At 43.3% G+C, this 144,179-nt stretch overlaps 1 protein-coding gene and 1 pseudogene across 4 annotated transcripts; both read left to right on the top strand.

The window, feature by feature from the left end:
• The first annotated feature begins 47,749 nt into the window (after positions 1-47,749).
• LOC110304145 (ATP synthase F(0) complex subunit g, mitochondrial pseudogene) lies at positions 47,750-48,060 on the top strand (annotated as a pseudogene).
• A 36,309-nt stretch (positions 48,061-84,369) lies between these two features.
• Clint1 (clathrin interactor 1) lies at positions 84,370-142,854 on the top strand. Of its 4 annotated transcripts, none has more exons than XM_085830093.1 (12): positions 84,370-84,604; positions 116,123-116,227; positions 116,756-116,852; positions 118,875-118,983; positions 119,830-119,994; positions 123,462-123,633; positions 126,997-127,243; positions 128,187-128,256; positions 135,413-135,487; positions 138,368-138,654; positions 140,032-140,236; positions 141,172-142,854. In XM_085830093.1, the coding sequence occupies exons 1-12, from the start codon at positions 84,564-84,566 to the stop codon at positions 141,516-141,518; spliced, it is 1,920 nt and encodes a 639-aa protein (XP_085686219.1). In that variant the 5' UTR covers positions 84,370-84,563; the 3' UTR covers positions 141,519-142,854. The 4 variants fall into 4 exon arrangements, with proteins under 4 accessions (XP_085686219.1, XP_085686220.1, XP_021032194.1 ...); XM_085830094.1 differs by having other exon boundaries at positions 84,371-84,604; positions 140,086-140,236; XM_021176535.3 differs by having other exon boundaries at positions 84,371-84,604; positions 123,462-123,639.
• The last annotated feature ends 1,325 nt before the right edge of the window (positions 142,855-144,179 follow it).

The following is a 144,179-nucleotide window of genomic DNA, read 5'->3' as shown; positions in this document are numbered from 1 at the left end:
CTCTTCAGCTTAAATTGTCTCTTTACAGGGTCATTAGTTAAGATGTTTTATTATTTATAGGTGTGGCTGTGTTACCTGCATTTATGTCTGTGCACCTCATGCATGTCTCATGCCCACAGAAATCAGAAGAGGGTATGGAGCCCTTGGGAAGGAGAGTTACAGAAAGTCATCAGCTGTCATGTGGGTGCTGGGAATTGAACCCAAGTCCTTTGGAAGATCAGCAAGTGCTCTTAACTGCTGAGCCATCCCCACTGGGCTCCTCTTGGATTACTTTAATTATTGTTATTGTTTTATATTGCTCCTTTCTCTTGAGATAAGAGTTTACAAGGTTGCCCAGGCAGACCTCCGACTCCAAATCCAAATAATTCCCTTACTCCAACTTTCCCAGTAGCTGGGGCTATATTCCTATTCCTTAAAGAAGACTCTAGGAATTTTTGTTGTTGTTGTTGTTGTAGAAAATGAATACTTACTTTGTAAGCGGGTGGCTTTATCTGACATTCACCCTAGGATTCAAGAATTGAAAGTTTGTTTTGGGTTGGATAAACATGAAGTATCCACTAGATATTGATAATCACTTTTCTTTTGGTAACTTTTCATTTTGGTTATTCTTAAACATAGGAATGTTGAAAGAATTTAAACAATGAGCATCCCACTAGGCTGCCACAGAAATCTTGCAGCAGTTAAACCTTCAGTGGCAATTGCTTCCTCCCTCACCCCATGCACACATGCAAGACACATACTTTTTCTCTGAGCCATATTTTAAGCCTCATTCTCCCTTTAGCAGAACTGGGAAAAGGCGTTCTCCTGAATGGTTCGCCAGTATCGGGGATGGAGATTACATCCCCATATCAGTGAGCACTACCAAGCAACTGCTGATGAGTTCCACCAGAATTTACTGAGGACTTGTTCTCGATCAGTGAGGGAAAGAGACGAGTTTAGCAAACCTGCTTCCTGCCTTCATGGGTGGAGTCTGGCATTTCAAAACGGTCCCTTGGACTCCTCAGTAATTTTGAATGTGCTGAGGGTCAGAAATAGTACCACAGTATATATGTTTCACAGTTAGTTTTGATTTGCTACCTATGAAATAGTCATAGCTAACCTGATTGTCACCGCAATTGCTTTTACAGATACAAGGAACAGTATCCCAGTGTGATGAGCCAAAGAGAGAAAAAGTGCATTGGCTCGATCCAGGCACGACCAGGAAGTGCAGCTTAATAATGGCTCCAGAGACGCTGTTGATTTCATTCTCAGGCAGCCTGTCTCTCCATGTGACCAAAGAGACAGAGACCTTGTAACTCTAGATGCCAGGAACAGAAAGAGGCTTACCCTCCCATCATTCCCAGGCTGGGTCCCGGCCTCTCTCTGAACACTGGTCAAGCTGAGTTCTATGGCTGCTTGAAGTGTTGGGGGAAGGACAGTTGCTTCCAGCTGCTCTAAAGAATGATTCTTCTACTCCTATAAGAAAGGTTTAGTGGTCAAAATCCACCTGATCACTTCAAGGCAGTATCTGAAATTCTGACCCCTCCTCAAGTCCTAGAAATCTGAGGAGCAGCAGATTTATGGATGCAAGGCCAGGCATGCTCCCAGCCAAAGCAGAAGGAAGCACTTGGTCTGTATGTGTTAACAAGCCAATTCCACTAGAGGTCAGAGCAGTGCACAAAGCAGGAACTCAGGGAAAGACAAGAGGCTACAGGTACCATATACAAACCCCAGGCTGCTGAGCAAGCCACACCTCTCAAAGAACAGACTCTCTTAGCTAGGAAGAGATCTCATCTGATTCCAATCAGACTTCACCATCTCTCTGTTCACACGCAGGCACTACATTGTCTATAGAGGAGTTCATTGTCTATAGCAGTAGTTCTCACAAGGCTCACATATCAGATATCTTGCATGTCAGACATTTACATAACGATTTATAATAGTAGTAAAACTATAGTTATAAGCAGCAACAAAATAACATTATGGTCCGGGGTCATACAACATGAGGAACTGTATTCCTCCTGTAATTGACTTACATATAAATTACTCAGTAAAGGGGTCACAGAATTAGGAAGGCTGGGAACCACTGCTCTACAGGATTAAAACCAGCAAAAGCCAGCAGCAACCTGAAATCCTCACACAGTGAGGAGTCAGAGTGGAAACTCATGAATTAACAGACTTACAAGCCATAACCGGTCACAGTGTGGCAACCTCCCTTGGCTTCTGACTCAAGCACATAGTATAAAAGAAATGAAACAATTTCAGAAGTAGGAGATGTTAAAGATTTTTAAACTTCCTCTTTCAGAATGATATCATTGCTAACTTTGCTTATATGAGGTCATTTTGCTTTATAGGCACAAACTGTAGTAGGAATACAATTTTTAAAGGAAATGTAAAAGATAAGTTTAAAATCCCCACATTTGGGCCTGGAGAGATGGCTTAGCAGTAAGAGCACTGACTGCTCTTCCAGAAATCCTGAGTTCAATTCCCAGCAACCACACGGTGGCTGTCTGATGCCCTCATCTGGTGTGTCTGAAGAGACTGACAGTGTATTCATATGCATTAATTAAATAAATAAATAAATCTAAAGAAACTATTGTTGAGACTAAACCAGGAGGAATGCAGCCTGTATTTTCACTTGCAATGGCAGTCCCTCCTTTTTGCTCTAACCTGATGGGGGATTATAGTTAAAGAATCCCTACCCCTTTGTTCATGTCCCCCAGTGTGATAGGATCAAGGCCAACCTAGACTACATGTGTTTTACCTGTTCAGTGTTCACAAACCCCAAAAGACCACCAAGGAGCCAATCCCCGAGGCCATCACACTAAGGTCTCTACTTGCAAGCTTGAGCCCAGGCCACACTGCCATCTCTGACACAGTAGGATGAGAGGGTGAAGCCCAGAGCCCAGTTTCAAGCAAGCATTTATAGCAAACAAGCAAGGGGGACTTCTAGCCTGGCACACATCTGATTGGGAGGGGGGCTATAGTGAAATTTTGTTGCCCTTTAAAATAATTGGCTGGTGCTGGGAATCAAACCATAAACTTAACTTCCTCTTTCCTCCTGATTGGTGGTTGTTAGGAAGTGAAGTGCCGGGGGCAAGCTTGTAACTTGGATGCACACGTTTGTTGGGAAGTAACCTGGAAACTGGTGCTAGAGAGTTCAACCTTAAGTCAGGTTCTCTAAGATGGAGTCTGAACCCAAGATCTGGTCTCTCACATGAGACCTGCCTCAAAAAAAAAAAAATGATAAAGTAAAAATAAAAGCTTAGAGAGGCCAAGCCACACCTACTACTGTTATATGTGAAATATGGAGATCTCACTCTCCGGGGAACCCACGGAGATGATGCCTGATTTTGAACTGGGGAAGAGTCTTAACCTGGACAGCTGCCAGCATAGGCTGAGTAGGAGATGTGCTGCTGTGCACAAGTGGTACCCAGGGCCAGGGCTCCACGCAGCCAACAGCAAAGGGATTCAAACTCTTACTCTGCTCTCCCCAACCATCTCAGTGAAAAAGCATGCTTTGCATCTTCACAGCCTTCCAAAGCAGCACTTTCAAAAGCAGGGACAAAGATTCTTTTAACCAATCTCAACCCAGGCTCTCCAGACATTTTTTTTTTCCAAAGGCCTGACTTTTATAATCTCATGATTACAAACATATTGCTCAGCTTTTGCAAGAACCATGCTAGGTTGTTTTAACTAGAGGCCTCCACCTCAGTATCTGATCACCCTTGGTATCCAATCAGGTTCCTCACTCTCTACCATGCCCCAAGTGATGCTGATTATCACGGCAGGCCTTCAGCAACATCGCTAGCTCAGGTTAGCCTGAGCCTCTCTCACCTTGACATTTTCTCTTACTTAGTGGTCTCCATCCATAGACCCTACCTCACACAGCTATCTGATATGAATTCCAACTTGTCTATTCTATTTAAAATTGGGCCCAGTTCTAAACTGGGGCCTCTTTTCACCTATTACCACACTCCTGAGTCAAATCTGTTTCCACTCCTTTGCTCTCTGTCTCTGCTTGTTTGCTTGCTTGCTTGCTTGCTTGCTTTTGTATTGCTTTTTCTGACTTATTTTTTACAATAACCAGAGAACTTGATTAAAAGGCTGCCAGAGATCTGGGGGTACAGCTCAGTGGTACAGCATTTGCCTGGCATGAGGCAGATGTTGGGTTCAATCCCCAGTACTGTCTTTTTAAAGTAAAGAAAAAAAGCAAAATGCATCTAGGAGCCACCTGGAAGGCAAGAGGACAGGGTAACTGGTTCCATCTCCTAGGAGCCATTCAGCCCTCTCCACACTGCAGATGGCACGTAGTCTGTTTTCCCCGGGGCACTTCCCCTTCCCTGCCTGTCTGCCCCTTGTTTTATTAAAAGGGAGAGGTGGTTCTGTAAAATAAGACAAAATTACTCAAAACATTTCCCCCTCCTGACCTACTCTTCCCTTGTTCTCTCTTCTTCACCCACCCTTCCCTGTGCAGCACTAATTGAGAAGAATTAGAAAGTGTGATCCTGTTGGAGTGGGTGTGGCCAAGCTAGAGGAAGTGTGTTACTGAGGGTGAGCTTTGAGATTTCAAAAGCCCAAGCCAGGCCCAGTGTCTCTCTTCTACCGCCTGCAGATCAGAATGTAGAACTCTCAGCTACTTCTCCAGCTCATGTCTACCTGTGTGCTGCCAGGCCCCTCACCATGATGATAATGAACTAGATCTCCAACATTATAAGCAAACCTCAAGTAAATGCTTTACTCTGTAAGAGTTGCCATAGTCATGGTGTGACCATAATACATGTGACCAAGACACACGCCTTCCTTGTATTTTTGGCCAACATTACAAAAGTCTGAATATATATCAGAAAGAAAATAATTCCATGGGTAATCTTAAAACCATGTTTGTTGTTGAGAAAAGAGTTATAAATATGGGGGGAAATGGCATGAGGTATTCATGTGTGATTATAGTTCTTTGCATATGAATAAGAAGAAAAAGAAATAAATGCACATGTGTTATAGAATAGAGATTCTATCCACTAATAGACACTTAAGCCTGATTTAATAAGAGTCAGTATGCCTGATACCCAAACACTGCTTTCCAGTCTCTACTTAACAACAATCAAGACTCTTTGGAAAGAAGAGGCTGACTCGAAAACTAAGCTCAACATAGAACATACTTATCAGTAGAAAGTAGGGAAGGGCTCAAAGGATATTGAGGATTTAACACCAAGCAGACATACTAACAAATGACTTAAGTTAAGCATTATTCTGTGTGAGAGATACTAGAAACATCCCTTGAAAATCAGGCACAGGGTAAGACTCCCCCAATGCTGTTCCTGTGCATATTGTGATGGTCAACACCGATACAACTCCTGAAAAGAAACTGAAGCTGCAAAACTGGAAAAGAAAACAATGTCTCTAGTGAGCTGTATAATTAACACTAATTTGAAAGATTACTTGAAAAGAATGTCTACACAAAATTGGGCTGGAGAGATGGCTCCGCAGTTAAAAAGACATGTGGCTCTTGCAGAAGACCCAAGTTCAGTTCCCCACACATATATCAGATAGTTCACAGCCTCTCATAACTACTGCTACAGAAGGGATTGAAAGACCGCAGTGGGGAGACGCCCACTCAAGCCCCAAGATGGCTCGCACACTCAAGGAATCATGAGAGTGTATTGATGCAAACACACGAGGCAGTTTAATAACGGAGCTCCGGGCAGACACGTATCTCACACAGGAGACAGAGGTGTCAACCATGAGGCTCAGAAACTAGGGGTTTATATACAAAAAAGTTGGGGGCAGGAGAAGAATTGGCACAGTTACACACAATTGGACAGTTTAAACATCAGCAAATTGCCTCTCCTATCTTCCTGGCTAGCCAGTTCCTGGAATGACTTAACAGCAACAGCCTTTGTTCTTTGCCCTTGGCCCAAAAGGCCCTCCTAACTAGCAAGCTGCATGAGTCATGGACCTTGAATTTAATTTTCTTTCAGGATCTGATGCCTCTAGCCTCTACCGCCACCTACACATACATATATACATGCATACATACATATACACAAGTTAAATAATAAAAAATCCTTTTTGAAGAGTGCACACTAAACCTGTAAAAGACCAAAGTTTGGTTCCTAGCTTCCTTCCTGGGCATCTCACAACTGCCTGAGACCTCCAGCTCCAGGAGGTCTGAAGCCTTTAGACTCCAGAAACATCTGTGCACATGTACACATACACAGGAACAAATATATATATTATTTAAAAGTTATAATTAAAGCTCATTTAAAAAAATAACAAGATCCTGACTCTTGGCACCTTTGCATTAAGAATGACAGTTTTAACACATTTAAGTCATAGAAATGACAAAGGTGGCATCTTGCATCAGTGGAAAAAATTATCGCTTCAATACCTGGAACACTAAAGCCAAAGAGCTTGGTGGTTAAGAGCCCTGGCTGTTCTTCCAGAGAACCCAGGTTCAATTCCCAGCACCCGCATGGCAGCTCACAACTGTTGCTAACTCCAGTACCATAGGGTCTGATACTATCATTTGGCTTCCATGGAAACCAGGAGTGCACATGGTGTACAGACATACATGCAGGCCAGACAACCATAGACATAAAATGAAATTAAATTCTAGAAATAAAAATAAACAAGTGGAGCAATAAGCAGATGTACTTGCAGCAAAAGAAGAATTGGTTTTCTTCCTGACATCATCTCCCAAACCCAACTCCAGATGCATTAAGGACATAAATGTCAAAACAAAACTCTTGTTTTGAAAGTAGCTTTTTTTAACCTTATAGTAGCAGATGATCCATTTTAAAAGACATAAAAAGCATTAACTGTAAAACACGGATTTATCCAGTTGGCTATTTAAAAATTAAGAAAGTATTCATCAAAAGAGAACTGAAAAGGAAAAGACATGACAGATTGTGAGCAAATGTTTTCCATGCATGTGACCGTCCAAGAAGTCCCACATGACACTTACAGACATAGGAGCAAGTCAGCAGAGGGGCTAAACACTTGTAATTTTTTAATTTAGTATTATTATTGAAGTGAGTAAGTGTGTGTATTATTATTAAAGTGAGTACATGTGTGTGCCTATGTGCATGCTCGCACACTCATGTGCCACAGCACACATGTTGAGGCAAGAGGACAATTTTATGGAGTTATTCTCTCTTTCCCCTTAAGTAGGTTCTAGAGTGAAAGTTTCTGGTTGTGTCATATAATGCAGACTCATGTGGTGTCTTGTTGAAGTGGGAGGATATGAGATGTTTAGAGAGAGTATAAATAGGACTCAATGGACAGTGATGGGGCACTTGCATAGCTAGCCTTGCAACATTTAGTTGGTCTCAAATCTTTGCTGATCTTTACTTCATTGAGAGAGGCATGGCAGAGAACTTCTCCTGCCATCCCAGCTGGTTCTGGTCACTCCCACTGACTCGTGCCAATTCAGTGGAGACCTGGCTGTTTCTGCTGGATCATGCCACCACTGTTGATTCATGTTTGATATTCTGACACTTCTGAACTGGACTGTTGTTATCCTGACAAATGGAATCGCCCCAAAGAACTACTTCTAAATAGGTCCACATCTCCTTGACCTATTTGTCATCTTTCTCTCCTATCTTTGGATGGTGGGCTAAATGGAGATATGGAAGCATTTGAAAACCCTTATTTAAAGTAGGTTTTTAAAAAATGAGCCTATACAGGGTTCTAGGCATGGAATGTGGACCTCTCACTTGTGAGATCAGCACTTTACCCACTGACTGCCTCACAGACTGGCTCCATACTTTCTCAAATGGCCAGATGATGAGGAGTTCAATCTGTGAGGACAGATGACCTTCAACACTCAGTCATTTCACAAAGGTACATACGAAATGCAGGATGACTCAACCATGTTCCACAAACTTGCTTACAAACACAGAACAACCATTAATTTTGGCTGGAAAAAAATGCTTGCTAAAGTCTGATTCAGTTCATCATCATAGAGCAAAATAAAACTTAGTGGCACAAAGCAGTGCACCTGTATCAGTCCGTAGGTCAATCTCAGTCTGGGCCACCTAGGAGTCTCTGCAAATGGGGCATCCAGGCTAACTGTACTCTCCCTCCCTGGGGCTTGTTAGTAAAGTTGGTCTAGAGCAGCTGTTCTCAACCTTGAGTGACCCTTTCAGATATTTACATTATGATTTATAACAGTAGCAATATTACTGTTATGAAGTAGCAGTGAAAATGACTTTATGGTTGGGGGTCACCACAGCATGAACTGTATTAAAGGGTCAAGACACTAGGAAGGTTGAGAACCACTAGTCTAGGACCTCATCCAGGCATGCTCAGCCTGGCTTCTCAAAGCTCCTCAGATCTAGCCGAGCACTCTAAACCTTTGCATAGAGTGACAAAGGGGGTAGTGGCAACAGGAAAGGGACAGCTGGCAGGCAGGCCTGCTCAAGGCTCTGCTCTCCTTATTTCTTTCAGCAAAGTAAGTTGCATGACCAAGTGTGAACTCAGGGGTGCAGAACTGACTCTATTTTTTTTCCTTTGAGGAATACTTTTAGATAGAGTCCTGTGTAGCCCAGGCTACACAATTCACTATGTCGCATCCTGGTTCTCTTGCCTCTGCCTTCTCAGTGTTGGTATTACAGACATACACCACAAAGTCTAGCTAGATTGCATTTCTTCTTTTTTGAAGATGTGTGTATCTATGGTGTGTCCATTCCTGTGAGTCTGTGTCTGTATGCCTGTATGGGATATGTGTTCCAGTGTGCAAGTGATCAGAGAGGCCAGAAAGGGGGCATTAGATGCCTTGTAACTAGAGTTGCAAGCATTTGTGAGCCACACAGCATGGATACTGGGAGCCAAACTCCAGTTCACTGATGAAGCCGTAAGTCCTTTTACCTCTGAACCATCTTTCCAGCCCCAGACTCCATTTATTAAGGGGAAATGAAACAAATTCAAGTGGTGAAGGGGAATCTAATACAGAATGTGACAGATCTCTAATTTTACAGTCTACCTAATGACAAACATTTAAACACTAGTGCAAATTCATAAGCAACGTAGTAGCTCAATGTCTGTAAACACCTAACTTAAAACCACTAACCTATCCTAAGAGCCTCTGCATGTTGACTCCTAAAGGAAAGCATTCATGCCAGAAATAACTGTAAAAGCAGCCCACAACTGTATTTTGCATACAGATCTCTGCTCCAAATGAGTCATCTGAGACATTTCTATACAAATTCTATTTATTTATAATGGTGATACCCAATAAAATAAACCAGCATTCCTCCATGGTCCCCAAGAGATTTTTCAGAATTAGGGTAGGGATGGGGAGAAATTTTCAATTTTAAAACCTTTGCTTTAAATATATCATACAATTTTATAGTTAGAAGATAGATAACACACACACACCAACCCTTCAGTAATGCAAATTACAAGAGGCTACACATTTACGCAATGAGATCTTGTCTAGTATGGTGATGAACACCTGCAGTCCTGGTATTTGGGAGGTAGAGGCATGGGCTGGTGTGGCCCAGGAAAGTTCAAGGTCATCCAGTGTTACATGAAGACTAGTCTGCCCACAAGGAACCCTGTTGCTAAATTAATTAAAATAAAATGGAAGCAAGCTTTGTGAAAACTGAGAGATACCAGCCAGATGGCACAGGATTCTAATTTCCAAATATTACTTCAGTAGAAGCTATTTCTCTCCAAACAGACCCTGTGCATCCTGGGGCAGCCACAGCACAATTCCCACTGCCCCAGCCGTGGCTGGCTAGTCCTTGGCACCCTGACAAGTATTTTGCATTCAAAATGTCAAGCACTCACAACTTCTATCCACAGATGCAGTTCAGGGAGCCTTTCCCTCATGCCCGGATGCCCAGGCCTTGCATCTGTGCCCTTCCACTGGCATTCTGACAGCTGCGGGAAAGGGACGCAGGTTCCCAGCTTGGCCACTTATGTCAATGTCCCAGTTCACTCCAGGGAGCTTGCCTTTCCCTGGCTTTATTTCAGCCTGCCCATAATTAAATAAATAGATGGTTGTATGTTTCTACTCCTTTAACATCTTTAAAACACTGTCCCTTCCTTACTCCTTCAATTTTCTTGAATAAGAGAAGCATGTCAGAAAGGATCACTAGTCTCCCTTTGCAAAAAGAAATAACCCAATGAGCTCAGAAAGACCTTGAAACTGAGTGTGAAGAGAAAAGGCTGGTGTGACTGAGCCCATAGAGTGCTTGCCTATTTTACACCAGGCCCTAAGTCCAATGGCAGTGCTACAGAAAACCAGATGTGGTGGTGAGCACCTGCAATCCCAGCAACCCCAGGAAGTTAGCAGGAAGATCATCCTGGGCTACATAGTGAAACTGAGGCCAGCCTGGGCTACATGAGCCCCTATCCTAATTAAATCAATCAGTCAATAAATGAATAAATATATGAGTGAATGAATGAATGAATGAATGTATTTAAGGTTCTGAGGCCTGGCGAGCTGGCTAAGAGTACTTTTTGGTCTTGCAGAGAACCAGAATTTTAGTTCACAGAACCTATGTCAGGCAGCTCACACCATTTGATACCCTTTTTTTTTTTTTGCCTCCATGAACTCACATGCATAGAAACACACCCATTCACATAATTGAAGATAAAATAAATTGTAAAATGAAAAGGTTCTAGAGTTCACCTCTTGCCCGTAACCAACTATGGATGGGAAATGTTGACAAATATTTTTTATAGCCTACCTTCATAAGAGTTCAACCTCCCATTTAGCCCACAACCCATCAGAGGTAGTGGAAAAGAAAGGTTATTAGGATATAGGCAAGCAGACCCATTTAGGAATAGTTTTGGGCGGCAATTCCAATCTTCGTTGCCTTCAGTCTAGTCCACTAGCCAACCGTAAATGTGAATCAGCAGCTATAGACCAGTCCATTTGGTGAACACCACACACAAATCAGCAAGGGCAGTTCAATCCAGAAGAAACTGTGAGGCTCATCAACTGGCCCAAGTCAGTGGAAGCTGCAGGAACCTCACAAGATGTTCTTTGTCAAGTTTTCCTCTATGAAGTCACCACAATAGAAGTTTAGCAATACATTGTAAGGTGAACCAATACATGTGTGTCATCAGCAAAGAATAGCGAGGCAGAGCAAAGCAAACAAATGCTCAAGATCCTACTGTCTGTGGAGTCATATGTATACTCTTTCTAATCATCACGTGTCCTTTCACGTGTCTGCTATAGCAAACCATCCTTTGACCTGTGCCTGCTTCAGCAAAACATTCTTTCACCTGTGTGCCCCAGCAAAACATCATTTGGCATAAATGGCTTTCTAAAGATACCAGAAGTTTCCGCTTCAGGGAAAACTACATTAAATGTCTTTCTCACTCAGTTATCCTGCTTATAAAACAGGAAACTTTACTCTCATAAGAACTCTGTTCTTATGTTTAGAAATGGTTCTTTGGGGCAATTCCAATCTTTGTTGTTCTCAGTCCAGTCCACTAGCAAACACTAAATATGAATCAGCAGCCGCAGACCAGTCCACCCGGCAGACACCAGACACGAACCAGCAGCCACAGTCCAGTCTACTCGTAAGAACTCTGCTCTTGTTTGGAAGAACAAAGTACATTAATCTGTGCAAAATGTCTGGGAAGTGAGGATAGCACAGAAAGTCATCAATACTGTTTTATAGCAGTAAATCACCTGGTGCTTTTGTTCTCACATAACTGCTGCATAGCAAATTGAAGCCAGGGACTCATTCCAGGACACAAAGCCATGCTCACCACAGAGAGGGTTTGTCTGCTCTCCTAAGAGAAAATAAGCTATCTCAAGAGTTGTAGTCCAGAGTTCACCCATTAGACTCATCTTACAAGAAATTCTTGTCTTACGGCTTTCTAAAACTTCACAAAAGAACTTCCAGGCCCTGAGCACTTGTAGTTACCTTCCCTAAACTGTGTTTGTCTTCTAGATACTCTTAGCCTTTACTCTAATCCAAGTAAATTGTATTAAGTGTTAAACTGAGCTCATGTACTAGGCTCCAACAAAGCTTTAAAAAAAAAACCAAACTGGAATGATTCTAGCTCACACCTATAACCCCAACCCTTGAGAGACTATGACAGGAGAATTGCTGTAAGTATGAGGCCAGCTTGGACTACACAGTGAGTTCCTGACCAACCTGGGCTAGAGTGAGACACTGATTTATAAGGAAAAAGCTTGCTGTGTAGGCGTGACAACCTGTGTTCAATCCTTGCATTGCCCCCAGTAGTGATGATGATGATGATGATAACAATAAAATACATAAAATTAATCAAACTATTTATACTGAGTCTTCATGTTCCACATCACCCAGCCAAAGCTAAGCTTCTTCTCTAAGAGATCAGCAAAACTTCCTAAATGGACCAGTTTCAACTAGTATCATAATGAAGTGCCTAATTTTTAATACTCCCACCATAGGGTCACCTGATATGAACCAATCAGGCTGTTTTCTATGTTCTGACACCATGTGAGCACTTTGAAATGTCCAATCCATCTTTTGGTTATTTCTGATTCCTTTATTCATGTTCGGGCTATAACACCAGTCTCTTCTGCTTGACCCTTTAAAACCCTTATTCTTGGCCAGCAAGATGCTCAGAAGGTACAAGTGCCTGATGACCTGAGTTCAGTCTCCAGATCAAAAGTGTAAGGAGAGAACCAATTGCACAGAGCTGGCTATCCTCCGACTTCCACAAGGATGCTGTGGCGCACAGATGTCTGCACTCAAACATATCGCACACATGTCACAATAAATTAAATAATTTTTCAAAAACTAATATAATCAATTAAGAGTTTTAAAAGACAAAGACATTTTGTACTCTGCCCCTCAGTTCTCTGATAGCCAGCTCTGCGGATAATCATAGTTGGGTCTTACTGCCCCAGGTTTCAAATCATTCTCTCGCCAATTATTCATCAAATTTTTCTCAACTTTTATCAACTTTTAAGAATTCAAGTTATATTTTTTTTCTTTCTGTGGGTCAATACCTCAATGGCATATTAGCATCTTGGGGGAAGGTTATAAGATTACTATGGGAGAAAACACAGTCTCAAAGGCACAGTGAGCCTCATCAGGCTGCTGACCATTGAATTCAGGTGGAATTGATTGGCCCTCCAGAAAGAGAACACAAAAATAAAAGCATGCATGGTGAAAATAAATAAACTCCAAATACAACATTGACTACACGGAGCAGGGGGATTTAAATGAAAATAGGGGGCTGGCAAAGTTCTCAACCAATAAAGGTCCTTGGCACAAATCTGGGACTAGTACCTACAACCTGAGTTCAATCCCCAGGACCTACACTGTGAAATGACTCAAGCCCACACACAGGTTATCTTCTGCCTCTAGACATGCACCATGGCATATGTGCATACCTACAAGATAGACAAACAAATGAAATTTTAAAAATTTGTCGCTAAAAAGGGGCAGTCATGATTTCAAACATACACACACACACACACACACACACACACACACACACACACACAGAGTCAACCATTCAACCATGGCTGTGAAAGACAAAAGATATGAAGAGCAAATCTGCCCAGAAATCCTTCACTGTGTGGCATATAACCAATGTGTGCAACAAGCCTCCCACTACCGTTAAATTAAACACAAACTGCTTTTGTTTCTGATTAATACATGCCAGAGCCGAAGGTGACTGTGGCCGTCTTTTTTTGTTTTTTTTTTTTTTTGTTTTTTTTAATAATGTCTTTCAGATGCTACTGAAACATTACCACCAGAATGAAAGATGATTGACAGTTTCCAATCGCTGCCTATAAAATATAGGCCACACTCTATGAAAGGAATATGTAGCAGTCATTTGAATGCCAGCCGCCCTCACAAGGTTCCATTACCATAAACAGCCAATGAATCCATAATGAGGAGCCAGCTAGGCCAATCGTTTCCAGAATGTTCCGTTGCACTACCTTCACTTCTCACATAAAAGCATGCTCTGATATTTTTTAACATGGCCTGAGAAACCCTTGACTTTGCTCACATCAAATTGTCTCCAATCCTAGACTGAGTACTATAAAACTTTGGAGCCTAGGAATTAGGAAAGTTGCCCATTCCCATTTTCTGGAACCTACCTCTTGGAACATACGTGTGCACTCTGAGAAACTAAAACCACACAGAGAAAATATGTGGAAGAAAGAGTTGAGAGCAGGCCATCCCTTCTAAGTTCCCTATCAACAGCTACTACAAATTGCCTGCCATGCTAAATGACCCCCTCAACTTAGCTCCCCAATTAAATCCCACCAGCACAGGAAGCAAAATTGCCGAGTTAACCCAAAGAACTGGTATTTTGATCAGTAAAACTGGCAAATGATTTAATTGGCAAGAAACAATCAAAACATACTATCTTAAGATAAAGAATTTGTCCTCTGATGACTACCAACCTGCACTGGCAATATAGACACCCATCCAAGGAACCTTTCTAAGAACTTAAAGTGCCATACAAAATAATCTTGTATCTTGAATTTCCTCTCCTTCTACTGTGACATTTGTTCTTCTTAAAGTCTCACCTATTTTTTTTCACACTGACTTTTGTATCTGTTTCCAATAACACATAATTTCTGAGCTCTGCTAAACTATGAGCCTTACCTTAAGTGTGGTGAAAGAATCTGCCATGTCACATCAGAATAGAAAAGCACTAGTTTACTAGTTGATTTCAGTGCAAGAGAGCAGCAGGGACAGGCATGGCAGAATAGCCCATCTGGAGATGCTGAAGCATCTGACTTTATACGGCATCTGCCCTATTTCTGGTCCTTACCATACAAAGGACTGAATCATGTCAGTTTGATTGGCTGGTACTTGATTCTGGACAGGAACTGTGTTTTATGACAGCAACTCTAAGGTCTGGTTTATTTTGATTGGTTGTTTCATGTGGTAAGATGGCAAACAATCCGTAAATCATTTAATTCTCGTCCAGCGTGAAAAATAGTTGAACGGATTCTGAAAGAGCAACAGTCTGAGCTGTCTGCCACTAAGATGGCAGTCCTCAGTTCTGGCTTCCACAGCCACTTGTTAAACTATTATAGCATCCCTATGAGCCAGGTCCTGGTTGGTTCTGACCTCCATATCAGAAAACTGGGGCTAAGGTCAACAGCTTAGTCTACTATCCTAGAGTTGACAGGCAGCAGAGATGAAAACACAGGACAACCCAATCCAATATCATGTTCACTTTCTTTATCATTCCTCTCTAAACTATCCTTGACCTTACAGAGAAATGCTCTCATCACCTCTATTTAGAGAAAAGCAGCCTGTGGTTTACAGACCTTGGCCAAAACTTATACAATTAACTAAGGAACCAGCTAGAAGGAAAACCTTCTAACATATTCCTTTTGAATTTTCCGAGTACACGTGTGTTGTGTGTGTGTGTGTGTGCTGGTGCGTGCACACGCACATAGCCATGAGAAGATGATGTCAGGTACTTCGTTCTATCATTCTCCCCTTTATTCCCTTGAGATAGGGTCTTTCACTGGATGGGGAGCTAGGCTAGTGGCCAACACACACCAGCAATCATCCTATCTCCGCCACTGACAAGCTACTGGCATGGACTTCACCACTCCTGGCTTTTTACATGAGGATTTCAATTCAGAACTTTGCACTTGAACCAGAAGTAAGCTTACCTTCTTGGTCATCTCCCCAGCTCCAACACTTCAATTCAACAGAGCCCTGCACAGCACCACCACACTTAGAGGGTGTACAGATGGCAGCAGGGCTTAGTCTAGTCACATCACTTGAACTAACAAAGAATGACAGACTCTTCAGTGCCTCTTGGAGATGATCAGGATTCAGAAATACTGATGAGATTGCTTCGCACACAGCTGACCCACTTTCAGGGACTCAGAACAAACGCCTCATAATTACAAGTTCAAAGAAGAAGAAACAAACAAAACAAAAACAAACAAAAAAAAAACAAGCAAGCAAACTCACAGTCCTACAAAAGCATTTCCTCTTCCTATACTGAAACCAATTAAGAAAAATAAAAATCTCATTTGCACTCTCCTCGGTTTTAAAGTGTGAACATCTCCTTTGCCGAGGAAATATGTGTTTGCATCCATGAAACATGTCCTACACTCACTGAGAAAATAAAAGCAAGCCAACTTTATCTTGAACCATTTCGTTTCTTCCTCCTTGTGGGTTTGGTTTAAGCAGCAAAGGGTATTTTACATACACAGCATGAATATTTATTGAGTGTGCCATGTAGCAAGATAACCTACTCATCTATTTGTACTTTTCTAGGAAGGAATGAGCAGTATTTATTTCCTCCCAGCAAGTCTTTGTGTCAAAGCCATAAAGCAAAACTTCCAGAGAGGGGAGAGGAGGACCCTTGCTTATTTACACACATCCCCACATTCCTGAATGAATTGCCCTAGAGGCCAGACCTGGACGGAAGATAGGCTCCATCTAGATAAAACCATAAATGCTCAGCTAACTGTCCAGAGGACATCTGTGCAGAATATTCTAGAGGCAATACTTGCAACTAGCTAGACCGTTGCCGAATGAAGAGGACTTCCCTCTTGGTACTTTGGTCTTTGAAGGTCACTGGAAGCAAGCAGATGGTTGGAAGACTGGGAGAGACTAACACAGGTTCCAGGGCTGAAGACTGGATCCTTCCAGAGACTTCTCAAACATCCCACACGTGGACCCGGGTACCAGGGTCATCTTGCTATGAACATCAAGAATCAGTGCTGTATTCCTGACTATATAGGATGTAGGATTTCAAAAGGGGCAAATGGCTGGCATTATTGATGTTACCAGCCTTGCTAACTGAGAGCCCAAGGTGCATCCAATATTTTTGAATAATGTAAAACATGTACCTTTTATGAAAAGCTTTCTACTACTACACAGAAAAAAAAACCCACAGTTTAACCTAAGCTCTCATTTCTTCATTATCAACCTTTTCTCCACCACAAAAGAGAGACTTTCCCTCTCTCTAAGGGTTTAATAACTGTGTCTGTAAAATAAACTAAAAGTAGACAGAAGAAAACTAGGAGAAGAAAATGTATTGAAATATGTTATGAATGTCACATGAAAGAAAAATTATTTGGTGTGTGTGTGTGTGTGTGTGAGAGAGAGAGAGAGAGAGAGAGAGAGAGAGAGAGAGAGAGAGAGAGAGGGAGAGAGAGATCTGGAACCTTACATGCTCTATTCATCGGGTACAGGGAAAGGGAAATACAAGCAGTTAGGGATATATTATGGTTTACATTTTGAATGTTCCCCAATAGTCTGTATGCTAAAGGTTTGGTTGCTGTTCTATAGTACTATTGGGAGAGGGTAGAACCATTCAAAAAATATAGTCTCTGTCTTTCTCTGTCTCTATCTATGTGTGTGTCTGTCTGCCTCTGTCTGTCTGTCTGTCTGTCTGTATGTATGTATGTATGTATGTATGTATATGTCTGTCTCTGTCTGTTTTGCTCTCTCTCTCTCTCTCTCTCTCTCTCTCTCTCTCTCTCTCTCTCTCTCTCTCTCTGTGTATCTATTTCTGTCTGTCTCGCTGTCTCTGTACCTCTCTGTGTCTGTTTCTGTCTGTCTTTCTGTCTCTGACTCTGTCTGTCTCTGTCTCTGTCTCTCTATCTCTCTCTTTCCTTCACCCTCTTTGCTTCCTGGCCAAAGCAAGATGAGTAGATTTATGCTGAGTCACCACTTGCCCTTCACCATGAGGCCCTGCCTAGCACAGGCACTTAGGCAACAAGAACAAACAGCCACAGCCTGAAATGAAGGAGTCAAAGGAAACCTCTCTCTCCTTTTAAAGGCTCTGAATTACTTTGGCGCAGCAAAAGAAACATGTAAGGAAAGTAAGAGATTTGAGGAGACAGTGAGTGGACTCTCAGGAGGACAGGGGACCCCGCCTGTGACAGTCAGCCTGGGGATGGTGCTCTCCAGTCTTCCCTACTGGACACGAGTCCAGGGAGGAGATTTGTGACTGTTGGGTCTTTTTAAGAAGATTGTCTTTAGGCAGACACAGGAAATCAGAACAAGTCTCCCCTACTTTTGCTGTCCACTAGGTCCCCGAGTCTCAAGTCCAGCATGGCATAGTTCAGGTGCCATCTCTGAGTCCCTCCCCCTTTCTACTCTTCCAGTGGGTGCTATTTTCCCCACCACATGCACTATACTTCTGCATCTCCAGTCTCTTCCATCCCTTGCCTGTTTGACTCTACCTCCTCTTTCACCATCTTTATTTCCATTACACAGCACTTTTCTTCCCTCTGGTCTAGGTTTATAGGCTGCCTGCTAACTTCTGAACACTAGTTGGCAGGCTAAGACCCAAGGATCTAACACTGCCCACCCCCTGTATCTATACATAAAGCTTCACTGGAAGACACCATCACCTTCTGCCCATGTATTATTGTCTGTGGCTGGCTGTTTTGTTTCTGTGTTCACTGTGCATGTTAGTGTATGATGAGCATATATGGGCACATGTGCCATGGTGCATGTGTGTTGGTTCTCTCCTGTCACTCTGTGTGTGGATTCTAGGGATCCAACTCAGATTCCCAGGCTTGTACAGAAAATGTCTTTACCTGCTGAAGTCATCTCACCAGCCCCTGTGGCTACTTTGGAGCTAAAATGGCACACTGAGGTCTTACCAACAGAGACAATCGAACTCCAAAATGTTTACTGTCTTAGAAAAAAAACTCTTTATTCCTTAGTCTGGCAAAAACAAAACAAAAATCACACACATTGCACTATGTATTATTAACCTACAATTTATCTTAATAGAGATTAGTGCCATGTGTCACAAGAACACCAGAGACTTCTTTAAATCCCATATCCATGGTTGATAGGCCACATCTCCGCTGATACTTCATACTGTAAGTCACAGCTGTTCAAGGTATATATGAGAATGCTAAGAATTTTTAATACTATGACACTTTACTTCACTGTCAGTCATAACTTTATCAGGTAAAAGTCAGTTCTGGGTAATTCTCCCTTGCTAGCTAGCAAGCTTTCTCAGCAACATAGAATCCCATACTTATTGACTGTATTATAGACATTTATACAACCCTGGTAGAAGTTGGAGAAGGGAGGATCCGGGGAAAGTTACCATAAGGCCTGTTCTAGATAAGCCAGAGTTCAGAGACAGCCAGTAAGGATCGATGACAGTATATCTAACAGTAGAACATCTACTGACATCAAAGACTGACCTCGCCATTTATGAGCCATCATCTCCTTGCCTCCATCCAACAAACAAAAGTAGACCTGCTAAAATCTCCATTCAGAGGAGTTTACTGTGCTGAGAAGAGCCTTATGACACCATTCCTCTTTAATCCTGTAAGGAGGAACAATCACATCTTGGGTTTATCTAACCACACAAATTTTTATCTGGTTCAAAACCAGGGTTCAAGTCTCAACTTTAGTTTAGATTTTGATCAAATTTTGTGCAAAACTTCCAGGATGGTGATAACATCACCAGAGGTATTCAAAACATGTTTGCAAGGTTGCCAACATCTTGCACACAAAAATACAAGGTTTCTAAAGATTCTGCCCTGGCCTTAGTCTCTCCATGGGCACAATTCAGTTACAGGTTAGCCTTGAGACTTATGAGGCAGTATAAATTCTACATGATTTTCCTCTTAGAAAAGAATACTGGAGCTCTGGGCTGTCACATTAAAAAAAATCCAACTTATCCTGAGGCCAATATGCTCAAGAAGCAACGAGGAGAGTACATATAGTTAGGAAGAGACATCTAAGGTCAGTTGACCTGGCCCACAATGTTGAGGGTTCCTAGGATAGGTATAGGTCTCAGATAATTCCATCCTGACTGTTTGGCCTCCAAACTGTCAACCATTACCAACAAGAGCAAACATGGGGTCACCAAGATGACTCGGGAGATAAAGGTGCTTGCTGACAAGCCTGATACCCTGAATTTGAACCCTGGGACACACATGGAGTAAGAAGAAAATTGATTCCTACAAGTTGACCTCTGACCTTCACATGTGGGCCATAGCACACACGTATGAGCACACATATACACACACACACACACACACACACAGACACACACACACACACTCATTTTTGAGGTAGTTTGCCCACCCCACCACCATTGTAATTGAACCGCAATGTGAAGCAAGGTCTCAGATAAACTATAGAGTCCTAACTCAGAGAAGAGTCAGGCTGAGTGCAGAAGACAAAACTTGAATAGATATCACTGCAGAACTGTATTCCTCCACGTCCATCAATTGCCCAGCCAACAATATGCCTCTTGTGTATGCTGAGAGCTCAGAAGCAAAGACAGAAATCACCTCTGCCTTGACAGAGCTTGCAGGCTATTGTGGGTTAGAGAGATAGACAACGAACAATTTATGGCTATTACAAAGAGGGGAAGACCAAGCGTCTTTGAGCCCTTGTCAGATCAGCCACAAATCTTTTTTCTGGAAATTTCTTAAAGATACATTCCACTTAATTATGGAGCATCACTTGGCTACTGGCGATGTTCCAGATACACAGAGCCAAAGAAAAGATATCAACTTACAATTTCAGCAGATGCAGGCCGGCTAGGTTACACCAGTCTGCGGTGGCTGCTTTCAACCTGGGGCAATCTATTGTCCTTTCTCTGGATCAATCGCACACAGACAAAACACTAATTGTATGCTTTACCCTGCACCCACTTTGAAATTATTTACAATGACGAAAGTGTAAGACCATCTTATCTCAGAAACACTTCCGTGTGGCACGGCCTTAGCCTCCTTGCAGAGAGAAATTACTCGCCAGATCCATATTACATGCATAAAGCTTTCTCATCAAGCTGCCGATAATGAAGTTTGCTAACCACTCTAGTGAGTAAAGTAGAATTATGAAAACTGATTCAGTCTAATTATCAAAGGGCCAGGGTTTTTCCGCTCTTCCCCAAATGTAGCCAATGAAGCAGCTTGCGAACTCGTTGTCCAGAATTTAAATTACCTATTGTCAAGGCTCACTGACCGATCCGGGAAGGAACAAAAGTGCTTAAATTCTCCGGGCTGTTTGATTACAGGTACCTGTGTGCCGTTTGCTCGGTCATGTACAACTGTGCAATTAAAACAAATGGTGGGGTAGAAAAGGCTGACTGAGGTAAATTTGGCCTGTGGGCAGAGTGCCAGTCTGTTAGAAAGAATTACCTAGTATGGTAGGACACAAATGAACAAAAAAAAGACATAACCCCACCACCATCACCACCACTGCCACCATGTGAGGGTCTCTTCAAGTTTATGCTCTGTTAAAGGAGAGAGGTGGGAAGTGACCGTGATATAGAAGCCTGACAGGGGGACACTCAGAGTGAGGTGTCAAGGAAAATCAATCCAAGGATGTCATCTCTAAGCTGAGGTTGAGTAGAAAGTCAGGAAACAAAGGTGAAAGACAAGGAGAAATGAAACAGGCTTCAGAAGGAGACCAGTCTGCTCTAAGAGGCTATCGCGTCTCTGAAAGTTAGAGGGAGTGAAAACTTTCAGTTGGCTTGAAGATTAAGAGCTAGAATGATGAGAGGTAAGGCTAGACAGAAAGAGGAAATGTCAGCCAGGTCCTGGGGGGGGGGGCTTGTCTGCTGTTTCAAAGACAGTTTTTTTCCCTTATATTTCATTTCTAACACAAAGCAGACATGTTCAATGTGCTTCACAGGAGGGAAGGAGGGATGGAGAGATGGGGTGGGGGGCACTCGATGAATAGGAATGACTCTTACTATGTATAGTGACATTTGTGCCTGTAATTTCAACACTCAGGAAATGGAACCAGTAAGATTGAAGTTCAAGGCTAACCCAGAATTCACAGAAATTAGAAGCTGGGGATGGAAAGATAGCTCAGTAGTTAAAAGAGTGTTTGCTGTTCTCACACAAGACTCAGGCTCAATTTCCAATGCAGAATGGTTTACAACTCTCTCTAACCCCAGGTTCAGGGAACTGGTAAATATGTGGTACACATAGATACATTCAGGAAAAATACTTAGTCCCATGAAATAAAAATTATTCTTTAAATTATTAGAATGCAAGCTGGGCAGTGGTGGTGAACGCCTTTAATCCCAGCACTTGGGAAGCAGAGGCAGGTCAATTTCTGAGTTCAAGGCCAGCCTGGTCTACAGAGTGAGTTCCAGGACATCCAAGACTATATATATATATATATATAGAGAGAGAGAGAGAGAGAGCTTTTTAAGTTACACAAATCCATATGAGATCAGTTAAGCAAGCAGATGTCTACTTGGGTTTTTGGTTGGATTGTTTTGCTTAAGTGTTTATATCCTGATTTGTCTACATCGCAACTTAAAATTCAAACATAATTCTCTCCATTTCAGCCACACATATTACAAACCTAGATACAACACTCATATCCACGTGGTGCCGAAACACTGTTGGCTCATAGAGAGATCCAAACAGATTGAGCAAGAATTACACATACCCAACAGTCATATGTGAATGAATTTTCTCCTCTGCAGTTCCTTCAGTAAACTCTAGACATCTTAGCCTTCTGCGGTTTGAAGCTGTACGAAGAGGCACTGCTACTAAAAAACAAAACAAAAAAAAAAAAAAAACAAAAACAAAAACAAAAAAACATTTCCCTAATTGGTTCTTGATTTGATCAATAAAGAAGGCTGAAGTTAATTGCTGGGCAAAGGGTAAAGATGGGACCTCTGGATCCCAGAAGGAAAACGGAATAAAAGGAAGAGAAAGAAGCAGTCATGTAAGGCCTCCTGGCAGCTAGGGTCAGTCTTCAGCCTCTGCCAAGGACAGGGGCCCAAGGAGGTTGACTGGAACTAGCTGATAGCTGATAAGATTAGGGCAGGAGATTTTGTGCCCAGCAATTGTGCTGGTAGGCAAATTCTAAAATAATAAGGCTGAGCATGTGCTTTTTATCCATGGATTCAAAGGTCTCCTGTGAGCTGGCTGGTAACGCAGCTCCTGAGCAAAGGCAGTAGGCTGGCATATTGGTGAAGCTAGCCAGGAGGAACAAAAGAGAAGCCAAAGGGAACTGGTGAAGTCTAGACAGCAGCTTCCAGTTTTCCTGGGTTGGGGATTGGTTACGATCAAGTTGGAATAAAGGGAACCAAGAGAGATCAGAGCATGGGCCAAGCTCCCAGGAAAGGCAGAAGTATGGTTTTAAATTTTACAGGAAGCTTCCCCTTGCTCTCACAAAATATTCAATCATAGCACTTTGTGAAGAGCAGAGATTTATTTTGCTCATGGTTTCAGAGGTGTCAGTCAAGGGCTACTCATCCCTGTGGTGAGGCCAAACCTCATACTGGGGGGGTTGGGGAGTTATAGGAAGAACCTTGTTTAACTCATGACAGCTAGGCCGGAAACAAAGAGGGGAGGAGGTAAACTCTCAGTGTCTCCTTTAAAGAAATACCCCCAAAGACTTGCTGGTCCATCTTTTCAGTAGACACTACCTTCCAAGAGTATTTAGTCCTTTTGAGGTCATTTAAGATCCAAAACCTAAGCCAGGCATGGTGACACATGCCTTTAATCCTAGCACTCAAGAAGCAGAGGCAAGGGGATCCCTGTGAGTATATCACATGCATATGTATATCAGCCTAGAATACATACTTATTTTGAGGACAGCCAGAGTTTCATAATAGATCCTGTCTTAAAGGAAAAGAAAGGAAAGGAAAGGAAAGGGAAGGGAAGGGAAGGGAAGGGAAGGGAAGGGAAGGGAAGGGAAGGGAAGGGAAGGGAAGGGAAGGGAAGGGAAGGGAAGGGAAGGGAAGGGAAGGGAAGGGAAGGGAAAGAAAAAATAAAAAAGAAAAAAGAAAAAAGAAGAAAAAAGAAAAAGAGCCAAAACCTAATGGCCTCAGAGTGAATGGGTCAGCACTTACCCCAAAGCAACAACTAGGTACCAATTACAGCTAATCTCTGCTATGGACTTATTGTTGGTACTCATCTGTAGCTAGAAGAATCCAATTGTGTGAAGAGTTAGAGATCCCAAATGACATACCTTGTTTCAACAGACACTTGTACCTTCTGAATGCCTAACTAATTACATCATCCAAACCTCTAGCCTAGTTCTCAGCATCAGCTATGGAGCACTAGAGAAAAGTTGAATCACTCTGCTGACTACTGCCTTAGCTCACAGGAGCCTCATAACGATGTAACAAGAAAGGCTCAACTCTCTATTACAAACTACTTTACATGCATCCCACTAAAGGATGCAGCAGAACCTGAAGCCTTGATATTTCCTATTCAAAACTCACAACATGTCAATCACATCACCTGCTCCATAGCCTTCAGGAAAAGCACTAGCCAGTGTGTATCTTCAATAGTGTGCCATTCTGAACAAACCCCCCTCCTTTCAGGAGCCATTTAGCTTGTGCTTTGGGGAGTTCAGCTTTCTCCCCCTACCTCCTAAGTAGAAAATGCTGACTAAAACACACTTTCATGTCAACTACAGCTAAACCCTGCCAGAGGCTTACTAACTCAAATATCTCATCTGCAGTATGATGTCCAAGTCTTTTTTCTTAGACATGATTAGTGCAAACCCAAGCCTTGATTCCAGAATATGGAACTGAATTCTCAGTCCTTCTATTATGCCACAGTGCCTTTAGGGCCACAGTTTACAATCCAAGCATCTTCCCTGCCACAGTAAATGATAGTAAGTGGGGTACAATATTGACTTTGTTGTATAAACAAAGCAGAAGGAGCAGAGATGGCTCATGAACAAAGAGGTTTCAGACAAGGAGCAAGAGGGGTTTTCGATAAACAAAGCACTCTTACATTTTGCTTTCAAAGAATTTCTTCATAGCCGCAAAGGCTCTGAACCAAATTTGTGTTGGAAAGCATAAAAATGAATCAACAAAGCCAGCCTTGGTTCTGTATGCTTGTAATCTCAGCACTCAAGAGACCAAGGCAGGAGGATCATGGGATTCAGGGCAGCCTAGGCTATAAAAGCAATATCCAGGCTTGTCTGGACTACACAGTAAGTCCCTGTCTGAAAACCAGGCAAAAAATGCAACAGTATTTCTTCCATGTTTTCTATGCCTTGGTTCATCAGAGCTTGATAACAAATTCCTCCCAATTCAAAGTGAATCCTGGTCCTGTAAAACAGGCATGGAAAGGTGGGCCCAGGTTATGTCTTCACAACATTTTAAAGTCCTTTAAACTGCTACACCATGAGACACGTCAGAAAACTAAGAGATTCCTGAAAGGCTTTCTCACTGGCAGTCACAACTTTTTGAGTGAGTCTGAAGTAAAATTCCTGACTCATGATCTCCAGGCAGAGAGGTTAATTCAAGAGTGGTCCTCTGCAAAGTCTGGGAGGGTTACAGCATGCAAGGAAGAAGAAAGCTTATTCAGGTCTGGGGACAATAGGAATTTCAAGCAGTTGCTGGCTCAGTTTGTAAAGCACTTGTCAGTCAAGGATGAGGGCCTGAGTTTGATCCCCTACACATAAACAAAGAGCCCTACTTAGCAGAGCGTGTACAATCCAGCAATGGGAAGTCAGAGATAATCCAGCAATGAATGGGTAGTCAGAGACAGGAGTGCCCCTGGAGTGTGCTTGTCAACCAATCTAGCCAAATCAGCACAATCTGGGTTCAGTGAGAGACGCTGTCTCAATAGTAGTAGCAGCAGCAGCAGCAGCAGCAGTGGTAGTAGTAGCAGCAGTAGTCATAGTAAATAGTAATCATAATCATAATCTAGAGAGCAATTGAAGAAGACATTGAATATTAGCCTCTGGCCTCCATATGCACGACACATGTGCTTGCATAACATACATAAATACACACAAAAAGAAACAAAATTCAAGATGGGTTAAGGGGTTTTCATTTCTTTTATTTTCCATTCTTGTTCCCTTATCCAATCAAACCACCTGTAAAAGATTCCTGAGTATATACAGACAAGCAAACAGGTGTGAAGGAAGTCTAAATTCTTAATTGTAAATTTTGTGGGGGAAAATTAATATTTATTTATTTATTTATTTATTTATTAAATTTCATGTGTTTGAGTGTTTTGGTTACATGTTTGCCTATGCATCACACATACATGGCCTGAGGAAGCCAGAAGAGGGCATCTGGTACTCAGGATTTGGTGTTACAGTTACTAGCTACCATGTGGGTGCTGAGATTCAAGCTCCAATCCTCTGGAAGAGTAGCCAATGGTCTCAACCACTGAGCCATCTCTTTAGTCACATCCCCTTCCCAAAATCCTTAATGTAAATTTAAGCATAAAAGCATACTAATGCCACAAACTTTCTACTGAACAGCCATGAAAGATATTGACTGGGTTAAGTTATCATGACTGAGACATGTGTGATTTTCATAACGATAGAGATCATGCAGTTTTGGGAAAATAGGTTGCCACCCCATAACTCAGAACAACAGAGGAAAGAGATGCATGAGATGGATACACAGAAAATTACCCTATAGGTAACATATGTATTTCAAGGAAGTGGGTGCCTGAGTGTGGGAAGAACCATGGTCCATTTCGACAGCTCTGTGGTAAAGCTAAGAGAGAGACTGGCAATGTGGCTTTTAGAGCTACTGCTTTGACTGGTAGACGTTAAAGAGTTGAAGAGTTTAATCTCCCTCCCTCCCACAGGTCTCCTTGAGAACTTATTTCTGTCCTTTTGTTGGTTACAACCTCTGAAAATCTACCAGCCAAGTGGTCCCAGCAGATGTGTGACATAGATGTCTCTTCGTTCAAGTCTCTTCATTGAGTTCGGCTAGGATGAAATCGCTAAGTGAGTTTGTTCTGTGGTCTAATGGGAAAATTTAAAACCTGGCTATCCCAGATGGAAACTGCTACCAACTCCAAGACAAAAGGCTGCCCAGGCACCTACATAAACAATGGTGGCTGTATCTTCATCCAGTTTAAAACACACAAAGTTAAGAGTGTCTTCATTCAGCAGGGAGAGAAGCTTGTGAGCAGAGATGCGAGCCCTTACCCAAAATGAATGAGCAAGAAGAGAGCTTTATCTGGATATGAACCTAACCCCTAATCTGACTCCTTACTTCAATCCTCCTTACTATTCTCTGTGGTCTCTCTGAAGCCTGGACCTTGCTGAAATGGGAGAAGTGGGTATCTCTGAATGTGAAGGTGACAACTGACCTTTGTCTCAGGTATGCATAACTGGATGGAGTTAGCATGTGAGACACTCATGGCCACACACATGTTACTGAGGTGACAGTTTGGTTTGGGCTTTTAATCTCTGAATCTCGAAGAGCAAAATTCACAGAGACAAATATGATGCATTTTTAAAGGATTGGAGGTTATTGTTTTATATTTTTTTCATGCCTTTTGCATGTATAGGTGCTTTGTCTGTACATAGCTTTGTGGATCTGGTGCTGCCAGAAACCAGGAGAGGGACTGAGATCCCCTGGAACTGGAATTAAGACGGTTGTGAGCGGCCATGTGGGTGCTGGGAATTGAACCCAGGTCTTTCACAAGAGCAGCAAGGTCTTTTGACTGCTTACATGTCTCTCTAGGCCCTGAAAAAGAGCTTTTATTGTAGAGATTTAACAAAGGTTTTGAGGGTGACAGAAACCAAGCAAAGCTCCAGAGGGAACCAAGGAAGGATGGTGAGAAAAGTAAATCCCCTGTGGTACATGGGGGAGGGTATGGGGAGGGGAGTATGAGGGAGGGGGGCGACACAAATGGGTTGTACTGGGCTTCTTCGTGTAAGGATTTTTATAGGACTTACAGTAGAGAATGAATAGAGACTAGGGTGATTTCTACTGAGACTGGTTAATTCTCTGAGCACCTTGAATATTGAGAGGATGGAGAGCCAACAAGCTCAAGACCTGTGCCCCAACCCCCACCAGGGACAGGCTCATGTGCTGCACACATGCTGCTCCTGTCATTGGGAGAATGGCCATGCCTTGATGTCCTCACTCCCTCTCTGACTCGTTTTGAGAGCTAGTGACTTTGATTGTGTTCTGGTCATTAGACATGGCCAGCCCCATCACTCACTAACCTTGAAGTACTGCTAGCCATAGATTTTGCCAGGGTCTCTTAGTCCTTAGCTAAACCACGTCCTCTCTGTTCTCATGTCAGCATAACCAGCTTGCGAATTTACTTCAACAGCGAACTGACTCTTACCATAGTTGCCAAGATTGTAGCTGCAGTCTTACTTTCCTTCCATGCTGTCACTGACCTCACCCTTTAGCCCTCACATCTGGTCTCACAGTAACATTTCTTCAGAGCCCACAGCCAACGCTCCTTGCTCTGCTCAATGCCATCAGGCAGTAACCTACTTTCAAGTTCTTTCTATGTTTAGAAATTGTCATAATCAAATTCCAGATGGGTGGTAGAAGGGAACACAGTTGGTCAAGTGCTTGTCGTGAGTTTGGTCCCCGAGACCCCACATTTCTATTGTGTTGTTGTTGTTGTTGTTGTCGTTGTCATTGCTTAAAGCCAGATGTAATAGTCTCTGTTTTATCCTCTGTGTGTGTGTGTGTGTGTGTGTGTGTGTGTGTGTGTTTGTGTGTGTGTGTGTGCTCACGCACTTGCAGGTTTTTGTAATGGGATGTGCACAAGCCACGATACATGTGGAAGCCAGAGAACAACCTCACTCCTGGGTCCTTGCCTTCCAAGGAATGAAGGGTCTCTTTTTTGTTTGCAGTGGCTTAGACCAGGCTAGATGAGCAACAAGCATTCAGGAATTCTTCTGTTTCTATCCCTAGGAATATCAGGATTACAGACATACATGTACCACCACACCCAGCTTTGTGTAGGACTTAAACTCAGGTCCTCAAGCTCGCTGGGCAATTGTTCCCCTCCCTGTGCCACCTTCCATGCCTAATTAGAGATGGCTTCACAGTTAAGGATGCATGCTGCTTATGCAGAGGACCGGAGTTTGATTCCCAGCACCCATAGCACATACCAAGGGAATTTGCCACTCTCTTCCGGCCTCTGCAGGCACTGCATTCATATGTACAAACCCACTCAGACAGTAGTTTCTTTAAAGTGTGCTGCTATGCTATGGTCTTACACATTTTGTCTATTTGGAGTTACTTGCATTATTATAGGTAGTGCTAGTGAACACACCCAAGCAAATGTATTTTCCCTAGAACTTTATAGCCTTTCACAAAAACAAGTAATTTTCCATGTGGGCTAGAGGCATGTACACACCACCACCACTTCCTGCTCTGTTACCTCAGGTCTACTTCCTCCTCTGCTCTGATTACTGAACAAGATAGTACACAAGAAGTGCCTGACACATAAACAACTCCCAACTTATAGCAGTTAATATTCTGTCCCCTAGTTGAGGTCTTAGACACCATAACACCTAACTGAAGGCATCTCTGGCAACCGAAACCTGCAATATACATCAACAGCCAAAGGCAAAACAAGAGCATCTAATTTGCCTTAGCACGCCTTCTCACACCGTTTCAGCCATGCAAGAGGTGCTCAGTCGAGGAGGCTCCATTGGGTGGTGGAGACTTTGCCTACCTAACAGGCATGATAGCCTGAGTTCTATCAACAGCACTTTACAAACTGGGTTCTCGGCACACACCTGTAAGCCCAGCACTCAGGAAGTAGAAGCAGAAGAATCAGAAGGCCATCTTGAGCTACAAGATGAGTTTGAGGCCAGTCTATGGAACATGAAACCTTTCCTTGTAAAAATTAGCTTAAAAAAAATAGCTGAATACATGAGAAAGTGCATGTATCGTAAGAACACGGTCTCCTGACTTTAATTCATCCAGGCACAAAACCAACCTCAACTACCCTTATAAACATGGCCCATTCTGTTCTTTTGGAAGTGGCTGAGTACACCTCTCTTTTGTTTTGTTAATTGGCTGATCCACCTCAATTAAGAGAAAGCTTCCTCAACACTTGGTTCAATCAATGGCTGGCAGCATTTGCCAGACAAAAGCACTCTCTGTATTCTGCTAAGACTGCCATAGTCTCCAGTGTGGAAGGATGACAGAGCAAACAGGTCATTATTCCCCTGCTCAGATGAGGAAACTGACGTTCAGGAAGAATTAACTTATCCAAATTCTCTAGAGGAGCTTGCAGGGGACAAACAACCTCCACAGCTTCCTTGGCTCTAAGACTTGGTCAGCAATCTCTCTTCCTGTGACCCTCAAGGTACCAACAGGTTTTGTTGCTATGGTTACCGTTGGCATCCATAGCATCCGTAGGTGACTGTTTTCACTCCCCTCCCAGATCCCCTGCTGGCCCTGCTGAACTGAACCTTGGAATTCTGACAGCAGAGGGGGCTGCTGAGCCAAACCCAAACTCTCCCAGCATGCCTGGCTCCTTTCCATCCTGAGTTCTGAGAAGTTCCTCAGGTCTCTGAGGCCAAGCAGAACAAAAAACCACTGGAGATCTGTAACATGAAATATAATCCCAGACCAGCATGTGCTGTGGCCTTTTGCCAGTAACAACTTGTCTCCCCAGGAAAGTCCCTGCCAGGAAATGTTTTTTAAAATATATATATATATCTAGCAGGGGTTCTCAAACCTGGCTGTACACCAGAAACCACTGGGCTGTTTGGTTTTGTTCATTTGTCTGACTTTCTTTTTTTGTTTGTTTGTTTTGTTTCTTTCTTTCTTTCTTTTTTTTTTTTTTTTTTTTTTTTTGAGTCAGGGTCTCATTCATACAACCCAGGCTGGCCTCGAACTTATGTAACCAATTGGTGACTTTTAAACTCTTGATCACCTTGCCTATACCCAGCCACTAAACCCAGATTGTGTGTGTTTTAATTATTGATTTATTTATCTACTTATTTATTCATCCACATACTAGATTAGTGTTCTATACTACCGGGCTGTCTATTAAAAATTTATAGTCCAGAGCCTAGAGAGATAGCTCAGCGAAGCAGTTATGGGTCGTTGCTCCTCTTGCAGAGAATACAAGCTAGGGTTCCAGCACCTATGGGGTAGCTGGAACCTACCATATATATAACTCTGGTTCTAGGGGACCCAACAACCTCTTTCTGGCCTCCTAGAGCAATGTACACACATGATATACATATGCATAAAACAACTACATCTTTTAAAAAAGGGAATATCTATTTCAAAAGATATTTTTAAGAACACAATGTCCAGGGCCATGGGTGGTAATACAGGCCTTTGATCCTAAGCACTTTAATCCTAAACAGAACTGTGAGGTCAAACCAGCCTGGTCCATGTACTGAGTTCCAGACCAACCAAGAACTACTTAATGAGTCCTTGTCTCAAAGCTAAGTAAATAGATATAAATGAATAAATAGCACAAGGTATCACCCAGACCTGTGAAACCAGCAAATCCAAAATGTAGAACCTGGAAGTCTGTAAAAATAATCATACTGTATGATTCTTGTGGTTCCTAAAACAGGCATGTTTATAAACCAACAAGCTAGATAAACTGGGAGGTCCTAAGGTTGGTTGTTCATGTTGTTGTCTTGGTGCTGTTTGGGTTTTTGGTGGTAGTGGTGGTGGTGGTGGTGGTGGTTTTGGGCTTTTTGTAATGTTTTTGCTGGTTCCCCCCAACACACACTTTAAGATGTGACAGCCAAAATTCATAGACCCCTTTCTCCATTCCTGTAGAATGCTACTATATTCTACTGCCTATATAACTATCTTAAGAAGTATTTGAAAATGTGTAGTGCAAAAATCAACATGAGTTACAAATATAAATCTGTGTTTCCTAGTACCTTCTCCCAAAAAGCTAAAAAGCAGGCAAATTTCATTTTAGTAACATTTTAATTTACCTGAAACATTTCAACTGCTAAACAACATCACAAAATTATTATATTCTTCTCTTATATGTTCTTCTTATATAGATCTTCAATCTGGTGTGTCTGCTGTGTGCACAGAACCCCTGAATGCAGACCAGCCCTGTTTTGAATACTTAGCAGCCATGGCAGACACTGGCTAACACATTAGTCAGCTCCTGTAAGTAAGAAATGGTCAATACCCAGTGCCCGTGATAAGACGAAAATTAGAGTGGGTCTATGTGTCACACAGCCGTCATCCTGTGTGGATAGTAAGCTACCCCACTTCTACTTTTCTAACAATCAGGCAAAGAGATAAAGTTCAAAGGTGTCTCATCCTGGGACCTATTCATGTGGAGAAGATGGAAAATCCACCCTAGTAGGCAGGGGTTAAGACCACACAACGGCGTAAGAAAATCCTTAGATGAAAAGGCTTAGGACTCCTGAAGTAGCTCAGTGGATAAAGGTACCTACTCCTGCCAAGCTAGACAATGTGAATTCCATCCCTAGGACCCACACGATAGGAGAAGAGAACTGACTTCTGAACGTTGTATACACACACACACACACACACACACACACAGTACAGGCTGTATTCATAATACAAAATACATCTTCCTCAATGGAGATCAAAATACTGAGTCAGTGTGGTTGAACCTCTACCAACAAGACAGAGCCAGCTGATGATGCACAAGGAAAGAGGAATATGTTGACCATTAAAATACTGTCATCAGGCAACGCTAGATCATCTTTATAGAGCATGATTTTATAAAGCACGTTATTTTTCCCCTCCCATTTGCTCCTCATAACAGTCCTGTGAGGCACGCAAATGGGATGCCAGTCTTAGACTAAGGAACCAAGGCTCAGGCATCTCTATGTTTGCCTAAGCCTCACAGACAGTTAATGAGTGGTTTCTCCCGGAGAAGCGCTCTGGTCCATATGATAATTCGTTTCAACCTTGGCCTCATTATCCACAAGCTCTTGCCAGCTACTCACCTGATGCCGAGATAAATATTGTTAATTCACCTTTCAAAGGCCTTTTGTCTTCTAATAGATTAAGTTCCAGTTAGCCTTCTCTGCACCCCCCTCTACTGCGCCTGCTTTCTCTCATCATGTAACACCCTCGAAGGTGTAAATGCCTTTGCCTCCGGCAAGGACGCCTTTTCTCCAGCTCCCCACATGGAGCAAGCTCGCCACAGTTTTGAATTGGGAACCATGCTTTTCTGCTGTCTGCGCGGGGATAATTTGCAAAGTCACTCAGAGAGTCCTGGGAGGGTTTTTGAGCAGGAAAGGGATGAGAGGGTGCATGGGGCGGGTGAAGCAGAAAGAATCTAAAGTTAAAAAGAAGGGCTGGGGAGAGGGCGCAGTGGATTAGAGGCGCTTGCTGTGCAAGTTTGGTCTCCAGAGTTTAATCCCCAAAATCCTCCTAAAGGTTGAAGGAGAGAACTGACTTCCTCACAGTCTTCCTTTGACTGCCACAAGTGCACCCTCCTCACCACACACACACACACGCGCGCGCGCGCGCGCAACGATAAAAAAAAAGTTGTAAAAATTAAGGTTAAAAACAATAAACAACACAGCAATGGCCAGCACGGTATCTGCTCTTCTTGTAGCTCAGCGCACACTGATTGTAGCCATGACTTCGCTTTCAAATCACCACCCCTTTATTTCTGCGTAGCATCTATCACTCGGGTGTCTTTATTTACCTGTCCCCACCCTGAATATCAGCTCTATAAATGCACAAACCCTGTCTGTCTCATTTACTTTTCTGCCCACAGCCATTAAGCCCTCCCCTGGGCAGCCTCCCTTCTCCCCCCCCCCCGCCCCCTCCCCGCCTCCTTGCACTAAACACTCATAAATATCAGTTTCATGAATGAGTGTTTTATTCTGTATTGGGGACTAAGCCAAGTCCTTAACAAAGCTTAGGGTTGTGTTGTCGAATCCAACCCCTAGATTGAGTTTTACACTGTGCATTTTATCCGTTCCCACAGTCCTGTGTGAGGTACTGAATTAAAAACCTTATCAACAAAAGGCTAAAATGTCAGATTCTAAAGAAATCCTGGACAAGTCTAACTCAGTACCTGTGGCTCCGCCCAGCACTTCTCAGCCCCGCCCCCTACTCTAAACCTCTGGAGCCCAGGGGCTGGGCTTCGCTTCCCTTCCCCCAGCTTCTGATCCCCGTATAACCTCAGTCATTTTGGCTACAGGTTCTCTTGGTTCCTGGATGGCTTGCTCTTGGCCTTTTTGCCCTCTCTCGTCTTTCCTTCCTCTTGCTCTCCCTCTCATGGCCTGGTCCATTCTGCTAGCCGTGTTCAGTTTAGACTCTTCCAGACGCCTCTGGCTGTTCTTTCCCTCATCTCTACAATAAAACCCCTCTCCTCAGCTATTCCTAGGAGCAGTCATGGCCTCATTTTCATCCTGTGAGGTCACTAGTAATTCCATTAGCCTGAAATTCAAAACCCTTTTCTCAGAGAAACCCTCTTTCATTCGTTCAAAGTCCAGGTCAATATTGGAGACCGTTTATCATTATCTTCGAAAGAAAGAAAAGAAAAATGCAGACAGGACTTGTGCTCATTGCTCTAACCAACCCCCTGATGTAAGTGAAGAGTTTATTATGGCTCACAGTTCCAGGGGATATAGTCCATCATGGCTAGGAGTGGGGCCGGTGCTGGGAGGGGGCATAAGGAGGTGACTGGTCATATAGCATCTACTCTCAGAAAGCATAGAGTGGTTAAGTGCTACTGTTGATCCCATTTTCTCCTTATTCAGTCCAGAACTTCAGCCTATGGAATAGCGCCACCCACAGTGGAGGTGTCTCTTCCTATGTCAATTAACCCAATGTAGGTAATTCCTCAAAAGCATGCCCAAAGATTACCCATATCTAGATGATCCTTCACAAGTGTGCCTTGAGGCTTGCTCCTAAGTGAGTGTAGATGCTGTAAATTTATCATCAGTATTAACTATCACAGCCTTCATTTCGTTTTTCAATAAAAGCTTGTTGAGCACCAATTATGCGTCAGGTTGATGGCAGAGTGTACACATGGTCGGGCAGAACCTCAGAAGGAGTTCAATATACTAGGGCTGTTTTTCTCATCAATTCTTTTCAGCCTCCTCTATTGGCTTGCCACCATTTTCCTTCACTCCCCCAAATGGAAGTGTTCTTCAGGTCCAGATGTAGTATCTCTGTTGATTTCCACCTGGAAGGCTTCATATGCCTTCTTACACATGAGACATGTCTCACAAAAGGAAGTCTTATAAACCCACGTGGCTGATGCTGACCTTTTCCCAACCTGTATCTCTTTCCACCAGAGCACGCTATCTCAAGTCAGCATGAGGATGCTTGCCAGTTAAATCAAGTGTCTGGTCATGGCAATAGGGTTTCCTTTGTGTCAGGAAAGGAAAACTTAATTTACTGAGCAGTGCCATTAATTTTTTTAAGTGGCAGGGAGCTGGGGAAACAGCTCAGTGAGTTAGGCACTTGACATACAAGCATGAGGACCCAGGTTCAAATCCCCAAAAGTCACACAAATCAGAGCATGGCTACATAGATAATCTCAGTGCTCTTACAGCAATACAGGTGTTGGAGAGAGCAAGAAGGGATCATCAGGAATTCAAGAGCCACTAGCCCACTAGAAGTAACTGCAAATAACTAAGTGACCCTATCTAGGTAGAAAATGGAGACTGATAACCTGAAAGTATGACAGGTTTATGTAAAACATCTCTGCTACCCCCAGGTGCCTGTCAATTCTTAAATACTATCTACCAACCAGAGACAGTAACATCTCCATTGTTGTGTGTGTGTGTCTGTGTGTATCTGTGTGTCTATGTCTGTATGTGTGTGTGTGTCTGTGTGTGCTATGAAAAACTATGACTTAATTTAGAACAAAACCAATTCTGTCTGGATGGAGCTAAGGAGCTGCTGCTTTGATGCTGTGTTGCTGAAGTTGGAGGTGGTCTGAGGTGATTGGCTGCCGAGGGATACCAGAATGTATCCCTTGTCAGCATGATACATTTATACAGAAATAAGTGTGCACTATTCTATTGTATAAAGATCAAATCAAAATGAAGTGAACTTCCAGTAGAAAGATGTGAGTGTTCACCAGGAGTAGGGGTGTATGACTGCACTCCTAGCACTTAGAAGGCTGAGTCAGGAGGATTGCTAGAAGTTCAAGGCCAATCTCGTCTACATAGTTAAGATCCCGTCTCAAAACAAAAGTTCTCTCTCAGATTCCTCAATGGGATCAGCATAAGCCCTTGGAAGATCCAGAATTCTTTATAGGAATTGACATGTTAGTGTTGCACTGTATATAGAATTGGATGCATAACATTGCTTTAAAAAGAAAACTAACAAACAAACAAGCAAACAAAAACAGAACCAAGGTTGGGAATGTGGCTCAGAGTAAAGCACTTGCCAGGCAGGCACAAGGTCCTGGGTCCAATCCCTAGAACTACCAAAAAAGGGGGGGGGGGTATTTTTTTAAAAGACAATTTAAGGGGATTCACATTGCCTTTATCCAATATTTATTATAAAGCTATTATCAACAAGAGATTACTATGGGTGAAGGCCGCCATTATCAATAAAGGAACAAAGTAGGAGGTGCCAGAGCCAAATTCACATACACACTCAGTCTCTTAAAATGAAGCTTCTGAGGCAGATGGGGGGAGGATTATCTTTCCCACAAATGGTAGAGAAAAAACTTCATCCTAGGTTTATACCATATTTAAAACAAAAACAAAAGAACAAAAACTCGATGGTCATGGTGGCGCACACCTTTAATCCAGGCACCTGGGAGGCAGAGGCAGGCAGATTTCTGAGTTTGAGGCCAACCTGGTCTACAAAGTGAATTCCAGGACAGCCAGGGCTATACAGAGAATCCTTGTCTCAAAAAACAAAACAAGCTGGGCGTGGTGGCGCACGCCTTTGATCCCAGCACTCGGGAAGCAGAGGCAGGTGGATTTCTGAGTTCGAGGCCAGCCTGGTCTACAAAGTGAGTTCCAGGACGGCCAGGGCTATACAGAGAAACCCTGTCTCGAAAAACCAAAAACCAAAACAAAACAGAACAAAAACTCAAAATTAAACCCAGTGAGGTAGAACTGTGATCCCAGCACTGGAGACAAGGAGCCCTGTCTGTAAATAAATAAATAAATAAATAAATAAATAAATAAATAAATAAGCAAACAAATAAATAAACAGAGAAATAGGAAACTTATTCTCTATAAGAAAACTAGCCAAGCAGTGGTGGCACATGCCTTTAATCCCAGCACACAGGAAGCAGAAACAAGTGGATCTCTGTGACTTCGAGCCCAGCCTGGTCTACAGAGCTAGTTCCAGGACAGTCCTGACTCCCCAGAGAAACACTGTCTCAAATAAAAGAAAAAAGAAATAAAACTAAACCTAATTTTAAAATATGCCAAATGGGCATGGAAAGCTGGCTCAGTCAGTAACATGAGGACCCATCCCAGCATCCATGAAATAGATAAGGCATAATAATACAGGCTGATCCTAGTGCTGGGGAGGCAAAGATGGGGGGACACCTGAAGTTATTGCCAGCTCCGAGCTTAGCGGGAAGCCTTATCTCAAATAGATAGGGAGATAGATAGATAGATAGATAGATAGATAGATAGATAGATAGATACATACATACATACATACATACATACATACATACATACACATAGATATAGATACATAGATACATAGATTAAATGGTTAAATAAAAAGTCACAATTGTACTCACACACACTCATATACCACACACAAAATATAATAGTTTTTAAAAATGAAGACATTTCATTTTTAAAAAGATGACAGCAAATAAGCACACAAAAATGTTCTTCAGAGTCACAAGACAAGAGTACTCAGACCATTCTGACCAGGCCCTCAGAACAGCCAGGGTGGCAATGCCAAGTGCCAGTGAGCATGTTTAGCGCCTGAAACACGCGTATCACGTCTGAGGACATGCAAATGGTAATGGCTGGCAAACTTTGTAAAAAGTCAAAGACACATCTGTCATACAATTTAGCCATCCCTCTCTTAATACCCCAACGGTGAAAGCTTACATTCACACAAACACTTGTATACAGTGTTTACAGTCACTCTCCTTGGTCTCTCTCAGCACTGGAAATATTCCCATTTGCCATCAACAGGTAGACAAACTGGAAACCCATCTAATGGACAACCACTCAGTAATGAGAAGAAACCACTGCCCGTGAATACTACACGAATGAGTCTGGAAATAACTACAATGAGGAAAAGAAGCCACCTGGGGCTGCGTGGTTCTGTTTATATGAAACCTTCTATTCTCTTTGACTTTACAAGTTCATCTCCTGGGTAACATCTAGGTAAACATTAACAAGCGTTTTCACATGGCTACAGCTTTCCCTTTAACTTGGTTTATAATGTTTGTGTGATTTTAATTGCTTTTTATGATATCATCCCGTTTTGTAATAAAAAAATTAATGTATATTATTACAATGTAAGGCCTTAGAGGTAATGTCAATCTATGAACATAAGGGTTCCTTATATGTGCCTTATGCCTGCAATCACAGCACTCAGGAGGCAGGAGGAAGAAAAGAAAAGAAAAGAAAAGAAAAGAAAAGAAAAGAAAAGAAAAGAAAAGAAAAGAAAAGAAAAGAAGCCGGGCGTGGTGGCGCACGCCTTTAATCCCAGCACTCGGGAGGCAGAGGCAGGCGGATTTCCGAGTTCGAGGCCAGCCTGGTCTACAAAGTGAGTTCCAGGACAGCCAGGGCTACACAGAGAAACCCTGTCTCGAAAAACCAAAAAAAAAAAAAAAAAAGAAAAGAAAAAGAAAAGAAAAGAAAAGAAAAGAAAAGAAAAGAAAAGAGGAAAGGAAAGGAAAGGAAAGAGGAAAGGAAAGGAAAGGAAAGGAAAGGAAAGGAAAGGAAAGGAAAGGAAAGGAAAGGAAAGGAAAGGAAAGGAAAGGAAAGGAAAGGAAAGGAAAGGAAAGGAAAGGAAAGGAAAGATGTGGAAGGAAGGATGAGGAAGGAAGGAAGGAAGGAAGGAAGGAAGGAAGGAAGGAAGGAAGGAAGGAAGGAAGGAAGGAAGGAAGGAAGGACAGAAGAACCGGAGATTCAAGTCATCCTTGACTGTATAATGAGTTGGAAGCCAGCCTGGGGAATATGTGACACCTTGTCTCAAAAATACTTCTTTAAAAGGCAAATATAAAAGGAGGGCACCATTGAGTAAGCAATAGGAACAACAATAATCCATAAAGCACACCCAAACAAAACAATGAATGCAAGAAACTGTCTAGGGGAAAGTAACATAGGAAATTTAAAAAAAAAAAAGTTTGCAGAGGCTATGGAGGGTAAAGGTCAGCACATGTAGCAGGCCCAGCACCAGCACACAGACGTTCATACTGAAGAAAACATATTGAAATAGGGGCTGGAAACATGGCTCAGCAGTTAAGATCACTGACTGTTCTTCTAGAGGTCCTGAGTTCAATTCCCAGCAACCACATAGTGGCTCACAACCATCTGTAATAGGACCCGATGCACACTCTTCTGGTATGTGTCTGAAGACAGCTACAGTGTACTCATAGAAATAAAAATAAATAATATTTTGTAAAAAGATTTCCTATAAAAATAAAATAAGTAAAAAAATTTAAAATTAAAAAATTGAGATAGGATCAGTCTATGTATCCCAGGCTAGCCTGGGATTCAGGCTACTCATGCATCAACCTCCACAGTGCTAAGACTTGGAGCACTCATCAACACACTAGGCCCTGACATGTCATCTTTAAGGTGTTTGTCTTGCTATTGGATCCTAGGCCAGAGGCCTGACTCTGTGGGTTCAACAGTAGATCAGGCTCGGTTAGTCACCACCACTCAGCTGACCAAATAATAACCCGCCCCAGTGAAGCAAGCAAAGATTGTGTTCAGGGCAGTCATACTTGGGAGGAACAGAGAGTTCCTTGCTGCAGTCTTCTGCGAGCTGATAAGAAGTCAGGCTTCTGAACAGAGGAGCAGCTTCTGTACAGAGGTCAGGTAAGCACACACAGACAAGCAGTCTTTCAAACTGTGGGCTGGTTCATCCTTATCTCAGCATGCGGCTACTGCCTGGGGACAGTTTCCTCCCCGTCACAAGATGTGTACTGATGAGACCTGTTTTTCCTGGAATCCAAGAGAACTACAGGGAAGAATGACTCAGAGAAGGGACAAGTCAGACCAGCAAGACCAGCAAGAAGTCAGACCGGCAAGATGGAGTCAGTTAGGCCTTCAGATTAAGGTCATTTATTCTTCAGATTAAGGTCATTTAAGACTGGCAACTTCTAGGTACCATTCAGGTAATCTGGAAGAAGGCTTAAACACTAAAGGTTGGTAATTTACTGAGTCAGCCTTCGGGTGGACTTGCGGGGAGAGGCATTGCCACTTTTACATCAAACACACCCTAGTGAAGTGTCAAGAAGGATTCTAACCCAAAGTTCAAGTCAGCCAAGAACACAGATGCAAAATAAAGACAGAACAGCCTAGATTTTAGTTACCCATTAGACACCTACGGGACCAAATAAAGAGTCAGCACTTTTTAGCAAAAGCAGCCTAAATCCCTGTTTCAGTCCAATTAAACTGTTTGCAGAGTGGAGTGTAATAGATTGCTGGGAATATTCCCTTTGTTATTATTATTTGTTTGTTTCTGGTTTTCTAAGACAGGGCTTCTCTGGGTAGCCCTGGCTGTCCTGGACCATGCTCTGTAGCTCAGGCTGGCTTTGAACTCAGAGATGGACCTGCCTCTGTCTCCTACGTGCTAGGATTAAAGGTGGGCATCACCACTGGCCCCACTGCAAGCTTCCTTCTTGAACTTTCCCCTAAGCATACTCCACTTCTCTCAACAGACAGAAAACAAATATGGAAGGACTGTGGATGGAAAGGGTCATCACACCACCACGCTGCTTTGAACAGCCAATTATTAATCTTCACCAGCACTCACCGGCCACAACCAGCTCAAACTCTATCCTTCCTTCCAACTCCCTATCTGATTACAAAGCCTTTCAGCCTCCCACTCTGCCCATGGTCACTTGGTTCTGTTTGTTCCTGGACAGCCCCTGGGTATTTGTCACCTGTTATCAGCAAGCATCTCTTTATGGAGGTACAATGTGCTTCTGACAATCACAGGACGGAGGTTTTTTTCCTTATTACTGTGCCAGCCCCTGTCTACCATAGCCACTGCCCAGAAATATCTGCTAACCAACTGATAAGATGAGGACCTCGTGTTAAGTTCTGGGCCTGACTTTTTGTGGAGATCTTGGAGGAGCACAGAGTGTCTCCGATGCCTAGCTGGCTTGGTCCTTCATCATTTGTGGAAGGACAGTGCTTGCATAGACATCATCCTGAGTTGCCTTGCCTGGTTTTGGTTTGTGACTAAGTCTCACTTTATCTTCTTATACTTTAAGTAGTTCTACTTCCTCTTGTGCCCAAGGCCAATAATGCTCATTGGTAAGTACCATGAGGACTGACTGAGGGATGTACTTGAATTGGAAAGTCCACGAGGACTTGAATAGACAAGAGAGGGGCAAAATCACAAGCATGAAGTGGTTAATAATACGAGAGATCACTGGTGCATGCAAATTTTTATCTAGAAGAACCATTAAGAAACATGGTGTTGGAGGGGGGGGGATTTTGCACACACTCATCCCAGTAGACTGCCTGAGTCTGTAGAGTCCATCCAGCTGAATTTATACTTATAAAAATTGTTTGCTGTTTCCTTAGTTAAATTCTATTTTAACTAGACTTCCTCTATTTGTATTTGCTAAATTGGCAACCTTACCCCTAAGGGACATGTGACAATATCTGGGCAGATATTTCACTATTGAAAATACTAACTGGTATCTAGTAAATAAAGTCCAGGGACACACAGGGCAGAGTCAGCCCACAGTAATCTGGCCCCAAATATTAATAATGCCACCATCAAGGAAGCCTGATTTAAGTGAGAGGTTAGTACTGATGTATCTAACCCCAGCATTCAGGAAAGTAGGGCAGGGAGAGGGGCAAGGACATAGTTCAGTGCTAAGGTACTTGTTTTACATGTGTAAGGTTCTGGGTTCTAACCTCAGCAGTGCAAACACACAATACCCCAATTAGATCATAAAAGAAACTCATTATATTGAAGGTGGGTGTGATAACACATGCCTGTACTCTCAACACTTGTGTGGCTGGAGAGAAGAGCCTGGAGTCTGAAACATTAAAATGAACATCCAAAGAAGATGTTCACAGAGTGAAGGAAGCCTTCCCCACCCTGGGGATCGCAGGAGAAACAAAGCATGCTCCAGACCACTATGCTGGAAGACCGGAAGCCCTTCCAAACCTGGACTTCCTCCCATGAAGAAAGCATTGCTGGAGAAAAGCATAGAAATGCCGTGTAATAGGTCTGCACCTCACCCTGCTGTGGCTTGTTCTCTCCACTCACAAGCCCACTTCTGTTCTGGGCAGTGGTTTCCCTTCCTTAATAAACTATATTTCTGTCTCTAACCATGTGTCCTCGGCCCAATCATTCTGGTGCCCTGGACCACAAGAGCCCGGAATAAGATGGCCTCTAAACTTGGATCCGCAGCCCTGCGCCAAGCGTGTTTCTTCTTTTATCTCTGTCGATGCTGGCCAAAAGCCTGGGTGAGCTTGCTTGCCCTCGAGCTCGGTGTTTTGAGACTCCTTCTCTGAAGGCCCCTGCTCCATCTACCATGCAGTTTTATACAGCCCTCCCTCCAACACTGAACACGCCAGCTGTCTGGGACCCTAACTCAAAAAGGTATGACTTTCTCTGCTGCCCTCTCTCTCCTTCCTCTCAGCAGCTGCTTGACATTTACCCTTGACTACTCAGCCACTTTTCTCCGGATCTCTAACTGTCCTCTAACTCCCTTCTGAGTCTGTTTTTAAATCTTTGTATGAGTGAGACTGAGAACTTGAAAGGAACCCAAATTCCCCTCACATTTGGGAGGTAGAGGAAGGAAGATCAGCAACTGTGGGTCATCCTTGACTACAGAGCAAGCTGAGGCCAGCCTGTGCTACATTAGATCTCATCTCGCTTCAATAAATAAATAAGTAAATAAATAAATAAATAAATAAAAGGAGAGGGGGAAGGGTAAAAGCTGAAGTTGGGGAGAAAGAACAGCAGTGAGGGAGCAGAAAGGTTTGAAGAGAGCCTGGGCTGCATAGCAAGACACTGTCTCCTAGAAAGACAATGTCACTCACTACAAAGTATCCAGTATCCAGTTAGGCGTGTAATGTAGCAATAGGACACTTGTCCCAACCCCTACTGACAAAAATGCAGTGTCATTAAAATGCCACAGTAGGATAGCATCCCCTTAAACACCTATAGGTCTCTTAACCACTCCACTCCCATCTCCTTTGAAAAGGTGTTTGTGAAGTTTACTGTGAATCTCTAAGCTACTAAAAACTAGAGCTTTTCGGGGGAGGGAGAATTTGGGGGAGGGCATTCTTTTGTACTTGTTATTTGTTTTTGCAGTGTGGGGGTGGAACATAGGGGCGGGGTGGGGGAGCTTGCCCATGCAGCACTAAACTGTCCCATTGCCCTCTTTAAGGAAATGGGTATTTTTTGCGTGGGGAAACACCCCTGCCTCCTTCATAGGGAGGGCTATGACAAAATCCTCACTGCATTTGGTAGAGGAAACTCAAATATTACTGGATATTCCAGGCTCTCACTGAGCCCTACAAGGAATGAAAACAACTGCTAAACGAAACCAGTGCACTTCCAGCAAAGCCACCTTCCCCTTTCCAACTCTCTGAAGAGGTCCATTGCAAAGGGTGTGTTTCTGCATGTGTGTGTGTGTGTGTGTGTGTGTGTGTGTGTGTGTGTGTGTGTGTGTGTGTGTGAAGAGGTCCATTGCAAAGGGTGTGTTTCTGCATGTGTGTGTGTGTGTGTGTGTGTGTCTGTGACTGTGTGTCTGTGTCTGTGTCTGTGTGTGTTTTCCAGAGAAGATCAAAAGTTTTCACAGCTGATTAGCATCCAGAAAGCAACAGCCTGCTTTAACCTTGAGATGCAAATAGTCAAAGATTGTCAAGGGATCTAAAGGGCTGGCAGATTTGATGGAAGATCAAATTTCCAACATTTCTAGGGCAATTAGTTTCACATGCAAAGTCACCAGAATGGGCTGCCTACTCTCCACCTGCTGTAAAGCCCTGATAAGACTGGGGAGGTTTACAGACTTTGGACTAATTGGCCTGCACCCACCCAGACGAGTTCATTATCCTTATCACTAGTTCTTAGAACAGAGAACGTGAACGGGGATTATTTTTTTGCTCTACCTCTAAAGGACCCTCCTCTTAAATATTTCTCTGCTTCAGATCACTATACTTAGACTCCAGGTACCAAGGGTAGGTATTGTGCTGCTAACTATTCACAGGACTGGAAAGAAAAGGTCTACAATGAAGTCAAGTCTTTTTGCAGGCTTCTCTTAACAGTCTACCTGAAACGGGAATCTTAGCCTCAAAAAGGCTTAATGGCTCAGCACTATTATTTGACCGTTACAGAAACCAGGGAGGAAGTGGCTGTCAGTTCCAGCCCAGGACTTTGGAGCATGAACTAAATGGATTTTGAAAGCTCTGATTGCTAAGCTTCTTTCCCCATGCCTATACTGACTTCTCCCGATGTGCAATGCTGACTTCTCCCGATGTGCAATGCTATCTGTGATGGACAAGTTCTAGCCACGTGGCCAAGGGCATGGGGTGACTCAAAAGTAGTTCATTGTCAGGATAAATTTTTCTACTCAGCTATCTGGTTCTATGTGCCACTGCCTTGGCTCTCTAAAGGACCGCCCATCAGCAGCCTCTGGGGCCCTTGGATGACTAGAGGTCTTCTGTAGGAAGGTTCTGCATGCCTGACAGGTATACAATCACCCTGGATGCTACTCTCAGGGGCATTTCCACTCTCTTACACTGATGAGACTATACCATATTAGAGATGGCAGCCTGCTCTCTCAGATTAGCCAGAGGACACTTGTGAAGACCTCGCCTAAGGGAATATGGCCAATAGGCGATGCTGGTGGCTAGTGGGATCACAGCCCAACAGCACAGATTGCTACTGGCACCTCTACCGTTTTGGGGTTCTTCTCATGTTTCGTGAAGAAAATGGTGTCTCGGGAGATGGAGACTAGAGAGGTGGACAATGAAATTCACAACTAAAAGAGCCATCTGGCTAAAAGCCTGCAAACTCTTCCCTACCTGGGCTACATGCTTGGGACAAAAGAAAAAAAAAAAAAAAAAAGCTTGTAATGTCAAATGTGGCACGGAGAGCAGATTCTATGTAAATGACCTATGGGAAGGGTCATGAGTGCCCCTGGGCCAGTGATTTGGGGCCTGTTAGCTCACTACAATTCTCAGGAATGCTTTCGTCTTCTTAATACACCATCTCTGTGTCTGTTTCTAGCTTGGTATCCCAGGGTGTCTACCTGGGATTCTTTTTCGAGACACAGAAAAGTCTGGGTGTCCTCCAAACTCCCAGCTCTGTACTCAGTAACAACAGGACAGATCAGGTTCTGTATGGGGTGCATGGTGCCCGATAAGCTTCCTGGAGTGCAACATTCAGGTGTGGCCATTAAGAACAAGGCTCTTATCTCTGTCACTGTGCTAACTTGGTGACCTTCTAGAAAATTATTTTTTGACTGTAGTTTCCTCGTGAATCTGTGTGAGATAATATGTTTTGAGCTGAAGTAGGCAATAAATGAACCACTAATGTGTGGTGAGCCCAAGTCAGTGCAAGCTTGGGGAGAGCCGGTAGCAGTGTGAGCCAGACTTATCCTTTGCTTCCACTCCACGACATTCACAAACATGAGCAGCAGAACAACAAAGCCCTGTGATGTCTCGCTCTCTTGCTGGCCCTTTTTTCTATTTCTAAAACCATAATCTTGGCCTACTGCCTCCTGTCCCACTTTCATTTTTGATTGTTATTAAATTTCTTATTTTGGGCATATGGATGTTTTTGTCTGTGCACCATCAGTGTGCCATGCCACAGAGGCCGCAAGAGGGTGGGTAAATCCTCTTGAATTGGAGTTACAATAGGCAGCTGCCTTGTGGGTGCTGGGAACTGAACCTGAGTCCTCTTCTGCAAGAACAGCTGGTGCTTTAAAATGCTGGGCCACCTCTCTGGTCCTATTTCTTAATTTTTGCTCTTGGACAGTTTGGTACATATAATGAATTTCATTCATTGCCACCCCATTATCCTTTCCTATGTCCCCCTCCTTCTCCTGCTAAAATCCTCCCTCCCAAATCTCCTTCTTACATTCATGCTTTTTCTTTCGGGTTGAGCTAAGATGCTCACATGAACACAGCGGAGGTTATTCACTAGGCCAACGGTAACTTACACGAGTGGCTTCAGCCTGAATAAGGGACAGCCCTTTCCCGGCCACCGCGAACTCTCAGTGTCCCACAGGGAAGGCTGGTTTCTTATGCGCCCTTTTCCTTTTAGAGATGAAGTGTTGATAGGCCCAATCTTGAGCAAGCTTGTGCAGTTAACCACAGCTATGGTGAATTAATAGAGCAATGGCCAATGTCCTGTCCAGATGGCTTTTTGCTACACACCCCTCTGTTCTCCGGCTCTTTTCCGTTTTTTCCATTCCTTCTCGACTTTACTTTGCTCTCTGAGCTTTTTAATTTTTTTTAAACAAACAAAAAAGGTTGTTTTGTTTTGTTTTTTAAAATCGGGATCTTGTATAATTTCTGCTGGCTTGACCTTGCTTTGTAGTCAAGCATGACCTTAAACTTCTAATACTCCTGATACATCTACCTCCCAAATGCTGGGAGCACAGGCGTGTGCCAACACAGCCAACTTTCTTCCTGTTTCTTTATCAGAAAGCCACCCCACCCTCGCCGACCTTTAGCTCTCCCGCCTGTTCTGTTAGCATCCCACCTCCCACTGCAAAGGGAACCCTCACTGGTTTTGGTTACTCTGCTCTCTTCTCAATGACAGCATCCATGGTGGACCAGCCCTGGGCACTGCGGATCACAGGAGGATAGTATCCAAGGCCCTCGCTGCCCTGCTCTGCTGCAGAGCCTTTCTTTTGTCCTCATCAGTCCAAACCCTCCAGTTTAGGCAACACTGTCCCTCCACAGGCTGTTTGAAAGGTGGCCATTTATGACAAGGCAGAAAAGAAAATCCCCATCCCGTCCTTTTCTAGGAACTTGAGTAAAGCTGCCAGTGAGCAAAACACATCAGCACACTAAAGTAGGGAGAGCTGCCGGGCGGTGGTGGTGCATGCCTTTAATCCCAGCACTTGAGAGGCATAGACAGGCGGATTTCTGAGTTTGAGGCCAGCCTGGTCTACAAAGTGAGTTTCAGGACAGCCAGGGCTATACAGAGAAACCCTGTCTCAAAAACAAAACAAAACAAAAAAAAGGTAGGGAGAGCTCAGGGCCTTCCACTGGGAAACTGTTTCTTCTGAGACAGGGTCCTATATGTCCCTAAACTACGTATACCAGGCTAGCCCCAAACTCACAGAGAACCTGCCAGTGACTGGACTTTCCTTCTCTTGCCTTTACATCCCAACCGCTGAGATTATAAAGTTCTGGGGATGGGACCCAAGGCCTCACTCATACCAGGCAAGCACTGTTCTTGAGCGACACCTGGGATAGAAACATTTTGATGGGACCATAGGGAGGACACATGTCACTACATGAAAAGCCAGCACCTCTGAGAGCCGTAGGTCCCTGGGGACAACTGAGGGCTCAACATCTAGGAACCGAGAAGGTAAACCAGCCAGGGGTATGGGTCAGACACAGATCGGTCAGCTTCTCCCACCTGTCACCACACAGCCTGGGACCTGCCTCCCTGAAGCAGCCATGGCAGCTGTTCGCCTGGATATGCATATTCATGACCTGCTCTGCTGCTGCTGACAGAGGTGTGAAAATTTTAAATCAGCGTTTCCTGTACCTGTCATGAGCTGGAAAACTTTGGCAATCAAATTGTAGGTGGCAGTATGTCTGAGGTGAGAACACTCACGTTCTTCAACTTAAAGCAGAAACTTTTCCTTCTGCAGGGACTGCCAAGTAACCGAAATCAGTGACAAAGGGATGAGGCATGCGGAGTTTTTATTCTCCCCTGAGGTGCGTCACTTTCAGTGGGAGAAGAACCCACAGGCAACAAGTGAGCAATAATAAATGCACGCAAAAACACCACAAGCACATTCAGCTGGTGGTTCAGGGAGATACCTTCCTCCTTGGCCATGGCCAAGTTCATTCGCAACTTCATGGAGAAGACCCTGATGCTGATGACCACTGCCGTGACTTACCCGAAGCCTGGATTGGCCACATTTTGGCTATGCCAAGGTTGAGCTAGTTCTCCCCAAGCCCTGCTGAAATCCCTATAGCTATTCAGAGCATGAAAAAAAAAAATCAAAGTGCTAAAACTGGTAGCTTCAAACACCTTTCGGTTAAGGAAGCTGTGCTGGACAGTTTGGTAGCCACTGAGGTGTGGATGTGGTTTTATATCTGAGAGATCATAGACAAACACGGCATTGTTGGCTATGAGGTTTGAAGACCAATCTTTAATTTCCGATTTGAGTTTTTATTTGAATGTTCTTGGACCATGTATAATGAGACTGCTGTCTGAATAAAGCACTAGCTGTCGGGGGGCGGGGGGGGGGGGGACACCACAGGATTCTACAGTCGTGACTCTGTTACCTAAAACACTGGAAGTATCTAAATGTAATTTTCCACGTGGGTAGTAGCTGGGGTGGGTGTGTTGCACACATACATGCACACTTGGGTGCATGGGAAGGCCAGAGGACAACTTCTGTCATCTTTTCTCTTTTGAGATGAGTCTCTCAGGGGCCTTGGAGATAGCTCAGTGGTTGAAGGAACTACCGCGCAAGCCAGACAACCAGTGGAGGTCGGTCCCTGGAGCACTCACAAGCAACTGAATGAGGTAACACGCATCTATAATCTCAGCTCTCCTCTAGTAAGATAGGAGATGAGACAGGAAAAGCATCTGGAAACGCATAGGCTCCTGGACCAGCAGCAGAAACAAGAGAATCTACCGCTTAGGTAAAAGACAAGATTCCCAGTAAATAAGGGGTTGGCGAGGTGGCTCAGAGGTCCACAGTACTGACTGCTCTTGCATATGACCAGAGCTCAGTTGCCAGCACCCACATAGGAAGAGATGACTCACAATCCTCTGGAACTCAAGTTCTCGGAGACTCCATTACCCACTTCTGGCTTCAGAAGCACAAATCCACACTGACAAAATATAGATGATTAGAAGTAAACATAAAATCTTAAAGTACTTTCTTTAAAGCAAGAGTGTCTCTCGTTGGTCTAAGGATTTATCTAGTTGGCTAAATTTCTGACCAGCAAGCCCCAGGGTTACACCTGCCTCAGTCTCCCCAAATACCACCAGAGTGACTTATTTACCAACACATCAGCTTTTTTTTTTTCTTTCTTTTTTGACATGAACTCGGGAGCTAGAAGGATCCGAAGATCCTTCTGTTTGAGAGATAAACACCATGCTGACTGAGCCATTTCACCACCTCCTTAGGTGTGTAATTTGTATTGGTATCCATAGACACCATGCATTACCAATGCTTCCATGGAGGAGGAAGAGGATAAAAAGGAAGAAGATGATGAGGAAGAGGAATAAAAGGAAGAGAGTAAGTCAGGAAAATATTTTTGGATAACCCTTGCAGAAAAATCTCAGTGGCTTTAGAGAAAAAAAAACAAAAGGCCTTTCCTTTATTGCTGGTCAAATCCACTGTGGGTATTGCTTCTCAGGTGCCAGGATCCATCCTGTGCAGCCTCTGTGTGGAACCCATCATGGGACAGGAAGGATTTGCACAGAGGGCTCTGCTGCACCTAGCCAGAGGGGATTCTTTCACTTCTGCTTACATTGCTACGTCGGAGTGAACTGGTCTTTGGCACAAATTCAATGGTCTGGGTCTGGAAAACTACAGTCCAGCTCACGAGCATGCCCACAGGGGAGGGGAAATGGATTCGTGAGCACCTGGTCTCTACTACAGCAAGCACCATTAACGCTGGCGTCTAGTCAGCTCCACATTTGGTTTTGCCCTTCATTGGCACAACGTGTAATGCAGACATGGCTGGGTTGAGCAAGATTGATTGATAGCCACAGGAGGCAGAGCAATCATCTTTCCCTAGATTGGTCCATTTCTGGCAGGTCGGCTGTCATCTCCCATTTCCTGATCATGGCAAACATCGCTAATTAATCATGACATTCCTTCCCTGTAACTCCAGTCACAACCAGGCAGTCTTCATCAGAAAAGAACTGCAAACACTCAGGGCCAGTGGATTGTTAGAGTTGGCACACAAAACAACACTTATCTGCATCCCAGAAGCCTGTCCACCCCACACATTTTATATGCAGGAAAGCTGAAACCCAGAGAAAGAATAATTTTGTCCACCCATGGACCCTTCCACTGACACAGGCACATTGTGTTCTTACTATAACTACTCTGGTAGGCTCAGACAATGAGAGTTACCTACAACAAAAATCCAGGCCTGCCTTCAAAACCTCATGGAGGAATAGAAGGTGAACAGAATAAACCAGTGATTACTACTCAGTGGAACCATTGTCTAGCAAAGACGGGTTGTTAAGAAGAACGTGACTGTGCAGAAGAAAAAGTAATTAAGTCATAGATAGGTGCTTCCCACCTGCAATCCTGACACTTGAGAGCTGGAGGCAGGAGGATCATGAATGAGTTCAAGGTCAGTCTTAGCTACGTGGCAAGTCAAGGCCAGCCAAGGCTACATAAGACCCTGCCAAAGAAGAGAAAAGAGGGACTGGGAGATGACTCCGTGGTTAAAAGCACTTGTTACTCTTGGCAGAGGTTCTGGGTCTGGTTCCAGTGACCCACATGGTGGCTCACAACCATCTGTAACACCAATTCCAGGGGATCTGATGCTCTCTTCTGACCTCCGTGGGCACCAGGCAGGCACATAAAGCACACAGGAAAAAGAAATCATTTTGTTTTTTTGTTGTTGTTGTTTGTTTTGTTTTTCGAGACAGGGTTTCTCTGTATAGTCCTGGCTGTCCTGGAACTCACTTTGTAGACCAGGCTGGCCTCGAACTCAGAAATCCAATCCGCCTGCCTCTGCCTCCGAGTGCTGGGATTAAAGGCGTGCGCTACCACACCCGGCAGAAAAAGAAATCATGCACACAAAATAAAACAAGTAAACCTAATCCTTTTCATTAAAAGGGAGGGGGAGAGAAGGAAATGAATAAGGAGCAAAGGGAAAAGAGAGAAGGAAAGAGGAGTAAAGGGATTTATTCTGCCAGTTGCTACTGCACAGGCTTTTGCAATAGGTAAGAGAGATTGGGCACAGTTCCAAACACAATAGGGAAGACTGGAGGTTTAGAGCAGAGAGACAGGGTGCAGGTCCCAGGAGATGACTAAGCATTCAGAAGACCTTCTAGCTGAGCTCACTTACCTGGATTCTTGCTAAAAGCAGAAGAGGGTGACCTCCAAGTTGGGAATTCTTTCTAACCTCACTTAACCATATTCTTATTAAATTTGGGAGGGGCCGATCTAACCAGAACACAGGCTGAAGGTCCAGGCCTAGGGCACTTAGAAGCATTTGATCAGAGTAAGGTCAAGAAGTTTTTGTCAATAGTGACCGCAAATCTAGCCTGTGAGGGTTAAAAAAGAGATGAAAGCCATTTATACCAAGACTTAAAAATATGAATATTCTTAAGACAGGATCATATTTATGTAAAACAAAAGTTGAGAATTAAGATGACATGTAACGGCAAGGTATGGATGTATTAACTAGCTATTGCTGTGTAACAGGCTGCACTAAGTCTTTATGACTTAAAGTCATAAAAGCAGTAGCTGGGGAGATGAAAAGTGTTTGCTGTCTGAGCTGAGGACCTGAGTGTGGGTCCTTAACGCCCATGTAAAAAGCCGTGTGTGGCAGCACACATCTATAATCTGTAAAGTGATTAGAGGCAGAGGATCTGTGGAGCTCACTGGCTGGCTAGTGTATCTGAATTGGTGTGCTGAGAGTTTAATGAAGGACCCTGTCTCAAAAAACAAGCTTGAAGAGCCTCAAAAGAGGCTCAGCCAATAAAAGGGCCTGCTGGAAAACCTGATGACTTGAGCTTGATTCTCAGGACATTCACAGCAGAAGGAAAGGACAACTCCCAAAAGTTATCCTCCAATCTCCACACATTCACCATGGCCTGCATGTATGAATGCATATGCACACACTCACACACACACAAAACTAAAAAGGAAAAAAAAGGTCAAGAGCGGGCTGGTGAGATGGCTCAGTGGGTAAGAGCACCCGCCTGTTCTTCCGAAGGTCCAGAGTTCAAATCCCAGCAACCACATGGTGGCTCACAACCATCCGTAATGAGATCTGACTCCCTCTTCTGGAGTGTCTGAAGACAGCTACTACAGTGTACTTACATATAATAAATAAATCTTTAAAAAAAAAAGGTCAAGAGCAATTGAGGAAGGCACCCTCAAATCCACACACCTGGGCACACTCATGAATACATATACATACACATAGGCACATACATACACACATACACATACATATACTAGGCACACACTGTCTTAACAGCATTATGTTTGCTCATGAGTCTAGGATCAAATGAACTGTTCTGATCTGGGCTAAGCTCATCTAAGCACTGACAGTCAGCAGACGTTACACAGATAGCTCTCTCTCTTGCAGGTCTGGGCATTAGCTAGACGGAGATTGGCCTAAGGCAGCCTTGGATGTAATAACCAATCTGTCTTCCAAATAGGTCTCTGTCATCTGGCAGGTTAGCCTGGCCCTGTATACACAGCAGTGTCTGGTTCCAAGAGCCGGCAGACATACTCCATTTCTCTAAGTCTAGGCTCCGAATCAATACAATACCATGTCAAGTATTCTTAATGAATGAAACAAGTCATAAGGCCATCCCATAGTCAAGGGTCAAGAAACAGACCAACCCCCTAGTGGAAGAGGCTACATAATCTTTTTTTAAGTCATTCAAACACACAAAGAGAAGCTTGTGTTTTCTCTTGCTGGCTCACTCCCATCCCTTGCTCTTGGCACGTGTATTCTTGCCATTGGGCAGACAAGCAGACAAACAAGGAGGGAGACTGGAGAGAAGTTAAAAGTTCAGTCATGAAGTTTTGTTTGTAATAAGCTCAGAAGCCCAAACATGCTATAGCCGGATGGCAGCTGGAGGGATGGCTCAGTGGTTGCGAGCTCTCACTACTCTATCAGAGGACCCGTGTTCAGATCCCAGCATCAACACTGAGCAGCTCACAAACACCTGTAACTCCACTCAAAGGGACCTGACATCTCTCCGGCATCTGTGGGTACACGTGTACACATACACACACACACACACACATCAATGAAATGTCATTAAAAAGGAGAAGTGACATGATCAAAATGAACATTAGAAGAACTGTATCTTTACCCTAATTGACCGTTGATAAGGCCAATCCACGAGCAGGATGGATGGAGCACAGTGGTTTGATTCAAGGAGCAACCGGGCAGCTCCTCCCTATGGCGGGGGAGAAGTGTGAGAGGGCCCCTTGCTGGAATGGGGAAAGCAAGGCTGATTCCAATGTGATGCCACTGATGCTCTTGCTTTACACATAACGAGCTCTGAGATTGTGTTTCCTTCCTATCCTGCTATTACTGAGTCATTAGAGTCAGAGGCCTAACAAAACAAGAACCTTGTGAGAGCTAGGCTCAGCAGCCCATCCCTAAAAGGCCAGCTGAATGAATGCAGAACAGCGAAGAAGGGCATTTATCCAATGTGGCCACATCAGAAAGAACAAAGAGGTCTAGTGGCCACCCCTCCACTATCCACCCACGTTCGTCTTCCAGGAACTGACACGAGGTTTGGGTTCAAGTAGAAGCAATAGGTATATGTGAGTAAGCAGACCTGGATCAAGGTGTGGTACCACCCATCACTGGCCTATCAATGTCTAGGGTCCAGTTGGTCCTGCCATGTTGTCTGGTAAGCTGCGGGAACTACATAAAGCCTTTTCCTAGAAGACAAGTTCCACCCTGCCTGGCTCCAGGCTTCAGCCTTTCCTTTCTTCCAGCAGGAGATCCCAGTATCTTGAGGGACCATTGTTTTAGTAATCTGATGGGCAAACAGAGGGGCTCAGGTGTCTCTTTAGAATACTTTCTTCCAGCCAGCATAGCTAACTACCAGCCATGATACTTCCTTGGCTGTATTTCTGAAGCCATCCACAGGAAACAAGAACACCAAGGTCATTCTGAAAGGGAAACCTCCTGAAAAGGTAAAGTCCGGCACATCCCACACATACACACTGTCAGAGAACTAAATAACGCCTTTAGAGACTGGGAAATAGCCACAGACACTACTGGCTACTATGTCTACTTGGTGCCGTCTGGAGAATCGTTAACCATTGTTAGATAAATGAGCCATGGCTGTTGCCAGTGCAGATGGCAAGAAGCTTAGCAGCATGTCAGCCTCTGCCATTGGGAAGTTCATCCCTTTGGCTTTCTTTGTGCTTTTTACAGACACTTGAGCTCCTCTGTTTGCCTCTCAGATTATTGCCACAATGGTCCCCAAGCTACTGGGCTCTCAAACTGGGAGAAGGGAAACCGGATCCCCAATAGGGAAGAACTTGTCTCCTAGGAAAAGGTTTTATGTAGTGTATGTATGTTATATGTGTGGGGGTGCTTATTCCAGCTAGTTCTATGTCAACCTAACACAAACCATAGTCATTCTGGGAGATGGAACCCTTAGTTGAGAAGATTGCCCCCACTAGATTGGCTCATAGGCAAGCCTGTGCTATGTTTTATCAGCTGATTATTGATATGGTAGTGCCATCCCTGGGCTGGTTGGTCCTGGATCCTATAAGAAAGCAGGCTGAGTAAGCCATGATAGGCAAGCTAGTAAGCATCACCCTTCTATGGCCTGTGCATCAGCTCCTGCCTCCAGGTCCCTGCCTTGAGTCCCTGATTTCCATCATCGGCAGACTGCAATTTGGAACTGTAAACTACAGTAAACCCTTTTCTCCCCAAGTTGCTTTTGGTCACGTTGTTCTATCGAAGCAATAGATTAACTAAGGCAGTGCCCAAAGAAGCCAGCAGAAAGTGTTAGATCCTCTGGAGCTGGAGTTACAGGTGTTGTTAGCCACCCAACATAGGTGCTGGGAACCAAGCTGGGGTTCTATACAAGAGCAACCAGTGCTCTTAACTACTGAGCCATCTGTCTCCAGCCTGTATTTATGAATTTTAAGAAAGATCTAAAAGAATAGCAAGTATTCTTAAGTACCAGGCCATGTCTCTAGCTCCTCCTGCCACCCCACATGCCTTTTAAATCTCTGTGTGTGTGTGTGTGTGTCCCCACATGTGCTATGTGGATGGAGGAGGTCAACCTTTAATGCCAGTCTTCTGCTTCCTCCTTGTTTGAGACCGTCTCTGTTCCTTTGCTGCTGCATATGTAGAGCTAGCTGGCCTGTGAGCTTCTGGGGGTGCTTTGGTCTCCGTCTTCCATTCAACCAAGAAGCACTGAGATTTCAGCAGGCACTACTGTGTCCAGCTGTCCATAGGTTCTGGGAACTGGGACTCAGGTCCTCACGCTTGCCCAACCAGCACTTTCCCCACTGACCCATGAATCCAGAACCTTTCAGCTAGGAGTTCACAACTGAAACCCGTTTGTTTTCTCCATCCTTTGGCACACCCTCCCAGTCAGCAGTCAATGGGCCACTGTTGATAGTAAATGACTTCGCTCAAGCTTTTCTCAGTGAGTCACAAGCACACCAAAGATTTTGTCTGTGCTCTGTTTGACCGTTGCAACCACACCCTCTGACCGTGATGAAATGGACGTAGTTCATTTTGCCTGCCATGCTGGCCCACAGAAACATGTGCTGTTCATAGTGAAGAAGCCACACCTATGTGTTGTCCGTGCACCGCAAGGCTCAGACCATTTTGTGTCATTTAATACTATTCCTTTTAGCTGGGTGTCGCGGCACATGCCTATAACACTCAGGCTGAAGCAGGAGAATAGAAAGTTCTAAGTCAGGCTGGGTGACACAGTGGAGTCCTGTCATTCTATCAATACACACATGTGCACGCACCGGGGATGTTAGATTCCCAGTACCTTACAAACCAAGTAACCATGTAACTTGTAACAGTACAAACCATGAGACAGTACATGGCTGTAATCTTAGAACTTGGGAGGTAGAAGAAATGTAAATGTAAACAGTAATTCGATAGCAAGTTCAAGGCCAACCTAGGCTCAAAAAAAATTAAGGCAAAATATATATTATTGTTTGAAACTGGGGACAGGCCAGTTCTCATTACTCCCCTTGATTCATGTCTCCTACTGAAGGGATAACCTCAGTAGATGTGGCCAGCCTTTGTACGCACATAGATGGACCCTACTTCCCCAACTCTGGAATCTGGTTTTGTCTTAGCAATTGCTTAAACCAACAGAATAGGGAGGAAGGGATCCAGGATAACTCAATAACTGAACTTTCCAACATGGCTGCCACCATGTTAATTAGTGAGAGCCTGCCAGACACTAAGGGCCATTTGTCCCAGCCAGCCTGCTGAGAGGTTAAACTCTCTCTCTCTCTCTCTCTCTCTCTCTCTCTCTCTCTCTCTCTCTCTCTCTGTGTGTGTGTGTGTGTGTGTGTGTGTGTTATACAGTTAGTTGATGTTGCTATCTTCCTAATGTTGCTTTCTTACCTCCATTCTACCACAATTGAACTCCTGAATGGAGAGGGCTAAATTTAATGAATAATGTTTGTATACTTTTAAGAGCAAGAGGGTAAGTTTTTCCTTTTCCTCCCTCAGAAATGGACTTAGAAGCGGCTGGGATGACGGTCAGTTCAAGTGCACCAAATCTGCTTGTCATCTAAAGGAAGGCAGCAAGGTTCTTCAAAAAGCCCTGCCCCTTACTGGGAGAAAGGGTTCACTCTCAAGCAGGGAGAACAGAGAGTGCTTTGAGCTCTGAATACTAAGTATAGTTCAAAACCTCAACTCATTGGAAAGGAGAAAGGAAAATCACAGGTTTTACAACAAAGTCACTTTTCAGGTTCCCAGAATCACTTGAAAAGACCTATTTTACTGTTTGCCTGGCAAACTTGAAGGATTTTTTTTGTCCTGTCTGCTAACCACGCAGGCCACTGTGGGTCATCACTCCTGAAGGGAGTGGGCTGTCTCGGCAGGACAAACCAGTCAAACTAGTGAAGGGCAGCGCAGGTGGCAACCCTGTCCCATCCATGGAGACTTTTATGAAGAGACTAGGGTGTGGGTGGGTGGGAGTGGTGGAGAGGACAGAAAGATAGTTTCTTGCCTAGACTCTGGGTGTGAAGGAAGCAGTGGGGAAACTCAGCCCAAAGCAGAAGACAGGAGGCCCACGGAAACATCCTGACCATCGTAAGAAATACAGCCACAGGGTGCTGGCAGCCTTTCAGAGGAGGCCATTCAGGACTCAGAGGCATGCCCTTCCGTGCTTGGAGACTGTGCCAATGAACAAGAGACGTTAGGGACTGACAGAAGAGAAGGAAGGGCATTGGAAAGTCAACAGTGTCCACAACCAGGCAGTTCCAGGCTAGGGTGGTTTGCAATGGAGATGGTTCTCGGTGGCACACTTCCAAATCAGCTTGTGATTTGGAGCCTGACGTCTGTACTGAAATTGGGTTCTTGAGAGAAATTGTGACTTGGTACTCCAGACTTAAGTCATTTCCCAAGCTTTCCAAGTCCACCTTGCAGCTGCATACACAGAGGTCGGTGAGAGGCCCCACCACTGCCATTATGGTGTCTCCTGCTCTCAGGATGTGAATTCTGATACAGTCGTGGAAAAGTGGAAGCAAGGCTTGTGCCAGGCAGCCCACCACAGTATCACTGTTCCAGTGTTCCTTCTGTTCCTCTGCTCCATCCACGACAGGCAGTGGGTGAGAGCTAGCCCTTCAAATGTTGGTGCTGGCTGTGGTCTTCCATTCCTAAGGTCCCTGAGCTATAAGAAGCCGTTCCTTCTTCCTAAGAGTGCTTAGCAACAAAACCACTCCCTGGGTAAGGACCTGACATCTTTAAAGTGTATTGTACAAGAAGCAGCAAGACTTGAGGCACTCTATACAGGTCAATTATTCTATCCCTTTCTTATCTCAACAACGAAGACAGATCTGATGGTGCCTATTGATCGTCAATATGACCGGGACCAGTGTCATCATCAAAGAGACTAGCCCCTCGGACTACTCAGGACAGATTTCCTACATTACAGGAGAAGACTCAACCTAAATGTAAGAAGTCCCGTTCCATAGGTTGGGGTGGTACACTGTATCTAAAGAGGAAGTGAGGTGAGCATCAGTGCTCATCTTTCTCTGTTTCCTGATACATGAGCAGGGGACTCGAGCTCCTGCCACCATGACATCTCCACCACAAGAGAAAGTACCACCAAACTGAATTAAAATAAACCTTTCTTTCCTTTGTGGCATCTGTCAGGTGTTTGATTGCAGTGCCAAGGAAAGCAAACTGATACAGCAGATGCTGATAAATCCACAGCTCCAGAGAGCTTGTCTTCCCTGGCTTCTGAATGGAAAAGCTGTCTGCTCATTCTTGGCCCTGTGATGGTTTGTATAGACTTGGCCTAGGGATTGGCATTATTTGGAGGTGTGGCCTTGCTGGTTGGTGTAGGTGTAGCCTTGCCGGAGTAGGCTTTAAGACCCTTGCCCTAGCTGCCTGGAAGCCAGTCTTCTCCTGTTTGCCTTTGGATCAAGATGTAGAACTCTTAGCTCCTCCTGCACCCTACCTGCCTGGGTGCTGCCATGCTCCTGCCTTGATAATGGACTGAACCTCTGAACCTGCAAGTCAGCCCCCAATTAAGTGTTGTCCTTTATAAGAGTTGCCTTGGTCATGGTGTCTGTTCACAGCAGTGAAACCCTTACTAAGATCCACTTCTACCATAACAGATGGAGCAAAGCACAAGCTGCTGGATCCAGAACAGGGGGTGTTTCTCCCTTCTCAACTTTGGTAACCATTTCAGCACAGGCACAGAACTGAAAAGTTGTGGAGGTAAGTTTTCCCAAGTCCACACAGACAGTAAATTCCCCGGGAGTTGTCACCCTTTGTCACCCTGTGCTTACTTTACTTTTACATTATACACTGTGAGGTTACCTCTGATGGTGATTTCCCCCATCTGCATTATCATATGCTGTTATTTATTGGAAGTTTCTTTTGTGGTCAATGTAAGGGCCACCCTTCATGAAGGGTCAACACAGCCAATTCAAAGGAAAATGCAAAGAGTATTTGGCTTCAGCTCATCACGACACAGGAGTCTTGAGACTGAAGACTCTAAGAGCCAGAGGGAGTTCTCTGATTTATGTTTAGGTTTCATGAAACGAAGACAGCCTTGTTAGAAATGTGATTTGGACGAAACAAGAAGATCTAAAGGAGATAGACAGAGGGGGAAAACCCAGCCAGGGCTATATCTGTTCACCTGTCTCAAATCCTCACTTGCAGCATTTCTTAGCAGATGGGTCATATGACCTATTACCACACAAAGTAAGTAGAAGGTCTTCCTGGGTTGTTTGTTTGTTTGTTTGTTTGTTTGCCTTTCTTTGGAGATAGGTCACTATAGCCCAACCTGGTCTTGAACTCACTTTATAGCCAAGGGTGCCCCTGAACTTTTGATCCTTCTGTCTTTACTCCCCGACTTCTAGGATTACAAGTGTGCACCATCATGCCTGGTGTTTTCAGTACTGGGTTTTTATCTGTGTTAAGCTAACACTTGACCAACTGAGCTGCATCTCTGGCCCAATATATAAGTTCATGGTGATAGTTCCTTTAAAAAATTTTTTTTAAAGATTTATTTATTATAAGTACACTGTAGCTGTCTTCAGACACACCAGAAGAGGGCATCCAATCTCATTACAGATGGTTGTGAGCCACTATGTGGCTGCTGGGAATTGAACTCAGGACCTCTGGAAGAGCAATCAGTGCTTTTAACCACGGAGCCATCTCTCTAGACCCCTTTTTAAAACTTTTCATTGGTTCTTTGTGAATTTCACAACATGTACCCCAATCCCCTTTATCTTTCTCCTCCCCTCATACCCACTCTCCACCCTTGCAACTTCTCCACAACAGAGAGAGAGAGAGAGAGAGAGAGAGAGAGAGGTCTCATCATGGAATCTGTAGTGTGTCACAGTGTGTCCCACAGTATACCCTTTTACCCAAGCTTCTTTGCTTGCAAATGTTCATTGCAATGACTCCTTGGTCTGGTACAAGGCCTCTGGCTTCTGCTACTCTCTCAATACTGGAACCTCACTGGGATTCCTCTCAGATACCTTGTTCTTGTCCTGCATCATGGAGACCCTGTAGTTTTGGATCTGTAGAACCGGCCACTTCATGCACTCCAGTACTTCATCAGTGGGGTAGATGTTGGGGTGGATCAATTCAAAGCCCTGGACCTGAGCCTGAGAGACATCTGAGCTGGTCAACCTGATGGATCTCCTGCTTTCCGGATCTCAGGGCAGCTCATCTGCAACCCCCATCCCTTCATCGCTCCATCTCCCCATCCCCCATCCCCCCACCCACCCCCACAACCAGAGCCAACTCTACCCTGTTGCCCAGCTGAGGTGCAGGGCCCACTTTTCCACTCTCCAGAATGTTGCAGCCAGTGAGGGACATGGTCAGTTCTTCCCCTCTCACAACCTCAAGGCCAGCTCTCCAGCCTGCCGGAGATCACAAGGGATGAGGGAGGGGAGGAATGCATCTCTCCCTGTCCACAGGAAGGCTAGACAAAGGTCAGAATAGTAATTGAGTTAGGGAAGAGGAGTTTTCTGATTTCTATGAACTGTCTCGGGGAAGAGGAATTCCAGTGTCAATGGCTTCCCATGAGGGACGTCGGTGGAGGATGAGACAGGACAGAAGCACAGAAAGACACTCTAAGAGACCCTCACCTAAGAGGACTCTCTCCTGAGCCTCAACATAAGCACTGTGTCAAGAGCTATGTATGCATTCCTAACCTCACTTGGGTCTCACAACAGCCTACTGTAGTCACTATTATCATCCCCATTCAATCACACCCACAGAGATTAAATTGCCCAAGATCACTGACTAATACGTGAAAGAACAATGTCCAAGGACACAGTGACTCCACAGCTGAAGCTTTGACCTTCTAGGATATAATCTTCCCCGCACATACAGCTTCTATCCAAATGTGCCTTTCTAGCACATCCTAGGTCCAGCCCGCACACCTGGCTAGATTTCTTCAGTGAGCCAATCAGAAACATAAACCTCCTAGAGACACCCTAGAGACTCCCATAGGTCTGAGTCTCCTTAGCAGAGTCAAATCATTCACCTCACACAAAAGCAATGAACCCTGAGCACTCTTGGGAAACAGTCTCCAGTCCTTTCTGCAGACTGGGTTTGTCTCCCCACTATTATCCCTGAGTACCTCAGGCATTCTGTGATCACTGTCATAGAGTAGGACTGTATTTTCTGCTCATTTGTGAGAGCAAATAGGTAAATTGCCCAAGAGTCCCTTTGGTCTATAATCTCCTCAACAGAAACTCTTTTTCACTGTCTCTAGCTCCAAACACACTGCCTGGCCCGAGGTAGGTAGCCCATGAATGTTTGTGGGAGGAAGAAAGGGATGGAAGGAGGAAGGTCTCGAAACACACAACAGGAATGGATTTAAAGCTGGGCATGCTGACCCTCTGTCTTTCCTATGATTTATGATGGTGGCACTAGGTGCTGTCAGTTACTGGGTGTCACGGGGTGATCCTGTGTCAACAGCAGCTAACTTTGGAGAGCTACAGACTCTCAAGCTCCATCCAGACCTACTGAGTCAGACCAACCAGGGTGGGACCCAGGAATCCATCTTCTTATGTCCTCCAGCTCATCAAGATGTGTGTCAAAGTCTGACAACAGTCAGGAGACTTCATTCTCCACTGATAATACATCTGAGGGAATACTTATTTTAGAAAGCTGGAGTACATTATTAGGTCTTTTTTTTTTAAATTCAAAACATTTATAAGACAAAAAAGGAAGTGCCTATTTAAGGTACGTCAATACAATTCTTCTGTAATGTCTATTTCAAAAGAGTTGAAGAGACTGGGTATCATGGCACATGCCATTAATCCCAGCACAAGAGAGACAGAATCATGTTGTATCTCTATGGGTTCAAGGCCAGCCTGTTGACATAGCAAGTTCTAGAACAGCCAAAGCTACATGGAAAGACCCTGCCCACCACACCCCAAAAAAAGGAAAGAAAAAAAAAGGTTACAAGAGAATTTCAAATGTTTTTATGATAAAGAAATGATAAATCGTGGATGGCAATTGATGTGTTAATCATGTTGATTTGATTATTCTACAAAGCACATGTTTAACTGCATGTTTTTAAAACGATCACATGGCCAACAAGTAATAGAAATAAAAGCTTGAGTCACAGGCTCCAGTTAGAGTCAGAAAGGCTAATCATACACTACATAGTGACACTCTAGCTCAAAAAGTAAATCACCCATAACAGATAAGAATTAATTTTTATGCCGGGCATGGTGGCACACACCTTTTAATCCCAGCACTTGGGAGGCAGAGGCAGGCAGATTTCTGAGTTCGAGGCCAGTCTGGTCTACAAAGTGAGTTCCGGGACAGCCAGGGCTACACAGAGAAACCCTGTCTTGAAAAACAAAAACAAAAAATAGAATTAATTTTTACCGAGAATTTCATATTTTCTTCCAAGTAGTCAACATGCATATATACTTGCATATAAGTATATACGCAAGCATTAAAAGATTAGTCAGCACAGTGAAATTTATTTACATGTAAATAGTTTTCTTACTGTTTTACATTTTAAACATTTAAAATGTATTTATATTTTTGGTATCTTTTGTTTCTCTAAGACGCACTGTAGCCCAGGCTGTCCTGGAACTCACTGTGAGGCCCAGGGGCCTTCAAACTCATGGCATCCCTCATTCCTCAGACTCCTGGGTGATGGCTTTACAGGCTTAATACACTACATCTTGCCCCATTTATAAGTTTTTTAAATTGGATCATACACTGCTAAAAGCTAATTCTTTTATATCAGTATTTTCAACCTCCCTAATGCTGAGACCCTTTAATACAGTTCCTCATGTTGTGGTGACCTCCAGCCATAAAGTTATTCTCACTGCTACTTCACAGGTGTAATTTTGCTATAGTTATGAATCATAATGTAAATATTTGTTTTCCAATGTTCTTCAGGGACCCCTGTGATAGGATAGTTCAACCCCAAAGGGGCCAAGACCCACAGGCTGAAAATCACTGTATATAATAATAGAGTATAAACAGAGTCCAATATGAAAATTCTAAAATTATTTTAGTGGCTGTACTAAAATTATTCTAAATTTCATTATCTAATCAATTCTTTTCTGTTGTCCAACTAGACCACATTCAATGTTTTTAGCTGTACTCATTGTCCCTGAACTTGAACAGATATGCTTATTTTCTGCTTTTAATCTCCACACTTACTTTCCTTTATGAGAGAGATGCTCTCACATAGCTCAGACTGGCCCTGAATTCTCTGTATGATCAGGGTTGACCACTGACTCCTGACTCACTGGCCTGCATCCAAGAACTGAGCTTACAGGCTTGCACCACCACACCCAGCCTCTAATTGTTCCTTGCCATGAGTCCACATAATAAAAAGTAACCCTCCAGCGGTACCTGCAGCCTATAAAAGGTCTCCCTGTCATATTTTAAGATGGGAAAACCAAATTATACCATGCTGCCCAGTTTCCACTCTACCTGATGATTACATGGGCCACTTAAAAGCTCTCTAAGTAATAATTTTATTAGCTTTAAATTAAGAAAACCACTGGTATCAGGTCATGAGTGACTCAGATGCAGGGCTGGAAAGATGGAGAAGGAGCCCTTGGTTAAAATATCTATAGGGGAAAAAAAAGCTCTCCCTGAATGTAGATTTATCCTGGGTCCAGATGCTAGACATTACACAGACAACAAATGAAAGTCTTTCTAGATTCTAGACATTATACATGTTCAAGGAAGCGAATGAACTTCAAGATCCAGCGAAAAGCTAGCTGTGTAAGAAACTAGACAGGAAAGCGGGGACAGGACTCCTGAAAAAAAAAAAAAGCTTTCCTAGGTTTTATCTTGTGAGACTAGGCCGGGGGCCTAGCAAACACAGAAGTGGATGCTCACAGTCAGCTATTGGATGGATCACAGGGCCCCCAATGGAGGAACTAGAGAAAGTACCCAAGGAGCTAAAGGGATCTGCAACCCTATAGGGGGAACAACATTATGAACTAACCAGTACACCGGAGCTCATGTCTCTAGCTGCATATGTATCAGAAGATGGCCTAGTCGGCCATCACTAGAGAGGCCCATTGGACTTGCAAACTTTATATGCCCCAGTACAGGGGAATGCCAGGGCCAAAAAATGGGAATGGGTGGGTAGGGAAGTGGGGGGGAGGGTATGGGGGACTTTTGGGATAGCATTGGAAATGTAATTGAGGAAAATACGTAATAAAAAAAATATTAAAAAAAAAAAAAAAGCTTTCCTGGAAAAGGCCACTCACTGCACTGTGGTAAACTGCTTGAATAGGGTTCTCACACCAATTATAGAGTAAGAAATACAAACAGCTAGATCTGCACATCATCACCACAATACTGGAGCAGCCATGATCCTGGAACAGCCTTCTTGGGCTTTTGGCATGTCTGGAATGGACCTGGATGTCTCCCAAATACATCTTCAAGGAACTTGGGGGAGACCAAAATATGTAAGCTACAATACAGGGGCCTATCGTATGTGCTATAAGCTAAAAATATCAGGAACTGCATGTCTGCACTTCACTGCAGTGGAAAGGGTGTGACTTGGCAAATCCAGATCAACCCAGAGTCCTTTCTGAGCCAAGTGTTTTAGGGAGGAGACTGTTGGGAGGAGACAGATGTTTATAGAGAACTCCTTTTTTCCCCGCCTGTTGGGGCGAGGAGGGCAATTTAGAGGATGCTTCATGCAACGGTTTCTAAAGTCACAGTGTATAAGCAGCACATGAGGCCTTCCATCCAGAGTAGATAAACATTAAGCAGGCAACTAGAGAGTAAAATTGTTAAAATAGATGTACAGCACCAGCAGGCCCTATTGGTGTCTGAATGTGAGGAGACCTTTTCCATCGTAATTATTGCATTTCTGTTCTTGCCAACGCAGGATTTTGGAAGGTGGAGACAGGTTATACCGGCGTAGCTGATCATCGGGATCATGTAATGAAACCCTCCGGCATGCCAACTGTTGAGTCAAACACTTGACAATCCTGAAATGGGGCAAGTGGAAAGCCTTAATCAGCAACAAATCCCAGTGTAGTGTTTCACAGAAGAGGAAATGAAAACCCAAGAAGACGATACGCCTTTTTGAGAGTGGCAAAGCGGCCCTCTGGCAGAGCCAGGGTGTGAACCCAGCCTGGTCTTGGCATTCACATTCACCTGGTGAGATCGTCCATCCAGTTAACCCTGTTTTCTCGGATGGCCCTGCCAGCCACGCATGTCCCACATCTATGACCTCATCTGTAGGAAGATCTTCTCAGCAAGGACAGCATCAAGAATATGTTCCTTTACTGATTCTGTTTGTATGGTGTGAGTGTGTGAACATGCTTGAGTCATGGCTTGCAAGTGGCATGATCAGAGAACAGCTTGTGAGAGTTGGCTCTCTCCTTCCTTGTGGGTCACAGAATCAAGACTGTCAGCCTTGGCAGTGAGTGACTTACCCACTGGGCTATTGTATACATTATTTTAATCAGTGCTGCTTACAGCCCGTCCAGGCCTTTGCCAAGCATGCACTTGTAATTGTATTCTGCATGTCCATGTCTATTTCCAAATACAGGTAAACAGGTGCTTCATAGAGAATAGGCAAGCTGGTAAAGACACCCACAGAGGATCCCACAGCAAGTGCCACTGAAGGCAACATTACTATAATAGGAGAAGGGTGTCTGGGTATGGGGGACAAGGCTCAATAGCAGAGCATTCATCTACTATATAGGAAGCTCCAGTCCACAGCTAGAAAGATTTCAATCACGGAAATCCCCAAGTCAATGATTCCATGTCTAGACTCTCTTCTGTCTCCTCATTAGCAGCATCTATAAAATCTGGCTAGAAAAGATGGAGGTTGTACATTTAAACAGTAGAAGGCTAATTAGAGAAGATTAAAGTCAGAGGTGCCACCAAGCCAGGACCCTGAATGACTAGCAAGCATCAGAAGGGAGGAGCCAAGAAGGCACGGATCCAGCTGTATAGAAGATACCCATCTGATCATCACATGAAAAGAGCTAAGTAGAGAGAAACAGGTCAACTATATTTTTTAAAAAGTGCATGGGAACGTACAATGGGCAACTTTGAAAGAAATGCAAATGACTTCTAAACACACAGTTTGTCAATCTTAAAGCACAGGTTGTGACACACATCTGTAATCTCCGCATAGAAGAAAATAATGAATTCAAGGCCAGCTTGAATTACCCAAAGAATCTGAGGACAGCCTGAATTTCATGAGATATGGGGGTCTGGGGCAAAGAGAAAATGAGAATTATTAACTAAACAGTCAAAGAATTAACATATTTTATAGACTGTGTAGAAATAGATCCTTCTCCTTTAATCCCAGAACTTGGGAGGCAGGTGGATTTCTGAGTTCGAGGCCAGCCTGGTCTACAGAGTGAGTTCTAGGACAGCCAGGGCTACACAGAGAAACCCTGTCTCGAAAAGAAAGAAAGAAAGAAAGAAAGAAAGAAAGAAAGAAAGAAAGAAAGAAAGAAAGAAAGAAAGAAGAGAAGAGAAGAGAAGAGAAGAGAAGAGAAGAGAAGAGAAGAGAAAAGAAAAGAAAAGAAAAGAAAAGAAAAGAAAAGAAAAGAAAAGAAAAGAAAAAGGAAAGAAATAGATCCTGTACTCGTCAATGGTAAGAAGGCAAATACACCAGAGAGAAGAACCGGGCCCTGATACAGAATTCTCTTTTTTTTAAAAGATTTGTTTATTTTCTGTATGTGAGTGCACTGTTGCTGTCTTCAGACACACCAGAAGAGTGCATTGGATCCCATTACAGATGGTTGTGAGCCCCATCATGTGGTTGCTAGGATTCAACTCAGGACCTCTGGAAAAGCAGTCAGTGCTCTTAACCGCTGAACCATCTCCCCAGCCTCCTGAGCCATCCCTCCAGCACCCAGAGATCTTATTGATATTTTTTTCCTTGACCCCAAAATCCCACTCCAAATATCTATCCCAAACCTGCACACACAAGAACAGGAAAGCTTGTCGGTGCTGTGCCAAGTGTGAATTGGAGCTGATTTGGTGTCTCAGTTTGCTTTCCAGGGCTGTTCTGAAACACTAACCAAAAGCCTCTTGGGGAGAAAGGCGTTTATTCCACTCAGGCAGAAACTCAAGCAGGAACCTAGAAGCAGGCACTGAGCAGGAAGAAGGGCTACTGACCGGCTTGCTGACTGGCCTGCTCAGCCTGCTTTCTTATAAACTCAGGACCCACTGCCCCAGGGGTAGAGCCACCCACAGTGGCTTGGGCCCTCACACACCTGTCACTAATCAACAAAAGGCCTCACAGACTTGCCTCCAGGCCAATATGACAGAAGCACTTTCTCAACTGAGCTTCCCTCTTCCCAGATGACCCTGGCTTGTGTCTCCTTGATAAAAACAAAGAGAGTAGCAAACCAGGGCACGAGGAATAGTATAAGAATAGAAACAATCAAAATGTTCATTAGTAGGGAGCTGGCATAACTAATGTATGTATACATGAAGAGTCCTTGGGATGCTATGAGTACTCAAGTCACAACAAGAAAGCAAGACAGAGAAAGGTGGTTTCATTCAGTGGGTTCAAACACATTTGCACTTCCATGTACAGTACATTCATGAATGCGTGTTGTCTGGCTACATATAATGTGATTATGAATACTTAAAAAGAGAATGCTGTTTGTTAGAAGGGAGGGACCAGGGTAGAAGGGAAAGATCTAGAGTTGTGACTATAACTTGAAATTTACCTTTCAGCCACACAAACATTTTGCTGTTGTCTTTTGTCTTTCAGTGTGTGTGTGTGTTTCCAGGCTACCCTGGAACTCATCATGATCCTCCTGCCTCAGCCTCCGACATGAGATGGCAAGCATGAACCACCATACCCAGTTTTTTCTTCTTTTTTCTCAAGGACAGTGTTTCTCTCTGTAGCCCTGGCTGCCCTGAAACTCACTCTGTAGACCAGGCTGACCTCCAACTCAAGACATCTGCCTGCCTCTGCCTCCTGAGTGATGCGATTAAAGGAATGCCTACCACCACTCAGCCCAGTTTAATTTTTTTAAAGATAAAATAATGGCATTTTGGTACCTTTGTAGATCACTTATTTTTGAGATGCACATGGAAAATATTTACAGGTACACAATGTGACATAGGATTCATTTAAAGTCACTTACTTAGGAGATGGTAGTATCTTTGAAACAAGAGCAGGGGGTTCACTAGACTTTATTATGTTTGAAATTTTCCACAAATGAAAGCTTATATGGGGCTGTTGAGGTGACTCAGTGGAGAAAGGCGCTTGCTGCTAAGCCTAACAACCTAAATTTGAATCTTGGAAAACACATGGTAAATTTCTACAAGTTAGCCTCTGACCCCCATACATGTCTCAATTCTCTCTCTCTCTCATGAATGTAACTTTAAAAAACTAAGCTTATGAATACTTGAATGAATGAAAGAATGAATGAATGATTAAGCCATGCATCCCAGGGAGCTAGATTAGCAGATAGAGAAGAGTAACATACTGAAGGATCACAGTGAGAACTAGATTGTTAGAGAATGCTGGCAGCCCTGTATCGAGTACCAGCCAGCTCTTAGGACAGGCACCTGGCAACATTATCCATCTCTCTTTACAGTCACTGAATGAAAATAAAGAAATAAAAAAGAGGACATGGCTGCTCCTAGATATGGTGGAGATAGTTAGTTTAGTGGAGATATGAGGGAGAGCGTAGCCAGATGTGGAGACATCCGGGAAAGTGCAGACTGGACATGACCAGCAGTCTGAGCCAGGCCATGTGAGGAGAGTGGGAAGGGGACAGCCAGGAGACCAGGAAAACAAAAAGAAAAAAGAGGGTAAAAAGGACCAGTGTGTCCCATACGACTGGAATATGTAGTGAATAGCAAGCAGTTAAGGGAAGGAGGGAAGGACAGTTCAGTTTCTGGGCTGGAGAATTCAAGGTAGAGGGGTGGGGTATAGTAGCCATACATTTTAGCAGAGAGGGACTGAGGGATGCTGGCAGGACCTGGTGGCCAGAGTGGGCTTTGATATGTTAATAGGACCTCAGCTCTTTGTTCCTGGTTTGAGACCTAACAGTAACTAAATATCTATTGCCAGTTCACCTTTATTCAGTCAGGAGGCCGGGAGTAAATTAAGACTGCCACATTTACAACAAAGGAATCTAATACTTAGTTGCCAAAACCCACAAGCAGGAAAAGAACTGAGGCAGACAAACCTAGGACCTTGTATGCCCTTTACCTTACCCCAGGCTAACTGTTAAAAGGCAGGAACTGATAAAGGAGAGTAGTAAATTGAAGGCAGACCTTTGAATCAAGGGAGAAGGGCCTCACTGGCTAACTAAGATCAGCTTAGAGGAATAGTGGTGGTCTAACCTGCCTAAATCCTTAGGTTGATCCTCAGCCTCACAGAAAGGGGCAGGGTAAAGAAAGAGGCAAGGAAAGGGAAGGGGATGGTGAATGAGACGTTCCAGCTAGCCCAGACTAAGCTCTAACAAATGTTGCTAAGGGTAACCTGAAGTTCTTGGTCTTCCTGTGTCTGCTGCTCAAGTGCTAGGATTACACGGGTGGGCGTGCCACCACCACCTGCTTCAGTGCCTCAAAACTGTTTGTTTTTAAGACAAAAAGCACTTAACAAGGCCCTCCTCCAATGGAGTGCTTGTGGTCACATTTGTTCTGAGCACTCTCTCTTCATCACTGAGATGTGCTATAGCGATGGCAGGAAGCTAAAAGAAATAATAAGTGTATGAGAAGTGTGTGTGTGTGTGTGTGTGTGTGTGTGTGTGGTGTATTTATGTGTAATGCCATGTGTGCTTGTGTGTATGCTGTATATACTGTGTTGTGTACATGTGTATATGTTGTATGTATGTGTATATACCATGTGTGCATATGTGTATGCATGTATGCTATGTGTGCACGTGTGTATGCTGTTGTGCATGGGTGTACGCATGTATGCTATGTGCGCATGCATGGATGCTGTGTGCGCACGTGCATGTGGAGATCAGAAGACAACCTTGGGTGCCTATCCTCAAACGTATTTAAGGCCAGATCTCTTGCATGTGTCACTCAAGCTGGTCTTGAAACATCTCGAAAAGCTGCATGATGTAAGTCTTTCTCAATGAGGCAGCGAGTTCTTAGGGCTGCAACTCTTATTCAGCTCAGTGCTTCTTCCCTACAAATCAAGTTCCCTGGGGCAGAGCATTTTTCCTCCCCTTAACTCCACAGGTGGTAAATGGAGCTGATAAATGCTTAAAGTCCTAAGCTTGTCACAATGTAAATTAAGGTTATCCAGATCTTTGCTTGGTTGAGACAGGGTCTCATGAGTTAGGGCTCACCTCAAACACCTCACTATGTAGCCAAGAATGACCTTGAACTTCTGATCCTGCTGCGTCCACTTCCAAGTGCTAAGACTATAGGCATGCCCCACCAGGTCAAATTTATGTGATGTTGGGGAATCAAACCCAGGGCTTTATGAATGTCAGGTTAGCACTCTATCAGGTAAGCTCTTTATCCTGCCCCAGGACTCTTCCCTTTATGTAAAGCACACTCCCTACACAGTCTAAGCAATCAATAAAGGCTGTGGGTGAGGTGCTCCTTAGCTACATTCTAATCCAGACACCAAAAGCATTTATTGAGGGTTGCCCAAGGGCCTGGTTGCTATTAAACAATGTATAACTACTTTCTTTGAGCCAAATACCAGGCCTTGGCCTTTGCCCAGATAAGTGGTAAGAAACCTCATGTTAATGTTTTATTGGGGTAAACATTGCTTGTGGTTGGTCCCCAACAGGGATAAATCACTTACTGTAAACGAGTCAAAGGCCTTTTTTTTTTTTTTCTTGAATGAAAGTAACGTGTAAATTGTTAAGAGTGGCAGGAACAACAAGTTTTCTGATGCACATTTACACACACTCACTCCCCAGTGTCACTCTAATAATTTTGAACAGTGATTAGAGTTGGCGTTGTTACCTGCATTTAGCAGACCAGGAAATTGAGACGCTAAGTGAGAGCCAGGCAACTGGGCAAGGTCATTCAGCCAGTTAACCAAAGAGCAACACTTGCTTTCTGGCATCCTAGTCCAAATCTTGCCAGAGCATTAAGTTTGCTTTATGTTGTAAAATATTTTACAATTGTCCCCCTTTTAAGCCCTACTCCATTCTCATAAACACTCCATGTGTAAGTACTCTTATTTCCCCACCCAACAGATAAGGGAAATTTGAAGTTATTTACCCACATGCCCTATAGAAGCTTACCCTTCTGGTGTTTCAGTGTGTTCAGTACAGTATTACTCAAGATTACAAGTCCCAGAACCACTTCTGAAACAAATGGCCTTAGAGTGGGAAAGGACAACGGTTTTTGAGATAACCTACAAGCTGGCAATCACTCATGTGATTATCATTGATACTGGGAATCGTTTCTGAGCAGGATCGATTCATTTTCAGCAAGGCGCCAAAACATCATCCAAGGAAAGAATAATCTATTCAGTAAATGGTGCTGGGACAACTGGCTGTCTCCCAGCAAAAGAGTACAAGTTTGGAGCGCCCTCGTCTACTGAAATCCAGTAAATAGCAGTACATGCTTTTAAACCTCATACTCTAGAGGCAGAGGCAGGAGGATTGCAAGTTTGAGACCGGTCTAGACTATATAGCAAGATATTTTCCAAAGAAAAAAAGAAGAGGAAAAGGAGAAAGAAAAATAGAAAAGTCCCTGAAATGGATCATCTGAATGTAAGAACTAAATCTATGAAACGCTGGAAAGAAAATGTAGGCCTTAGATAAGACAACAGATTTTTACATATGTCATCAAGAACATAAATACCTGGGTGGGGGAGCAACATGGCTCATGGTGCAGTGTGTGCCTAGGAAGCCCGACACCCTGGCTTTGATTCCTAACACTGCATCAAATAAGCATGGTGCCACATGCCTCTCTATAATCCCAGCGTTCCTAGCAGTCAGAAGATAGAAGCAGGAAGATAAGACATTCAGGCCATCCTTGAGAACTGGAGCTAGCCTAGGCTAACGACTTAGACGAGACAGGCGGGAATCAGTTCTATCCTTCTGTCCTTCCGTCATGGGAATCTTAAAGATCAGACGTAGACTGGTGATAGATAGGCACCTTTACCTGCTAAGCCATCTTGCCAGCCTGGTGTTAGTTTTTAGAACAAGAAACTTGCACGGCATGATCTCAGACCAACTTATGTGCAGAGATGTTTTTTACACCTGTGCAGACAGCATAAAGGGTGGGCAAATCCAATGAGTTTTAAACAAAATTGCTAAAGAAGGAGAAAAGATGTACTCTTCTTTTATGAGGTTTTTGGATCATTCTGATTTTTAAAGTGACTGCACAGGTTCTTTTCCTTTTAATTCTCCTATTCCCACAATTCTTTCTACTTCACTTCAGGAAACCACAGTTTTTTCACCTCATCTTTTCCTGTCCTTGCATTTCAAAAGAATAGAATCATGTTTAGTGCACAAGGGCTTTTGCTCATTGTTAGCCCAGGATGTTGCCCATCTAAGTAATTATTCATTTCTCTTGCTGAGTCAGATTTCACTCAAATGATGTAAGCCAGGCAGTTCATTGGATCCCTGTTGCTGCATATTTCAGGTTTCTGCTATTATGAGTAAAGCTGCTAAGAATATTCTCCCATAATATTTTTATGTATCCTTTTGATCTTTTGGCTAAATACCTAAGAGTTGAATCTCTGGGTTAAAGGATCTATGGAGGACACATGATTATGTTATAGTTACTATTAAGATAATGAATAGACTCTTTTATAGAGGGAAAAGGGCTAAGGCCTCAGGTTGTAGTTTAGTTTGTTAAGTGCTCATCCAGCATGCAGGAAACGCTGGGTTCCACTCATAACAGAGCAGACACTGACTGTCATAGCACCTGCCTATAAGCAGAGCACTCAAGTAACAGGCAGGGATATTTGTGGTTTTTTTTTTTTTTTTTTTTTTTTCGAGACAGGGTTTCTCTGTGTAGCCCGGGCTGTCCTGGAACTCACTTTGTAGACCAGGCTGGCCTCGAACTCAGAAATCCGCCTGCCTCTGCCTCCCGAGTGCTGGGATTAAAGGCGTGCGCCACCACGCCCGGCTTACAGGCAGGGATATTAAAAGTTCAAGGTCCTCAGCTCCATAGAGAGTTCTAGGCCAGCCTGGGCTACATGTTACCCTGTCTCAAAAACCAATTTTTGTGAAGGGAAAGAGTCTGCATTAAGGCTGTTGACTATTGTAATGTGTAATAAAATAATCCATCCGTTTCTCCATTTGGTTTTCTCCCATTAGGTATTGGGGTCTCTCAGATCTTCTCTTTCCTGGCCAACTCCATGTCTCAACGGTCTCTCGGGTGAATCATGGAAAAAGGACATTCCTACTGGGAATCTTGCCAGAGAGAAATTAAGTTTCACTACAAGATTCAACTCATGGTTGGAAACACTGCCAGCACACCAGAAAAGCAGCTTCCCTGCAGAGACCAAGGCAAGCTGAACAATGCACAAATGCTTAAATTCTATAATCATGGGGTGTCGCCAGAACGCATACTTAGCATTAACAAGAAAGAACAAAGGAATAGGTTCTGGGACCAGTGACATCAACGCATTAAGAAGCAGCCTCACCTCTGGGAGGGTCTGTACAGTGTGAACCAAGCCTTGGCAGCTCTCCCCACCCAAAGAGCTACAAAAATCCAGCTGACGGCATGAAGACACACTCTAAAGAAGTACCGAGTTAGGAAATTAAAAAAGAAAAAAAAAAGAAAAAAGAAGGACTGCATGAAGATAAATGCAAAAAAAAATGGATATCACAGACAATGGGAGAAAGGATGTGGATGGTGACAGGCTACAGTGGTGCCTGTTGAGCGGGTGACCCACACCATCACTGCTTGTCCCAGTAGCTGGCCTTGAGTCCTGACCTGGAGCAAAACCACAGGAGCATTCGTCCATCCAGAGGTGGGGACTAGGAAGGAACACCTGAATGGTTAAGGTTGGACTCTGTCATGGAAAACAACTTCAGGTTTTCTGTTGCTAGTAACATGACCCAGTTTACAACCCAGGAAAGGTTATGGGTGCCCAGACCAAGAGGCGCTTGCAAATCCTTCAAAACTCTAGAGAGACGACTCTGGTTAATATCTGCATCAGAGATGAAAAGCCGGACATCTCTCCCTACCCACATCTAGAAGCAGGAGAGGAACACAAGTTTTCCAAGGAGCCTGAAATATGTGAGGTAGGGGGTGGGGCAGAGGGGACTCTTAGAACTGTAGATCCATGAAAGCTATGAGAAGCCCTCTGAAAGGGAATGTAGGCTCCACAGCAGTTCAAGAAGTACTGATAGAAAGGTGTTAAAAAGAAACAGGAGGCTCAATTGGTAGAATGCTTGCCTAGTATGCATGATACCATGGGTTTGAACCCCAGCACTTCACAACAGGGCAGATTGATGCATATCTATAATCCCAATACTTGGGTGGTAGAGTTAGAGGGTTCACAAGTTCAAAGGCATCTTTGGCTACATACCTATAATCCTAGCATTCGGGAGTCTGTGGCAGGAGGATTTGGGTCTTAGGGCCAGCTGGGACTACAAAAAAATTTTTATTAAAAACAGCAAGTCCTTAATTTGACATGCAAAGCCCTCCATGCCAGGATAAAGGCAACAAGGCTCACTGGGAAAAAATGTGTGCTTGTCATGTCTGACAATCTGTGTTAAATTCCTGGAACCCACGCAAAGGTTGAAGTAGAGAGCCCACCCCACAGAGTTATCATCTGACCTCTACATGTATGGCATGGCATGGCATGGCATGGCATGCACCCACTCACACACATACAAAAAAGTTTTTAAATGCCCTTTTAAAAAGTCTCCGGGACTGGAGATATGGATTAGCAGTTGAGAGTGTGTACTGTTGTTCTTCCAATGGACCCAGGTTTAAATCCTAACACCCACATCAGGCAACTTACAACTATCTGTGACTTCAGCTCATCTGGTCTCTGCGGGTACCACACTAATGGGCACATACAACTGAACAAACAAAAGAAAGACTTTTCAAAAATACACCAAGTTGTGATTCTTATATTCAGGGTATGAGAAGAGTATGGAAAGCATGGCTAAAACCCTAAGAAGGGGCAACTCACAGTAAGGTGGGCAGAGTGAGTGTGGTGGTTTGAATATGCTTGGCCCGTAGGGAGTGGCACTATTTGGAGGTGTGGCCTTGTTGGAGAAGTGTGTCACTGTGGGGGTGGGCTTTGAGAAACCTTCCTCCTAGCTGCCTGGAAATCAGTCTTTCTGAATGAGGAACTCTCAGCTCCTTCTCCAGTACCATCTCTGCAGGACACTGCCTTGACTCTGCCTTGACTCCTGCCTTGGTGACAGTTGGAGTGAAGCTCTGAACCTGTTCTCCAGGCCCAGTGAAAGGTCGTCCTTTATAAGAGTTGCTTTAGTCATGGTGTCTCTTCATGGCAAGGGAAAGCCAACATTTAGAAACTTAGAAACTAAGATGACAGTGAGAAAACCCAACTTTTAGAAAAGCAGGCATAGTTCCCATCAGAGTAAAAACATTGTCCCCCGAAGCCTAAAGACTCAGGGAGAGCTAGAACCATAAAGGAGTGCCACCTGTCATAATAGTCCCAAAGCAGTGATGGTGTCAAACCACTCCCTCCCTTTCCCAATCTTCTGCTCTCCCTCCCCAAAATGGTAGAACCTTTGTAAGTCAGAAGCCATAATACTGTGGGCCATGAAGTCCACACAAGTCAGATGGACTTGAAACACAACCAAGGATGAGTTGAGCAAGCTAAGACCTCTCAGGTTCCCTCTCACCTCCCAAGCTCATCGATGCCCTTCTCTCTCTCTCTTTCCACCCCTTCTCTCAGGCCCCAGCACAAACTAAGTGCCGTCCTGCCTGAGGCCTTGACATAGACTCATCTCTCCACCTAGACTGCTCTTTCTTTCTCTCCCCTAAAAACTATCTTTCCATTCCTATTTGAAGTGTCACCCTGCCAAAAAGGCCTTTTCTGGGCCTCGCCCATAGCCAATCTAGATGAAGTGCCACACGGCATTCTCACTCTGTCCTGTCCTTCATGGTCTTCATCAGAGCTTGGTGAGACAAATTGATTATGGCATTGTTTATTTAGTATGTAAATTCTCCCTGAGACTGAAAACTCCCTGAGAACAGGAAGTGGGCCTGGTTTTTACAGTACATTTCTTTTTCAATGAGGTACCCAAATAAATATTTATTGCAAGAGTTAATGAGCCTCCTCCAATACTCTCTCTCACATCAACTGAGTTATCTGTCTGGATATAAACCCTTTAACAGTAATAGACCTTGCATTTAAGCGATGCCAAGTGCTTTGGTAGAATTTTTTAAAAAGATTTTAGGGGTCTCTGTGTATGCATGTATGAGTATAGAATCCTAGGAAGGCCAAAAGAGTGCATAGACAATTGTGAGCTTCCTAAATTGAGTTGGAAGCTAGGAACCCAACTTGAGATCTCTGGACTATCCAACCATCTTTTCATCCCCTGTGGTAGAAATTTAATATATTTCAACCCATCAACTCCTCCCAACAACCCAGTAAGACTGAGACTCAATTTGACAATGAGGGTGCTTAGACCTGAGGGGTCACAGATAAATTCACACAGTTCTGTGGTAGAGACCAGGTTTGACACAGGTTCATGCAGATACCACAGCTGATACTTCTGATCTTGGCACACAGCCCTGGATCATCTATCTCTCTTCAGCTTTTGTTTCTACATCTGTCACCCATATTTGACAGTGTGGAGGCCCAGCAGTACCCCAAAGTTAGCTAACTAATTAAGCTAAAGACATTTGAGATTCGATGACATTTGAGTACAGAGAGAAGCCTTCTGGAAGTCCCCCTTATCTGACTTCATTTCAGAAAACTCTGAGGAGGACTACCATAAATTCCCTTTTCAGGAAGGCGTCTGCCCCAAAGGACAGAGACCAAGAGTACATTGACCATGAAGGTCCTTCTCTGGCTGGGGTTTTATGGCCCTGGAGACAACACTAAGATCAGTCACAACTGTATAGAAAAGTACTGTCATAAACTTCCCTTCCTTAGCTTTTCTAAAAGTCCACTTATCCTGCCCACAGGTGGCTTTCCTCCCTGCTCTCTTCCCCTACTGAGTTAGGAATATGAGCCCAGATTTCTAACTGCCCCCCCTCGTGTTACTCATTGCCAGCACTCCTGTGTGTACATGCTTGGCACATATGAACTCTTCCTGGGCAGTCTGTCCTCTCTCGGTCTCATTCACATGTGCCTGTGTAGAAAGTTGACAGTGTACAGGACAAGGGTTCCCTCCTGGACACCAAGTTTTTCAGGTGACATCTAGTACTTAATTCTACTATTACAGATGACCCACAAGTGATAGACATTGGCTATCCCAGAAAGACAACACACCTGGTGCCGATTATTTCTACCACATTCAATAGAGATGCAATCTTTGGTCACATTCATGGTTCACTAAAGGCAAGCAGTCCATCCTTTAGTCATCCTTCCATCAGTCACTGTTCCACAGCGCTGAGCTCTTACCCCAGAGCATCATTCTCAAGAGGACTTGAGAGAGTTCAGAAACTGGTGAAACCTCAGTTGGTTTTCTCAAGATACTTGGCCTTTTTCAGAAATCCCCTTCTTTAAAAACGAATTAGCCAGGGCTAGAGAGTTGGCTCCGTGGTCAGAGGACCTGGGTTCAACTCCCAATACTCACATGGCAGCTCCCAACTGTCTGTAACTCTAGTCTCAGGGGATCCTACACCCTCTTCTATCTCCATAGGCATCAGACACACACACACTGTGCACATATATTCATACAGACAAAACACTCAAACACATAAAAATGCTAATGTAAATAGATCTAGAAAAGAAAAAGAGGGCTGGAGAGATGGCTCAGAGGTTAAGAGCACTGACTGCTCTTCCAAAGGTCATGAGTTCAAATCCCAGCAACCACATGGTAGCTCACAACCATCCTTAATAAGATCTGACGCCCTCTTCTGGTGTGTCTGAAGACAGCTACAGTGTACTTAGATATAATAATAAATAAATCTTTAAAAAAAAAAGAAAAAGAAAAGAAAAGAAAAAGAAACAAGCTAGCCCATGGGTTCTGATAACCACCCAAAATCTGTGTTTGATTTGGCTGTGTAGAACAAGTTCCCACAGTCATGCTGATGCAGTCCTGGCCTTCTAGAAATAAAGTTTTTGAGAAGGTAGCTTGTCCACCCTGGGCTCTTCTGTTTCAGGAGGAAAAGGACACGGGGCAGCAGGAGGGAGGCACACAGGCAGCAGGCACACTGTCTCATCTATACTCCTATCCAGGCCTGCCCATCTCTAGGATGGCCTGCCTTCTCCCTGCAGCATACCATCTTGCTTTCTGAGGAGGCCCATCTGAGCCCCACTGAGCGCCTGAGTGCTCCAAAGGGGATTGAGTTTCAGCCAGGAAGGGCCCATATCAGCAGAACAGGCAGTTAGCGAGGGCAAGTCTGAATAGTCAACTTGCCTGCTGTCTACATGGCAACGGGCAGTGGCCACAGGCGTTCACATCTTTCTTGAAGTCTCTTACCTATTATTCCTCCTGCCTTTCTTTTTATTTTTGCTCTCCCTGACCTGGCTGTCTTTAGAAGTCACACAGCTAGGAAGAATGAAACAGTAAAACCTAGTCGAGGGCATTCCCAGCTCTGGCAAAAATAAACAAACAAACAAAGAAAAGAAAATTACTTAGGTTTTGTTTTGCTTGGTCTGAAAAAGCAGAGTCCCTAACTTCAACTTCAGTGGCTGCCTTTGTCAGCATCAAAGTTCCCCAGTGGTATGGCTCTATTAGAGTTGCCCCTCCTTAAATTCAGCTGTGAGAAGGAGGAAAGTATGCGAGCCACAGCAAAACAATCAGTTATCCCTGGAGGTGATTAGCCTTGATGAATACACGGTCCAAATTGGGCTGGTCAGAATCATCATCCCTAAAGTTGGCCTCCTGGATGAGACAAAGTTACCTGCTTCCACCAAGTGTGATTAATGGCAAACAAAGGCTAACTACCCCTCACAAGGAGCTAAGCCATCTTCCTCTCAACTCTGAGATGCCTATTTGCATCCAGGTAAAATGAAAATCAGAATGAGAAAAATTTGACAATACTTATTATGTGTCCAAAGCTTGTTTCTCGGTTCCCAATGTTTTTTTGTTGGTTGGTTGGTTGGTTTTTCGAGGCAGGGTTTCTCTGTGTAGCCCTGGCTGTCCTGGAGCTCACTCTGTAGACCAGGCTGGCCTGGAACTCAGAAATCTGCCTGCCTCTGCCTCCCAAGTGCTGGGATTAAAGGTGTGTGCCACCACGCCCGGCACGATTCTAATTTTAAATCCAGCCAACTTGACTCCAAGTCTCAGAATTTCAGTCAATAACACTTTTTTATTATTATTATTTTGAGACAGAAACTCTCTATGCAGCCCTGGCAGGCCTAGAACTTGCTGTCCCAGAACTCAGAGATCCACCCAGTTCAACCTCCCGAGAGCTGGGTCTGAAGGTGCATACCACAATACCCAGCTATTTAGTTCACAACTCTTCTGCCACACTTTTAACCACATTCTTCCTAGTTGATTATATAGCCATTCGTGATAGTCTATATACATGGTGCCCCAGGGGGTTGCACAATCTATAATCCACCTGACTTCTTGTGGCAGCCCACACTACACATTTAGAAAGGAAGTATTCTTCCTTCTAAAGAGGAAGACAACTCAGGTGTCATCGAAGTCAAGAGTCAGGACCCAAATACAGAAAGCCCAGATGTGCAGTTTTGCTTTCTGGGTCAGTCTGGGAACTATAAACAAGAAGCTAAGAGGGAACTAGTGATGTAGATGTTTATGAGGTGGGTAGGAAAGAAAATAGGAATTCAGAGTAGGAATAGGTGGCTAGAGTTTCAAGCCCCAAGGCAGTCCAGCCAGCGGTGAAGGGAGAGAAGGAAGCGAGTGGGCACGTGAGCACGCATTGCAACCAAGCTCGGATTACCCGGGAGTGAGGGAAGTGGGTGGGACACTGGGCGGAAACCACCTTCTGCACACTTTGAGCATGAACACAGTTGGTCCTAGAAGAGAGGCCATTAGAAGGTGTCAGTAGTGACAATTTTGGAATTTTGGTTTCTTTTACAGAAATGTTATAAAAATGGGCTTTCGTGTTACTCCCAGGTGTGGGGAGGAGGGGCTGCTTCGGACTGTCTGCAGCAGCTGGCCGATTTGCCTCATCAAAGTCAGAGGCATGACTCTGACGGCTGCATATAGTTTTTGTGATTGTGTGACGTTTTACATTCTGGGAACTTTTCAGATGATATATAAATGCTAGGCTCCCAGGAGGTGGGGTTGTTGGTTGTTGGCCGGTCAGGTCATGGGGTGTGTGTGTGGTCGGGTTGGAGGTTAATTGTGGTTCATTTGTAGTTGTGCTCAAAGACGAAACAAAGGAAAGAAATTAGATTCAGGGATTCGCTCTCGCTCTTGCTCTCGCTCTGTGTGTGTGTGTCCTATGTCTTTGTTTCTCTCCCATCTAATGATAGGCAGTGAAACCAGGGGTGATAAAGGGTAGGAAATAGAAGAACCCACAGTCTAGCAAAGGCCGACTAGAAGTGTCAGCTGACCACACACCTTGCAATTGGTCCTTTGTTTTTTGGGTAAGGTTTGTTGTTTGCTTTTTGGTCTGTTTATTTGCTTGCTTTGTTTACTTTTTGTTTTCATTTTGAATTACCATACCACTTCTCTTTCTTTTCTGAATGTTCTGCCCAAATGTATATTCATGCACCACTTCTGTGCCTAGTGCCCATGGGAGCCAAAAAACAGCATTAGAACCCAATGAACTGAAGTTATAGAGTGTTGTAAGCTAGCCTGGTCCTCTGGAAGAGCAGCCTGTGCTCTTAGCTGCTGAAGACCCTCCCTTTTTTTTTTTTTTTTTTTTTTTTTTTTTTTTTTTTTGAGGCAGCATGTCTTTCTGTAGCTCAGGCTGTACTGAAACACAGTATGTAGCGGTCTTCCTGATTGAGTCCCCAGATGTAGCATTACAGGTGTGAGCCACCATGCTCCACCCACCTGGTCCTCTTGGAAGTTTAGATAGTGCTGAAGCAGGCAAGCATGCAAGAGTCTAGAACCTGGGAGTCTTCTAAGTTTGAGTTATGCACACACTGCTCTTCAAATAATTCACGTGGCTGCCTATCTCCTTTACCTGCATGTACCACAAACACAAACCCCTCTCTGAACAATGCTCCTAGAAACCTTAAGATCCCACCTACATCTAACCACCCATATCCTCCCCGGAACAAGGGAGTGAATTTCTCCTCACTTAACAACAATCGAACCCAGACAATTTTCTGTCCAACTATAATCCCAATGTGTAAAAACCAGAAATGCTAATCCAGCCTGAAGTGTGTTTAGGTGTGTGAAGAATAAGGCAAAATTATGTCTTCAAATGACCTTTGGGGGACAGTCACCTATTTATCATCTTATGCCTATGCATAATTGGGAAGGAACATGTGCAGCATAAAAATGATCCTAAGACTTCATCTATTAATCAGAACACACCACCACTCCCATTACTTTCTTTAGCCACCAAACCCCGCCTCCTAAACTCCCTGAGAGGGAGGGCCAAGCATGAATCAGAGTCCTGAAGTCCTTCACTCTCATAGCCTGCTGCTGCCTTGCAGTGCATTCTAATCTTTTCTATCGCTTTGCTTTAAATGAAGTTTTCTTGATGCTTTGAAAATCAGTGTAAGCCCTTATTTTACTTATTTGAATAAGAAGCTAGGAACCTGGAAATCCAAGATCCCAACTGTGATCTTTGATAAAAGTGTTGTCCCATGGCTGCCATATTGGGCTCTCTGAATAAAACCTCTTCTAGGGGACCACTTGAGAGCCAACCACCTGGACTAGGCAGTAGATGCCCATTGTCTGTGACTGCTCATGGCATGCAACAGAGCTAAGTATGTTGGCTTTCAAAGCACATAATGGTTTAGTCTTACTTCAAAGCGTTGGTTCAGTTAGTGAAAAATATATCTTCCTGAGGAGGGATGGGCAGGGCACCTTCTCATTTATTTTTCTACCCTGGACATTTAAGTCGCTATAAAGAAGTTACTATGGAAACTGCTCCCAAACTTGCATGATAAAAAGGTAAAAATGGAGCACTCGACTGATATGCAAATGATTAATCTCAGGAGACCACCCTTTAAACAAACTCCCTTTGGGGGGGGGGGCTCTCTCAAGTAACAGGTGGGCAGAAGGGTTCTAGATGGTCCCAGTGGGTGGCTGTAAACATGCCACAGGTGACACCTCAGATGAAGTCTGATTGAGAGTATCAGATGCTCACAGTGTGCTTGGTGGTTAAATGTTGAGCCCAGCTGTGCACTACCCAGGGTATGGACACTGCTTGTTTTGTGCCGAGTTCATTCTGCAGGTGTCCTCATGACTGGCCTGTCTGAAAGTTAACTTGCTGAACTCTTATTGATGCAAAGCAGTTTCTCTTATCTGCCCTGGCCGCATTCCAGCCTTTGAACCTTGGGCTGGACAATACTTTCAACAGGAAAATTACACTTTTTTTTTTTTTTTTTTTGAAAGCTCTGGTTCTCCAATTACCTCTGCACCTCTTTGCCTCCTTTCCCAACCTATGGCTCCAACTGACTTAGCTTGATCTCTAGGGCCCCTATCTTAAGGACTATGTGAGCCAGCTTTGTCTTGGTTTCTGCACTCTGTGGTTCTCAGTTTTGTTTGCTTCTTTTTCGGGACCATACTGGAATGCTTTCAAAGCTGCTTCCAAGAACCAAGTAAATGCAAACTGATGTCTTGACTGAAGGATCTGGAATAAGAGGGCCCAGGTCTTGGCAATTTACAGCCACTGTTTGCCCTTCATTGTGAATCTTACTTGTCTTGTGTTCCCTCCCCCAATAATTCTTTTCTTGATCTTCTTACAGCCAGTTCCTTTGTATTGTTCCAGTTTTAGCTTACATTCAATCTCCTTAAAGAGCCCTGAATATTCTGTTGTTTTTTTCTCTGACATTATTGTCTGTAACATTATGTTCTTGATTTTGACAAACACTTATTCTCTCTAATTAAATATTTTCTTGATTGTTATGTCCCTCCTCCAGTGACCTTGAAGCTCCCAGGGAACTTGAGCCCCAGCTGTAGTCCTCGCTTGTAACACCCTGAAGATGCTCAGTAAATAGTGGCAGAATTTTTTTTAATTAAAAAAATGTATATGTATAAGTACATATATATTTACATATATAACTTTATTTTAACATTTAAGTAATTTTTATTTTATTTCTTTACAAATAGATAACATTTAATTAAAAGTTTTAATTATAACTTAAAAATTAAGGTCTTATTGTGTAACCCTGGCTGACCTGGAACTTCTGATGTAAACTAGACTGTCCTCAAACTTATTGAGATTCAACTGCCTCTGCCTTCTGTGTGTGACCCGTCCAGCAGATCCAGTTATTCATGGGTCTCGAGGGGACTCCTCCTAAAACCAAATGGGGGGAGGTGAGAGAGAAAGGAAGGCAAGCACAGAAAAGACACAGAGTCAATCTGAATCTTGTCAAGGCTTCGTTGTATTCAGCAAAACTTGTAGTTTTTATACCAAAAGGGGAAATAACCCTTACGCAGAAGGGCAGGGGAGGGGGCAGTGGTAATTTTCCTTGGTGACTACAATGATATCTAAAAGTATATCCTGTGGTTATGACATCTGCTGTTTGTGTCAGTCATCTTGTGGTAATTGTTGGTGACCTTCATCTGGACTTAGTTAGCTTGAGGAGGGGGTCCATCTGGGAACAGTCCATTGGTGACCTTTGTCTGGACTTAGTCACCTTGGGGAGGAGGTCCAACTTTATGTCCTAAGACTTGGTAGTTCACTTGGATTATTATAAAGAATTTAGTTTTGGCTCCCAACATGAGTGCTGGATTAAAGCAGTCTGCATCCAGGGCAGATAAAACTTATAAAAATTAAGGAATTGCCTAAAACAAAATGTAATATTATTTCAAGTTTTATCACAAGCTTTGACTGACATATTAAGTGAAAAACCTGATCAGTGGAAATTACTTTAGCAGATCTCAAAAATTATGTATGCTTTTAGAAACCAAAGCCACAAAGTTCTTGGGTATATCACATAAAACACATATAGGTATGCTGTGTATGTGTACTGGTGGCTTTCTGGTTTCCCAACTAATGTGAACTAAGTTTCTGAGGCTTGTTACAAAGTATCTAAGGAAGGTACTAGGTCGCTGTCTACAGATAAAATCATTGTATCATAAAACTAGAGTGGGGAAGGATTTAGAATAAAATTCTACACTGGTCAGGGCTGGAATCCCAGGTTCAGTGATGTATAGACGCCTAGATGTTTGGAAGCAAAGGCAGAAACACGTGCGTAGATGAAGAACACGCACGCCAATCACACTCTGTAATCGTGCTTAGCATCAGTGTTGTACTTCTGAAGAAGGTGAGCGCGAGTAAGTCTTGCAACTGTTGTGATGGCAATCACCCGGAGGCTGTGTCAGAGGTCCCCAAACCGCAGCGACCTCAGCCCTCTCACGCTCTAGGGGCGCAGGGCGCGGACTACAATTCCCGGCGTGCGGCGCGCGGCGCGGGCGGAAAGCCGGCCACTTCCGCCCCACGCAGCGCCGGTGCGGCCGCGTCTCGACGTGTCACTGGCGGCGCCGTGGCTGTGGCCGGGAGTAGGAGCTCCGGCTAGGGAGAGTTCGCGGCGGTGGGTGGCGGCGGCGACCCGGACCTGGACCAGCCCCGGCGCGGAGGCGTCCCGGGGTCCGTGGAGAGTGGCGGCGGGCGGCGGCGGGCCGGGCCGCGCGGGGCGCGATGCTGAACATGTGGAAGGTGCGGGAGCTGGTGGACAAAGCGTGAGTATCGGGGGGCAGTTGCGGCCGGCCCCGCGGCGGGGGCGGGGAGCGTGCGCACGGTGGTCCAGCGCGCGGGGACACGCGGCACGCCCCCCCGCCCTGCGGCCTGGTGAAGGCGGCGGCCTCGGCGGGCCTGGGCCTCGGTCTCCGAGCCTCTCGTGGCTCAAAACCCCCCTCCCTGCTCCGGTCCCTGCTCCCCGGGACGTCCTCACCGCGCCCCTATCCCTCTCCGGGCAGACGGATGCTTTGATCGTCGTACCCAGCTTGGAGTTTGGCCTCCTGGACAGCAGGCCCGGCTTGGGGGCGAGGGGACGCGGTGCTCCGGTCCCCGGTAACCCCCATGGTGTTTTTCGGAGACACCTTAGGCCTGGCCTGGTATGCCCTTTACCTTGGTAGACACCTTTGAATTTCTAGTGAACCTGCAATGGAGTGAGTGGGAGGTGTAACAAGTGGTCACTGTGGACAGGCTGGAGTTGCTCAAGAGGAGACTCGCCCTTCGGGTTTTTCACACTTAAGTGAAAGCAGATGACCAGACAACTTTCTGTGATTGTTTTCCTCTAACTTTCCCACTACACTTCCTTTTGGGGTGGGCCATCATGTAAATAAAAATTCCTCTAAAGGGTGAAGAAAAAAAAAAAAAAAAGAAGCCCAGTTTATATCCTGTTGACCTGCTTTTAACTCCTTTCAGAGTAAAATAACTCAGTGTTTTTAGTATACTCAGAAACCCTTAACACTTTAAGTTGAGCATATCGAAAATAACAGTAGTCTTTTAGGTCACCAGGAAATAAGAGTTTAAATATTTAACCAGCCCTCTTCCTTTTTGGGTTTTTGTGATTATGCAATAAGCGTGGTAAGAAAACAGTTCTTTTGAACCACCCACCTAACCTGAAACCAGGAAGTATAGAAGCTCTTTTTGACCCCAGAAAACAACATTCTTTAAAGCAACTTGTCTGACGCTTCTGATGGAACCAGAGGTCGAGGGTGCTTTCAGATTTGCTTGCTACCAAGGAATCGGTCAAGTGCAGAGTACCGTTTTCAGAACCGAAAGAGCTGAGTTCTTAACTTTGTAGTATTCCTGCCTTCTCCAGTTCAGGATGAAGATCATTGTGGCCCTCTTAGTCTGTGAGGGTGAAGAGCCAGGGGCTTCCATTTCCTTAGGATGATTTGTAATACAGCACGTTCATGTCTGTGCTTCTGAAGAGAACAATTTTCCCACTGACTTTGGAGTAAGAGAAACCTCACTGAGAAGCTGCGAGTCTGAAAAGATTTTGCTTTGGTGGTTTTAGTATTCAGTTTTCCCATTAAGTGTGCAGAAATTTACCTGGGACCATTTCATTACTTGTAAGCTCTGTTTTTGCCAAAGAGAAAAGTCATTTCTTTTACAGATCCATGGCTGTTTTCAGTGTATCATATAAGGAAGAGAATACCAGCTTAGTGTAAAAGTTGAAAGAGGTCTTAACAAAATTGCCACACCTCTGCTTCCAAGTCTGAATAGCTGAAGAAAATTACTAAGAAACCCACCCCCTGCCCACCCCCTACCAAGTGTACGATACTTCAGTCTGAAGGGACAGTGAAACCAGCCTGCTATCTTTTCTTGGTTCTGCTCAATGTGGATTATAGCCTTGAGCCAATTTACTCAAGGATGTATAAGACTGTTGTCACCAAGAACGTTCCCAAAGCTCTTTTTGAATACCTGACACACCGAAGTTGAAACAGGAGGCAATTTTACTGAGGAGTGCTCAGCAGTTGATTTTCCTCTTTAACTGGCAGGAAGGAAAAATCTTTTTTTTTTTTTTCCAAACTAGATATTTTCTTTATATAAATTCTTTAAAATTCTTTAAAATGTAATCATTGTACAGAACTACATAGTGTTGTTACACTGTATGCTTAGAAAATCATGAGGGGGTGGAACACACTCATAGAGTGGCTGATTGGTTTCTTAGAGGGACACAATTATGAGGTAACTGGCAGAGAAAGAAACAGTCAAGAGATTAGCATGGATGCCCTGGTAGATTACAAGAAAATGGTAGGAGTTCAGGTTCTGGTACTGCCTCTAACCAGCTCTATGTGTAATTTGACGCTGAAGAACTCCAAACTTCAGGTTTCTTATTTGTAAAATGATGGGTGTGGGCTACATACACCTTCAGATTCGCTGGGTATTTGACGGAATAAGTTTCTATCAAGGAAACAATAACTACAAGTATTTCACATTAGCAGGCACATTTTGGAAAATCATGGTCTTCCAGGGACACTTTAGTGTGAAAAGAGTGTGGTTTTGTTATAGTTGTTATTTGTTTTATATGATAATCAAAGAGACCTTGGGAGATAGCTTTTCTGTTAAGCTTCTGGAGGGAGGACCAGGACATAATTCCCAGTGCCAGCTCACAGTCACCTCAAACTCCAGCTCCAAGTAATCCAAGGCCTCTGACTAACATGGCTACCCTCCGCCACACGTGTGCGGACACACAGAGCCAGCAGTGAAATGACAAACAAAAACCCAAACATTTCTTTTTAGATGGTGATTAAAGGCTAAGGCTATAAGTCAGTAATGGAGTGCTTGCTTGTGTGGCATATAGAAGGCCACGGGTTCAATCCTAGTGCTGGAGCAGCAAGTTAAAGCATGGTGGCACATACCTGTGATTCTGGCTCTTGGGAGGCAGAAGCAAGAAGAGTTCAGGGTCATTGTCCGCTACATAGAGCCTTTGAAGCCAGCTAGGCTAAGGAGGACCCTTTCTTGTGGGGTAAAAATAAAGAACGAGGGATAGAGCTCAGTAGTAGAATGCTTTCCTGGTATGTGGAAGTCCTGGGTACAGCAAAGTATAAACAAAAAGATGGCCAAGGAATGTCATATTTAAATGTTTAAGTAATCAATAAGTACAGCTCATGACTCAGGAAAACTAAGATAAGGTATATCCACTAGCAAATATGACGTATTTCAAAAAGGTAAATGTCCTCTTTCCAAATGTTTCTGTTCCCCAGAGCAACACTTGGGCTCTGTGTGGTGCTGTGCTCAAAAGTAAGGAGAGATTGCAAATGCTGGCCCGTGGTTGTCTGAAGCCTTCTGTGGAATAGGGGATAGTGTCCCTTTGTGGTTGTACCTCCTGGTGGTATAAAATGGTCTAGAACGGAACATTATGAAACAGCAGGACAGCAGATAAGGAAGACCACAGGCTCCAGAGCTTGGGCACCCATTTCCTCCCATCTTGTCTAGCTGCTCACAGGCAACTGTGGCAGGAAAGGATAAGTGAAGAAACTTGTAGCTGTAGCTAGCTAGGTGTTACCTATGACCCGAGTTCAAAACTGTAACAAACTGGATACATTTATAATCTGTAATCCCACACAAGGAATGACTTGAAAGTCCTGTAGCTCTAGCATTTTTCTCTGGGAATCTGGGGGATCTGGCAAAAGTGACATGCATGGTTCTAGTACCCAGGAGCTTCTGCTGGTTCTGCAAGCCAGCTCAGCCTCTCTTTCCTCCCAGGGAGTCATGGATTTCCCCAGCAGACCTGTCGTAGCACAGTTGTTTAAACAGTCCTGCCTGTGTAAGGTCAAGGCATCTGCAGTTCACAGTCCGTTTTCAGTTATTCTCTCGGTTAGCGTCCCCTCCCACCCTGAGCTGGTCGGCATCAGACATTTTCCTTCCTAGATGTTTAGCTAATGTGGTAGAGCTGTGTGCACTGCTCTTGCAGTCTGACTGGCTCCATGGGAAAGCTTACTGTTGAGAGAACAGCATCTTCAGTTGTTGGAACAGATCGCACATTTGCTGTGACTTAGATTACTTCTGTGGAACTCGCACAGTGAGGCCCACACTTGGCAGAGCACTTTGCTCCATCCACTGCAATGTGAACGAACACTCTTGGTTTTGCTTTCCTTTCATCCCCGACTCTTGTTCTCCCTCATCTTGACCGTAAGTCTTTTCTCACTTCTTGGAACTTGAAATCAAGGATAAGAAGGTGGTTGTCAGCTCTGATCTTCTGAGAACAACTGCTCAGAACCAGTTGCTGAGAATTGTGGCTGCTTAGACAATGAATTAATTATTCTCCTTTTCTTCTGCTAACAGGACACAAGCAGGTATTAAGAATTTAATTTCAGAGAAAGATGAGTTAGTTTCCCTTTTGCTAGCATTTCATCAAGTAATGTTCAGACGCTTAGGTTAGTGTTTAGCACTGCTGTCGGATTCACCTTAAAAGCCCTTACCTGCCTGTACCTTACAGTATGCATTTTAGTTTCAGTTCACAAGTACTTGTGTGTGTTCACTAATATGTCCACTGAAGGTACTTAGCTATTTTTATTTTAAGCATTGCTTACTAGTCATGCTCTTAGTTTTTACAATGTGGCTCCACAGTTGTGTGTGTGTACGTGCATGAATACATGTGTTCTTATGTTATTTTTCATATTCCTTTATGATATTTAATAGTTTAAGAAGAAAAAAATGGTTAAATAATAAGTTAGTTGCTAAAGTGCTTAGTATTTAGGAAGTCATATTTGAAATTTTGTGTAATAAAAGCTGAAAATAAGTGCCAGTATCAAGGATCTAGCTGTGAAAAGTACAATAATAATGCCTCTGGAAGGTTTTAGAAGTTCACTGTGCTGCCTGTACTGATGCGTACCGCTTTCTTTTAGGGGGTGGGAATGGGTAGGACAGTCTCCTATAGTCTAGGATGCATTTTAAAGCAAATTTCAGATACTATATCGTGTTATCTGTTCTGTAAATGAATTTGTTCTAAAAGGAGCATGGACACAACACAAAAGGAGTTATCTTACTATTTGTGTGCATGGTTTTTAAATTTTATGGGGGGGGGGGGCTTGTGTATGTTAGTAAACCATGAAGACCAGAAGAGGATGTTGGATCCCAGGAGCTAGAATTACAGTCAGTTGTGAGCCTTTCTATGTAGGTGCTGGAGACAGAATCCTGGTCCTCTGCAAGAGCAGCAGTCACCTTTAACCACTGAACCCCACTTCTCCAGCCCTATATAATTTGTTTCTAATGTTTTGATTAGTAGATATTTCTTCTCCAGATATGCCAGTCTCCCTTAAGCTATTATTCTGTAAGTCAAACTCTAACTTAAAAAAAAAATCTCTTTCTGCTTGTTTGTTATTGAAGGGCCTAGGTTATTTGAATTTCTCTCAGTCTGAATTCTACTGTCATCATGGTATGTGAATGTCCTTGTCCCCTTTATCACCTATAAAATGACAACTGTGTCTAGTCAACTGTTAGATTCAAGCTCCAGTTTGAGGAAGCAAAACTGCTTCCTAGATTGGAAGTACATTCTTAAGACTTGTGGTGTTTCTTATATACAGAGTTAACACTTTTAAGTCCCAGCTATACATTACTTTCAGGACTACATACTCTTGTCATATCCTATGAGCTTTCTTATGCTACTTCGGTATGCTCATTGATCTTTGTTAGCCAAAGGTATCTCTAGGTAGCGCTTTCTGAATCTGGAAGGCACTGATGGATCAAAGCTTAGACGTGGGTTGGCATCTTAACACTACTACTGAGAAACAGTCCTTGTGGTGTTAGAGCAGCTCCTCTGATTCCCCATCTACTGAGAAACAGTCCTTGTGGTGTTAGAGCGGTTCCTCTGATTCCCCATCTACTGAGAAACAGTCCTTGTGGTGTTAGAGTGGTTCCTCTGATTCCCCATCTACTGAGAAACAGTCCTTGTGGTGTTAGAGCAGTTCCTCTGATTCCCCATCTACTGAGAAACAGTCCTTGTGGTGTTAGAGCAGTTCCTCTGATTCCCCAACTGTTAAATAAGACATGGTCATTTGTTTTAAAGGTTCATGGGTGTTACGCAGAAAACCTTTTTTAAAGTGATACCTACCTTCTTGGGTAATCCGTTGTTACTGTTTCGTTACAGTAATCACTAACACTTAGGACACTGAGTATAGTAAGAGAATAAAGATACAATAGATGATTTACTAGTCTGTAAAACCTGTGTCCTAATAATGAGCCCACTGTTCACAATGGGCTTTTTAAAAATAGGTATTTGTTTTTATACGATGTCTATAAATGTTTGCATATATGTGTGTTCTCTGCTCTTGTTCAGTTCTTGTGGAGGCCAGAAGAAAGAGGCGAATTCTCTAGAACTGGAGTTAGAGACTATTGTGAAGTGTCACTTGTGTGCTGGGAACCAAATCGGGGTCCTCTGCAAGAGCAGCAAGTGCTCTTCATCACTAGCCATCTCCAGCCCCACCGTGGGCACTCTTTGTCTAGGACTTTTTACTTTCTCTTGTTGTTTGGTTTTTATTTTCCTTATTTTATTCTTGAGAAGGTCTCCCCAGGCTAGAACTTGCTGTGTAATACCGGATGGCCCTAACCCAATCCTTTCACCAGTTTCCCTCTACCCTGAGTGCTGGCATTATAGGTATGTTCTACCATGCTCAGCCTTTTGTCCTAGACACTGCTGTGCATACATTGGGTTATTTTTACCAAATCATAGATGCTTTTACATGAATATTGTGAAGCATATTGCAAGAGTATTCTTTCAAAAGACATATTGAAGACTGAAGTGTTTGGAAAGACATATTGCAGTTTCCACCTGCCAGTTCCACTGCGCCATTCAGCTTGTTTTGTATTTCCGTAAGATTTAAAAAACATTGCTTATGTAAAACATTTTCTCTAAAACAAGATTTTATGAATGACAATTGGAGCCTGCATTTCTTCCTTAACTGGTACAATACCTCTTAAGTATGTGGTTACAAATCCACAGTTTCTCTCTCTTGAGGATTTAGTTACTTTGTATTTATCTGAATGTTGTGTGTGCCTGCATGAATGTGTAATTAGAGGTCAGGGGGCGTTGAGTTCCTGGAACTGAAGTAACAGGTGGCTGTCACCTGATGGGGTGCTGGGAGCCAGCTCTGGTTCTTTGCAAGAGCCTTAAGTGATTTTGAACCCTCTCTCCATCCCCAAAACATGATCATGTGACCTGAATGCATAGCATATGTGAAAAAAGGGCTTTCTAGGTCTGCTGTGAAATCCTTTTAAACTCACTGGGACCCTTCAATCTGAAAGTTGAATACAGGTAAAGGAATGTGACACGTTCCCATGTTGAAGCCAAAATATAGCTACATCTGAGTAGATTAAACTATTGCTTGGTTAAATGCACATGATTCTGTTAGTATGCAACATAACAGTAGGTTTTGTATTTAACTTTAAAGTCTAGCAACTGATTCTTTTAGAATGTCTTTTGACATTAATTTTTTGTTAATTTCTTAGTTTAGGTGAGTACTTAAGTGCTGTGTATAATTTGAATATATATGTATATATATTTTGTAATCTTTTTTTTCTTTTCTTTAAAACAAAAAACCAGAAAGTTACTATATGACCCTGCCTGGCCTGGAACTCTGTGTAGATGAACTTGCAGAGATCAACTCCCCTTTGTCTCTCAAGTGCTTATAGGCATGAACCACCATACCCAATTATGTTTTCTTTACAACAGAGTCTCATGTATCCCACACTGACCCTGAACTCTCTTGAACTTATGATCATCCTGCTTCTACCTCCCAAATACTAGGGTGAGAAGGGAATGCCATCATGCTTGAATTATGCAGGGCTGGGGATTGAACCCAGGGCCCTGTGCTTGCAAGACAAGCTGTGCATTTGGACACCCAGCCCTGTGTTTCTTGACATGCACACTCTTACAGTCATTGGTCATTTTTGCAAATGCTTTTTTTCCGCATTTCACTTAGTTCTCATCTAGACAACTTTGTATTTTGTAGTGGAAATGACATACTTTGTAAATTCAGGTTTTTGTTGTTGCTTTGTTTAGACAGGGTCTGCATAGCTCTGGCAGTACTGGAACTCACTATATAGCTCAAGCTGACCTTGAATTCACAGAGATCTGCCTGCCTCTGCCTCACCAGTGCTGGAATTAAAGTCATATCCTGCCACACCCAGCTAAGTTCAGTTTTATTTTATTTTTCTTGACATTTCATGCATTTTTAACAAATCTGAAAAAATAATGCATCAGATTTGCTGCTGTTTTTTGTAATTTTTCTCCAGTTTATTATTGTCTTCGCTTGTTTTTGAACCAGGGCCTCATTATATATCCAGGCTGGGTGATTGTGATCCTTAGGTACTGGGATTACAGATGTGTGCCCCATCTGTATTTGTCTCTTTCCAGGTGGATAAAGCCAAATGTTATTTGTATTTTACCCACCTAAATATTCTTACTTTGCCATGTATGGGCTATGTTTATGTGTGCTGTTGAATGGACTTTTGGCATGTAGTTCATTTATCACAAAGCTAAATAAAAGTTTATAACGGGACTGGGGTGATGGGTCAGTGATTCAGTGAGTAAGGACACCTGCTGTACTGGTCTGGAGCCTGGAGTTTGACCTGTGGTATCCAGGTGGATCAGTCAAGGTTCTCTATAGTCACAGAACTTATGAATGTATGTATGTATGTATGTATGTATGTATGTATGTATGTAGCCGGAACTTAGTGGAATGTCTTACAGCCGCAGTCCAGCTAATCCATCAGTGGCTAGCTGTAAATGCAAAGTCCAACAGTCTAGTAAGTAATTGCTCAGTCCCACAAGACTGACTGTCTCAGCTGGCCTTCTGTAAGTGCTGGAATCCTGCAGAAGTAAGCTCCAGCTCCAGTGAAAGGGTAGATGTGCTAGCAAGGAGAAGGCAAGCAACCAAAGAATAAAAAGCTGCCTTCTGTGTTCTTATGTAGACTTCCAGTGGAAGGTATGGCCTATATTAAAGGTATGCCTTCCCACCACAGCATCTGAATTAAATACAGCCCTGCGTCTTCCAGCCTTAAGATTTGGATCAAAGGTGTGTGTCTTCTACATCAAAGTGGATTCACTCACTTCAAACCAAGAAGAAAACATCTCATTTCTGGATTATAGGTCATTCCAGATATAGTCAAGATGACAAGCAAGAATGGCCATCACACCATGTAAAGGTGGAAAGCAAGAACTGACTCCACACATATACAGAAATGTTCTCTCTCTTCCCCCCCTTCTCTTTCTTTCAACCTGGCATATGCACACATATCCTGCACACATAAAGTAATAGGGATGAGTTCATAAGACACTCCCTAGAGCAGCGGAGCAGTTCCTTAAAATATCCAGGCAGCTCTGCATGTGGTCGCTCACTCCTGTAACCTGGTGCTAAAGAGCTTAAGGCTGGAGAGTCATAGGTTCCAGGCTCCCTGGACTACATGGCATAGACATGTCTGCTAAAAGCAAACATACCAGTCAGTTCTGCTCAGAATCCTTCAGTGGCGTCTCATCTCACCTCTGTGATCTGACTCTCCCTCTGCCCTTATCTTCCCCCACTGCCCTGGGCTGCTGCTGTATTTTATAACCCAAGAGCTCTCACACCAGCCCTGCCTTGCCTTCCTCTATTTACTTGTAGTTGTCTGTTACAGTTTCTGCTCTTTTTAATTGCTTAAGTGCCTGAATATCATGATATACAGTGGGTGTTTAATAAATATTTTTAAATGAGTTTGTTAAACTTGCTAACTTGGTACCTGTTAGATTGTCCTCTGCATGAGGGTACATGTGGTAATAAAGGCAGCTGTGACTGACCATTTTTTATTTACCAAGTATAAATGCCAGTTAGTGTCCATCCATCCATCCATCCATCCTTCCGTCCTTCCTTCTTTTCTTTTCTTTTCTTTTCTTTTCTTTTCCTTTCTTTTCTTTTCTTTTCTTTTCTTTTCTTTTCTCTCTCTCTCTCTCTCTCTCTCTCTCTTTCTTTCTTTCTCTCTTTTCTTTCCTTTCTTTTTTAAAGAATATTTTTTGGGAGGCCTAGAGAGATGGCTCAGCAGTTAAGAGCATTTGCTCCTGTAGAAGACCTGGGTTCAGTTTCAGCACCCACAAGGTGGTTCACAGCCATCGATAACTCCAATTCCAAGGGATCTAAAGTACTCTTTTGACCAGGCATACATGTGGTGCACATACATACATGCAGGCCAAACATTCACATATAAAAAAAAATCTTTCTTTAAAAATGAATATTTTTACATTTGAGGCTAGGGAGAGGACTCAGTGTTTAAGAGCCTTTCTTGCTCCCACAAAAGACCCAAGTTCAGATTCCAGCATCCACATAATTGTTTAACCATCTGCAACTGCAGCTCTAGGGGAGCAGATATACTTTCTCCTGGCCTCTGTGAACATCAGGACCACATTTTTAAACTTAATCCTTAAAGGTAATAAAGTCTTCTTGAAGTACCTTTTATTGTTTGGCAACTTATACATGTCTACCGTGTATCTTGAGCATGCACGCCCCTTAGTCCATGTCCCACAGGTTTAATAACCTAGTGAGGAAATTGGCTACAGAAGTCCTGGAGCATCCTGAGCTAACAGACCTGCAAAGGAGTCTAGGCTAAAATCACAGCCACCTGTTTTCAGGATGTGATCTGCAGTCTTTGCTGCTCTTCCAGAGCATCACCAAACAGGCTTGGCTTGGTTATTATCCTAAAAGGGAGTTAATGGTGTAAACCTTTTGCAAATTAACACTCATCTGGAAAAAGTATTTACAAGTTTTAGAACCAGATGTGACAGTTGCCCTTTCTTCCGTGCACCTTCCACAGGAGAGAGATCTACTGTTCTCTTGCAGTAGCCCCCACCGCCAACACATACATACCACCTGTTATGTTAGCAGACTCAAAATGGAGGGAAAACATATATTTTCATATGTGAGAGAGGAAGTCTTCACTGTGTCATGAAAGCATTCTCTGGCATCAGTTTCAAAGACTGATGTCCCATTTGCAGGAGTTATTGCACTGCAGAATCAGTGGTGAATTGGTGTGAATAACTTCCACAGTTCTTTAGTTTCATGTCCTTTGGATTTTGTACAATGGTCACTTTGATATGCCCAACGTGGTTTGACTACTATCTACCTTTCCTAACGTTTCTTATGTTTAAAATGGACCACATAGAAATAGCATCTTAGATTTGTATGTACCTGACTAGGTACTGTGCTTTTCTAATAGGTTCCAAAAGTTTAAATGTTACATAGTAACTGAGATAAGCTGTAGAGAGCTTACTTGTTTCCAGCATACTTTAACAAGTCTTACTCAGTTTCTACTCAGAGCTCTGCAGACTACTGGACAATACTAAGCCAGACCTTGGGGTTTTTGTGGACCCACTGGCTCTGTGAAGTTGCACATTAAAAACAAACAACGCTGTACTGAGTACTCTTCAGTTTGGATACTTCAAGTATGACACGCGGCCCGACTAGGAAGAGCCAGGCAGAACCAACGCCTGGTGAAGGTCCTAGTGCTCAAACGCCATTCCTGACAGAAATTCAAGTGAGGTCCCAAACTCAGGGTCAACAGTTAGGTTACACCCCTCACTGTGATAAGCTGCTCCCAGATAGTCCAAGTCTCTGTTGATAGCAGTGAGCACTGGGTGGGAAGGACAGGATGTCCCCTTCTGCCTTCAACAATAGTCCAAAGTCAATAACTTGAAGTAGTTATTTTGTTATTTTACCTTGTTAGCTACTATGCCAAAAGAAAAAAAAAAGTCTTGAAGATTTGCTAATATATGAGTTTAATCACAGGTAAAAGTAAAAAAAGAAGCTGAGTACAGTGACACACACTTGTAATTCTAACACTTGGGAGGTGGATCAGGAATTCAAGGTCAGCCTTGGCTGACTAACAAGTTTGTGGCTAGCCTGATCTACACAAGACCTGTTTGGGTTCACAGAAGTGAACAGTGCCCTGTTAAAGTACAGATTTCCTATTGTCTTTTTGTTGAGAGTGTTTTAGGATTGTAGACAGCCAATTTAGTGTTGATATTTGGTACTGTATCTAAAATTAATTGAACAGTCGTGGCAACAGTTTATAAGATAGAATCAAACTACCGTGTGGGGCATTGCTGTTGCCAAAGAGAATCTCCTGCCTCCCATCTGCAGGATGTTTGATGTTCATTCTGCTACATGGCTTTCCTTGGAAGGCTCAATTGTCCAAGTTGTTTTAGGTTTTTATCTATCCTTACAGTGAGATAATACATTTGATAAAACTACTTGAGCATAATGCTTTAAGTAAGGTACCACCTTAAAAAGAATGACTGTGCCAAAGCTGACCAGATTTATCTAGGCTTCAGTTTTATTTTTTCATGAGATGTGGTTAGAATCATAGGAAAGGGGGACAGCTACTTCTGTGTGAAGTGGGTGTAGCTCACCAGTGGATCTGTTAGAGGATTAAATGACCTGGTGTACTGGGGAAAGATTTACCATGGTGCTCTCAGTAGATTTTTGTTCTTCAGTTTTCTGAGCTGTCATTTTGAAGTAGCTTTAAAAATTATAACCCATGGTCATCAGGGTAGTTCAGAGGTCCTTGTCACCAAGCCTGATAATCTAGTTCAGTTCCCAGAACCTGCACTGTAGCAGAAGAGAACCAACTTCCTCAAATTTTGCCCACTGGCTTCTACATATCCACACTTACCCCCACGGGTTAATCCGTTTTTAAAGTTATGACCCGAAGGTTTTTAAGTTACTTAATGACGGTGTTTTTGTTTTTGTTTTCAGGTTAGTTTTAATTCAAAGGAATTTAAAATTTATTTGCCCAGGCATGGAGGCACAAACCTTTAATGCTTTTCTATAAACCTTGGGAGGCATAGTCTCTGAATTTGAGGCCAGTCTATTCTACATCAGCTAGAGCTACATAGTGAAACCGTATACATACATACATACATACATACATACATAATACATTACAAACAATATGCTACTTTTATAACATTTCCACCTCTTTTAAATGCAGCAATTTTACTATTAAATATGCTGTAGTGGCTGCTTTATTATGCTTGTAAAAACTAGAATTGGAATCTATCATGCAAATAAAGTTCTTAAACTATATTCACTTTTTAAAAGTGCCTTGGATATTTGATCTGTTTGTCAAACAGTTTAAAATGATACCCCTTGTAGAGAATAATACTTCAAGGGTCTTTTTTTTTTTTTTTTTCAGTCTAAAGAAAAGCAGCTAATTGTGCATTCAGCATTATTGAGATTGGTCATGTAACATAAACTGATCATTTTAAACTCTTCAGTAGAACCTAGTACACTGCCAGATGGGCAATCCTGGCACTTTCTCACATTGCCCAGGCTATCCTAAAAGGTAATGTCTCACCAAGGATCTTGAACTTGTGATGATCCACCTCCACGCTGCTAGCACTTCTGGTTTGATATGGTGCTGTAGGTAGAACCCAGGGCCTCATGCATGCTAGGTTAGCACTCTGCCAACTAGGCTATATCCCTTGCTCCTGATTTGATTTGATTTTTAACTTTAATTTTTAAATAGGGTGTGTGTGATCACACACACTCACTGGGGACTAGTAGAGGGTGTCAGAGCCCTCAGAACTGGAGTTACAGATGGTTGTGAGCTACCACATAGTGCTGGGAACTGAACCCAGGTCCTCTGCAAGAGCAAGATGTGCTCTTGCCCTCCATGTCAAATCTCCAGCCTCCCTTTTATTTAAAAACAAGAATTTCATATATGAGTGCTTTACTTACGTCATTTCTACCCTTTCCTCTCTCCCATCCATCTCCTTTATCCTTCTGAATACATGACCTTTTCTATAACTATTATTTTTACATATACAGACACACACACCCAGGTGTGTGTGTCTGCATATGTATTTGTATATATGTAAAAATAACCTGAATCTCTTTGGTGTTGCTCATATGTGTATGTATTTAAGGCTGACCACTTGGGTTTAGAAAATCTCCCAGGAGACCTTTTGTCCTTGGAGAAAACTTACTCTCCCTTGCTCAGCATATTGATTGCCTGTATTTCTTCATCTAGCGTAGGGCCTTGTGAAATTTCTCTGGTCCACATTGGTGTGTCAACAGGTGGTGTAACTGTGGATGTCTTGTTTCAGCAACCATACTGTTAAGATTTCATGGGCGCAGCCTCTGTGTCATGTCTAGAAGACACTATCTAGCAGCCAATGTCCCTATTTAAAAAAAAAAAAAACTTTGTATTTTGAAATGAAAGTTCAAAGAATTATGACAGGAACATTTCTGGACCCCTTCCCTTGTCCATACCGGCCAGCATCCACATGCTTTTCTGTGAACCATCTTGCCATGTGTCTATAGACACATATTCTGTTTGGAATGAAAGAATGCTATTTAAATTGTGCCTCCCCCCCCCCTTTTTTAAACGTGCTCATACCCTGCAAGCACTCCACCGATTAAACAACATCCTTAGCCTGCCTTTTTTTCTTTTACATTGCAGAGGCTCAGAGGATAAGAGCACATTTGTGTATCTGTTTCCTCCTTTTTTTTCCCCCACAGCAACATGATTTGCTTTCCTTAAATCAATTAGGTATGAACAGACAACAATCAAAGCATATTTATCCTGATGATGTCAATATAGCGCTCTCGGAGAAGCTGCTGCTGCTAGTAGCACTTGCTGGCCGGGCTCACACCTGTGTTGAGCACTCCTGTAGCACTGCGACCTCCTTAGCTTTAACTGATGACTCAGTAAGAGTCTCAATTATGGCAGCAGTGCTCTAATTAGAATGCTCTGTGTTGGCACTTCATTTAGCAACTACAAGTGTGAAGTAGCTGTTCCTGAAGTTTGTGTAAGGAAGAATTGACAGTGTATCTGTAGATAGTCTAAGGTTACATATTGCACTTCCCTTCCAAACTAAACATAGAGCTCATTTGGAATGTGAAATCATTTTGAGTAAAGTTGGAGAGGAGCTGGTTATATGTTGGAATAGCATTTTCCCAGCAACTAAGAAATATGAGTGTGCCAGTACTCAGGAGGCTGAAACTGGGGCATTATGAATTCTTATTTTGTAGCCCAGGCTTGCCTTGAACTGGCAATGTTTCTGTCCCAGCCTCCCTAGCCCCAGTTTCTTAATTTTAACATAAATGTTAAGACTAGAAGAGCTGGGCCAAGAAGATGGCCCAGAGGATAAGGGAGCTTATCATGCAAGCCTTCCAACCCAGGTTTAATCTCAGAATCTGTAAAGGTGGAAGGAGAGTGCCAACTCTAGGGAGTTGTCCTCTGACCTGCATCTGTGCACTGTGTGATGTTAGATTAACAAATAAAACAAAACCTTAAATAAGAGAGCTTGAACTACAGATGTTGCTCATTTGGTAGATAATCATGAAATGATGAGTGAATATAAAGTGTGCACACATATGTAAGGAACTGTACTTAGGAATCAAATCCAGGACTTTGCAATTCTAGACACAAATTCTATATGGAACCTGTCCCTGAAAAGTTTGTCTTTTGTTGATTTGGTTGTTTTGTTGGTGGTGGTGGTGGAGGAGGGGGAGGAGGATGTGTGTACTTGCTTGTGAGACTTAGTTCTCTCCTTCTACCATCTGATTACTTGGGCTGTCAGGCTCAGCAGCAAATACCTTTACCCTCTGAGCCATCTCACCTGTCCTTTATTTCTGTTCTTGATACTTATGTAATCTGTGATGAGTAACTCAGATAAAAGGCATGTATCTCCTGTCAAATGCCCACATCCCAAGGAACAAAATGTAACAAGGAATACAGGAAACTGTAGGAAAGTTTATCGAATGAATAATTATCTTTTACCTAGATCTCTTTTGGATACTTGAGTTGTAAAAATATTTAGGTAGAGGCACAAATGAAAACAGTAGTTGGGTCTGGAACTGGCTCAGAGTTTAAGAGCACTTGCTGTCGTAGAGGACCTGGGCTCAGTTCCCACACCCTCATCAGCTGGCTCAACACCACCTGTAACTCCTCTTCTAGGGGAATCTAACTCCCTCTTTCAGCCACTGTGGGCACTGCAGATGTGATAGACAGAGAAGCAGGCATTTATAATTTATATGACATATGCATAGAAATAAAAATACATCTTAAGGCACACTAGACAATCAGGAAGAGTTGGGAAGAGGCTGAATAGTGAAATAGGTGGGGGCTTTCCCTTCTGAGGAAATGGTGCTTCCGGTATGCCTGAGAAGAAGAGGACTACCACAGGGGAGTGAGCAGGGGTGAGCAGGGAAGCCGAGTGCTTATAGGGACGTGGGTGGGATTTGAATTTGTCCTGAGGACTGTAAGATGCTTATGGGGCTGGAGGGAGAGCTCAGCGGTTAAGAGCACTGACTGCTCTTCCAAAGGTTCTGAGTTCAAATCCCAGCAACCACATGGTGGCTCACAACCATCTGTAATGGGATCTGACACCCTCTTCTGGTGTGACTGAAGATAACTACAGTGTATTTATATACATAGAAAAAATACGCTTTTAAAAAGAATAGAGAGAAAGAAAAGAAAAGCAAGAGAGTGAAACATGTCCATTAGTCCTAGTGCTGACTTGTATATTGTCTGGGGAGGGTTGTTGAAATCACGTCTGTGACATAACACTGAACAACAATGTCTCTAGAGCCATACTACCTGAGCTTGGGTCCTCAGCACACTGATTAATGGTTGTGTGACGAGTGAGAGACTTTCACCTCCTTATACTTCGGTTTACTTTGTGTGTAAAATAGAGATAATGATAGTACCTACCTTCGGGGATTAAACAGTCCTCCTCTCTAGTAGAGCTCTGTGGATTAAAGATTTATACTTTTTATTTGTATGTAAACACACACACAGGAAACACACACCCATCTGTGTTTTATTGCTGTAAAAAGACACCATGACCAAGGCAACTCTTACAAAAGAAAGCATTTGCTTAATCCTTGAGAGACTTGAGGCCCCTGGGAAGAGAGAGGCCTGGGAAGAGCACCCTCTCAGAGGCAACGGGGAGGAGGAATGGGATGAGGAGCTGTGGGAGGAAGGAGGTGGGGGGGGCATGACTAGACTATAAATAAATAAAAAAAAATAATGTTTAAAAATTTACTCTATGTGTGTGTGCATACATATATATATATATATATATATAGAGAGAGAGAGAGAGAGAGAGAGAGAGAGAGCGCATTTAATAGGAGTCTGGCTTACAGATTGAGAGGTTTAGGCCACTAACATCATGATGGAAATACACAGCATGCAGGCATGGAGCGAGAGAAGTGGCTGAGAGTTTTACATCTTGATCCATAGGCAGCAGGGAGAGAGACTGGGTCTGGCTTGAGCTTTTGAAACTTCAGAGTCCTCACCCAGTGACACACTTCCTCCAGCAAGGCCATACTTCTTAGTCCTTCACAAGTAGTGCCACTCCCTGGTGACTAAAATACTCATATGTATGAGCCACTGGGAGCCATTCTTCCTTACACCACCTCAACACTGCATATAGATGTCCAAAGTGGCCAGAAGAGGGGATGGATCTTGTGGAGCTTAAAGCAATTGTGAGCCACCTGATGTAGGTGCTGGGAACTGAACTTGAGTCCCTGGAAGAACAGCAAGCACTCTTTTATTTCCTTTTCTTTTCTTTTTTAACTTTTTACTGGTTCTTTGTGAACATGCACCCCACTCCACTCCTACTCATCTCCCCGTCTCTTTATGTCCTCCTTTGGCCTGCAGCAAGCACTCTTAACCACCATATTTATATATTTTAAAAACAACCAACAGTAAACAACAAGCACAGCCATGTTACAGGGAAGAAAGTGAAGCCAGAGATGCTGTGCTTTACCGTTGGTTTGCTGTGCTCTGGAGGGAACCTAAGAATATTTTATTTCTGCTCTACAGGCAGTGGCAGCTTTGTGCCGTTCTTCCATGGGAACAGATTGTGCAGAGAAGAGCACAGTTCCAGTGTAGAAGTATTTCAGTAAACAAGCTTCCATGTAAAGAACGAGGCATGAGAGAGTCTCTGTGTGTGAAACCACATCCATGATGGGGCCTGGCTCTTTACCTAACACTGAGCAGGAGGAAGGAGGAGGCTTAATGAATGTTCAGGTCTCCCTTTAAGTTGTAGAATTCCAACTTCATTCTTCAGGGTTTCTGTGAGAAACGCAGCTCCTGTCACTGAGGTAATTCAGATAAGAGAGCAAACTCCATCTAAACACCAACAACCCCGGATCGGCTTTAAGACAGCATCAGCAGCCCCACCCCACCCTCTGTGCTTGGGCTAGGAGTGTTCTCCTCTCTTACCTTCCAGTCCACCTCTGTCTAAGACAACATAACTTCATCTTATGTTTACACTTCTCAAGTCAGTCTGTAAGTGGCCATTTATATGTTTTTGGTGCTAGTAATTGAACTTAAGCCACAGTAAAGGATACATTGTTAGGTGCTGAGAGAGACCCAAGTGCATAAGATATAGCAGTCAGTCCTTTAACGTTAGGTCTTGTAAAGTTGTCATCAACAGAATTAGCAAGAACCAAGTCCTTACTCCTAGGTAAAAAGATAGAGTTAGGTTTTTGGAGCCTGTGCTCCATTTGATCTCTAACCTCTTATAAATATATTCCTGATGTAAGACATTTTATATATAGTATCTATGTGAATATTGGCTCATTGTCATCACTGTTCAACCCTCTTTAACTTAGAGCATTACTGGACAGCACTTCTGTAGTGCCTTTGTGGGCTGTTTAAACAGAATCATGGAAATGTGATACTGAGTAGACAACAGGAAGAACTGTACGGAGTGAAGGAGGGGAGGGTATGTATGGTGTTATCTTTGACCTCAGCTGAGAAACAGTGTGGTGGACACTGCCTTGCACAGACATGTCAGGACAGCATGTGAATGTTGGTTTTAGGGTTGCAGGTACATGTTAGTGTCTTGGTCACTTTGCAAGTGTGGAGTTCACAAAGAATTGGGATGAATCCCCCCACCCCACATCTACTACCTCATAATTAACAGCAACCTTAAAGCTTAACCAGAAAGTGTCAGATTTCTGCTGGCTCCTGGGTGTACTTGGGAGACTAGCTCCATTATGAGCCAAGATCATTTGATTGCACTTAGGGACACAGAACCAAGGAGGATCAGAAATGGACAGCACTAGAGATCAGATTTTGTCAAGAACTTTTCATCAGAAGACTTAGTGGGCCATGAGAGGTCAAATGATCCTTTCTCAGGTATCCTTCGCATCAGATTTTGACTCATATCAGTAGGAAAATTAAGAATTATAAAGTAGCAACAAGAATAATTTTATGGTTGGAGGTCACCACAACATAAATTGTATTAAAGAGTCGCAGCATTAGGAAGAGTTGAAAACCACGGGATTAGAGCTGTTTTTTCCCTATTGTCTGTGGTTCTGGTTGCAGCTGAACTTGACACAGTTCGTAGTGACTTTGCTCTCTTTCACCTTATTAGCATCTTCACAAATTGGGGAGACATTTGAACCAAATCTTTGTGTATTTCCTTGAACCTCTCTAACTAGTGTAGGCTTGGTATCAGATGACTGAACTTTCGTTGAAACCAAAGAAATTCCAAACCAACTGCCTAATAGGCAACTTTCTTTGTAGGCCATTCATTGGGTTCACTGGCATTTTCAGTGCTTCCTTGCATTCTATCAGCCTGTGCTATTGCAGATGGAAGCTACTTTCGTTGCTTCTCCTTCAGCACTTTGTTCCTAAGAGACAGTTCAGTCAGCTTTTTACTCCTCTGCCCCATCTCCTGGTCTGTCCTTTTCATTCATAGCCTCATTTTTTTGTTTGTTCGTTCATTGTTTTGAGGTTGGCTGTCCAGTAAAGATTTGGTATTTGCCATCACTGAGCTGGTTCCAGTACGTAAGCACAATACCGTGTCATAGTCCAAGGCAGGGGAAAGACAGGCCCATAAAAAAAAATCAAACAAACAGGCTTGCCACAGGACACTTGCTTTTGTTTCAGTTCAGTTGTAAATGGCAGGAGTAGGTAGATGATCTCCCTGTTTGGGGCACTATAGGAAGACATTTTGGAGGAAGTGGCATTTATAAATGCTAGATGACGATATAGTTGACTCTGGAGCAAAGGACTTAAAAACAAAGACTTAGAAAACCCGAGCAACCTGATGGTTGTTGAGTAATGAGGCTGGAGAAGTAAGTTGGTAACTCCAGCGAGAGTCGTGCTTCGTGTCAAGGAACTTGGGTTTTAAGGTGAAAGCAGGAAGGGGACCTTGGCTAGCTAAGTGGGGCTGTGTGCGACCAAGAGTTCCCTTTGGCTCTAGCCTGGAGAGAAGTTGTTCATAGAAGCAGGGAAACTAGTTGGGAGGCTTTCAGGCAAAGAAAGAAGGCGCTAGACTAAGGAGTGCTGGTGTGGGAGGGAAGAAGCAGAGAGACCATGTTAGAGGTACTTAGGACCCGAAAGTATGTGGACTGTCGATGGAGAAAGTGAGGAACGTGACCGGGGGTGCTCGGGTTCTTTCTTCCCCTGAACAGGATTGTCCTTGGATGCAAGAAGACAACAGCGTGTGAGGGAGGACGCTAACATGGCCACCACTACATGTTAAAAGGAAGTAGCTTGTTCCTTGGTCAGAGAGGAAAGCCGGTATTCTTATTAATACAGAGTACATGAGTAGGCTGTACGCATTCTAGCTATTGCATGTAGCCTGCCCAGGCTTCTAACAGTCCCTGAACTATGCTGCTGCGTGTCAAATAACACAGAGAAAAATATCATTTTATAATCATTTTCACTCTTGGAACTTGATGAAGTTGATTCTTTTGCAAACATCACATGGATATTTAATTGGCATCTGTGAACAACATTATACCTCTTCATGGGGGGGGGAGGGGGGCAGAGCCCACAGAAGCACTGCTGTCCAGAGTCAAGCCATGTGGAGGGCCCGTCCACCCATCCATTCCATTTCTGAGTAGTTCCTTGTCTGTCTATTCAGCTGTGCCATATAAAATTAGAACAAAATGAAGGGGAGGGTGTTTGGCATAAAATGATTAAGTGAAGGCTAGAAGTTAAAACTACAAAGTTAAAATATAAGAATTTTGAAGGGATTGGAGTAAAGGTTAAATGTTTTTGCTGTTTTGTTCTGTTTTGTTATTTTTACACCCAGTGTAAAATAAGGAGAGGGGACTGTTTACAGAAAAATAAGCAGATGAGTTTAAAGAAAGCCCAGTTGCAACAGCAGGGATAAAGAAAGCAGAGGGTAGGGTAGAGAGATCCAGTGCACATGTTGGGGAGGTGGTGCTCTTTGGCTGCTGTGAAGTGAGCTAGCACCACCATTAGAGAATAGCAGATGAAAGCAGAAGCTAGGCATAGATGGTTTGGAAAAATGTCTTGCCGGGCGTGGTGGCACACGCCTTTAATCCCAGCACTCAGGAGGCAGAGACAGGCAGATTTCTGAGTTCAAGGACAGCCAGGGCTACACAGAGAAACCCTGTCTTGAGGGGAAAAAAAAAAAGTCTCAGTAACTAACCAGTGAACTCTACCCAGAGAACCAGGGTTCAATTTCTACCACCTGTATAACTTCAGATTCAGGGGATCTGACGCCCTCTTTAGGTCTCCTTTAGGCCTCCTTTGGAACTAGGTGTGCACATGGTGCACATGCGTACATATGGGAGAAACAGCCATGCACATCAGACTCACTAGCGCTACTTACAGGTGGAGAGATAAGTAGCACATATGTTTATTGAAGCTTTCATAGCATGAGATCAACTGTGTCTTGCAGTAACTACATGAAGACAATGCATATATCCACCATGGGATACTCTGCAGACATGAAGAAGAAGATTTTTGACTTATACAGTAGCATAGGTGAAACTGGAGGACATGGTGAGGGAGATTAGACTCAAAGACTCCTGATGCCTCTCTGCTGTTGCATTGTGAGAAGCTGGCTACAAAAGTGGAGAGTAGAGAGGACAGAGATTACCAGAGACTGGGAAAACAGGAAGGTGAATAAAAGGGGGGATAGGTTTTTTGTTACAGAAATACACTTCTGTAATCCTAGTCTTCAGCTGGTGGTCCAGCCTGGGCTAAGTAGCAAGTTCCAGGTAAGCCTGAGCTATACAAGGAGACTGTCTCAGAAAAAGAGGTGCTGGTAGTGTAGCTCAATATTAAGAGCACTTGCTCAGCATGTAGAAGGTCTTAGGTTTGATCCTCAACACAATTATCATTACAGGAACGGGAAAGAAAGAGAAAGAAGTTCTGCTGAATGCTTGCACAGCAGTATCACTGACTAACAGGTGCTTTGGAGTGGTCAGAACAGGGCTTTTGAGGGTCTCACCACAAGGATGGTTGTGCCAAACCTTACCCAGTGTGTAACTGCAACAAAGCATGTACTGCATGTGTGCACAGTTATATGTCAATACAAAGTAAGGTAAGTACGTGAAGTCAGCAAGCAGGCAACGTTTTCAAACTACACCAAAAATAGATGAGACTTGAAGCAACTTAAAAGGCTGAAATCTTAGCCAAGAGTTAAATAGAACTTATTTTACCTTAAATTTTGTATATATGTGCACAGGTGTATGCATGCACATAAGCACACCATGCATGGCACACACTTGGATGTCAGGGACAACATGAAGAGCGTTGTTCTTCTTCCATCATGTGTGTTCAGGGTTGAACTAAGAGTAGTGGAATGGAAGCGTATTTTGTATTTGATGGCTTGAAGAAGGCACTTGTGTTTGCAACAGTCTACTAAAGTGAGTTTGAAGACACTTAAAGAATGTTCCAGCCAGGCAGTGGTGGCACATGCTTTTAATCCCAGCACTTGGGAGGCAGAGGCAGGCGGATTTCTGAGTTTGAGGTCAGCCTGACCTACAGAGTGAGTTCCAGGACAGCCAGGGCTACAAGAGAGACCCTGTCTCTAAAAACCAAAAAAAAAAAAAAAAAACACCAAACAAACAAACAAACAAAAAAACCCACAAAGATTGTTCCAGGAAAGAAATGTCTCAGAAGTTTGAGGAATGTACACTGCTGTTCCTTTTGGGGCCCAAGGAGGAGCCATTAGACCAGGCAAGATGCTGGGAAGCGGGGCAGTTGGGAAGTTTCTCTGTAGCCAGCGCTGCCCAGCTCCCCAGGGAGCACCTGTAGTCAGTCCCCAGTGACAGTTTTCGCAGAACTGTGTAGACCACTGCTTCAGAGAAAATAAAATGACTGAAGATCTTTAAAGTTTCTGAGAAAAGTAAGAGTTTTAAAAGGTGGGAAACAGAAATGGCTCAGGGTTGTGACTGTCATCTCTAGGGACTAGTGTTCTGGTCATGGCCAGATGTTCTGGCCAAAGGATGAGAACAGTGGACGCAGTCTTCCATCTGCAGACAAGGAGCTGGGCTGGTTCCCAGCACTACTGTGTCTGTCCAGCCATCAAACATTTGCATAGAAAATGAGACAAGTTGTAATACTGTTTTGTTTTTTTGTTTTTTGTTTTTTTCTTAAAAAAAGTGCATCTTTTTTCATTGTCTAGATAATACTAAACAGAACAGCCTTCACCCATCGCCCACTCTACTTACTGGCATTTTGTTTTGTTTGGAGCTTTGATGTGGTTTTGGTTCTTTGAGTCTTTTTCCTTTGTATGTTAGTTGTTAAACTTCTTCATATAATTTTTCTTTGTGAGAACTCTTTCTCGGGTAGGGATTTCTTTTTTGTTGTTGTTGTATTTTTTGTTTATTTGTTTGTTTGTTTTTCGAGACAGGGTTTCTCTGGATAGTCCTGGCTGTCCTGGAATTCACTTTGTAGACCATGTTGGCCTCGAACTCAGAAATCCGCTTGCCTCTGCCTCCCAAGTGCTGGGATTAAAGGTGCGTGCCACCACTCCCGACACGAGTAGGGATTTCTTTTTTTTTTTTTTTTTTTTTGGTTTTTCGAGACAGGGTTTCTCTGTATAGCCCTGGCTGTCCTGGAACTCACTTTGTAGACCAGGCTAGCCTTGAACTCAGAAATCCGCCTGCCTCTGCCTCCCGAGTGCTGGTCTGCCTCCCGAGTGCTGGTCTGCCTCCCGAGTGCTGGTCTGCCTCCCGAGTGCTGGAGGGATTTCTTAAGAGTTAAAATTTTGCCCACGTGGGAGTTACTTTTTACTCTGTTTTTTTTTGTGTGTGTGTGTAATATATTTGGTTTTGCTAGCCATGAGGAGCTTGACCTCCCAGTCTTTACTGGCAAGGTGCCTCTCTGGAAACCGGTAACTGCCCTGTCCTGACACTAGCCTGTGTGACGATGGCTGGTCTTTAAGCTTGCCTAAGTCATAAAAGCAGCACTCCTTCTAGGGAGTGAACAGAGTTCCAAACAGTAAGAACCAGTGACTCCAGATACTTCCTGCTATAGTTGATGTCTTTGGGAAGGAGCCAGGTTTTGTGGCAGGTATAAACCCCCTTGCTCAGCCACACACTACATGGAGTGATAACATGGACATTGGTTTGGATGTTTTAAAAGCTCAGAATTCTGCTATTCTGGGTGTTGGTTAGTTTTGGTGGTGGGGATTGAACCCAGGACCTTGTTCTGTACCACCGAACCACACTACCAGCCTCTGCTAACTATTGTTTTTTTTTTCTATTTGAGTTTAACTTTTGATTATGTGTATGCATATCTGTGTATGTTATGGGTGAGTGCAGTTGCCTACTTTGTCCAGAAGAGGATGTCAGTACCAGGAGTTACAAGTAGTTGTGAGTTGCCTGAAGAGGGTGATGGAGAACCCTATTCAAGAAAAGGATGTATTCTACCAGAGAGCCATCTCTCCTACACTCTGCCAATGATTTGTTTGTGAGACAGATGGATTAGCACATGTTTATGGTCCCTCCTTATGAGGGGTACCATTGTCAGGTTCTCTGTCTTTGTGACCATTTACCCGACAGACAACCTAGACAACTTTTGGCTCATGGTCTCAGTAGTGCCAGCCTATTGTGACAAGGAGAGGGAGCACAGAGGTACATGGTATGGCAGATAGTAGAGACAGGACAATTCAGGCACAAGGACCTTCCCTGGTGACTAATTTCTTCCAGAGAGGACTTATCTCCTGTAATTTCTTTTTTTTTTTTTTTTAGATTTATTTATTTATTATTATATGTAAGTATACTGTAGCTGTCTTCAGACACTCCAGAAGAGGGAGTCAGATCTTGTTACGGATGGTTGTGAGCCACCATGTGGTTGCTGGGATTTGAACTCCGGACCTTTGGAAGAGCAGTCGGGTGCTCTTACCCACTGAGCCATCTCTCCAGCCCTCTCCTGTAATTTCTAGAGCCTCCTAAAAGACTGCCACCATCAGGGTGCAGGCTTTCGACACATGAGCCAATAGAGTATTTAATATTCAATCCATAAATCCTATCTAGAATGAGAAACTCACCTGAAAAACAGTGGTATTAACTCTGCTAACTAACTGCCTTGCACATGTTCTTAGTCACCTTGGGACCTTCTGAATGAGGAAGCTGAGACATACCAGTGATTGGTTTGTTTAGAGACCCAAACAGTAGGTACATACAAGAGACAAACATTGACACCTTCGTAACTTCTGAGTCACTGATGGGGCAAATCTATGTATGGCTTTGCTCTGTCTTGTACAGAATAGTTGTGAAAACAAAGTAGCACAGTGAGAACACAGGAATGCACAGTATCCGCTGTTAATGCATCCTGGAGTAGTTCCTGGAGCCCTAGCAAGACCTGAGCATGGGCTGCGGGCAGGCCGGTGGGCCGGCAGCTTGTCTTGTTTAGTGCTGCTCACCCCTGAAGGGTAAGGAAAGGGACCTGTCTTCCCACAGCTGCTGACACTGGGATGGTTTCCTTGGCTTGTCCCTTTCATATCATGTCTTTGCACATCTGTTTTATAAATTACTCAAGGATTTCTCTGAAAACTTGCCAGATTAAATCACCATTGGCAGCAATCAGAAAGTTGGCTTGTGGGAACAGGACTTATAGTTACATTTTAGGACAACTTTAGACAAAGAGGAACACATTGGTTTTTATGAATCTCAGAAATTAATACATGAGCTTGGTTAGTGTTGCTTCCTTCACGCTGATAACAGAATAAATAGTGGGAATTTTCCTAGAGTGTTAGGTATGTGATCTTATAAACAGGGGAACAAATTTCTTGAATGTACATGTTGAAATCTAGGGTTTTGAAATGCCTGCCCTCCCTCCTTCCCTTCTTCCCTTGCTCCTTCCTTCCTTCCTTCCTGACAGCATCTTCCTGTTCATCATCCAGGCTGACTTGTGGGTGCTGGAATAATAGGCATAGGTTAACCTGCCCAGCTTACTTTTCACTCTTGGAATTTGTAGAGAGTGACAGGCTAGAACTAGTAGATGGTGCCATCATCTCGTGTCAGTGGCTGATAGGCCTTCTGTAGAGAACAGATTATACTGGGACATTGCAGTTACCTCTGTCATGAGTCCTAAAGCACAGTGCTTTCTTATTATTATTTTTTTATTTTTTTTTTTGTGGTTTTTCGAGACAGGGTTTCTCTGTGTAGCTCTGGCTGTCCTGGAACTCACTTTGTAGACCAGACTGGCCTCGAACTCAGAAATCCGCCTGCCTCTGCCTCCCGAGTGCTGGGATTAAAGGCGTGCGCCACCACGCCCGGCTCAGTGCTTTCTTATTAAACTTTCTGTTCAAAGTTTCAAATTTTAATAAACAACTGGGAAATTTATAACAAAAACATAGTTTATAGTTTTGTCATGACCCAGTGCTGCTCTCTGCGGTTGGGCACAGGTCTCTTAGCCCAGCCTCTTACTGTTTGATTTTACAGATCAAGAAGATCTCCAGGCTGGGGGCCTTGGGAAAACTGACTCAAAGTCACCTCTGGGGCCAGAGAGATGGCCTAGCTGTTAAGAGCACTTGTGCCTGTAGAGAACGTGAGTTAATTCCAGGGATCCAATGCCCTCTTCTGGCCTCAGTCGGTGTCCTTAACCATACATACACATAGTTTCTGTGAACTCTGTAGATGCAATAAGTTGAAGTATACTGCCCACAAAAATGTCTCATCTTGACAAAATAAGAATGCAGTTGGTTGTAAATATTGGCTACCCCATAGTGAGAAAATAACAGACTGCTCCCACTGTCAGGAGTCTTTAAAGACATTTCAGTGTTCAAACCATAAAGGTAGACAGTTTTTATCTACCAAGCATGTTAGGGTTTTGTTCAGGAAGTCTAGTTTTTCTCACTTGCAGCGTATTGTTAGAGATCCCCCTGGTGGAAAGAGGGGCCTGCTTCTGCAACTTGTTCTCATGCCTCTGTATGTGACGACTGACAGCTAAGAGAGGAGAAAAATTACTTTTTATCTCTTTTTAAGAAAAGATTTACTGGAACTAGAAAATATCCTGAGTGAGGTAACCCAATCACAAAAGAATACACATGGCATGCACTCACTGATAAGTGGATATTAGCCCAGAAGCTTGGAGTACCCAAGATACAATTCACAGACCACATGAAGTTCAAGAAGAAAGAAGACCAAAGTGTGGATGCTTCAGTCTTTCTTTGAACAGGGAACAAAGTACTCACAGTAGGAAATACAGAGACAAAGTGTGGAGCAGAGACTGAAAGAAAGGCCATCCAGAGCCTGCCCCACCTTGGGGGTTCATTCCTTATACAGACACCAAACTCGGACACTGTTGTGAATGCCAAGAAGTTCTTGCTGACAGGAACCTGATATAGCTGTCTCCTGAGAGGTTCTGCCAGAGCCTGACAAATACTTAAGTGGATGCTCACAGCCAGCCATTGGACTGAGCATGGGGTCTCCAAGGGAGGAGTTAGAGAAAGGACTGGAGGAGCTGAAGGGGTTTGTAATCCCATAGGAAGAACAACAATATCAACCATCCAGGCCCCCCAGAGCTCCCAGGGACTAAACCACCAGCCAAAGAGTACACATGGAAGGACCCATGCCTCCAGCTGCATATGTAGCAGAGGATGGCCTTGTCGAGCATCAATGGGAGGAGAGGCCCTTGGTCCTGGGACGGCTCTATGCCCCAGTGTAGGGGAATGCAAAGGCAGGGAGGTGGGAGTGGGTGGGTGGGTGGAGGAACACCCTCATAGAAGCGGGGTGGGGGGGATGGGATGGATGGGATCGGGGGGTTCTGGAGGAGAAATCGGGAAAGGGGATAACAATTGAAATGTAAATAAAATATCCAATAAAAAAAAGAAAGAAAAGATTTACTATTTATTTATATGTGTGTCTTGGTGCCAGAAAAGGTCAGAAAAAGGTATCAAGCCCCCTGTAACTGGAGTTCCAGGAGCTTGTGCATGGACTGCACAACATGAGCATTGGGAACTGAGCCATCCTCTGTAAGAGCAGAAGGTGCTGTTAACATCTGAGCCATCTTTCTAGCTTCCACTTTTTTCTTCTTCATCAGACACTTTGTATTTAATATATGCTAAAAACCAAACCAAAAATAAAAGTCAGTGACTGAGACAAGATTTCAACAGAAGTTCCCTTGGGCAGAACAATGCCTGTTGCCCTTGATGTCCTGTATTCACTAGAGTGCTGCAGCATTTAGAGAAATTGTGGTCTGAGGCAGGGGCTTGTCGCATAGTGCAAGCTGCCCTCAACCTCTTGATCCTGATAATTGTCTCACAAGTGTTCCAGGGGTGTGACTACGCCAGTGTAAAGATTGGTATTTATCAGGGAGCGAAACTGTTTCAAAACTGGATTTTCAGCTGTCCTTTGGAAGTTCTTCAGGCGATCAATGCTTTAAGAGGTGACTTAGTTGTACATTTCCTCCTCAGTACAGGTTTTCGTGTTGTTCCAGTTGTGGGCATTTGCATTTGTTCCGTGGCTTATTCCCACAGCACTGCGTACAAACTTCAGTCAATATGCTGCAGCACTTACCTATCCAAGCCAAAGACCACCTCAAGTGTAAGGAGTGTCCTGTGTTCTGTAGAACAGTTACAGCGTAGGCAACTGGCACACAGAATTTGGTGTGCACTTTAGTAGGATTGTATTGTTTCCCATGGCTAGAATGCTCATCAGGATGGACTGGGGAAATTGAGGGAGTATAAAGGAAATAGTATAGTTTGAAACTGGTGCTTGGAACTAAGTTATTGGGTCTGTTTCTGTCTGTCTTCCTGTGAAATGTGTACACTTGCGTATAACAGAACATTGAATTGTAAGCTTAGACTAGAAGGATGGTGCTCTGTGAAGATACAAACCGTTTGACCCCATTTGGAAAAAAGACAGAGTGGGAACAGTACTTGCCACCACAGTGCTCCTCCGTTCACAGCTGAACCTGAGTTGTGCCCACACTTCTTCCCTTTTGCTCTGTGGATATATTCTAGTAAAGCATGTTTTTATGCTACAATTATAAAAATTACTTGATTGGCAGTTGCCCAAGTGCTGGGAAGCCTGCTTTCCTGCTCTTCAGCAAAGCCAAGTTCAGACATTTCTTTGGAGTTTGTGTGTCGCCCCCTCTAGTGACGGAAATCATCAAGGACATAAATCTCTCCCAGACCTGGGAAGATTTAGAATTAAGCTACGGGGAAGTAAATATTTTTAATTGTTTTTAATTTTTATTTTAAAAGGGAATTGTTTTTCCTTTCTAGAAGGTTATTGATGTCAAGAATAGGTCCAAGATTGGGGCTATCCAAACAACAGCGGGTCAAAAGCTATGTTTACCTTTGTTTAGAGATTGGTGCTTTAAAATGAAACGGAATGAGGCTGTGCTACACAGGGTTCCTTGTTGTTTCTGACTTAACGAAGCTTTAAAAAAATGTTTAATCTAGAGTTCTTTATGATATTAACTTCATTTTTTGATCATTTTTGAAAGCAGCAGTTTTATTGAAGAAAAAAAAAGCTTTAAAACAGCATTCTCGTGAAAGTATTAGGTTTTTGCTGTCCTGGTACAGTATATGATCCTTCTGTGGATGTCCTTTATACCCAATGGTATGTTTTAATGACTCCTGTTGTTTCTCAGTTAAGGAAATGAGGAAATTCTTAAATTTCTGGATCTCTGCCATCTCTCCTAAACACCCACCGCCCCAGCATACAGGCCTTCAGCTACGAGCCTTTGAAGGGCTCTCATTTGACCCTCGGGCCTTTGTAGCTTGAACAAGGAAAGTAGTGTTCCAAGAGCCCCAGCATTGCTGAATGCTCTGGTGAAAATATTTCATGGACATGGAGTACAGGCGCCTTCATCTTTTAGTGGAGATCTCTGTGACAAAATGCAAAGGTGGATTATAACCCTGTTTGGTGTGGTTCATCTTCCCAGCTACGTTTGAATGCTTTTAGCTGCCCACAACCATGCAGTCTTCAGCCATCAGAATAAACAAAAGTGTCAGATCCATCATTTTGTATTATCTTAAATTGTAGATCTGGTTTTGGCTGGCTTGCCTTCATTTTGTTTCCATTGTTGATAAAAATTAAGGAGAAGAGCAACACCATTATTTATATATAAATTGTTGTCAACAGAATCATCTCTGGAATATTAGGAAAATTCATTAAGAGTCTTCAAGAGCCCCAAAAGTTGTGGGCTCCTAAGGAAATAACTTTTAGTTATATTATCACGTTAGTTGTGCAGTTGGAGAGAGTGTCCCTGGGATTCAGGGGACACTGTTCTTGGTAGAGCACTGTTGTGGGTGTCAGTGCAGGAGCCGCACCGTCTGTTCTGTGACCTGACCAACCGTCTATATGTGACTGTCTCAGTGCTGATGTGCATCTGTTTGTCAGTGGCTAACCTAAGCTAAACTACTTGAAGGAACGAATGGCAGCAGACAAGGTCTAAAAGCGCTGAGCCTCTATCCTTCCGTATTTAGAAAACAACTTTTGATGACTTTTAAAAAGCCACATAGCAAAAGAAGGGAGGATATATGAGTAGTAGCTATCTAAATCTGATTTTATTCACTCATTTATGAGTTTTGATTTTGCGTGAAAGATTTGAGTTGCTGTGTTCCTCTGTTAGAACACTCATTCAGTAGTAATTAGAACTATATACATCACATGAACTCTATCACATTTTTATGGCTTTTCTTCTTTCAGATCCCATACACATGGCTGTTTAAAAAAATAATCAAGTGTTTTGCTGTCTTGTGTCTTACCCTTTGAAAGCGTTCCTTCTTGCTATAAGATGGTTATCAGTTATTAACTGAGCATTACCTGTCTGTCAAGCATGGAGAGCAACACCATTTTCTGTGCTGTCTTTTGAGGTATACATAGCCTCTTCCCAGTCTACAGTTGAAACCAAGGTTAAAACAAAACTGCTTCATGAAATGGGATTGGAATCAGGTTTTCTGTCTCCCATGTTCTTGTCAAAAAACTAGAAGTCTCAAGGAAAAGTTAAATATCATTTCCCAGTAAAATATTATGTAGCCAGTGAAGGTGTGAGGTTTACAATAACTAATAATTAAGTTTTTGTTAGAGAAAAACACTGATACAGAAGGAAATGTTGATAATAGTTTTAAACAGCTATAGAATAATTCTCTTTGTATTATGTCTTTTTTAAATGTCACACAGAATTGTCCACTATAATTTAGTGTAAGAGAACAGAATTCCTATAAACACAAACCTGACCTCTTGTAAAGCACAGGCAGAGAGAAGGTGAACATCCTGGCTCTGTGATAGACGTGAGCGTGTCTGTTTGTCTTTGAGATCAGACCATGTCTCCTGGACTTGGGCCAGGGCTGATGACGTTCCCCTGCATTCTTGAAAGCTAAATTCTTAAGATAACTTAAGTGTGTAATGTGGTGTCTTTGGAGTAGCCTGTGAGCAGAGCTGCCCCCCACTCCATAGATGTGGGTCATTAAGACATACGTTAGTATCATTAAGTTTTCATGTGTTGCTCAGTTTTGATGCTAATCTTTATGTATCTATATGTATGTGTGTGCACATGCACACATGTGCATTTTTCCCCCTCTGCAGCACCAATGTGGTTATGAATTATTCAGAGATTGAGTCTAAGGTTCGAGAAGCAACGAATGATGATCCCTGGGGACCTTCTGGGCAGCTCATGGGAGAGATTGCCAAGTAAGTGGTAATTTGACTCAACAGTACAGAAAGAATCAAAGTGTCTTTACACAGAAAGTGAACTTTGCCTTCAGTTTTAACCTGTTTAACTATCAGCCATATGTTCTGCATAATCCATTTTGATTGGTGTGGAAAGTTTTATATAGGTTCCATTCCCATTAAAAATTAGCTTTTAATGATGCGTCCGCTAAGTTTAGAGACTTAATAGCTTTCCTTGCAAATTTTGAAGAACACGTATAAAATATTTGAAGTAAAAAAAAAAAAAACACACACTTTTTTCTTGGTGACAATGTGGGGCACTGAGGCCATGAAGGAAAAGCTTGCAGAATGGCACCGTGATTCCTCATGATGTGCTATGTGTTGTGAAGAATAAGAGGAAGCATGTTTTAGGAGGAGTGTCACTAAAATTTGATTTAGGCTTATTTTTTTTCTAAGCTGTTTGGGTAGTCCAAAGAACCTAGAGCAAGGCTGCCATCTACTGTCAGAGTTTTCCTACTACAGATGCTTAAGGAAACTCCTCTCTTTCAGGGCTACCTTTATGTATGAGCAGTTCCCAGAACTCATGAACATGCTTTGGTCCCGGATGCTAAAAGACAACAAAAAGAACTGGAGAAGAGTTTATAAGGTATGGTGGAAGCCTACAAGAGCGAATGTTGACATGACTGCAGTCTACTAAGTTTCTAGACTTTCCTGAGACACACCAAGATGTGGCCGTGTCTGCTTCCTGTTTTCTAATCATAAACAGCCTTCATAGTACAGAGTGTGTTCAGACTTATGTTCTTCTAAATATTGAAGATTTTTATTGTTTCTTAAAGTTTTTCCTACTAAATCTGTTGAGGTGTTTTGAGTATTGAATCTCTACTCATATGCAAGTTTGCTACATGAACATTTGAGATTAAAAACCAGTCTCCTGTTTGTCACCTCTGTGAAAAGCTTTGTTTAATTGTGGTTGTGTGATAGTAATATTTAGTCCAGCGGAGTCTGTAAGCTGGGACTGGGACTGAGAGGGAGGTGTGCAGACTTGTGCTCTCACCTGTGTGTGGACCTTTTCCTCGGATTCATTTAATTTTGATTCTGTGTTTCTAAAGCAAGGTGATGGTCTTTCTAGTTAATCATGTTTTCCTGCTTCTCAAAACATGCTGTATGCCAAAAGGATTCACTCTCACACGTGGCAGACCACAGCAGTGCTCACATTTGCAACGTGACACATTTTGACTCTCAGAATTAAAAACCTGTTTTAACTAGAATTTTGTTGTTACTGTTACTGTCGTTGAGTGTCTGAGTGTAATGTGTCTTTGCATGTGTGTTTGGAAGTAAAGGGAGGCCAGAGCTTTGCTCCTGTGTCTTCCTCAGGCATTCCATTTTATGAGCAGAGTCTCACTGAACTCGGAGCTTTCTGATCCAGCTAGCTTGCTTGGGGTTCCTGTCTCCTCAGAGTAGAATTAGAGGTGGCAGCCAGGCCTGCCCAGCTTTTTATGTGGGTGATGGGGATCCAAGCCTCTATACCCGTGTTTGCATGGTAAGTACTTTATCCACTAAGTCTTCTCTTCAGCCCTCCTCCCTGTTGTAATTTGGTGAGGCTGTTGGGGAGAACAAAGTCTCTCTTTGTAGCCCTGGCTGGCCCAACTAAGTATATAGACTATGTCTTGAACTACTAGAAATCTGTCTGCCTCTGCCTCCCAACTATTAGGATTAAAGGCATGTGGCACCATGTCCAGCAAATTCTGTGATTTTTATGATGTTTCTTTCCTAAAATAATTCTCTGAGATTTCTATAAATTGTATAATTTTTCTAAAATGGGGGCTTTTAAAGATTGTTGTACTTTTTCAAAAGATTAGGAAATCTGAATATGATGGCTACAGGGCTACACTCTCAACATTTAGGTGGCTGAGGCTGGAGGATTACCGTGAGCTAGAGGCCATCCAGAGAGGCATGATAAAACCGTTTCAACCCCCCCCCCCCCAGATTACTTACTAGTAAGTGTGAGTTTGTGCCCTCAGTGTCACCACCCTGCACAGACCCTCAGACCTGAAATCATAGTGAAATGACGTTCCAGGTGAAAAAGCAGATGAGTGTTTCCTGCTGTGTCACCACCTTGTGAAGAGCCTGCTGCCTAATGACAGCCCAGCCCATCATTGCTAGGTGCCTCAGACACTCAGTATCAAGCATGCCCACTTAGTTAGCATCCCTTGGCTTAACAATTCTGCAAAGTTTTCCTTCTGTTGAAATCTTTTGAAACCTCATTAGCATCAGAATTGGGTTTTATCACAGGACACTGCTACAGGGTCCTACGGGGTCTTGTAAAGACAAAAGGATCCTCCCATGTTCTTAGTCCTTAGGGGAGCCAGGCCACTCCTGGAAATCCCATGGTTTGTTTGGCTAGTGTTAGACTTCAGAATTACTAGTTACTTTAAATCTTAATTTAAAGTGGCCATTGCCTAGGTAGTTTGTAATTATTTTCTGGACTAGGTATCAGAGGAACGTGAGGATGGAGTTGAGACTGTCTTTCGGTCAAACAGAAAGGAGAGGGCACACTCCTCACCACTACCATCTAGTAATGTCAGAGTTTGTGTTTGGGTTTAACTGTGTACCACAGCTCTTCCAGAGCTTATTCCATTCAGTCATTTGGTGCTTTATATTTCCACAGTCGTTGCTGCTCCTAGCTTACCTCATAAGAAATGGATCGGAGCGAGTTGTTACAAGTGCCAGAGAACACATTTATGATTTGCGATCCCTGGAAAATTACCACTTTGTAGGTGAGCAATAGAAAACCCTCATAAGCAAATTAAAACAGTAGTTGGAGTTGTCAGTCACCTGAACCAGCTCGGAAGCTTCTCTGCTCTAATTAGCATGTGACTCTTGCTGCTTGTGTGACGAGTGCAGAATCCAAGGCGTGGGGCCCTAGAGTATTAATTAGTGAAGACAGGAGCTTGCAGAAAGGACTGGCTAATAACAACAGAACCAACACAACATGAGTGTTGGGGTTTATATTAAAATATGCACTGGAGACTGGTCCCCTGTGGTGTCCGTAAAGGAATAGCTTTAATCATGTGGGAAGAGAAGGTTAGAGCTCCAAAACACACACATCTGTTTGAAGCCAGGCCCCCTCCCAGCAGATAGTTTGTACTGCGCGAGGCCAGAGTGTGTTCTGAATGTGAAGGCAGCACAGGGCAGGGAACATTTCCTTTGGAGCCTGCCTTCCTTATGACTACTGTAAAATGGCAGACTTTAGTTGCACTAAGTCATAGTGATTAGTGTTCCCAGTCTTGGGGAAACAAGATATTTGGGGTGCTTTTGGGCCATTAGAGTGTTAAAAGTGAGTGGTCATTCTTTATTTGCTAAAATACGATAGAAACCACTTTGAGCTGTGTGCATTCCGTATGTCATCATATGTAATCCTTTCAGTAGGTCATGGATTGATCTTGTCTAGTTCTGCTGTCTAGGGTCATAAGTCAAATTAGAATTTAATGCCATAATCTGCCTCCTTAAAAAGTTTAAAATTTGACATTATTTTTGTAAGTATTTTCGTTTCTATTCTTTTGTGAGTTTGGTACACACTAAGGGAGTATTTACAGTTCGTTTTCTCCTTTATTGTCCTTAAGATGAGCATGGCAAGGATCAAGGTATAAACATTCGACAGAAAGTAAAGGAACTGGTGGAGTTTGCACAGGATGATGACAGGCTTCGAGAAGAGCGAAAGAAAGCAAAGAAGAACAAAGACAAGTATGTTGGGGTCTCCTCAGACAGCGTTGGCGGATTCCGATACAGTGAGTATCAGGGCCAGGCCACTGCCACCACTGTCCCAGCTTACTTGGCTTTGTCTGTATTGTAAGAGTCAGTGAAATACCAAAAACCAAAATCTGGGGGTTGGGGGGTAGAGGGGTGGGGTTCTAGTAATACACAGAATTCTAAAATACATGTGGTATCATTTTGACTCCTGTTTTCCCAGATCTTCTAAATCTTTGTGTTTTTATTGTGGATCCAATATACAGAGTGTTAGATACTGGCTAGTTAGACAGCTTAGAGAGTAAAGAGGATGCGTTCCCTCTAGGATTAGTCTTTTTACAGAAGAAAACTCTAACCGTTCCAACCAGTCAGTTTGGTCTTTCCGACTCAAAACTAGTTTAGCTATGGTTCCAAACAGTTCACAAAACCTCAGTTCCCTTCTCTTAATTTAAGCAACATACAGCACAGTCAGAAAAGATGGCTGACTGTATTGTCAGCTCTCTTGTGTGTCTGTTGTTGCTTTCTTTGCTGTTAATGACACAGTGAAGAGCAGTTCAAAGCCAGATATGGTATGCACACCTGCAATCCTAGCACTTGGGAGGCTGGACCAAGAAGTAAATTTGAGACTCATCCTGGCTGCACAGCTAGACCCAGTTTCTCTCTCTCATTTTACCTCACAAGGTAGCTTCAACTTGAGTTATTTCTAATATTTATTGTTAATGTGAAAATCATACATTAGATGATGATTTGAAACACAGGAGATAAAAATTCTTTTTGAGAGTGTGTCTCTTGGACTTGTCCCATCTCGTGTGAGCTGTGACAGTGCCTGGCCAGTGTGTGTATGTGCGGGCCAGTGCAGCCTTAGTACCACTCAGGGAGGCTCCCTCCTCCAGCATCTGCATCTGCTTTGTGGACGTTTGGATTCTTTGAGGTTGTGCATTTTTTCAGTGGATATAGGTAAAAGAAATTTCTTGTTGCCAAGTGTAGTGGTGCACACTAGACAAGGGAGGTTTCTGAGTTCAGAGCTAGCCTGGTTGACATACGTAATTCCAAGCCATTGAGAGATACATAGTGAGACCTTACCTCAAAAGTCTGTCATTTTGTGGTGGCCTGTAAAATATCTTCACTCTTTTGCTCTTTGCTTGCCTGCTCTTAGGGAAAAATACCTCATTTAATTAGTATTAAAAGATGTTTCTAACAGCAGAAAAACAATCTTTCTGATGCCATATATCACATAAACCCAGGCTATGAACTGATGAAGAAGATGTCTTTTCTAGTAAGCACTGGCATTTTGGAGCAGCTTCTCCAGAGTGAAGAGGCTTTGGATCAGGTGTTCAAGTTCTCATTTTGTTCTTCAGCTTCGCCTGTTGCTCAATTGCTGTTTGCACCTTACTTCCTCCCTCCAAGTGCTTGGGTCCCATTCTGTTATCAACACTACATGAAACTGGACCCAGAGAATTCAGAAAGTTGAGCGAGCTTGCCAATCAGGTCACAGTAGGTTGGCTCAGCTTCTGTGTTGGGGTGGAGTTGAATGGTGTGTTATCCGTCTTTGTTAGTTTTTCGATGGTTTTTGGACTTTCGGTAGCTTTAACTGACTGGTTTACTTCTGGCATCAAATGATGACCTTCATCCACCCAATAGTTTACTCATTCTACAGCAGTTAGGTGTGAGCACTGGGCTTCACGTTGTTGTGAAATATAATGCTGTGAGGGGGTACCTGGTGGGCCCGTGCCAAGGTGTGCCCCTGAGAAATTACGCCATAAAGTAGACCTGGTATAAAGGGGAGTTACTGGGGAAAGGAGAGGAATGTGGGCCTGGAGAAGCGGTAGAGGCAGACAAGTGGACATACAGACAGGCAGACAGATGAGGGCAGAGAAGAACAGAAAGAGAGCTCTGAGAGAGAGTGAGTTGTGGGCAATTCATGCACCCACAGCTGGTGCACCTGGCATAAGCCATTGCTAGGTCCCTCGGGGGAGCCTCGTGGAGGCGCTCATAAGCTAACACACGTGACCTGGCCCGTTCCTCTGAACTGTGTTTCTAGTTCCTACTACACATTTTAAAATCGGTAAACTTTTCCTGCAACATTTAAACTCCAGGTTCTAGCAGATAGTTCAGCAATGTACATTTAAGAACTTTCCCTCAGGGCACCTGTGCCATCGTACTCTGTCAGCAAGGGCTCAGTGTTCCCTTTAGCTGCCCTTCTTTGTCACTTCCCAACCTGCTGCCCGCATTCTCATCTCAAACCTCACATGAGTTCTCTCCATCCCAGTTTGGCTTTTTAAGTTAAGTTTGGAGATGGAGATAGGCAATTTCTTTGTGTCCATAATTCCATCTCCACTGAGCTCCAGACAAGCACCAGCGCAGATCATGGTGTTTGGGTTTTACATCGTTGCAGCCTTCACCTTACTCCAGACTCATGCAGAGGTTCCTCAGATGCACCAGTACTCAGGGGCTCCTGCTACTCGGAGCAGCTTGGAGCTGCTGGGCATAGTTGTAGTTCTAAAGGCTGCAGATTTGGAGAGTTAGAATTCTTTTATAAAGTTACAGGGTTCTTCCTACGTCTCAGTCCACTGAGTTGCAGTCTTTGTAGTTTGATACTAAAGAATGGGGTCTTTCAGCTCATTGGATCACGAACCTCAGACCGGAGTACTTTTAGGGAAACAGTGCTTAAGTGGTTAGTCGGTTGCTTAGTCAGTCTGTTTCCTTCCCTCCTCCTCCACTCCATTCATACTTCTGTCTGCTCTTCCTTCTCTTTACCTGTTCTGAGCTGGTGACCTCACTGTGTTGTGTTGCACTGGATGGCTTTGGACTCTTGCTCTCAGATGATCAGTGAGCTTCACTTTGGAGCAGTCTAGAGCACAGCCTCCTGCCGCCATATCTGCCTAGCTGGCTTTGAATGTGTGCTCACCCCTCTACCTCATTCTCATCTCTATCTCCCTCTCCCTTCTCTCTGCCCCGCCCCCACCACACCCCCTTCTTACCTTGCTTTGTGGTTTGGTTTTTGGAAGCACATCCTGTTGTGCTGGAGCCTGGGCTGTCCTAGAGCTTGCACTCTCTGCCTCCATCTCCTGAGCATGGGCATTACAGCATGGACCACAATACCTTGCTTTACTTCCTATTTAAGATATTGTTGTTGACTTATACTTCTCTAAAATGAAGAACCATTAAGACAAGAATAAAATAGTCATTGAACTCATTGGATGACTTTAGAAAACTGAAAAGTTTTTCATTCTTCTTGTGTCTGTGGAGTGTCTTTTGTATTTACTCCTGTAGCAGTGTTCAGGGGCTTCATGACAGCTACTGCCCATCCAGGCTGTGACATCATCATGAAGAAAAGCTGTTGAATCTGCATTCTTGACAGTGACTGGCATGGACTGCACCATGCTGCACTTGTGTGGCACTGTGGGAGATGTGTTTTCACTTAAGAAGACCGTCCTTATTAGAAGGAAGGACACTGGAGCCTTCCGAATGGAATGTCCTCACTTGTTTGTCTTCGTTGTTGACACAGATGAGCGGTATGATCCTGAGCCCAAGTCCAAATGGGACGAAGAGTGGGATAAGAACAAGAGCGCGTTTCCGTTCAGTGACAAGCTGGGTGAGCTGAGCGACAAGATCGGGAGCACGATCGATGACACCATCAGCAAGTTCCGGAGGAAAGACCGGGAGGACTCTCCGGAAAGGTGCAGGTGTGCCACCTCTCCACCCCTTGCCTGAGGGCTGCGGCCTTTACACAGCTGTATGCTTTGGTTTAAATTTTAGGTATTGCTGTTATCTGAAGTTTAGACTTTTTTAAAAACAGATTTTGTTAGAGGAATCTAAATGACACAGAAAATCTGATCATAAAGTACAGAAGGCGCTACACACCTTTTCCCTTTCTCGTGGTTCCAAGGTAATTGTGTTATTTTGATAACATCTTAACTGAAAAACCAGTATTGATACTCTGTTAGCTACAGTTTATGCTGGAGGTTACCATGTCGAAGGCTCTGTGGAGTTTAGTGAACATGCAGTATTCTCCACTAACAAATGCCACCTCCTTGAAAATGCCGTGTGTAAAAAAAGAAAAAAAGTGGAATCATTTATGAAGTTGCCAGTCACCTGGTTTCATGGTACTCGGTCAGCTCTAGGTGCTGTCAGTGGTGACTCTTCTTCCGAGCTGTCTGCACTGCCTGTCTGTCCTTCCTCCCTCTCCCTCTCCCTCTCCCTCTCCCTCTCCCTCTCCCTCTCCCTCTCTCTCTCTCTCTCTCTCTCTCTCTCTCTCTCTCTCTCTCTCTCTCGTCCTCTGCATTGTTCTTCAGGCCTCTCAGTCTTGGCCTCAAGTTTGCTACCCCCTCGAAAATGTGTAATTGTCACCTAACATTTGGACATCAGATGTTCCATGGTCTCAAGTAATGGCTGCGGGTAATGAAGCCGAAGTTTGAGAGAAAGTCAAGGGCTGAAATTTCACTACCTGAGACATTGTATTACCATCCTGTGCCCACATGACCAGAAGAACCCTGAGCAGTTGGCACCTAGAGGTAGTACAGGCCTGTGTTTATAGCTTCATTTTCTGATATAGGGCAATTATATTTACTTTACATCAAACAATAGAAGTAAAACCTGAGGCCCACTCAGACTGCATGAACCTGTGGAAAATGAGTTTGTTATTTGTTTGGGGTTTTTTGTTGTTGGTGGTGGTATTGCTGTATGTTTGTTTTTTGTTGGTTTTTTTGTTTTTTTTTTTTTAACTAATTAGCATCTTTTTCCTACTCATAAATGTATAGTAGCTCAGATTAGTGTATCATGGCAGTGAAGTTCAAATAAAACCATTACCAGATTTTAAAATAGGTTTCAAAATACCCATGTTTAGTGTATTTTCGGTGTCGCTCCAGAATCATTAAATCTCTAGAATGTCCTTTTCAAGACTTGTAAGGACATGATCTTTGAAGGGTGAGTGATATCAGGAATACATAATAGAAATACATCTGCTTTCTACCAAAGGCCTGCAGCTGTAACACTGAACCCTGAGAAACAGTGTCTAAGTGCTGTCTTCCCTTATTAATTTTATACACACAAGTTTTGGCCGGACTTGGAAACTACAGCAGCTGTATATTTCATCTTTATTTCTGAAGTGAGGGATGAGGTAGGGTCTTAGTGATACAGCAGTGTGTAGTCCTACACTGTTTTTCCCTCCCTCATTCTTTCCTTAGGGCTTCTCTTTTCTTCCTTGGACTCTGCTTTCCTTTTCTCCTCCCTTGTTTGCCTGGGTGGTGCTAATGATGGTCAGTCAGTTAATGGTCACTCTTCCTTACACTGCTACTGAGGCAGGATGGATGGGTAAGAGTTCCCACACCTCTGATCCAGAGAATTCAGATGAAAGGTCTGGACTGTAATCCAAATCCCAGTTAGTGGTGTGTGCGCGTTGCAGTTTAAGGATCGGTGAGAAAACAGTATGTTGTAGACAGAGTTGCATGGGATTTGGGGCTCTGTCTGCAGCCTTCTTGCCAGCCCAGGTCCTGCGCTTTCTTTTTTTTTTTTTTTTTTTTTTTTTTTAAGATTTATTTATTTATTTATTATATGTAAGTACACTGTAGCTGTCCTCAGACACTCCAGAAGAGGGTGCCAGATCTTGCTACGAATGGTTGTGAGCCACCATGTGGTTGCTGGGAATCAAACTCACCACCTTCAGAAGAGCAGTCAGTGCTCTTAACCGCTGAGCCATCTCTCCAGCCCCAGTCCTGCGCTTTCTGATCCTTTACTTAGACAAGTCCCAAACTGACTTGTGTTTGAGATTGCTTTAGATTAGAGTCATAGTTTAGGGGAGAATGCAAGCATTTTGCTTTAGGATGTTTATAATTTAAACTGTCTCTTCTACAAGTAAGTAATATAGATGATGGAGCATACTTGAGGTTCTTGTCCCTTGCTCTCTCTTCCTCCCTTTCTGTCACTCCCCACTTTCTCTTTCCTCTCCCTCCTGCCTGCTGACACACAGACAAAAACTCAGTGACTTTATATTAGAGAATAGTCTCTTTTCATTCCTAGCATATGGAAATCCTGGATTCCTGCTTCCTAGTGGTTTGCTTTTGTGAGGGTTTTGATTGGTTGACTTGCAGTGTTAACATGAGTAAAATAATTGTTTCAGAAATATTTAAAATACACTTAAAGTTTCTACAATTGACAGTTATGTCATGTTTGATGTGACAGTAATAAAATGAAGCACAATTGTAAAAATTATTGCTTCATATTTGGGCTCACTTTCAAGTGACAGTTGACACAGCACGCTGTTTTAAGCTGACCATTGAAGTTTCATTGTTTTGTTTCTTTCCTCTGAGGCAGTCTCTGATAGCACAGGCTGGCTTTGAACCCATTATGGAGCTAAGGCTGACCGTAAGCTACTGACCTCCTCCCAAGTGTTAGGACTACAAGGGTGCATCCTGTGCCTCATCTTTGTCACCCTTTGTTATGTTCCTCAGATTAGAGCATGAGAATCCATGACAGTTCTAAAAATGGAGCTGTATATGTGGGGTATAGCATCACAGCGTCTAACCCAGCATTTGGAAGGCAGAAGCAGGAAGATCAAGGAGTTCAAGGCCATCTCTGGCTATATAGTGAGATAGGGACCAACTAAGATTACATGGCACTCTGTCTTTTAAGAAACTCAGTATTGATGTTAGAGAGAGAAAGAGAATAGACTATTAGAGATTTGCACCTTATATTTAGAGGCTGTTGATGTGTGTTGCCTGAGTTCTGAGAGCGTGCTGCTGTTTTATCTGCTAGATAAGTTTTAAGTCTGAAACAAACACTGAGGTATTTTAGGCATTTTTTGCATATCGCCCTCCCCTTAGGTGTATTTTAGACTTAACTGGGGAATTTCGAACATCTCTCTTCCCTCCCTCACACATGTGCATCGTTATTCAGCCGCCTAAATAATACTGTGTCGATCCTGTCAAACAACATGTAGAGTTTTGGAGTTAGCACATTTGAATTCCTTCACTCAAATCGCTAAGGGCTCCTTCTTACAGTAATCCCAAGCCTCATTACGTTGTTTCATTTTTAATATCTCTTAGTGACAGTGATGAGGAAAAGAAAGCAAGAAGAGGCAGATCTCCCAAAGGTGAATTCAAAGATGAAGAGGAAACGGTGACGACGAAGCATATCCACATCACACAGGCCACAGAGACCACCACAACCCGGCACAAGCGCACAGCAAACCCTTCCAAAACCATTGATCTTGGAGCAGCAGCACATTACACAGGGGACAAAGCCAGCCCAGATCAGAATGCTTCAACCCACACGCCTCAGTCGTCAGCCAAGGTGCGGACAACATAGGTCTATATGGCGTGTTTGTCGTATTCTCTAAACTGTTTTCCTGAATTCCTGCCTTAGTAAACTGGGGCCTTTTCATCACTCATATCAATTATAGATCATCTGGCATACCCTGCTCAGTCATGAATAGCAGCTCTCTTTAGATAAGAAACCTGTTGCAGGGCTGAGACTGTCTATGTACTTTGTAAAAAGTACTTAGTACTTTTCGTGTCTATGTAGAAATGACACTGCCGTGCACATGGGGAGGTTGTGAATCCCAGGGTAGGCCATCTGCCTCCATCTCATGGCTGATCTCAGCTGCAGTCTCTAGGGGAAGCATGGTTGAAGAAAGGATAAAGAGCAGCTAGCTAGCACTGTAACATGGTTAGTGTGAAGTGCACGTTTTTCCAGATTGAAATGCAATATGAGGAGAAGTGCGTTAGAGAAAAAATCAAATGTTAGAACCTGGTTTGGTCATGCATGCCTATAATTCCAGCACTTAGGATCAAAGGCAGTGAGATTGGGTTCCAGACCACCCTGGGCAGACCGTGTTTTTTGAAGGGTTGGGAAATGGTGCACTGTTGTCACTGGCCCACGTCAGATAGCGCACAACCACATGTGATGTACATACTCCGGCTCCTGGGGATCTGATGCCTTCCTTTGAACCCCAAGTGACCTGCACACGTGTGCACACATACACACATATATGTTTCCTTAATAAAATATTTTAAGACTGATGGAAAAAAAAGCATATTTGGGGGGGAAAAGACATACCTATTAGAATTCCACGGTGCTTATTATATAAAGTGCTCCTTCTCTGTAAGGATTCAAGGCCAATTACTTTTTTTAGAAATCTAAATCTCACCTTGTTTAGATGATTGCAGGATTTCTGTCAAAATTGGGGTTGACACTGGAGGTCTATTAACCTTGCTCACTGTTTCCGCTGTTTCAGCCATCGGTGCCGAGCAGCAAGTCCTCGGGGGACCTCGTTGACCTGTTTGATGGCAGTGGCCAGTCAGCAGGTAAGCTCAACAGGGGCCTCATCTTTCTAGCAACTATGCTTCTGGTTTTCTCTTTTTAGTGCTATGTGAAAGATGGAATTAAAAAAGAAAAAAAGTTCTAGTGGGGTATGGTGGTGCACACCTTTAATCCTAGCACTTGGGAAGCAGAGGCAGGTGGATCTCTGAGAGGTCAAGGCCAGCTTGGTCTTACACAGTGGGTACCAAGACAGCCAGGGCTATGTAGGGAGATAAATGATTTACCAGGTATGGTTATGCAGTCCTGTAATCATTGAGGATGGTCACAAATTTAAGGTTAGTGTGAACAAAGAGGCTTTGTCTCAAAATAAAACTTAGAAAGGGGTCTGGGGTTTCTTAGTAGAGCATTTGCCAAGCATTTGTGTGACTCTGGACTCTACAGTCCTGCAGAAATACTTCCTGGATTTACTAATGTGAAATTAATGAGCATTCTCTGCTATTTGGAGAGAATTATTTGAGTGCCTAACAGGAAGAAGGTGAGAATTTGGTAACCTCTTACCCTAATTTCTTTGGTGCCTATAAGTGAGTATGTGGGTTACCTTTGCTTTCTTGGTCTTACATTCATACACCCATTTCTCCAAGCTTTAAAAAGATCTCACCTAGTTTTAAACCTTCTGACCTTTAGGCCTTGAGAGGAAAAACTGTTGGTTGTAGTCAACAAGTCTCAGTGACTGGTACATGTGACCTCAGATCACTGTGACATGTCTCAGTTTACAGGGCTTCCTCTCCTCTCCATACTGCTTCCTCCTTCAGAGTCTAATATGTTGATGACATTTTTCACAAAGAGTTTGTTTCACAAAGAGTTTGTTGTTTGCATGTTTAAGCTGTTAAGATAAATTTTGCAGATGTGAAAATTTACATTAGCATTCACCTTTTAAATTTTCCTTTATAAAAATATGTGTTACTCTGTATGCTTTTGTTACGTGCCCTAACCCTTCATCGTGGTTGTCAAAGCAGATAAATGCTCATTACTTCTTTTCACCTGTCAGCGAATGTGTGCTGACCCAGGCACTGGAATTCTTAGGCTCTTGGAGAAGTCAAAGGAAGTAATCGTCAGTCAAAGGGCAATAATTGACTGTAATTACCTAGTTATAAACATGCTGGGTGCTTTGCAGGGAAGGGAGCATTATATGAATATGTGTATAACTGACTTCCCAACAAGCATATTGTAAGAGGGCTGTGGCCAGGGTGGAGTGCACATGCCTGTACCTGCAGCTCTTGGCAAGCAGAGTTGAGAGGGTTTCCAGGCAACCTGGGCAAAATACCCGGATCTGTCAGAGAGAGAGAGAAGGGGGAGACCATCACATTGAACAGTGGACAGCATCTGTCTCGGTGGTAAGACTAAGGATTTCTTCTTGTGATCTCCAGTGTGTGCTAAACTTTGAGTAATTCCTAACAACTTTGATACCATAGGACTGCACTTGATGATTAGAGTCTTAATAAACTACTGTACTTCAATAAAAATAGCTCAAGGTAAGACCTTTTTAAGGATAGTTTTTCTGAGGCTCTTTAAAGTTGATTACATTCAAATATAGATGAGCAGGATGCAGGTTGAACTAATGTCCAAAGTGCAGCTGTTTTTCAAGTTGTGTAAATAATTCCCAAAAGCAAAACTGTTTTCTTCGGACTTGCTTTTTGCTTTAAGCACAAGTCCGTGATATAAATTGCTTTTCACAAATAGATTAGTGATTGTAAAACCACCAGTTCTTTTCTTTCTCTCATGTTGTCATGAACGTACTGGCCTAGGAATAAACTTGCAAGGCATCTGGTTTGACCTGGTTCTGAGATCCTTCTGTCACTATTCTACAATGACTGTGACCTAGAGAGGTTGCCACTCACAGCAGCAGAACACTGCCCTGGGTGTCTGAACAGCCACTGGGTGCTGTCTCTGTATATTTAAGATTTGAGCTACAGTGCGAACTGGTAGTTAGCATACAGCCATCTAATGTGTCACAGAATAGCAGTTATTTTGGACTTCCTGGCACGAACTATGAAAGGGCCCCGTTTAAGTCAAAGAATTAAGTAACTGGGAAGATCATCTGTATGCCATGACTTTCCTCCTCTGTGACCCAAGATTTCTTTGAACAGAAAATTGCTTTGAGCAGAAAGAACCCTTTGAGTGTTTTTTCTTCTCTGGTGTAAATGGTAGACTGACTTATATACATATAACAGTTAATATAGTAACTGAGGCAGAATTTAAATGAAATCTGCAAGGTTTTTTGGCCTTAAAATTTAGCTTAATATTATCTCAAAAGCAACTGAACATGGTTTGACATCAGAATTACTTTTTAATAACTTCATTTGAAATATATATTTAGCCGTGGATCTTAAATGAAGTTCTGCTACAGAAGGAAGTTAAATTTAAAAACTAGCACTTGCACATGAGACTGTGTAAGGACCTGCCAGATGTCCTGTATGTATAATAAGACTCCCATGCAAGTAATAGGGCCACAGACCACCAGTGAGGTAAGCATCTGCTCATGGGGCCCCCTCAGCAGATGAGCATCTCCATAGCCGTGTGTGTGTGTGTGTGTGTGTGTGTGTGTGTGTGTTTACATCTTCATTGCTAGCATTTTACAGAATATCTGCTAAAATATTTGATTAAAATCTGTAGACTATCTGACCAAATTTATAACTGCATATGTGAAACCTAGGCTGTGTGTCATCTTGTTCTTGAGATTGTTTTGATACATGCTCCATCATAATCTTCCGTTACAGTTACAGTCTTCTAGAGGTGCTGTTTCAGTGCCGCTACAGAACGTTTTCCTAAGTCAGTGCTAGGAAATAGGTATTAAAATTAGAAACTAAGCCAAGTAAGAATAGAACGCTAAAGCATCCCATTTCTCTTTCAGTCAGTGTGAGTCAACCGCGGAGGCCTTGTCCCTTTGTGACTAAGGAATTTAGGTCTTAACTTACTGTTCCACAAGCTGGATGTCTCTTGAGTGAGAGTGGAGAGAAGCATGTCACCAGTACAACTAGAAAAACTGTGTTAATAGGGCTTAGTACAAAACAGGGGTTCTCTGTGTAGCCCTGGCTGTCCTGGATCTCACTCTGTAGACCAGGCTGACCTCGAACTCAGATCTGCTTGCCTCTGCCTCACAAGTGCTCGGATTAAAGGCGTGCACTGCCATCACGTTTCCCAGGCTTAAAAACATTTTTTAAGGACTGAAAATGTATCAAGTCCAAATTACTCCTTATCATTTGAACCTAGCTGCATTTTATATGGATTGGAAGCACAGTGGGGCGGCCTCAGTCAGTCATCTTGCATTTGAGTGCAAGCTCTTTAAGCTCTGTTTACTGGAAGTTGGTAGTGGTTTGTTTCACTGATGATGATGACGATGAATTTTTAAATGTGGAGAACAATTTGTCCCAAATCCAATACACAAAGGTAACTATAAAAATGTTTAGTAAATATTATTTGTAAAATGTTTTTAAGATGAGACTTTGCCACGTAGCCCTCTGCTCCTGCTACATTGGCTTCCCTGCTGCTCAGGTGACCTCTGCGCACTGCCTCCCAGATGGAGTGTGTGCGGATTCAGTGAGACAGACTAGCATTTGTTGTGTGGCAAAGCTTTGTGGCTTCTGGTTGAGGACAGCTTTCCTTCTGACCTCCTTCTGCTTGTCTCCAGAAGCACTTGCTGTCAGTTACACATCGTCTGTAATAAAGTCATTAACCAAGTGACCCTCATTTCTTCTGCACTTCAGCGTTTTAGCTTGAGGTTTTTCCTAAATTCTTTTGTGTTCCAAACTGAGGTAGTCCTGCCTCTCAAAGTCTTTGATGAGGAGAGAATCACATTACGTTTTTTGAGTACTGTGTTTGAACATGTATTTTATAGGCCAGTTGTGACTTTGCCTATTGATGGTCTGGGCTCCTTTTTTTCTCTAGTGGAGATATTTGTTCTTACTGATTATTTAGAAATTAGTCACTTACTTTATATATATTAGGACTCTTCAGTTTTTAATGCATTGGAATAAACTCTATATGCTTTTTTTTCGTTTGTATTTCAAGCACTGTCTGACCATATTTTTCTTGTTCCCAGTATTGTTCTGGAAAATTCATAGTCCCAGCTGGTAAGGAAATAAATAACCTCCTTGCTGGCCTGGAGAGGCGGGTGGATTTGGTTTGTTTGTAATGACAGTGCTCGTGTGGGAATCTGCAGGAAAGGCAGCAGCAGCCTTCTGCATGCAGCACGCTTTGATGGTCTTCTGTACTTCCGTAGAGGTGGTGTGGGAGGAGCTGGAACAGAGGCACATGCTTGTCCCTCCTAGGAGAACCTTGCCCCTTTAGAAATGGGTTTTTAATTTCTGAAAGGCTTCTGACAGTTCAAGGTAGTTTTGTGGTGCTTCAGAAAATGTCAAATCTGTGCCAGAGAGCATGTGTGCCCCTCACTGCTCCTTCCTGAGGTCACATGAGTGGGGTAGGAGCTGCTGTTGACTTTTGATGTGTATAGTCTTCATGTGGGTCGGAGAAGGGGGATCAGATACACCTGAAATACCGTGTTCAGGAAAAGCTTCTTAAAATCCGTTCCTTGCTGCTTTGATCTCCAGCATAGATTCTTCTTTGTGACTTAGACTAGTTCAGATTTGAAGGTCTGTACTTGGCTGAGCATGAAATTTTCTCCATATTGTTTATTCACTGTTTGGATGGAGCAAATTAATATAATCTGTTTTTGTATCCTTTACTGTTAATAGAAATTAGCATTTTATTAGCAGTATACTTTATCAAAATGTTTAACATAAAGGAACAGAAAACAAACATATGTTAAGCACCTACTCTCTGCAGCATTCATTTCCCCGTTTTTATGAATATGTTCCTGTCTGCGATATACACATTTAGCTCGCTGCTCTTTGTGCTCATAGCACTTTATCATGTTCAGTATACCTGTAAGAAAGAAAACAAACAAACAAAAAAAACCAAATCACTTTGATACTGTCCTTTGGATGAATTGTAAAATAGCAACATGAGCTGTTGTCGGTAGGAGTGCAGGGCCTGTGGTTGGCACTACCTGGCTGCTGTGAGGTTATATCAGTAAGTGTGGTAATGGAGTATGGGGACGGAAGAAGGTATTAGTTATGCCTGCTGATAGTTGACTGCATAAGTGTACATTAAAAAGAAGGAGCAACAGACATGTATTGGAAACGGATTCTTCCCTTTATTGAGCCAGCCATCTAAGAAGGAGTGGGCGGGGTTACACTTTAATTAACCCAGCTGAGTGGAGCAGCTGCCATAGAATGTCTCGCAGCGATAAAACAATCAGAAATGGCACCAGATGTTGGAGGCTGTCCCTGGTGGTGTTTGAGTGTTGCCCAGATGTTGCAGTCCCACCTGGCAAGTTTGTGAGCACTGCAGGCTAAGCAGCTGTGTTCCTATAACAGTAAAGTGCTCTGATGGATCTGCTGCTTTAGGCTTCGCAGGCTCTGGCTCGCAGGTGAAACTTTAAGGACAAAAAACAAAGCCAGCAGCTTAAAGTTTTAGGTCTGTGGTTTGTTAATCATTTATGTAGAAGAAAACAGTACTAACACTTAAAAGCACAGTAGCACACACTGTTGATAAAAGTAAACCTCTCACTGTACTGTTTATAAATACAAACTGTGCATAGGAGATTGACCTAGTGGCTGTGATTTTGCCATTTTAAAAATAGCTGTTCTGCAATAGTAACAAGGGCTGACAGGGTGGCTGCTCACATTACACAAGCCTGATGACCTGAGTTGATCCTTGGGTCCAACCTGTGACTTCTGTGTGTATGTCATAGCATTTTCATAGAATCTGGGTCATCTACAGTGTAAGAGACCAATATAAAAAGAGCTATAAGAATCAGAAGCATGAGGCGGGGCTGGGCAAAATATTATGTAATTGAGTTAGAGTTACTCTTCAGTTCATATAGACTCTATTGCTGTTCAAATAATCTGGATTGAATTTATCTAATGTGGGAGTTAGGGAGGAAAAGTGTAGCTTTGAGTGTGGTTTGTATTATTTTGACAGTCTCCTTCTATAAAATCTACTTATGTACACTAATAATAAGTAAATAAATACCAAAAGCTGAATTTTTTTCCTTTGTGTGTTACAGTGTTAATCCTATGTAGAGTGAGCACGTGGGAAACTACCCTCCCGGCCTCGCCCAGAGGCCTTTCCCACTCGCCGTTCACAGTGATTTTAATGCAAACCAACTTTAAGTTTTTCCCCAAATTTTTGTTTTTCAAACATTGGCATATGGGGGCAGGAGAGATGACTCAGTGGTTAAGAACACATACTGCTCTTGCAGAGGACCCAAGTCCAGTTCTTAGCATCCACATCATAGTATCCTACAACTCCAGTTCCAAGGAGACCCAATACCTTCTTCTGATCTCCTTGGGCACCTGCATACATGTGGCATGTACTCACACAGTACACACATACACATAAATAAAAGTAAACATGTTTTTAATTTTGAAATGTATAGACTCCCCACCCCTTGTGTGTGTGTGACTGTCTGGTTCTTTGTTTTATGTTAATGTTTTTTCTGGTGTTAACTCTGACATGGAATTTTCTTTTTCTTTAAAAATCTAAAATGGGCCGGGCAGTGGTGGCACACGCCTTTGATCCCAGCACTCGGGAGGCAGAGGCAGGCAGATTTCTGAGTTCAAGGCTAGCCTGGTCTACAGAGTGAGTTCCAGCAGGACAGCCAGGGCTATACAGAGAAACCCTGTCTTGAAAAACCAAAAAAAAAAAAAAAAAATCTAAAATGCAGTGTGAAGATCCGCAGGTTGAGAATGGCTATTCTAACTGTATAGAATTCCATTGGCATGTACAGATTTTGAGTCTAGTTAATTTCAATGTGTGATTCCATTCATTTATAAAGGTAATATATGTAATATATGTGTATGTACACATTTATAATAACATATATATAATATATAATGTGTATGTAAAATAAGGTTTTAAAAACTGGAAGAGGAAATGATAAAAAGTCTTGAGTATCCAAGAAAGATGGCAGAGAGAACCAGAACCACAGGAGAGCAGGCCAGCCCATGTGTAACAGCCAATAGACCTCTCCTGTTGCATATTTTTGTGTGTTGCTTAAAAAGGACTCCTGTTTAAAATTGTTGGTAATTATCGCACAACTCGAGCTGTTTTAAACATCCTCCCCATCTTGCCTTCTAGGTGGATCAGCTGATTTATTCGGGGGATTTGCTGACTTTGGCTCAGCTGCTGCATCAGGCAATTTCCCTTCCCAAGGTATGAGATGCTGTGTGAAAAGTTGACACAAACAGAGCCATTACTTGGCTTTTTTAATCCTTGTAGAATGTATCGTTTCATATTTCCCAGTCAGTTATGCACAAGACATTTATTGGGCCAGTGTCTTTGCTATGCCAGATGAATTACCTTAGTTGTGTGCTAACCGAGGCCACAAAGCTACCCGTACTCATGATATTCTCGTTCAGTCTTGCAGGGGTGAGTGGAAGGACACAGGATCTTACTCTAGAGCAAAGATGTAGCAATTGGTGTTTACAGTAGTTGGCCTGATTCTCCAGGAATGAAAATGGGCAGCTGTCTCACCTCAGGACGAGCAGCACCTCCATGCTCCTCAGATAGACAGGTTATCTGTGGACGCATGGAAGTACAGACTAAGAGGTTATGAAAGAATGGTGATTTTTTTTTTTTCATAGAATCTGGGTCGTCTACAGTATGAGAGATCAATATAAAAAGAGCTATAAGAATCAGAAGCATGAGGCGGGGCTGGGCAAAATATTATATAATTGAGTTAGAGTTACTCTTCAGTTCATATAGACTCTATTGCTGTTCAAATAATCTGGATTGAATTTATCTAATGTGGGAGTTAGGGAGGAAAAGTGTAGCTTTGAGTGTGGTTTTGTATTATTTTGACAGTCTCCTTCTATAAAATCTGAGTATTTCCCCCAAGCTAGAGTTGTTAGGCTTCATTCAGGGACTGCAGGGCCATAGTAAGGCTGGTACCTTACTGTGGGCACATCAAAGTGGAAGGTAAACATGCCCTAGTATTACAAGCTCCCTGGGTAATCCTTGATGAGTTTTTGTATATGAAGTTGTCTAGTATGCAAATAACTTGAATATGTTAGTGCAGCCTTCCCATACATCTCTATCAGTGTATGTGTGATTAATGCAGTCTCATCACCACCGCACAGGTGCTAAGCCCACAACAAAGATTAATCATTTCTGAACAGTGGCTGCCCATTAGAAAGCACATCCTTGCGTGATGAATCATCTTCGGACTGAGTTTTCAGATGGGGCAGCACGTTTTGCCCTGGTTCCACCCATAAACTCTGCGTAGTGGATCCTACAAATGGAAGGAAAATCAGTAGAAAGTTTATGTTGATTCAGAGCTAATGTAGAATGGTTACTAGAGTGTCTTGTAAAGAGTAAAGCAGGTTCTAGTAAGAGCCCGAGTAAAGAGCAGTAGCCACTCTTACATGAACCTGCGTACAGAGCTTGCGGTTCCTCTCCCAAGCATGCTGCATTCTACGCTAGTAATAGAGGAGTGTGACCTGCAACATGACTGAGCTCTTCTGATACTTAGCATCGTGAGCCAGTGTTACTGTGGTGCTTACCTTTTAGGCTGGACACGAATCTCCAAACTATAAAGATCATTGTGAGGACTGTGTATTTAACACTTCCAGATGACCACCCTTAAATGGCCATTTCTTCACTCTCTACCTTCTCAACTGCCACAGACTCATAGTCATGCTTTTGTCCCTTCCTAAAGGAAAGATTGATTTACTTGGAGTCATGTGTAGCCTGGACAAAGTAATGTTTAAACATGACTTGCTTATCTAATGAGCGTAGTTCAGATCATGTGCTGTATGTGGCTTTTCCAGAGGATGGACACAACAGTCTGGGTGGCGGACTCACATGGACTGCCCAAGTTAACCCAGTGTAATAATATCAAACCTCAGATGATGACACAAGTTAACCCAGTGTAATAATATCAAACCTCAGATGATGACACATGGCATTACTCCATCTTTACAATATAGACTTAAGAGTTGGGCCTAGGGCTGGAGAGATGGCTCAGTGGGTAAGAGCACTGGCTGTACTTCCAGAGGTCCGGAGTTCAATTCCCAGCAACCACATGGTGCCTCACAACAATCGGTAATGAGATCTTATGCTCTCTTCTAGTGTGTCTGAAGACACCTACAATGTATTTATATAAATTAAATAAATAGGCTTGTGGGTGGGCCTGGATTAGAAAGGCTACTTACTGTCTTTAGAATGGAAGTGGAGAGGCTGCCAGGCAGAGCCAAATATGCCCTTCAAAGGCACACCCTTCCTCCAGCCTGGCTCCACCTCCTAATGGCTTACCCTGTATGAGCTCATCTAGACTGGCTCACTGACGCGCTGAGCACAGCTATCACCCAGTCGCTTCTCTGTGCTGCAGATTGCAGACCAAGTCTTTAATACCTACCCCTTCAGCTTGCATTTCAAATTCAAACTAACAAGAGTTCCCCTTGCTTTTTATTGAAATATACTGAGCAGTCAGCACACTGGAGATTGTTCTTAGAAGTAGCCCATGCGTAGTCAGTGGGAAAAAACCAGAGTGAGACCTCCTAACACAAATGTATTAAGTGTTCACATGTTATTTTATTAGCTTCTTATTCTCCATGGTTTATTTTGTTCTTATTAAATTATAGATCATGAACGTGAGGCTTTGCAAATTACGTAGGTATAAATTGCAGGCTGATTTCTTTTTGAACCTTCTAAATGAGCAAAGCTGGGACTCTAATTGTGGAGTACCTCTCCACTCCCACAGGAAGTTCACCAGTTTAGAATCTCCTCCCATGTGTCCCATGTGTTTAGCTGATGCAGACTTCGTTGTGTGATTTCATGGTGCTTTTTGTGTATCATGCACAGGTCTGCCAAGAGGTGGGTTTTACTTTGAGAGTTCTAACTTTTCTTTGCCACCTTGGAACACTCTTGTAATATTCATCAGGAAGGATTATGTCCAGATGGCGCTGGGGCCTGTAGATGCTAACCTGCATGGGCTCCCATCAGCTTCAGTTAGTTGCAGTTCATATAGCTTACATTTGCTCTGGGCACTTCAGAATGCCTCTCACCCTTGCCTTCTTTCTGTCTTGATAACAGCAACAAGTGGCAATGGCGACTTTGGTGACTGGAGTGCCTTCAACCAAGCCCCATCAGGCCCTGTGGCTTCTGGTGGTGAGCTCTTCGGCAGTGCCCCGCAGTCGGCTGTGGAGCTTATCAGTGCTTCACAGCCAGCTTTAGGCCCACCGCCCGCTGCCTCAAACTCGGCAGACCTGTTTGATCTTATGGGCTCATCCCAGGCAACCATGACGTCTTCCCAGAGTATGAATTTCTCTCTCATGAGCACTAACACCGTGGGACTTGGTTTGCCCATGTCCAGATCACAGGTAAGTTGTCTGTTTCCCTTGGGAATTGTTGCTTACACTAGTACTAGAATGTCTAATAGCATGATGAGTTAGTGTAAGACAGCACGAACTGACTCCTCCCCCACCCTATAGTCCAGTGTGGGCTAAACACCTTTAGGTGACACAGGACTGCACGGGACATGCTGTAGGTTGCACTTTTCACCCATTGGGTCTTATATATGTTCTAGAAGGCAGGGCAATCTTACCTATTTGCAGTCCCTTACACAGAGAGACGTGCTGAAGTCTGGTGGGTTACCACCAATTAGTATTTAGTTGTGTTTAAACATTGATTTTGGGGAATAGATATGTTGTGTGATTCATGGAAAATAGTTAATAAGCTCTGTTGGGATAGTTTTGTGTCGCTGTGCATTGTTGTTCAAGTAGAAAATCCAGTGATGGATGATACCTGTTCCCGGCTTGTTGACAACCTTCATTTTAACACAGAAAAACTCGTGAGAGGTTTTTAATTCATGTTAAACTTTAAATAAGAGTTAAGATTTTTGCATAACAGTATCTTAGACTTGAACATAGTTGGAAAATAAGTTGTACTTGGGGTTTGCTAGCTATGGCTGAGTCACTGATACGTTTCTATGCTAACCCCTTGTTTTAATGTATAGATCCTCGTCTTTTGGGGTATTGGGATGAAGGAAGGGAAGAAAGAAGCAGAGCGGTGACTGAGAGGCCAGTGGCCTTCTTTCAGCCACCGTGTCCTCCTCCAGCACTTCACCTTGGTAGACTTCTCATTTCTTGTCATCCATTCCTTTTCTTCTGTCCCTTTAAAAGTCATTTTTAGCAGCCACCACGCACCTCTGCTTCTTTCTCCTGAGTTCCTTCTATCAGTCCACATGTGTTTCCTGAGCCACTGATGGTGCCCACTCGAGGCAGTGGAGGTGCACAGAGCCAGGAAATGCCAGTCAGGCCCTGCCACGGCCATTTGCCTCTTGATGCTTGGGCTTTATGCCACGAGCAGACAGACCTGCATTCTTTCTGTCCTCCGGCTTCAGTTGTGTTCACCCAGCTGGTAGGTCTCTGCTCCCTGTCCAGGCACTGCCCTTTGCTTCCTACTCAGTAACTCTGTTTTCCTGAGGTGGGTAGCTATATTAACCTGAAGTTGGTTATTGACCAGGGCATTTGTCAGAGATGGTGGCTTCTACAGGACTGAACATTGGATTATGCGATCATACCCAAGTCTTCAGAAGGCCCTGTTTAAGACCAGGAGTGGGTCAGTGAGTGGGATGGAAAATAAAGTATCTTGGCATTGAAGTCTTAGTATAAGGCATCCGTGGTTATCTGATGAAGTTGTCATCTGATACCTGAGCAGCTGGTACTTCATTTCCAGAGCATCCTTTTCTCTTCCAGCCTCTGCAGAATGTTAGTGCAGTGCTGCAGAAGCCTAACCCTCTCTATAATCAGAATACAGATATGGTCCAGAAGTCGGCCAGCAAAACCCTGCCCTCTACTTGGTCTGACCCCAGTGTCAACATCAGCCTAGACAACTTACTACCTGGTATGCAGCCTTCCAAGCCCCAGCAGCCATCGCTTAATACAATGATTCAACAACAGAGTAAGTCACCTCAAATGCCCCCACCTGTGCTTCATAGATTTTTACCCTGACTACAGGACTTCTTTAAGTATTAAAATAATAATAGATGAATATACTGGGGATGGGTAGGGATGTATGTGAAGGTAACCGTATTCACCTAAGATCTTTCTGCTTAGTGTTGACACCCTTGCCACTGGCACACTGACTCTGTACTGTGCTTCTGGTTGTGATATGATCTGTGAGTTCAAGGACAGCTAAAATACATGGAAAGACTGTGTTAAACACCGGGGAAGCGAGATGTAACTCAAGGGCTAGCTCTTGCCTAGCATCCCTACAGCAGCAGACTCTCCATGGTGCTCCAAAACAGAAAGTGATTTTTCCCAGAATCACCATGCAGCGATGTTTGCAAACCATGTGAACTCCCTAGCACAGGGACCCTGCCTCATGGCTGTTCTTTTATCTCGAGATGCTGAGGGATGGGTGGATGTCTGTGCTGTGATCTTTCTTGCTCTTCCCACTTAATGATATAAATATAAGGGATTCTTTTCCTGTGTCAGAGAAAAGTGATTTTTAAATTATCCCCTCATACCAGTGTACAGTTTCCCTTGTTGGTCATTTAAATTATTTTCAGCTTTTTAAACTACAAATAGATTTAAATTTGTATACATTCTGTATGTTTACGTTTCCTTCTTACAACTCTCTGAGTCAGAGATAGGAACTTTTCTAAGGCTTTGGTAGACCCTGACTGTGGACCATTTATTGGGTCAGCAATGGATTTTGTAGGAATGTTTTTGGGTCATGTTTCTCCCACTCTTGCTGTTTCTACATCTCTAGGTGACCAGGCCAACATCCACTGAATATTTGTTGAGTGTAATCAGGGCAGATTAATTGCCTTATTGGATATTGACAAGTCAGAAAAACCTGAAGTCAGTTTTTTTTCTCCTTTCTTCTTGTAGATATGCAACAGCCTGTGAATGTGATGACGCAAAGTTTTGGAGCTGTGAACCTCAGTTGTCCGTCAAACATGCTTCCTGTCCGGCCTCAAACTAACCCTCTCATGGGGGGACCCATGCCTGTGAACATGCCCGGGGTAATGACGGGCACCATGGGGATGGCCCCTCTGGGGAACACCGCAGGGATGAGCCAGGGCATGGTGGGCATGAACATGAACATGGGGATGTCGGCCTCGGGGATGGGCTTGTCGGGCACCATGGGAATGGGCATGCCCAGCATGGCCATGCCTTCTGGAACTGTGCAACCCAAGCAAGATGCCTTTGCAAACTTTGCCAACTTTAGCAAATAAAAGGCTGTACCGGAGCGAGTGGAAGAAGACTCTATAACTGCAGTAGGTGATGTTGGGATGGAAGATGCTAAGCAGTTCCCTTTTCTTTTATCAGTTAATTAAATAACCCACATAAAGAACCAAAAAGGCTGCTGTTTCAGAAGCGATGCAAGAGCACTTCAGATGAGGCAGTCAGGATCGCTTTCCCCAGTGAAGATCCGCTCCTAATGGGGTGAGGGTCACGAGAGTCTCTCTGGGTCGGAGAGCCCATGTCACAGCGTAGTCTGTGGGAGGCCTGGCACGGATGGGGCTGAGTATGTGTGCTTCACTCTCTTAACTTTATACTTCTTTCTCCCTGAGGAACTTGATTTTTCTGTCCCTCAATCGCCTTGTCATGATTGGGTCTGTTCCTTTACTACCACTCTCAAGTCCATAGATGAAATCAGTAAAGTTGGATGATCAGTTTTTTATAAAAATATATATTTTTGTCCAAAAAAAAGGCATACATATGTGATTATGGCTAAATCAGAGGTAACTGGATGTGTGTGCTTTTGCCAAGACTCCAGCAGTGCTGCTAACTACCATCTGAGTTTCCATGGATTTGACCCCTCTTCCGCAGCTGTCCGTAGCTGTGAGACTTCGCCCATGTCTCCTGCAGTGACCCTGTGCAGAACTGGGAAGCCTTTCTCAGGACTGCTCGGCGGTTTCCTTTAACAGACGAAGAAGGAAGACTCTGTGTTGTCTTGTCTGTGGCAGTTGTTCACTGCCCTTTGCAGTGACTGACTTGGCAAAGCTGTTTCCTGTGCATAGCCTTGTAGCCATCATTCAAGTCAGAAACAGTCAAAAGAGAAAAATATTTATTTTTATCTTTTTTGGTGTCTTTTCAAAAAATTGAAAGGTAAAACTACATTAAAACCTTAAGTTAAATGTACATGTTAGGACTCAGCAATTTCACATTTAGATTTTATACTGTATTCATTTTGTTTGCGTTTTGAGTGTGTAATACCGCATTAGCAATATGGTTCCAATAGAAGTTCGATATATATTATTAAAGGAGACCTGTAGCAGTCAGAGATTTTATTGATTTAATGACAAATAAAGGAAATTAATTAATTTTTTTTCCTGCTGTGATTCTGCATTACGCTCACATGAAAATCATGATGCTAGAGTTTGGAATGCAAAATTAAATGTTTCAACCTCAAGCTGGGAATATTTTTTAAAATAAATACTATAAGTATCAAATTATTACCTCCCCTACTTTATGTTGAAATTTTTTTTATTGAATTGATACAACTTTGTTTCCATTGTATTCATGATGTTCTGTTCTATATAACATTAAAACATTCATTAAAACCAACGTGGGCCCGCCTCTTTTCTCATCCACTAGACACGAGGCCATTGGGGGAAAAATAATTATAATTTGGGCAAAGTAATTTTTATAAATAATTTAAAATTATTTAATGACTTCTCTATTCTCTCCTATCAGGCTCTACTGTCAGGAATTAAACATGAAGCAGCAGAGACACCCTGCTCTGCTCTGCGCTCGCTAATGTCCCATCTACAACATTTCTAATTAGGCAGAAATCCATGTACTTCAGCTAAGTGGGAAGGAAAAGTGATTCATTTGCTGAATAAGAGATGAGAGAGGGTGTAATTAGCTGACTGCGGTTTTTAATCTTTCAACAATTCTGTGTGTTTAAATTAGTTTCAAAGAATGGGAGCTTTCAACTGTTGTTACTTCATAGCAGTCCAGCCAACCTCTGCTGGCAGTGGGGTAGGCTGTCTGCATTTACGATTGAACCCTATAATCTTCACTTATTCTTAATTAAGAAATAGGTCTTCACTTTCTCAAATATATATAGTTCTTAAAGGAAGTAAATATTTCATACCTGAGCCTGTTTTGCTGTGTTGTTGGGTTGGATTTTTCTAATAGTGTTTACCTCAACACATTTTCCAGCCCTGGCTTTCCTTTGCCGTGTCTCTGTGGACATAAAGGGCCCCTTTCCCCTTTCTCCTTGGACTAAATACTACTTTGCCATATCCAAAGTGGTTTTTGCCAAGTGCTTCCTCAATGAGGGCCTCTCCAGTTCATTTGGCCTTTTGAGATGTCTCCCTGCATAGCAAGGCCCACCTCAAACTTTTAGTTTTCCTTTCTCTAATGGCTTTAAGAACCATAAAAATAGCCACATGCGGAGGCTCAGTGAGTTGGGGCATTTGCACGCTGACCAGAGTTCAGGACCCACACAGTGGGTGCAAAGAACCACATCCCACAAGCTGTCCTCACACCTTCACAGACACCTACATCCATTCACAAATACGTGCAAAATAAGTTAGGATGTGTGTGTGCATGTGTATGAATAAGACCAGTGAGATGCCTCAAGCAATCAAGTGCTTGCCACTCCAGCCTGATGTGAGTCCCATCCCCAGAACTCATTAAAAGTACACGGTGAGAACTGACTGCAGTTTTCCTCTGATCATTTGTGTGGTAGCATGCACACACAGTCATGGAATAAAGATATTATGTGGTCCTCTTTGCTGCACTTCATTCAGCTTCCCTTTGTTTAAACCTCTGAGTCAGGGCTGGAGAGACGATGGCTCAGCAGTTCCAACTGTGAGGACTGGAAGTGGGTTCCCAGTACTCTGCAGCTCACAGCTACCTGTCACTCCAGTTCCAAGGCATCT

This window comes from Mus caroli, unplaced genomic scaffold (assembly GCF_978045245.1).
Source record: "Mus caroli unplaced genomic scaffold, Mus_caroli_1 scaffold_13, whole genome shotgun sequence".
NCBI lineage: Eukaryota > Metazoa > Chordata > Mammalia > Rodentia > Muridae > Mus > Mus caroli.
This window is presented reverse-complemented; position numbering and strand designations above follow the sequence as displayed.

Excerpts from the sequence above, each read along its gene's own strand:
- Clint1 (XM_021176535.3), top strand. The coding sequence starts at position 84,564 with ATGCTGAACATGTGGAAGGTGCGGGAGCTGGTGGACAAAGC. Across the intron at positions 116,853-118,874 it reads ACTGGAGAAGAGTTTATAAG|TCGTTGCTGCTCCTAGCTTA; the intron begins GTATGGTGGAAG and ends ATATTTCCACAG. Across the intron at positions 118,984-119,829 it reads GGAAAATTACCACTTTGTAG|ATGAGCATGGCAAGGATCAA; the intron begins GTGAGCAATAGA and ends ATTGTCCTTAAG.